General features: G+C 36.7%; 4 protein-coding genes across 9 annotated transcripts; 1 reads left to right on the top strand and 3 right to left on the bottom strand.

Moving 5' to 3' along the window:
• Positions 1-11,233: 11,233 nt before the first annotated feature.
• Positions 11,234-22,411, bottom strand: GREM1 (gremlin 1, DAN family BMP antagonist). The gene is made up of 2 exons (XM_039347321.1): positions 22,279-22,411; positions 11,234-12,456 (listed from the first exon to the last, which is right to left on the bottom strand). The coding sequence occupies exon 2, from the start codon at positions 12,453-12,455 to the stop codon at positions 11,910-11,912; it is 546 nt and encodes a 181-aa protein (XP_039203255.1). The 5' UTR covers position 12,456; positions 22,279-22,411; the 3' UTR covers positions 11,234-11,909.
• An 8,697-nt stretch (positions 22,412-31,108) lies between these two features.
• On the bottom strand, positions 31,109-47,074 carry SCG5 (secretogranin V). The gene is made up of 6 exons (XM_039347341.1): positions 46,911-47,074; positions 45,348-45,587; positions 38,393-38,542; positions 37,427-37,539; positions 32,589-32,642; positions 31,109-31,757 (listed from the first exon to the last, which is right to left on the bottom strand). Exons 2-6 carry the CDS (start codon positions 45,571-45,573, stop codon positions 31,653-31,655), a joined length of 648 nt encoding a protein of 215 aa, XP_039203275.1. The 5' UTR covers positions 45,574-45,587; positions 46,911-47,074; the 3' UTR covers positions 31,109-31,652.
• Positions 47,075-51,819: 4,745 nt separating this feature from the next.
• ARHGAP11A (Rho GTPase activating protein 11A) lies at positions 51,820-65,146 on the bottom strand. Of its 2 annotated transcripts, XM_039347339.1 has the most exons (12): positions 64,892-65,145; positions 62,253-62,320; positions 61,673-61,769; positions 61,211-61,464; positions 60,345-60,505; positions 60,113-60,259; positions 59,895-59,969; positions 58,506-58,673; positions 57,272-57,395; positions 56,363-56,468; positions 55,660-55,786; positions 51,820-54,398 (listed from the first exon to the last, which is right to left on the bottom strand). In XM_039347339.1, exons 1-12 carry the CDS (start codon positions 65,015-65,017, stop codon positions 53,008-53,010), a joined length of 2,844 nt encoding a protein of 947 aa, XP_039203273.1. In that variant the 5' UTR covers positions 65,018-65,145; the 3' UTR covers positions 51,820-53,007. The 2 variants fall into 2 exon arrangements, with proteins under 2 accessions (XP_039203273.1, XP_039203274.1); XM_039347340.1 differs by lacking the exon at positions 59,895-59,969 and having other exon boundaries at positions 64,892-65,146.
• Positions 65,147-81,992: 16,846 nt separating this feature from the next.
• RASGRP1 (RAS guanyl releasing protein 1) lies at positions 81,993-134,949 on the top strand. 5 transcript variants are annotated; one of them, XM_039347334.1, is made up of 17 exons: positions 81,994-82,891; positions 90,003-90,154; positions 106,905-107,010; positions 108,838-108,897; positions 110,136-110,267; positions 111,147-111,300; positions 115,319-115,507; positions 116,182-116,298; positions 117,407-117,682; positions 119,086-119,166; positions 120,530-120,634; positions 122,274-122,383; positions 123,103-123,247; positions 126,907-126,943; positions 127,448-127,594; positions 129,359-129,729; positions 130,990-134,949. In XM_039347334.1, exons 2-17 carry the CDS (start codon positions 90,082-90,084, stop codon positions 131,119-131,121), a joined length of 2,235 nt encoding a protein of 744 aa, XP_039203268.1. In that variant the 5' UTR covers positions 81,994-82,891; positions 90,003-90,081; the 3' UTR covers positions 131,122-134,949. The 5 variants fall into 5 exon arrangements, with proteins under 5 accessions (XP_039203271.1, XP_039203268.1, XP_039203270.1 ...); XM_039347336.1 differs by having other exon boundaries at positions 82,427-82,891; positions 115,334-115,507; XM_039347335.1 differs by lacking the exon at positions 81,994-82,891 and adding an exon at positions 82,946-83,130.
• The last annotated feature ends 1,266 nt before the right edge of the window (positions 134,950-136,215 follow it).

Genomic DNA, 136,215 nt, shown 5'->3' with positions numbered 1-136,215 from the left:
CCCAACGAAGTTCAGCTGGACTTCTCCCAGTAGAAGTGGACGGTGTGGTGCGATAAGAAAGGAGAAAGTCAGCCAACCTGTGATGCCAGTCCCCGTAGGTGAGTCTCTTCAAGGCGTCCTTTGCGATGCGCACCATGCGTTCAGCCATACCGTTGGTGGACGGGTGCAAAGGCGCAGACGTGGCATGACGAATCAGGTTTGCCTGTAAGAAAGCTTGGAATTCGGAGGAGGTGAATTGAGGGCCGTTGTCGGACACAATGACATCTGGCAGCCCGTGTGCAGCAAAAATCCCCCTCAGTTCCTGAATAGTCTTTGCAGTGGTGGTGGATGAGACAGGCACAACCTCAAGCCATTTTGAATGGCTGTCAACAAGGACCAAGAAGAACTGGCCCTGAAAGGGCCCAGCGTAGTCAATGTGCACCCTAGACCATGGGGACTGTGTTTCCTCCCATCTATGCACAGGAGCTTGGGGCATCTCTGGGCGAGATCGTTGGCACAGGTGGCATGCGTGTACCTTAGCTTCAATATCTTTATCTAAACCAGGCCACCACAAGTGGCTTCGTGCAAGAGCCTTCATACGAACAATGCCAGGATGACCCTCGTGGAGGGATTCTAAGACCCTAGTCCTCATCGAGGTGGGAATGACAACTCTGTTTCCCCAAAGCAGACAACCCTGAGAAAGGGACAGTTCGTTTCTTTTGGACCAGAAACTCTGAAACTCAGGACTAGGGCAGTGCTCAGGCCACCCGGACAGGACCCAGGAGCGGACACGTGAAAGTGTGTGATCTGTACCCGTTTCAGCGGTAACATCCCTGGCACTAAGAGGGAGCTCGGGCAAGGCTTGGATTGATAGAATGTTGACAGCTGGCGCGGGGTCAGCTTCTACTACTGGCAGAGGCAACCTACTGAGGCCATCAGCATGGCCCATTTCTTTCCCAGGCTTGTGGAGTAATGAAAAATCATATGCAGACAAGAAAATAGACCACCTAAGCATTCTAGGGGAAATGATGTGGGGAGTCTGCTTACGTGTGGTAAACAGTCCCAGCAGAGGCTTATGGTCAGTGAAGACCGTGAAATGCCTGCCATATAGAAAATCGTGGAATTTTTTAATTCCAGCAACAACAGCCAGAGCCTCCCTGTCTATCTGAGCGTAGTTGCGCTCGGCAGAAGACAGTGTTCTGGAGTAGTATGCAATAGGAACCTGAGTTCCATCAGACCTGAGGTGACTCCGGAAAGCTCCAACCCCGTAGGGGGATGCAATCACAAGCGATGCACACAGGAAGAGACTCGTTGAAATGTGCAAGAACACTGTTAGAAGTGAGCAAGGCCTTGACTTCTTTAAAGCAAGCCTCATGTGCTTGTGACCACAGCCACACAGCTTGTTTGTCTAGTAGCCTGTGAAGAGGCTCAGCTACACTAGCTTTATGTGGAAGAAAAGAATTGTAGAAATTCAGGAGGCCTAGGAAGGCCTGAAGTTCGGCCTTAGACTTTGGCCTGGGTGCTTGTAAAATAGCAGTTAGTTTGGATTCAGCAGGATGAATCCCAGCAGCATCAATTTTGAATCCCAGAAATTCAGTAGAAGGCACCCCGATCTTGCATTTGTCTTTTCTGAGCTTGAGGCCTGATTCCCTGAATCTTAACAGGACAGCCCTAAGTCTTTCAGCTAGAATGTGTGTGGAGTCTCCTGCAATCAAGACATCGTCAAAGTAGGGGCAGACCCCTGGTATACCTCGTAGTGTGTTTTCCATTACGCTTTGGAAAATCCCAGGAGCGACATTTACTCCAAACTGTAGCCTTTTTACTTTAAAGGCTCCCCTGTGGGTCACAATGGTCTGAGCTATGGCAGCATCATCATCAACAGGCAGCTGTTGATATGCTTGAGCTAGGTCAAGCTTTGCAAAAACACGCCCCCCCTTGAGAGAGGCCAGGATGTGACTGACCACAGGAACAGGATAGGCATGTTGCTGCAATGCCTTATTGAGTGTGCATTTGTAATCAGCACAAATGCGAATGTCCCCATTTGCCTTTAGAGGCGTGACAATGGGGGTCTCCCACGGGCTGGAATCAACAGGTTCTAGGATTCCCTGTTGGATTAGTTTGTCTAGTTCAGTGTCAATCTTACTTTTTAAAGCAAAAGGGACCCTTCTTGCTTTAATCCTAATGGGAGTGACAGTGGGGTCTAGCTTTAAGGACACAGGTGGTCCTTTGAATGTGCCCAGCTGGGGGCTGAAAACATCTGCAAATTCTTTGCAGACTTCCTGTAGGTCGAGTGTTTGTACGCTGTTGAGTCCTGTGACGTGTATCCCCAGGGCCTCAAACCAATCGAGTCCTATGAGACTCGTTCGTTCACCCCCTACTACTAATAAGTCTAGTGGACCTTCAAAGCTCTTGTATTGCACGTTAAGGGTGGCCTCCCCCTTAACACACACTCTTGAGTTCTGAAAATCTGTTAATACAATATCAGAAGGCCTTAACTTGGCCTTAGACCCACTACTGGAACAAATCTTCCTAAATGTATGCAATGAAATGATGGACAGGGCAGACCCTGTGTCTAGTTCCATAGATAATGGAACCCCTTGTAGCTTCACGTTGAGTGACAGCTTTTTCTTCATGGGCTTGTGTGTGCCTGTTCTACAGATGCTTCTTCGCGAAGCGCAAAACCCTACCCTATTCTGGCTGGGGAATCTGGTACCTTTCAGGCGTTCTTCTTGGGGTTGTGCCTTTCGTCGGCTCAGACACACAGCTGCAATATGCCCTTGTTTGCCGCATGCCCGGCAGGTAGCGGAGCGGAACTTGCAGTCGGTTCTCCTGTGGCGACCTCCACAGCCGATGCACTTGAGCAGAGCCGAAGAGCTTCCCTTCTGGTTCTCTTCCTTCGCGGGGTGTAGACGGTCGACTTCCTCGTCCGGATCCTCCTCGGAGTTTCGTCGGACGTCTTCCTGGTGCACGGACGCACCCTCTGCACTGTTTCTGATCGGCCGCATGTTTTTGATGGCGCCGCCTGCTGCTTCTTCTGCGGTGACTTCCCTTAAGGCGTCTTGGAAGGATAATTCTTCCTTGGCAAAAAGTCTCTGTTGTAGCTCTCGATGCCTTAGCCCGCACACGAATCGGTCCCTCAGTCGTTCCTCGAGGTCCTTGAACTCGCAGGGCTTGGCGGCCTTCCGTAGCGCGGCGATGTATTCCTTGGCTGTTTCACCGGACCGTTGATCCCTCTGCTCGAAGGTGTGGCGCCATGAGATAACGGACACCTTGGGGTGGAAGTGCTCTTTCAGCAGCTTCTTCAGGTCTGCGTAGCTTACAGACTCTACTGGAACAGGTGCTACAAGATTTTCTGCGATTTCGAAGGCGTCTTGGCCGCAAACGCAAAGCAGGGTGGCGGCCTTCAAGCTATCTTCCCTCACTTGGTTTGCCTTGAAGTAGTTCTCCATTCTGGATACGTAGGACTCCCACCGCTCTGGATGTGAGACGTCGAATTCCGAAAGCCTTCCGATTTTCGCCATCTTCGGATCTTCAGGAGACGGGTCTATCAGCCAGCCTACCCCCGAATGCGCACCGGATTGGCGGGCAGCTGCCGAGTCGACGCCGTTCCTCTTCCGCCGCTCAGGACTCCTTGGGTAAGCTTACACTTTTTCCTTTCCAGGTAGTGCAAGGCATCCCACCTCGTCGCCAGTGTTGCGTCCTTGGCGGGAAAACAGACACGAGAAGCAGCTGGAGTTCTCAGTTTCTTTTATTCAGCGTTCAGCTTACAGGAAGATGGCTTCAGCCTCGCCCAAACGCCTCGCAGCCTCTTATATAGGCAACTCCCGGGTAAATGGGTTACTTTTCCCGCGCCAGCACCCGCGCATGCGCACGGCGCTGGCGACAGCCTGTCTGGTCCCGGGCAGCTTTGCACCTGCCCGGGACTGCCTGCAAACGCCCGAGCCGTTTGCAAAGGCTCGGGACATAACAATAACCATCATCAATAAAAATGTTATTTTTATACAGTATTTCTCATGGTGTGTCTTTTCTAAGCCAGTCTACCTCAAAGGCCTGACAGTGACAAACCTTGTAACTACATTCAGATGATGTTAAATCTGCTTAGTTTTAACCTTATTGCATAAATCCCATTTCATTCATGTCTCACTGTATTATGCAAACTCATAAAACAAAGTTTCCAAATTAAACTTATAATCAACATATAACCAAAAAGAGAAAGTTTCATTAACAATATCAGAAACTGTAGTTGTGCTTTTTAAAAAATAAATAAATAAAACTAGCCAAAATTCTTCCTATTATGTTGCTAATTCCATTTTTTGCCGAATCCTTTGTGATGGGAGTCAGCAATATACTTGTGAATGCTTTTATAAAAATATTTAAAATGACTGAAATCTGAGAGAGCCAAGACTTGTAGTCTTCTTTCTTCTCATATGAGATCTTGGCATTTTTAATTTTTTTAACTTAATAATTTACTTTATTAATTAGTAAATGCATTGGAATCATTTAAATTTTTTCACCTACATGAATAGTTGCTATAGGGTATGCTTATATCTTTGCCTCTAAGAAGGACAGAATTTGTAGTCACATTATGAGTGGTGAAAATAATCAAACTCTTCTAAAAAATTTTACTCATGGATGTACGGCTGTGTTTGCAAAATGCACTGAAATACTAATCTATCACTCTGTAGAGTGGATGCTGAACAACTCCAAAATGGTGGAGGCAACCACGGCAACTGAAGCTTCACCCTTTTGTATGGTGTGATGCAAGCTAAGAAGGGGTGGGGCTTCAACCACAGTAACTTAAACTTCACCCTTTTGTATGGTGTGATGCAAGCTAAGAAGGGGTGGGGCTTCAAGGGAATGGTCATGCTTGCTATTATCATGCTACACAAACTATACAAATATCCAAACTATACATGCTATACAAACATCCCTGATTGAAATACATTGAATTAGCATTTCTATAAGCTGTTTCGCACCATATCAGGCTATTTGTTTATAAAGTAGACCTCTACTATCTAGCCTTGCTAGCCATTGCTTGCCAGGTTTGTTGTTGTCCCCAATTATTACTTAAACCTAATGATTTGTGATCTTAATTGCAGTGCCTGAGATCTGCTTGCAAAATATGCCCTTCACCTTGAGTTGGAACAGTTTCCTCTCTTGAAGACTTCATTGCTTCACCATCCTGTATTTTGAGTGCAATCAAAAACACTCCCTGTATATTAATACAACCATAAAAATAACCAATGTGTGTGAACCATCCTTCATGCCTGACAAGAAGAGGGTTTGGTTATCATTCATGCAATGAAATGAAGGTGATGCAGTTTAGGTAGCACTTGCACCCCATCACACCGCTGCATACTGTGGTCACATCCTTTTACCATTGAAATGTTGCACTGCTGTGTCAAAGATCTCTGGGCAGGTACTTACGCATTATTTATTTAATTAAAGCTGGCCTTTAGCATGTCAGGAGAGAGAGGCAGGGCTCTGAACATGTTGCAGGAGAAAGTATCGGAATCTTCCTTTTGTTTTCATTTTGTATAAGTATCTTCTAATAGAATTGTAGGCAGCATACCTACCAACTGCATCTGTTTGCCATTTTGCTCTTTGGCCCTGCATTGTTAATATTTGACTTATAACTTAAGAAACAAATAAAAGTGTTCTTGTTAGAATCTCCTACACATGTTCTGCTCCATCTGATTCATCCCCAAATGTTGAGACTTACATCTGTATCACACAAAAGATAAAAGAGCCAAACATATTGCCGCTTAGAAATGTTTCTCTTTGACTTAATCAAATCACTCTCTTTTATGTCAATGTATTTGTCTTTCACATCTTCTTGTGATTATGTAAGAAAAGGCATGGTATAAAAAAATTGGTTCTAATATCATGGGAAAAACAACAAAAGCAACATCAAGAAACAGTTGCAACTATACAGGCACCAGCATCAAAATTCAGCTAAGCATTCCACTTAGGCTTATATGAAACCTTATAAAAGTCACTAGATCTTAGTCACCAGATCAAACTAACCAGATTTCAAATGGTATTGGTATGAATGTCCACAGTTGTTGGATTTGGGAACAGATGGGTTGAAGAAAAGTAACTGCTCACCAGAGAGAAAATTAAGATAGTGCCTGTTTGGCTAAGCCAGCTATTTGAGACTATAAAGATGAATAATTATGGGCTCTTATGAGGATGAACAGAGCCTTTAAGGCTTTGATTAGACAGGGTGTACACTTGGGTACCAAATGGATGAAACTAAACTGCAGACAATGTGTCTGAGTACTAGGCCTGCTGGAATAATCATTATCTGTCAAACAGAGGCTACATAAGTATATACTCTGTTGGGATGGACACTTTGACCAACATGCCCATATCCATGGAAAAGTCCTGTGCATATACTGTAAATGTACACGTGTAGCCTCTTTTAAAATGATACTATATGTTTGATCTTTTAAAACTGCGTTGGCTATTTTCATAAACAAGTTGACCTAGATCAGGCCTAACACAAAATTTAGTGTTATTCTTGCTTAGGCTTTTTATAGCTTAGCATATTGGGTTGAACCAACTTGTTTGGTTGTCTTCATATACCATGTAAAGCCAGAAAATAGGCTAATTCAAGAATAAAGTAAATGCAACCAGTCTTCCAAATCTACAAAAGAAGATGCTGATTAAAATATTTTCCACGATAAGCCAAGAGCAGGAAAGATTATATGGGATAAACAGGGTAGCTCTGTGTAAGCTGAACTTTGGCTCACAATCTCAGCGAAAAAGTGATAAAGGGCTGAATCTATGTTCATGCTTGCCATATGAAATCATGTGAGGTTGTTTTAATTTTTAAGATAAGGAGTAGACAACACTCTTTGAGAAATCAAAGATTTACATTTGGTGTTTCTTTTTATAATTCTACAGAAAGAGAATATGCAGAACTAAAGAGTCACAGTTAAGGTTAATTATTTCCTGCAGTATATATTCCTGCATTTCTTCAAAGCAACTAAGGCAGCATTAATGGGTCACTCTTCATTTTTATCCTAACATAATTAGGGTTAAGACAGGGGGCTACAAAATAACGAGAACAAAAGTCACAGAGTGAAATCCATCATCAACTGAAGACATGAACCTGGGGGCCTCTCAGGTCCCAGACTTATACCCTATTTACTAACTGATTGGCTCTTTGGAGTGAATTCTCCCTATCCTCTTCCCACTCCAGATAGTCAGCCACACTTTTCTGTTGAGTAAGAAATTTGATTCTACTTTCAGGAAAAACAGTTCAGGATTTGAAACTTCTGTCTTGGAAATGAAGTTCCAGGCCATCCATATTTAAAGCAAAAGCAAAGTTAGAAGAACTTTGAAGCAATACATAAACCCAGGGGTCCCCAACCTCTGGACCGTGGCCCACTACTTGCATAAGTTGAGCTGCGCATGCATGTATATGCACACCAGCCCACTGCTTGGTGAGTCAAGCTGCGTGCATGCACCAGCCCAGCACCCAATGCCTTGGTTCCCCTCTCCCCCCCCCCCAATCCAGGTCACCAAGCTGCAAAGGTTGGGGACTGCTGCATAAACAAATTATTTGAAATTGGCAACTCCCCCATATAAGGAGAGGCCGGACAGAGATTGACAGAAACATAGAAAACCGACAGCAGAAAAAGACCTAGTGGTCCATAAAGTCTGCCCCTTCAGGTTTTTTTATTTTTATTTTTTTAATGTTTGTTGGATGATGAACATGTGTGTTATCCCAAGCATGTTTAAACTCATTTGCTGAGGATTGACTCACTACCTTTTCTGGAAGTTGGCTCCAAGCTTCCATTACTCTTTTTGTGAACTAATATTTTCTAAAATTATTTTTGAATTTCCCTCTGTCAGTTTGAGGTTATGTCCCCATGTTCTTGATTTTTGCTTAATTTTAATTTTTGATCTATGCATTAAAAAGCAATCCAGTAAACCCACATTTTCCAAAAGTTAAAAATGCAAACCCTGGAGCTCAGAAAAAGAGCAGAGCACATAAAAAGACAGAATTAGTAGGAAACAATAATGTATTTTTGGTGAAGATAAGTTATATTCAGGTGCACATTAGTTTATAACACAGACAGAAGTTTATTTTAAAAACCAACATTTGCACTGTGAAATTCTACAAGGAGGAGTATCAGCTTAAAGTCACATTTAAATATCTAAGGTTGTATTTTAAATTCTATGTACAATTTTTATACAATGGTTTTACTTATGAATAAACATTATTAAAAGTTCTTTACAGAATCTATATTTGTTTGAAAATGTGCTGCTTGTACAGAAAGTCAGGACCTTTATATTAGGATCTCATATTCTTAGCAAATCTTACTTCAAAATAGCCCTATCCAGAATGCTGAATTGCTTTGTGTCCTTTGTGACAAATACTTGAAGAAAAGCAAACATCAGCACAAGTTTCCAACAGTTCAAAAGGGAAAGGGAAGTTGCTCATCTAAAACGTGCTCTGAATTTGGCAACACTCATATCCTACAGACATGGCAATGCCATTAAATATCTTTCTGTCACAATCCACATAGTGGAAAATATCTCTTGTAGCTCAGATATCATATTTTAACAATCACCTACCAAAAAACGAAGCCTGAGGATATGATGCAATGTAATGTACTAATATAAGCTGGCATATTAAACTCATATCTATGAGGTCAGGAAGCATTTAGATGAAAGATTAGATAGAGAAAATGGTGTTTTAGCATCCCAGATACTGTAATGTGGATGCTGTCTAGTTATAGGCCTAGTGGCTGAAGTGTCTAATGCAGAAGTTCTGTACCAGCAGCTGTTCTGTAAATTATTACTGCATTTTCTTTAAAAAAAATCACTTTTTAATTGCTGCGGCTTCTAAAAACAAATCATTTTTATATCTCTGTTTAATGAGGTGGCATTTAGTAGCTTCCTGATGTAGCCTGTGTTTCCAGAATACAGATATATATGTGGTTATGCTGTAACATTATAATAAGTATCATTCGCTGTAATGCTGAGTAGAAGCAAAAAAAAAAAGGAGAGAGAGATTGTAGCATAAAGACCAAATAATGCTTGAAAGATGGCAGGCTATAGATCAATGATTCAACAGTTTAATGAGGCAGAAATGTCACCTGGTGCCTTCTATGCAGTCACACAATTGTCACTATTTTAACGAAACGCAGTTTCTTCCAGTCTTGGAGCATATTCTTGCTTCTCTTTCCCACATTAAAAAATGCAACTAGGAATAAAGAGCAGGTTGAATCTACAGTCCATTTGGTTCCCACATAAATTAACTGGAAGGGCTTTTTTCTGGTTCTCCACTTGTTCATCAACAAATATTTCAGCCCAGAAGACCACATCAGCCCAGAAGACCACATCAGAAGACTACATGTACACATACACACAGTAACACTGCTTAAGTTTGCTACCTTCTTGTCAGTAAGGAAGCAGTAATATTCCACAGAAGCTGGCATCATTAGGTAATCCATCACTTTGCTGTAGCTACTAGACTACTAGTACTATAGTAATTAAAAGATACAGCATTAACATCACTTTAGGAGATCACCAGTCAGCTTTGGAGATACACTCCAGGGAAGAGGCAGAGCAGACTCTCTTCCCTGGTGCAGCTTCCTGGATATTATGATTTCCAGCTGCCAGCTATGTATAGTAAGAAAGCTGGCTACTTGAATGTCACAAAGAGACTCAATGAGACTCATATTCTGTATATATTCAACCACGATTTAAGGGTCTACACCAGCGTTCTTCAAGCTTAGAAACTTTAAGATGTGTGGACTTCAACTCCCAGAATTCCCCAGCCATCATCCTGGCTGGGGGAATTCTGAGAGTTGAAGTTGAATGTTAAGGTTGCTAAGTTTGAAAAATACTGGCCTACCAAACCCTAACCTTCACAACTTTCAGAAAAAGTGCAAAAAAATATAGCTGGTATATTCTGTCATTGCTTCTATCTTAAGTGACTAAGAGCTACGTGTAATGGCAGGAACCGTGTAATGGCAGGAATCTGACTGTCTGAAAATGGATTTCTCTAGTAAGAGAATGCATCTGTCATGATCACAACATGGAAGAAGCATTTCTTTAGCCAGATTCACATTCAAAACTATTCATTATCTTAACTTCTTCCAAATTCAACTCATGATAGGTTGAAGAAAATTGGGAAGCATCAACGAGGTTAGATATTTAGGATCTTCCCTGAAACTGTAAATCTGTGATATTTGGAGTTAAAAATGGTTATTGCAATGCTTTGCTTTCTATATCAGCTGACTATGTGGGATAGTGGGTGGCTATGAAAGGGATGCATATATGCAACATATTAATAGTTGTCAATATATATATATATATATATATATATATATATATATATATATATATATATATATGAGAGTAACTGGGCAATTAAGAATTATATTACCATATATTCACATGGATAAGCTGAAAACTTTAGATGCCAATTCACCCCCAAAATTTGGATTGGTTTATCCATGGATAGACTTACCTACAAATACTAGGATAAGTCTTCCCTCAGAATTTTTAAAGTACCTAGTATATCCCTATATAAGCCTATCTGCAAATAAGCAGACCCTCAAAAATTTAAGCAAAAGTCATAAAAAATGTGCCACTCATGGGTAAACCAACTGTGAAAATTACATCAAAATTTCAAGTGTCAGTTTATCCACGGGTGGGACATTTTTCATGGCATTTTAGTGAATGGCAAGAATATTCCAGGCCCAGCTAGTGCTCCTTCAGCTTGTACAATGGGGTTGTATGATGGCTTTGTCCTCCACACAATCAGATCAATTAAGAAAGCAGGTAGCAAGGAGAAAAAAACTTTGTCCCTCCTCTTTCTATACTTCCCAGTAGAGGAAGCTTACACAACCACAACAATTGTGGTATGCAAGAAGAGACAGCTTCAGTGGGAGATAATAACTTGAAAAATGGGTTGATCTCCAAGCAAAAAATTCAAGATTCAGTTTATCAGCAGATGGGTTTACAGAAGAGTATACACCCAATGCTGGCAAACCTATGGCACGTGTGCCACAGGTGGCACGCAGAGCCCTCTCTGTGGGCACGCGCGCCATCGCCCCAGTCCTAGGCCTTCAGTTGGGTTTATAAAACCTTTTTGCTTTAGGCCTCCGCCGTGTGCAAAAAAAAAAAGGTTCAATCAATCAATCAATTTCAACTTCTCGCGGGGAAAAAAAATCTTGCAAAGTTGGAATTGATTGATTGAACTTTTTAGTCCCACCCAGTCTTCCGTTACCACCGCAGCCACACCCACCCAATGGGCCACACCCACCTGGCACCCGATGATACATAAATGGGTTTTGGGTTGCAGTTTGGGCACTCAGTCTTTAAAAGGTTCGCCATCACTGGTATATACAGTATTGAAAGGTGCTGTTGGCTTGAGAAATGCAATCAGAAATAACATTCAAGGTATTCAGAGGGGTGCTATGTGTACATCACTTTTCTTTGCCTTGTTCATTTTTCTGCCTTCCCTGTTTGTCTTTCCTTCTTAGCTCTAGGAAGTCGCTATTTAATGTCCAAATAAAGGTGATAACATTCAAGCTTTCTTCTCCATCACAATGGCACTCTCTGCAATTAACTTATTCCTTTTCACATTTTCCTCAGAACATAACTAAATGTGAAAAATGCCTCCAAATCTATGATAGATACTGCTACTGATGATCGTGAGAGAGTCAATGGCACAAATTCAAGTGCAGAATCCCAGACGGGAGGAATTAGTGTAGTACTAAGCCTAGGGTACACTCCAAATGACTTATTTTCAAAGCTGAAATTCACACCTACAGATGAGTCACACATACTGTTTGTTGCAATTCTCTTTGATTCATGTCCCATTGGACATACCTAAAGAGGTTTAGATGCCTGGTTTGAAGGAAGAAATGCACTGGTGAGCAGACTATCCTCCATAATCCTTTCTAATCCAAGTCTATGGATATACAGCGGCATTCTTTAACTCGAGTGATCCTCTTTTTCTTGATTGGAGGTTGCATTTCTGGGCAGGACAGTGTAACCACCATGGTGGTGAATTTCTTTGGCTTGCAGAATGAACATGATTGGAAGGAACCTTCTTCTCTATGGATATGCCTTGGGATATAGAATGAATTGCACTGGCCATAACAGAATCTATTAATGATGGTTTGGCTTCTGCAGCCTTCCTCTTGGATTGTTTGCTTAAGCGGATGCGTTTTGCACCAATCCCTTTTCAGATACTTTCGTTCTGTGACATGCAATGCCTCTTGGCTTGATTCCAGCACCTCTTCAGTAGATTTGGCCTTCTCCTTCCCCCGGGGTCTGGAACCGGGCAGTGGTGGCTGCTGGGTCTGTTCGGAGTCATTGGGCTGGGCTTTGTCAGGAGAAGGGATGGTTCCTTGTGATCCGCGGTTCCTCTTGCTGCCCTCTCCCAAGGGCAGCAGAAGACTCAACAAAAGGAAGACACCAACAGCAGAAACTATGCAAGCCATTCTAAGAATACAAAAAGGAATATTATCAGATTGTTTTCTACCAATCAAAAAATATATCCAAAGCTACAAGAAAGATTTTCTGCGCTAGAGAAATTCAGAAACTTGATTGAAACTTAATCTACTTATACTATGCTTACTAACAACAACAATAGCATCAAGTTAATATACTGGATTTTATTATTTGAGTCAAATCGGTGGTGCAAATTCTGAATGCTTATCGCAACTTTTTTTCCATTGTTTTGGCATGACGCATCCGGCCCGCGGGCCGGCAATTTGACACCCCTGAAATAAGACTGTGGCAAATAAATATTACATTAAGTGTTCCAACCAAGGTTATTCTATTCACCCAAGTCCTTTATTTACATAAAAAATGTAAATAAAACTTGGGTAAGACCAAGTAAAGCAAATAGAGAGCAGTTCAAATATTCCATGAAAATATTTTAAATGAAACCTGGTGCTTTCATACTAAGACCTTCGCCCTCCACAAGATTTTAAAATCTCTTTCATTTCTTTAAAGATCTGCAAAGGAAATCTCATTCCCACTTTTTTTAACTACATATTTAGATTCAGACTCCATAAATTGGATTTGCAGTAGCATAATTATCACCAGGGCTTTTTTTCCTCATAGAATGCCCAGAACGGACTTCCGGCACCTTTTTTTGATGGAACCTTGTAGGGTAGGCAAGGCGGGTTGTATGATGTGTGTGAGTTCCGGCACCTTTTTTTTTTTTTTTTTTTTAGAAAAAAAGCACTGATTATCACGCAACACACTTAATTACCAGCCTCAATGACAGGTTCATAATAAGTGATGTGCGGCTGAAAAGAAAGGATTTCCAAAAAACTTAAAAACTCAATTTTCAGAAAAATTAGTTAAAGAAAAACAAAAACAATACTAGCTACCTATTATACAGCAGGGTCCTAGAGAAATTGAGGGCCAAATTGTCTGGACTATTAAGACAACTTCTTTTTCTTTTTCAGTTTGCAGTATGGAGTTGCAGAGAAAAGAAATGGACAAATAAGGTTAGGATGATGGCGTATTTTTGTTCTCACTGCAATAGATTGTGGTTCCTCTATCTACTCATGCTGGCTCTGATTAGGTTTTCAGGAGGAGCAAAATGATTTAACTTTTCCACATATACATTGCTTAGCTCTGTTGGGAATCTGGGAAAGGAAAAAAATATTTAAAACATTACATATTATATTTCGTTTGGATACTCCAATAGGAACCAATGGCCCATGTAGCATTAAATTGCTAATGAAAGAATGCTACTTTATGCCACTATGGTTAATAGATTCCCTTAAATATTGAGACATCTTCCCTAGGGCCTAGGAAAATGCAGAAAGGAAACTTGAAGATGAGTTGCCTGTGAACAAAACTCATTTAGACAAACAAGTTCAGGTCATTAATTTGAGAAAAATATTGCTACAATAAAATAGAGTTTAATTTCATAGTTAAATGCAATATAGTTTCTGAACCCAAAATATTTAAGAATCTAAACCAAAGGGTAAAATTAATGTTTATTCTAGTACTGTCTCATTTTGCATGTCTTGGCCTCCAGTCAGATTAGGCCATAATTTTCCTATTATTTTACATGTTTCTTTTAGGGTGAAATTACTTAATTTTGTTTCAGAATTTTCAAAACTTTTTTTTCTCAGATCAACATGGGCCAACATGGACTACATGTAGGCTTTATATGTAGGCTTTAGCAACTACTCATAAATTATAATTGGCAAGTAATGTTAAATCGTCAACATATGAATCTCATGCTTATGGTGCACTGTAGTAAACTCCCAATTTTTTAAAAAAAGTTCAATTGGTAGCTTTTAACACTCCTGACCTGGTTTATATGACATCAAACCCCAAGTCTGGTGATCTTTCTCTGGTAAAAAAACAGGTTGCATTGATTTATGGCATGATCATGTTAATCAAAGAAACATAAACTTTGACAGATTCCAAAAGAGTAGAGCAAGAAATAACAAGTAACAATAGTGAAATAAACAACAAATAAATACCGTGTTTCCCTGAAAATAAGATTGGGTCTTATATTAATTTTTGCTCCAAAAGACGCATTAGGGCTTATTTTCCAGTTAGGGCTTATATTCGTGGAAATACGGTACTAAATATGTCCATCTGGCTGACTATCTTAACTGGGACTTATTTGGGGAGTGGGGCTTATATTACGAGCATCCTGAAAAATTATGCTAGGGCTTATTATCCAGTTGGGTCTTATTTTCAGGAAATACGGTATTACTGTATAAAGAGATTCTCTGTAGAAAGAGAAAGATCTAGGAAAGAAAATCAAGTACACACATATGATTTAGCAGAAATTGAGATAATCAAGGATTTGATTAAACCCCAGGGTACTTGACAAGCCCCAACATTCCCCAATGGCCTTAATACCATATCCCCAGTTACCCAGAATTTGGCCAGTTCTTAAGATCCAGAATAAGCATTAGAATTCAGATGAAGTAGTCAATGGAATTCCAACTCCATTTAATTAACCCCTCCAGTAAGTTATAAGGGCTTTAGGTACAGCTCAGATTCTATACAGCAATTTAACATCTAACCAAAATAAAACTATTCAAGCTCACCTCTTCTCACTTGCATCCTCCCAAATTGTATAAAACACACAAATGTGCATTTTGATACCAGGTAGATCCCGGGCCCATGTGATTTTTACTAACTCTGAACCTGAACCACTAATATACCTAGCATATTTTGATACACATACCCTCTTTTTAGACACATTTTGTGAAGACCTAGCTCTCTGAAGAAGATTCTAATACTAGGAAAAGTAGTAGGGAAATAGAAGAGGATGACAAGCACCAAGATGGATAGACTGAGTTACAGCAGAGAGAAGTACACTGTTAGTAGATCCAAGAGACTAAATTTGGGACAGATTCTGATGGAGAAAGTCTATTTATGTGATTGCTAGAAGTCAATAACAACTTGATGACATAAGCATCAATCAACATTGATTGCTGAGAGCTAGTTTGGGGTAGTGGTTAAGGTGTTTGATTAATGACCAGGACTCTGAGTTCTAGTCCTGCTTTAGCCCAAAGCCAGCTGGTTGATCTTAGCCTAGTCAGTTCTCTTGGTTTTAATTAGAAGGAACTGGCAAGCTGCTTTGGAAAAATTCTAAGAAAACTGCAGGGATCAAAACTAACCTGAAGACATCATTTTTCCACTTCCAACAGAACTACAGCTGACTGGGCAACAACAACCTGACTCCACACCTGCTGCTAGCCTCATGTCTTCAGCAGCATCCCTACCCTGGGTGCATTGCCTGCACCCAGAGTAGATCACCTCCCTACTCACCCCTGCCTAGATTTAAACCAGTGGTTCTTAACCTTTTTGAACGAATCGCCCCCTTGAGCCAATTAGGAAGTTGTCATCGCCCCCCCCTCCCCCAACATAACCTCTCAATCACAACATAGGAAATAATTCTTCAATTTATGCAAACACTTTTTTTGTTTTCTTTAAAATTGTCATCAGGACATATCAATGCAAATAATTTATTTCCAGTCTTTTTCCCATATCTCCCATATTCTGGCCAATGGCACGCCACTGTATAGGTAAAGGCTGTTGCGCAATGCGCATGAAGATAAGCGATGCCTATTCACATATGTACAGCGTTCTGTACTGAAGATAGCTGGAGGAACATTTGAAAACACAATTCAGTCCACTAATAGCGAGCGATCTGATGTTTTTGTACAATAGATATACAGCGATATCTGTCAAAATCGTATATATACAGATATAGAGCAATATACGTGTCCCCAAAACTTCTCGCTCCATCGCCCCCATATTGCCCCCTTTTCGTTCCTTTGCCCCATGTCACCCTTTTCGTTCCATTGCCCCCCTGAAAAATGAAATCGCCCCCTGGGGGGGCAATATCGTCCAGGTTAAGAACCATTGATTTAAACCAATGTTTTTATCAGTTGTTATTAATTCTCTCTACCTGCATCAGTCCTTAATATGAAACTAACATACACTCAATCTTGCAGACTGTGATAGACTTACACTGAGAATAGGAAACAGAAGATTGTATTTTAGATACAACATACAATGCTTTACTTATTGGACCAGAAAAGGAATTCTTCCAGTTCAGCTTTGCTTCTGTCCTATAGCCAGATGACCTGGATTGTTCCCAGATAGGATACAATTGAGTTAGTTCCATCATTATGTGTTACAAATAGGCCAAGACAAATATGATCTTTTGTTTGTTTTTTGATGTGACATCAAAGTCTGAGGGCACAATATCAATGATGATTTTTTTTTCCTCTCTCTCTCTCTCTCTCTCTCACATATGTGTGTGTGTGTGTGTGTGTGTACGACATTTTAAAGAAAATAAACAGGAAGAACAAAAAGAAAATTCAAAGTAGAATGCAAATGAGAAAACAAGTGTTAGAAACTATGGTTTTAGTCTATTAATTATGAATAACTGAATACTGAAAAGCCTAAAAATAATAAATTCAACACAGCAAAAATTAAACATATGAAACACATCTCTAAAACAATTGATAAACTAGCAACAGACACAAAGCAAATATAATTAACAATGCCCTACCTACTGGCAGTCGCAAGCTATTGGGTTGCAATACAGTACAAACCTTGTAAGCCTGGAAACCCATTCAATCAGTATACTTTTTGAAAACTAATTCATTTATCAAGAAAATTATTTAAATTTCACCCATGAGAGGTTAAGGCAGATGACCTCTCTCCAATTTTCATCCCAGTAGCAATGATATGAGATAGGTTAAGATGAAAGAATAAATAATCTAAAATCACCTGTGAACACTTTGATTAGATAGAAATTTGATTCTGAGTCCCCCCCCCCCCCAAACTAAGTCAAACACTTAAACTGGCTTTAAAAGATGGAAAATGACACAACTGAATGTAAATGATCAAAGATATCTTTGAGAACATCTAATCCCAGTGCAAGAATCCACTATTACAGCATCCCCCAAAGATGGTCATCTAGCTTCTATATGATTATTTCTAGTGAATGAGACTCCATCACTCTCAAACTCTGGTTGTTAAAACAATCTTACTGTCAGATAATTTTTCTGATGTCCAGCTAATCTGTAATTTGAACTCACGGTTTCTTGTCCTGTCGCTTACCTCATCTTCTACAGGACAGTCATAGTTGAAGATACCTATCGTATTTCCCCATAGTTTACCATGCTAAACATATCCAACACCTTCAAACATTCCTCTTTTTTTTCTTTCCGAGCCCTTTATTATCTCAGTTAGTCATCTTTGGACACACCCTGGTTCTCACTGTCTAAACCAGTGGTTCTCAACCTTTTTAATGCCATGACCCCAACCGGTCGTAAGTCGAGGACTACCCAACCGGTCGTAAGTCAAGGACTTTCCCTGCCCGGGGGTGCCGCGCATGCGTGGTGCCGCACCCTGCGCCGGCCGAGGCGTAGCTGCCAAGGGGCAGTGACGGCGCAGGGCGACCACCGGCTGGACCACCAGCTGGCCCAGCCCAAGGGAGGTAAGGCACCCGCCGGGCCCCACCCGCTCCAGCAACCCTCCCTGCACCCGCCAGCCTCCCACCTCCCACCCCTGGCCCTCTTTTACTTACATTTTTAGTAGTTGCTCAGCAGGGAGGGGTGGAAACTTCCAGACAGCTCGCCTTTGCTACAGACAACTTGCAGCACCGTTTGCAGAATGGGACTTTTGGTGGGCTCAGCAGGGCAGAGACAGCCTGGACAATTCCTATTGGCTTTTGAAAGCCAATAGAATTAGACTCTATTCAAGAGAGTCTATTCTATTGGCTTTCAAAAGCCAATAGAATAAAAGGGAGTAGCACAGCTAAGGAAAAGGGGGGGAAAAATGGCGGACTGCTTTGTTTGGCGACCCCTGTGAAATGGTTGTTCGACCCCAAATGGGGTTGCGACCCACAGGTTGAGAACCGCTGGTCTAAACCAATGATTCTTAACCTGGACGATATTGCTCCCCAGGGGGTGATTTCATTTTTCAGGGGGGCAATGGAACGAAAAGGGGCAATGCGGGGGCGAAGGAACGAAAAGGGGGCAATATGGGGGCGATGGAGCGAGAAGTTTTGGGGACACTTTTGAGACTTTTTCATACAGTGAATCGCTGTATATCTGTCGTACAAAAACATCAGATCACTCGCTATTAGTGGATTGAATTGTGTTTCCAAATGTTCCTCCAGCTATCTTCAGTACAGAACGCTGTACATATGTGAATACGCATCGCTTATCTTCATGCGCGTTGCGCAGCAGCCTCTACCCATACAGTAGCGCGCCATTGGCCAGAATATGGGAGATATGGGGAAAAGACTGGAAAGAAATTATTTGCATCGATATGTCCTGATGACAATTTTAAAGAAAACAAAAAAAGTGTTTGCATAAATTGAAGAATTATTTCCTATGTTGTGATTGAGAGGTTATGTTGGGGGAGGGGGCGATGACAACTTCCTCATTGGCTCAAGGGGGCGATTCGTTCAAAAAGGTTAAGAACCACTGGTCTAAGCCATACATGTCAAACTCATGACATTATGTGATGTCACACGGCATATTGGAGCTTTTTCTCCATTGCTGGCAATGGGGTGAGCATGGTTTGCTGGTGATGTGTCCAGCCCGCGGGCTAGCAGTTTGACACCCCTGGTCTAAATTGCAGTGATCAGAAGTAGATGCAATATTCTAGGAGCAGTCTACCAGTGAAAAATAAGGAATAACAATGACTTCTCTTGATCTAAACTACAGTAACTGTAGGATTGCATTTCTTTTTTCATTCAACTGCATCATGCTATTAATTCATATTTAGCTTGCGATCCACCAAGACATTCAGCTCCTTTTTGTCTATACCAGTACTGTTGCTTAATAAGGTTCCTCCTCCATATTAAATTCTTCCCAGGCAAAAGCACTTCACATTTGTCTCTGCTGAAATTCGTCTTGCTTGGTTTGATTCAATGTTCTAATGCATTAATATCCTCTTGAATCTTGATTTTGAACTAAATTGAAAGTATTTTCCAGAGAAGCCTTGGATCTAAACCTGGGTATAGGAAAATGTTTCCATAAAGAAGGCTGTTGGTACTTCTATTCTAACTTCTGACTAAAAGATGTTACACATCTATGTGGGATTCTATATTGGAATGGATAAGGCAACATACAATCTTTCCACAGTATAGTACTGTATCTAGCAACCCTTGTTAGACTGATTTTTAAAAAGGTGCTGACATAATGGGTTATCTAGGGTTAGCCAATATTTGGAGGGGGGGTGCAGAAAGCCAGAAGATCAGATGATAGCAGCATGGACTTAATTTTTCTTTTGCTTCTCTTTGTTTAGCAAGTTTGGTAAGATGAAGAGAGTAAAATGAAACAAGGCCTGCATCAAGAAAGGAAGTGGGGAGAAGAGATGGGCTAAAATGTTATTTGGGGTGGTTCTCTTTGGCCTTGTTGACAGCTGGACTGGGAAAATGTTGGGTATTGGATTTGCTTACAGTTAACAAGATATTTAACCTTTCTCCCTGCAATTACTTTATGTATCCTAAACTGATAAAGTGGCTTTGTATCTAACTGTCCTTCCTCTTAAAGTAAGAGGTTTTCGAGAGCTTGTTCTCTTTAACACAAAAACTGTCCCTCTTCATAATGTTAAGTTTTAGTCTTTTATTCATACTAGTATACTGGGACCACACTATGCCTTCCAAATGTGGTTTTGCTAATAGAAAGCTGAGATATGGAATGGCAAATTTTATATTTGTTAAATAAAGTTATTATGTTAGGACTCGGTATGGACTTTTTGCAGACACCCACATGGGAGAAGATGTTACTCTACTTACTGGATTTGCCTATTGCTAAGAGACACATTACAGGATGAAGAGTTTTATTATGTGTTAATTATGAGGTGGTGAAAAGATAGTAAAATTGCTTATACTTGTGTTGAGGGTAGGAATCCCCTTTCCTGGAATAGAGGTTCTGTTTATTTTTTATTTTTGGGGGTTTTTTTGCAAAAAGTTATTGTTCTTTCTTTCCTTTTCTGTTTTGTATTATCGGTCACTGCTTTAATTAAAACTTTTAGAGTTTTTTTTAAAGAGATAACTGAATGTGGGAGGGAGGCCATTGCTTTCTTTTAACCCATTTGCATTGTCTTGCCCAAGGACCTGCCTATAAAGCAGTGGTTCTCAACCTGTGGGTCGGAACCCCATTTGGGGTCGAATGACCATTTCACGGGGGTCGCCAAACAACGCAGTCTGCCATTTCCCCCCCTTTTCCTTAGCTGTGCTACTCCCTTTTATTCTATTGGCTTTTGAAAGCCAATAGAATAGATTCTCTTGAATAGAGTCTAATTCTATTGGCTTTCAAAAGCAAATAGGAATTGTCCAGGCTGTCTCTGCCCTGCTGAGCCCGCCAAAAGTCCCATTCTGCAAACGGTGCTGCACCAGTTGAGTAGTCCTCGACTTACGACCGGTTGGGGGTTGCAGCATTAAAAAGATTGAGAACCACTGCTATAAAGTCAGAGGCCAGCCTGCAGGAATAATAGCTACTCCTACGTGTCCGCAAAAGCGACAGTTCCTGCCTGAATGTTCCTCCTTCTGACCTTCCTATGGAAGCGGTATTGCATTAGGCAACTGAAATCTGTCAAATTCCCACCAAATCTGCATAAACGACAGCTTATCGATGTCAAAAGCAGATGCTTCTCCCTCTCCGTGGCGTCGTGGGAACTTTACCTAGCGAAGTTGGGGTTGCCACAGCTGCAGAAGACCCGTGACAGGAAAGTTTTACGCAATCATCCACGACGGCTACTCCCTGAGCGTTATGATTGGAAATCAAGCTTTTACCTTGCAAGAACGCCGCAAGGGGCCCATTTCGAGATATTTTACTCAAATCTCCCACTTCTGCTACACTAAGCCACCCGCCGCCGCCGCCGCCGCCTTCCAGACAACTTAACTCCCCTCATCGCCATCGCGACTCGGCCGCAATTGCTCCTCGAGTGTAAACAATGTTAAGCAATTTACATAATTAAGGTGCTGGTTTATTAATTCAATTGCCAGCGCGCAGACTGAACCTCCTTGGAGACGCGGAAGACGCCACGTTTAAAACAACTCGCAGGATTTACTCGGGGCAGCATTTCCCGGGCGTTGCGTCGTCCTCGTAACCCGGCAGGCAGAAGGGCGAGACGCGCGCGGGCTCGGAAACCAAGCGGGGGGGGGGGAGAAGAGAAGAGAGATGCGGGCTGCTGTCTCTGCCCCTGAGCGAAGGATCCAAGCTTAGGAGATCAAGGCGACCATCCCCACGTTACACAGCGCGGGAATGGTCTCTGCCAGAGCCTGAGGAGAATGCCTGCAACGCACTTATTGCTTCGCTTGAATAGCTCGAGTCAACCACAGAGGTGCCTTGTTCAGTAACCCCGGTGGCTCCACCCTGGGCTAAAACCCGCAAGGTTTTTTTCTCCCGTGTAGTTCACGTTTGAAAGCTTCCAACTAGCACTCCAGAAAACTTCCTCTTTTACCCTCGGATAAAGCCCGATTCCCCAATAGAGTCGGGCTTTTCCCGCGCCAGCAATAAGCTAAAGTCCTACCGCGCCCTCTGAAAATAACTCTGGGTCTTAACACGGAGGTTCGTACTGCCGAGACCGCGTCCCGATTCTCTCCGAGTTGTCACCCCCCCCCCCAAAAAAAGCCTTCCGAAAACAACGCTGGGAACCACGTCTCGAGTAGCGCCACTGAGGTCGGCTGCCCTCCTCTCGAAACCAGCATTTCGCCCTTATCTTTCCTACTCTGCCATGCGGAGCGTTGCCCCTTCCCCTTGCGAAGACCAAGCCGGGACCCTGCCCGCCATCCCTCACCTGCGACGGCGACCGAAGTTTCACCGCTGCTCTTCCCGCGTTGAGGCGCTCGGCTCCTGCCTCTGACTTGGGAACGCAGCGTGCTAGCTGCCATTTAAATGCCTGCCAGCTGAGAGCGGCCCTCCGTGTCATTGGCTGAGGCCTCCCAATCCACCCCCAGCCGCCGCCGCCGCCGCCGCCAGGATTCGCGCTCCCCCCCCCCCCAAAAAACCAGCAACTTCACGCCTACCAATTCCCTATTATTCACACGCTGTGTGTGCAAGGCAAGAACTGGTGGAGTAAGAGCTTTTTCCCCGCATACAGAGGCAACACGTGCAGTGGAATATGGGATGGAAGAGGAACGCACAGGAAAACCCCATTTCTCTTTCATCCTAGCCCTGGATTTTGTGTAGGATTGTGAGGATTGCTCATTAATGGCTTTGTAGTTTTAAGTTCGAGCCTCTTGCAAAACAGTTGATGGACATGTGGCTAGGGACAGTTCGCTTTTTGTTTTGTTTTTTAATACCGCTGCAGCCTTGTTCTCAGAGCTTAATTATTGTTGTGTAATAATGTGGAAAGAATTTATCCACATCTTCATGACAAGGAGCACTATAAGAGGGCATAGTGAGTTACCAAAAGCAAGAGTTCTAACCTCAGATTTCTAGCTGTGAACTGTTATCTTGGAATAATGGTCAAAACATGATCTTTGCCAGCATCCCATCCTGACCCAGAAGCCTTGGTGGGTTTTTGAAGTTCCTAGTGGGACTTTTTTTTTCTAAAGGGCCAGTGAGTCTATGTGATTTACTGGACAGGTCCCTGCAGTTTTCTTGGCAAAAATTAAGAAGTAATTTGCCAGTGCCTCCTTCCTGGGGCTGAGAGTGAGTGACTGGCCCAAGGTCACCCAGCTGGGTTTGGGCCTAAAGTGGCACAAAAACCTAGAGTCTCCTGGCTTCTAGATTGATGCCTTAATCACTAACTAAAGCGGGCTGTCATGGAACAAATCTATTTAGAAATTAATCCATAGTTCTGGATGCCCCATCAGCCATTACAAGTGTGAATCAATTTATAGATCATAACCTAATCTGAATACATTTTTTTTAAAAAGGAAACCAGAATCCCAAATAAAATTGGGTTGCAAGCAGGACTCTTACTTAGCATTTCTCTCCCTTTATAATGGTGACAAATGTCACCCTGCAGATTCTTCCATGCTTCCTAGGGACAGTGGGGCTTTATTGTTTCAGTCCTGCACTAAATCAGAAAGGACTTTAGAGTTAAGCATTGTACCGCTGGCTGCATCATGATGTGGTTTTGATAAGTCCCTGGCATGGTACTGCTATGATCAGCTCTTTAGTGCAGCAGTATCCAGTTGGCAGATAATGCTAAACAAAGTCTGGATGAGTATGAAATGGTAAATTAGTGCTGCTCTGATCTCATTAGCTACTGGTTATCTGACCTTACCTCCAATGTAATGGGTAGTTTTTACATTCTTGTAGGATGCTACCAGCTTAAGATGAAAGCTCCTTTAACAACAATGCCAGTAAGGATAATTTGTCTTCCTCAGTCATGGCTCAGGAATGAGATGAAGGTGGTCTCTTAAGGACACAGCAAAAGAAAGAAGTGACGAGGCTAGTTTGTGCTTAGGGCCATGGAAGTCCACAAGGTGTAGTCAAAAAAGTAGTAAAAATGTGTGGTCAATTTGAACAATAAAATCAAGTTCTGCCTGTTCTGCATGATGCACATCAGAAATAGGCAGAGATTTATTTATTTATTTGTTTGTTTACCTATCTATTTATGTTAATTTATTTGATTTGTATAGCTGCCCATCTCAGCAAATGACTCTGGGTGCTCACAATTCAAAAACATATACTACAATTAAAATCCTAAAAACATTTTAAAATAATAAGAACAGTAAAAACCATTAAAACACTAAAAACATTAGAATGTCGGATTCTAGTACAGCGGTCCCCAACCCCCGGTCCATGGGCCGCAGCATGCCAGCAACTGGTCCGCACAAACAAAACTGCATTCACAGGATGCAGGCAGCACACAAAACCACACCCCCTCCATTCTGCGGGAAAAATCTTTCTCCACCTAACTGGTCCCTGGTGCCCAAAAGCTTGGGGACCTCTGTTTTGATAAATGCAAAGCAACACATCTGGCCTGTTAACAATATAGCCAGGAGGTGGGACTCTTGGCGTGTGTAGCACCCAATGATTGTACCATTGAAACCAGCATCTTGACTTGTTTGACCACATCTTCAAAAGTGGGGAAAGATCCTTAGACAATTCTTGAAGTTTAAGGTTATGTCTGTGACAACAATCAGAAAAATTAAAGTAGTAATAATATTAAATTGTCGAAGCTAGCATCTGAGAAAAGGTTTATGGAAGACTGCACATTTTGAAATGTAGATTGAAGGATGGTTTCAATCTAAGAATATCAGGAACTGCAAGAAGAAGCCACCAATTATTCATGGACAAATTAAAGACAGTTTTCTCCTGTAAGGCAATGATCAAAAAGCAGAAACTTCCTAGGAGTGTGATGTGAATTGATGATGGGCAAGAACAAATATGCTTGTTAAGGTGAAGGAAAATAAAAGAATGGAAAGACAATAGAAAAGATATGAATTCATACCAGTGAAATCAATATAGAATCTTGGAAGATTGGCAGATTATTATGAGAACAGTAGAGATGGCAGACACAAAAACATATATACAAGTGGTTCTCGACTTACAACAGTTCATTTAATGACAGTTCAAAGTTACAAAAATAGTAGGAAAAAAGGAACTTATGACCATTTTTCACACTTATGACTTTTGCAGCATCCCCATGGTCATGTAATCAAACTTGAGGTGCTTGGCAATTGACTCATATTTATGATGGTTGCAGTGCCTGGGGTCATGTGATTACCTTTTGTGATCTGACCAGCAAAGTCAAGGGGGAAGCCAGATTCACTTAACAACTATGTTACTTACTTAACAACTGCAGTTAACAACTGTGGCAAGAAAGTGGGAATTTTCTATTTCTCTGGAGAGTCGGGCATCAACAATGCAAATAATAATAATTATTATTTTTTGTTACTAAAATATTAGCTATAATCAGGGTTGTCCAAGCAATCCCAAAGCCTAATACAACATTGCATATTTTTTTTAGTTCCAGCTGGTCTTTCTCAAAGTAGTCCTACTCACTGTCAGACATTGTCACACATTCTGTATAGTAACCAAGGCAATACATTGCTGATGCTAAATAACTATGGTAGCAATCAAATGGCTAATGTGACATTATACATTGTGGTATTAGATTAATTTTGAAGAGTAGCAAAATTGGCATGCATTGAAAATATTCACTGACTCCAACCCATCTGGAAAGCAGAGGGTTGGCGCAGACTGTTCTATAGTTTTTTTCTACCTAATTATGTATACCTGCAATGATTCTTCTGTTTAGCCTAGCTACATCTTTCCCTTTCTTTGTAATCTCTTCTGTCTCTGTTATTAAACTGATCTAAATACTAAAACTTTTCATTGGTTACAAAGCCTAACAAACATAGTTTTCACTAAACCATCATGAACTAAGGATATAACAATTTGATTTGTAGAGGCTGAGTTGTAAACTTTTATTGGATCTCCTCTTTACAGGTTGGATAAAGAAAGGGAATTCTTTTTAAATCTGCAGATGACAAAAGATTGGGTAGTGTAGTTAGACTAAAATTAAGTTCAAAATTGTTGAAAATGAGAAAATAAAGATTTTTCTTGCTCACTACACCATAGAGTAGAAGGACCCACCCACCCCAATTGTCAATATGCTTGGAGTAGTGCCTGTCCCGTCCATGAGTAACACATTAAACTAATATTATTGTACACCAAACTACTAAATGACTTCTGTCAGTGGCTTCATATAGATGTTAAAAAGCATGGTGAAGGCACTGGCTCTCGTGGAACCCCCAAAAGCAGCGACCTGAGATCACATGTCCTTTTCCATTGCCCTAATTGAGTCCACAAACTGAGAAAGGAGCAGAAATACCTCCATTCCCAACCCCCAACTCATTTTCAAAAGTTACTGATAACTAAGAGAACCAGGAGAAGGCTTCCTTTTGATGGCTATCTTGGTGAAGAAACTGAATAGACATCTATTGGACATGACTTACTTCAGATTTCTGGACTGAAGAAATGGTTCCAGGATTTAGATTTGGCATCAGCTTAGTTCAGATCTTCTTCCCAAATCACATTTCATGAAGAAGAAATTCTATAATGGACATTGAATTAAATCATTATGTGTAATAATAGCACAGAAATTAGAACAGCAGGGTAGCCATGGGTGGCTTGTAGAAAATCTTAGTGTTAATTCAAGGTGGTTTTAAAATGTGTAAACCAGTTTTTAATACATGGAACTCTTTAATGTGGCTGAATGACAAGAAAGCAAGACCAGTTTATTCACTGGCTTTGGTACTGCTGAAAAAATGTAATTAGATACAATGAATAATATTCTAAAGCACTGGTGTACAATTTCACAGTTTTATAAAAATCATATATACTGTAATTGTCATTTGCTACTCTGGACTGGATGAATCAATATTCTTCATTACTTCCTGCTCTGGTACTCAGACTTTGAGAAATTTTGAGAGTTATGGCAATACTCAATAAATTAATTTTAACACATTACAAAGAACAAAATTCTGATCTTGCCTGATTCAAATGCAGCCTAACTTCAAAAGTGTGCTGATAAATCATCTATAATAAGAATTTGATCTGTAAGTGCTTATAAAGTTAGTACGGTAGAAATAATATCTTTCAGTTGTTTCCATTACAAAATATCCCCTTGTCTTTAAGAAACTGCCAAGAATATTCATCTTTCTGGGAAGTTTTATCACAAATTCACAGCCAGTTTTGTTTCTTTTCATGTTTTTTCTGTTTAAAAAAAATCTGTCATGTTCTGCTTCACTTTAGCTGAAGGCAATTGTAAGATATTTTTATTCTATGTCCCTGCTATAATATTTTAAAATTTAATGTTTGTATCTTCTCCTCAATCACATCCACATCAAGAATGAATCCTCCCCTTTTTGCAAGATTGACCTGCTTAAAGCCAAGATTTAAAAAAAAAAATTCTTCACAAGCAACTGAACTGTTGGTTAACTTAATTTTTTTTTCAACAAGTTGATATAATTACAACATCAATAGGATAATGTGATCATTTTACTTACTTGGCTTCAGTTGACTTTTTTTAAAAAATAGAGTATTCTGCTATAAATAAGTACAATTTTATTTTAAAAGCTGTTCAAAATCTACTTTTGTTTTTTTTAAAAAAACTGTATATTTTATAAATAGGTTGGAGATCTCTTTGTGTAATAATACTCTTTGTTTCTCTCTCTCTGTCTGTATGTATATATGTATGTATGTATGAGTTTCTTTTTATAGAATCATAAAGTTGGAAGGAACCTTGGAGATCTTCCAGTTCAGGGGTTCCCAACCTTGGCAATTTTAAGACCTGTGGACTTCAACTCCCAGAATTCCCCAGCCAGCCATAGCTGGCTGGGGAATTCTGGGAGTTGAAGTCCACAGGTCTTAAAGTTGCCAAAGTTGGGGACCCCTGTTCTAGTTCAACTTCTGTCCAAGGCAGGAATTCTCAGACCATCCCAGAGAAATCTTTGAAAGTCTCCAGTGATAGAATCCCCATTACTCCAGGGAACATGCTGTTCCATTGCTTAATTGCTTTCACAGTCAGGACATTCTTCCTTATTTCAGGTTTAAATCGCTCTCTAAAGCTTCTACCCATTGCTTTTTGTCTTACTTTTGAGCACCATGAAGAATAAATCCCTACTCTTTTCCTTGTGACAACCCTTTAAATATTTAAAGATAGCTATCGTGTTTTTCCTTAGACTTCTCTTCGTTAGAATAAACATGCCTAGTTCTTTTAACCATTTTTTCCACAGGACTTGCAGTAATAATTTCTTGCCTGATGAAGAGGACTAAGGATCTTGAAAGCTTGCACATTTTTGTGAACTCTGAGTTAGCTTATTAGGCTAATGTGTATTTTGAATGTTGTCTTCTGACTGGAATAGCCAGTTTGGTGACGTGGTTAAGGTGCTGGCCTAGGAACCAGGACACTGTGAATTCTAGTCCTGCCCTAGGCATGAAAGCTGGCTGGGTGACTTTGGGCCTGTCATTCTTTCTCAGCTCAATCCATCCCACAGAATTGTTGGGAAAATAGGAGGAGAAAGAAGTATTATGTATGTTTGAGCCTTGAATTAGTTATAAAGTAATAAAGGTGGGATAACATTCTAATAAATATTGTCTGGGAATTCAGACAAAGTAAACAAACATTTATAAACAATTTAGAAATCTCTGCAGTGATGTTAAATATGCTTCTGCTCTTTTTCATCTTCTCCAACACCAAAATTCAAAAGTGATTTGGGGATAAAAAAAAAAAAAGATGAAGAATTAAACATGTTACAACAAAGCTTCTCATTTTTAGACACTACCCTACACTTGTCATATATTCCCATGCCTGTCCTGTCACTGCCATTCAATACTATCTGTCTCAGATAATCAGGCTATGGAGCTGTTTCCCATAATGTTGACAAAATAGAGGGATAGCCATGAAGTCAAAATTCTTTACAGTGACCTAAAGCAAACTGAGCTTCTTATGAAGCACTGACACAATTTTGGAAAAACATAGTGGTTCTTTGGTTGAACAATTAAGAAGTCAAAGCTTCCAAAAGGAAATTGCTTCAAAACAGAAAATTCTAACCATCAAGGCTCTCCCATTTACTTCTACTAATTTTGGAGGGGGGGAATACTAAACTGAATAGAATATGATCTAGTGTTTTTACTATGTTCTACGACATCAGAGATGGCAAGAGTACTCATAGCTTCCAGGCATGGCTTGTGGTATAGACTGCCTGGGCATTTTTAGTACCACCAATCCCTTAACCAGGAGTTCTATTAAGCATCACTACTTGAGAGTCGTCATCTTCATTTGTTTCATACAGTATTTATTTCTTTATTTGTAAATTTGGTATGCTGCTGTTATTTATAGCATTGTTGAAGTGGTCTTTCAGGTCCCGTCTGATTTACTGTTCTCATGCCAATTTTGTCTCATTTCAGACCATGGTTTACTAAAAAGAATGTAACACTGTTGTTTTTGATACCAAAAGCATTGGCCAGTCACAAAATCAGTCAACATGGAGAGAATCGGGATAATGCATCATTATGTCAGACACTCTGTTGTAACCCAAAGTGCTATTCGCTCCTGTGGAAAGGATGTTTCTATAGCTTTTCTCTGCCAATTAAAGTTGTACCTGTTTAGTATCTATGAAGTCTTACCATAGCAGATGCCTTTTCTCCCAGAACTTAAAGCCCAGTAATGAATTGATCTTTTTCATTTGAAAAAGAGAATAAAAGAATTGGCTCTCTCTGTCTGAGAGGAAATAGGGGAATGGTGTGTCCTGAGTATCAGTGATTCAGGAGCTACTTTGTGGAAACCAGGAATATTACAGTATTATGGGGTGGATATTTTTCTGGCTTTAAATACTTAATAATGGTAATATATGTACTTTATGAAGGAAGCTGAATACCAAATAAGCAAACCTGGCGACCATTTTCTTTTAATCTAGAGATTAATGGTATTTTTTTCAATACCCACGATAGCTGTATCCTTTAACTGGACATTTGTGTATGCACATATTAAGTAGGGATTTACAATGGAGAGAAATATATACAATTGCAGACATGATCTTCCTGAAAAGACATAATAATGATCAGGATATCTCTCTATTTCTCTGAAACAAGAGAAATGCTTCATGGATCTAAAATGTGTCCTGCATAATTTTGAGAAAGAAAAAAATCCATAAAAATCAGGAACAAAATCATGTATACTATAACCAGATCATGTACAGGCTATCCTCAATTTACGACCACAGTTGAGCCCAAGGTTTCTGTTGCTAAGTGTGATATTTGTTAAGTGAGTTTTGCCCCATTTTCTTGCCATAGTTGTTAAGTAAATCACTGTAGTGGTTAAGTTAATAACATGTTTGTTAAGTGAATTTGGCTTCCCCATTGACTTTGCTTGTCAGAAGGTCGCAAAAGGTGATCACATGACTCCGGGACACTGTAGCCGTCATAAATATGAGCCAGTTGTCAAGCATCTGAAATTTGATCACATGACCCTGGGACACTGTAGCCGTCACAAATATGAGCCATTTGCACAGGATCTGAATTTTGATCACGTGACCATGGGGATGTTGAAATGGTCATAAGTGTGAAAAATGGTCATAACTCACTTTTTACAGTCACATTGTAACTTTGAATGGTCTCTAAACATCTGTTGTAAGTCAAGGACTACCTATATATCATTCTGACTACCTAGATTTCCTTAAATCTGTCTTATGACAAAGGTGTTCCTTCTCTTTGTAGAACAGAAAGATTCTGTTTGAATAGGGTAGAAATGAAATATTAAAATAATGTCTTATTTTATACCAGTTTGCCTGATTAGGTCTGCCATATTTGAACTTCAGAAATCCAGACAAGCAATAAGTGGCAGCAGTTAGTTAGTGTTTTCTGTATTACTTTATACACATCTAGTGGTAATCCAGACTTTTTCAGTCTAGATATGGGAAGCACATATAATTCATCATTCAAAAACAGATATTTAATGGGATAATGAATGCATAATTAGCTAGTTCTGTATACTTAGGTGAGACAGCATTTCCTTGTAGGTGAGTGTGTAACTATTTTGCCTTCTGAATAAAAGCACATGCATTTTTTTACAAATAACATATATAATTTGCCTATAATTGGATCAAACAATTTGATTGATAATTGTCTGAAATATGGAATTTAATGAAAACAGAGAATGTTGGTTTTCAATAACAGCAAGTACCTTAGATATTTATTGTGCATTATGGTATTATTTACAAACAGAAAGAGGTGAAATGATTGTTCCCAAACAGCAATCTTTTATATCATATGAAAGTATTCAAGAACTGGAAAATCTTTAAATGTTACCAACTCTTTAGAGACTTGTTTCTTAACACCAATTTAAGTCACAATAATTAAAATTTATTAATGCTTAAAGTCAGATTCAAAGCAAGACATGATTGTATAGATGATTATGTTGTATAACTTAACAAGAAGCAGAATCGAGTAGTTGTACACCTGGGACAGCCACCCAAATCTAAAGGCAGATATATTAGATTATAACTCCCATTGGCATCTCAATAATTCTGGGAATCATTGCCCAATACATCTGAAAGAAGCCAGCTTGGTTTAGAAGCAGAAGAAGAAATATAAATACTATAAATCCAGCTGCTTTCCAGAAACATTTATATAGCTAATAAACATGCAGCTACTATGAATATTTGAATCACTTTTTATATAATTAGTACTCAAGCCATCCATGAATCTTCATTCAGCTTCTGCTCTGTCTTTTTCTTCATCTGAAAAATGTGGAACAGATTTCTTTGCCACAACGTTGTCCAATCTTTGTCCTTGTAGATATGGATTTACATTCTGAAAGATGAAATATTTTAAAACGCTTAGGAATGGGAAATAATCCAGATAAACAACCTAGAGCCTTCCACAGTATATGGGAAGGATGGGTGTTTACTCTTAAATACTCTTGTATTTAAAATTGTAGCTTAATGTTTTCTTCTTCAAAACTTCCTAAATGGAGCATGACTTCTATTTAATCAATGGACCAGATCTTATTTACTGAAGCAAAAGTGAGAGAAGAAAGTGGAAATATGAATTATAAAATTGAATGGTTTTACTGTTCTACACTCTAAGACAATGTTCATATGATAAGCTAAACTGTATGAACAGCTGTATGTTTACATTTATAATTAGGAAGGGGTATATTTTATTTATCAACCAGAACAAAGACAATCTTCATTCAGCATTTTGTTTCTCACAGGGCCAACCAGATGTGTTAAGGGTGCTACAAAAAAAAGATGGCACAATTTTAACCCAGAGTTAATACTGTGTCCTCAACAGCAACAGACTTTTATAGAACTGTCTTCCATGAGTTTACCTATTTTAAAGCTATCCAAATAAGTAGCAAGTTAAATTCTACGTATATAGTCTAGAGATAAGCCTGGGAAAATAGAAGGGTTGCACTTAATTTTCATTTAAAAAAATACATTGGCTTGGCTACGAGTATACCAAGAAATGCTACTTTAGCATGAAGAACTGTCTCACTTATCATAGATGTTTTCTGGAAGTAAGGACTAAGTCCAGCTTTTATATGCTATTCGTAACTATCTCAACAATCTGATTTTATTTGCAGTCTTGCCTGCTTCTACACTGGTAGTAAATGAAAACAATTTGTGTTCGAAAAATTACCCTTTTCTTTCTTTTCGGTTCACCCTTCATCTTCTCAAAGAGTAAATTCTTATTCTGTAAAACAAAAACAAAAAAGAATACAAAGTGTGGATCAGATTTGTAACTTCTTTTCAAGCAAGACTTTGTGCCATCTAAATATTATCATATGGATATTTTGGAAAGCATTTTTGTAGAGAATGCCATGTTGTTGAAAAGATAAACCACAAGAAAACAGTTGGATTACTACAGCTATTAATAAAATATTTGCTATTCTTTGGGGATCCTCAGTGTCATCAGCTATTACAAGAATAAGAATATATGGTGATTCTAAGTTACATGATGGTTTTAATTTTAGCTGTCTCAGTGAGGTAGGAGTAAGAATGGAAAAATATCAAGCATAGCAGGACAGAGGCTTTGTCTGAATGAGATCCTTTTCATTAAAAGGGAATCTGAGATATAGATCCACCCACATATTTACTGCCAGAGACAAGTGCAAGATGGGGACTTGCACTGATGGGAAGTCTGCCATAGATCCAAAGCCTTGGAAATCATTTATCAGTCAGACAAAGCAACAGTGTATTGGATAGACTATTAATATTGATTTAGTATATGGATGCCATTAAAATGGCAAGAACGGACTTGCCAGACTCTGAGACATAACTGCCTATTTTATGAAGTCTACATTTGGATTGTATCTAACTGTGTCTGTCCATAAGCAGAAAGATTATCACAGCTGGAACAGATTCTCCCTTTTCATGCTGCCCTGTGGACTACTTGGAAGGGGAGAAAGGAAAGAAAAGAAAAGTTCTATTGTAGGCATATGGATGTTCCCCTTAAGTTGTGATTTAAATATGTTTCTTATTACTATTTTAATTGCTTCCCTTGCCACTTTCTATTTTTAATTAATGTTACTGTTATAAATACTTTCTTCGTTTTAAAAAAGACCCTGATCTTCCTTTTCAGAAATAAACTGATCTAAAATTCTTTTAATATAATGAAGCCAAATTTGATTTGGGAAAAAGAAGAGTTTCACAATAATGGGAGAAGATGGCTATGACTTTCAGCTCCAACCTTTATAACTAATCCCACACATTGCTGTATTTCATAAATGTTGCAAGCTCAAGTACAGGCTGGAATGTCAGACACATGTGCCACAGATTTGATTTCCATTGGAATTAAAATGTGGACCCCAAAAAGGAAACGTTAAAGCAAAAAAGATTAGGAGGAACAATTCTGTTTTTAAAAAGCATAATGCTACATAGTGAACTATAATAAGGAGAGTTAACAAAATAATAATTCCTGAATGAAGTAAGGATTTCTGAGAAACAAATACTTTAACATGCTAAAGTGACTTCTGCCTAACTTAATCTGCTGGTGCTTCTCATATTAATTTAAGTCCAAGTTCACAAGACATAGCTTTTGTTTGACCTCAACTATTTCATCTCTGCTGTGCCAAAGAGACAAGGAAATGGGAATGAAGCTGGCCAAAGAGACATTCTTGGCTGCAATAATTTGTGCAAACTCACTTGGGGGAAAATCAATTTAACATGCAAAACACAACAGGAGACAAGTACTTTATTTCCTCTTAGAAGCGGTGTTTTATTTATAATTTCCCTTAACATACTGTTTCACCTAAATCTCCTTTACAAAAATAAGTTTTTTGACATTTTTAAAGATACACTGCAATTAATTTAAAAGCAGACTAAGAGCTAAAAAACCGCCTACTTTGCTCAATTGTTTTGGTTAAAGAAATATTTGATTTTGTTTGATTTTGTTTGGGTATATGTTAAGACCGTAACTAATGCAAATATACTGTAAGAGCAGGTAGCAGCAGAGTTCAGATAAGGTAATGTAACTGAAATAAAATCTCACTGCTGCAGTAAAGGTAAATCTGAAAATATAGCATGTCCTAGAAGTTCTGCAAAGAAAGCATTCTGACTTCTGGGTGAAATGTCTACCATCTTTTGATCCCATCTCTACCAAAGAGGAACTAATAGCATTAACGTTGTCCATGGGGTCGCGATGGGTTGGACACGACTTCGCAATTAACAACATCATCACAGGACTTGGTTTTAGAAAGAGCCAAGCGCATCACAACTTCAACCCTAAAATGTACACAAAATGAGGTTTGCAAAGAATGAACAGATGTCACAGGGTGACTTCAAATGTATATATTCAACACTCACAGATTTTGAACTACTTCTTACTGCATGCACATTAGCGTTATTACATCCACTTTGGACATCAAATAGTATCATCAAAGAATATCAACAAAACTAATATTGAAACACTAAGACCATTTCTGTTTTGTACATTTAATTTATATTCAGACATACTTTTAGACTGTAATTTAGATCTGTGAAGTATAATAAAAGGCATAAAGGAAAACAATACCATCTGAATTCAAGCTGCTTTCAAAGTAAGTTGGTAATTTGTTTGATGATGACTGCTAAAAAGTTAGTATAACAAATGAAAATTATTTGAAATAAATATAAATTATTATATTCTGAAAGTGTGGAATAAAATATATTGTAAAGTTGTCAGCTAATTTAAAGAAATAATTCCAATGTCAAATTTCTCTAAAATCTCACACATTTAAATGTATCATTTACAATGATAAATTATTTGTACAAATAACACTGTTAAATACATCCCATGAATCAGCATGTTTTTATGTTAAAAATAGAGTCACTGCTCCAAAATAACTTTTTGTGTTAGACAGAATATATATTCTGTAACTATAACTATATTAACTCTGTAATTAATATTCTGGAACTGGACCCTTACACATGATATTTAAACAACCTTAATTTTTGTTTGAAAAACAAAATGCTATACTTTCAAAAGGACTTGGGTAATCCTATTTAGAATTAACATGCTTTGTAAGATCTGGTCTGTCTATATCTGATGGAAAATCAGTTTGGATGCAGTAACAAAATAAGAATGTACAAAGGAGTATTTGTCCATGTAAAATACAGATAAGTCTGGTAGTTTATAAATGGATTCTACCTATTCCACTACCAGAAGGCCAAGTTGCAGGAATTTATTCATCCACTATTGTTATTAGAGTTTAAATGATTTCAATGCCTTAAAATACCTTGTATTAACTTTGGCTGGTATGTTACCTTTGAACTTACCTGTGCTAGACTTCACTGAGATTATTGCAATATGGTTGTTTCTTTCTTTTGTTCAGATTATTCTAAACATGGCAGCAACATTATGAACTGAGATAGGACAGTCAAACACCTCATTAACTGCATTTAAATTGAATTGCTGTTTCTATTTTTAAAGTTGTCTATAGTTTAAAAGACTCACACATAATACATACAAACTCCTTCAAAGTTTAAAATCTTCTTCCAAGTCTCTTTTTCAATTGCTCCCACTAAATGGGATCCTTCGAAAGAGTACAATTTCTATATTAGTCACTGTATTCTGAAAAGGGTTTGCCTGTTGCTGTACTTGAAATATTTTCAATACCATGTAAAGCAGTGGTTCTCAACCTTTCTAATGCCGCGACCCCATAATACAGTTCCCCATGTTGTGGTGACTCCCAACCACTTATACATCACCGGGTGCCAGGGGCGTGGCCAAAGAAAAGGGGGAAAAAATGGCGGACAGCCTTGTTTGGCGACCCCCGTGAAATGGTCATTTGACCCCAAATGGGGTCCCGACCCACAGGTTGAGAACCACTGATGTAAAGAGTTTTCATTTATAAAACTAATTTTAACAGCACATGTAAGGTATGGAAATCCTCAGACTAAATGCCCTTCAATTCTGAGATTACTCTGAGTTTCATTTTATTACTATGTTTATGCTGCTCTGTTGTACCAATTTTATGCTTATTATCTTATATCTTATAGCCGTGTGACGCAGTGGTTAGAATGCAGTATTGCAGACTACTTCTGCTGATTGCCAACAGTTCAGCAGTTCGATTCTCACTGGCTCAAGATTGATTCAGCCTTCCATCCTTCCGAGGTCCATAAAATGGGGACCCAATTGTTGGGGGTAATATGCTGACTCTGTAAACCACTTAGAGATGGCTGAAAAGCACTGTGAAGCGGTATATAAGTCTAAGTGCTATTGCTATTTTGTTTTTTAAATTATTTTTACATTTCTTTATTACACATTGCCTAAGTTCTTTAGATTACTGGATAGTATATAAATGCCATAGGTAATGAGCAATAAAATCTTCCAATCAAGATTAAGGAAGTTCAGTCCACTAATTTCAGTGATAAAATTTAGTATATGTCTAGTAATTACAGCATCCAAGTGAATTTCAAGGGACTCTGGTGGGAAATACTTTAAATCACAGCAATGTATTTGTGGTCACAAGCAAGTGCTTTATAGTTCTCAAAGCAGTAGTACAAGAACAAATTATCTGAGTTGGCATAAATGAATCATTTGAGTTAAACATCTGGTACATTTACCAAAGATTGCAACATTAATCAAGCCCGTACAAAAAAAGGGAGAATTTTTGTTGACTGCCTAAAATCGCTAAGAATCATGTAAGAATTGGCAATGTAAACATAAAGTGGAATCAGCTGTATTTGTTGCATCATTATCTTGGACTTTAAGTAGAAGAAATATTCCCAACCACTGCATTTGACCATAGCAGAGATAGATAATCCTTGCAATGCTACTTCTTTATTTTCTGTAACATTGTTGTTTACACGCACACACATCCTTATAATGTATGTAAATTAAAGTATAGGGTATTTTTTTCATAAATAAGGTCTTTCAGACAACATTTATTAAAATACACGGACACAGAAATATTTTATTAATAGTTAAATAACAGAACATTTAACTGATTGAGCACTTATTTATAGGCTTATAAAAAATAAACACGATTTACATACCCATTTACTAATGCTTGGGTAGTCATGTTCTGGATCAAAAAGATGCTGATGAAGTTGATAGTCTTTGCTGAACTCTGCTGTGTCTGGTGTGTTTTCAAGACATCCATCATCAACTACAAAACATTTTGGAGAACCTGAGCAGTTTCTCATGTTTAAAATTTATTTTTTAAAAAATATATACCAGAAACATATGCAATTAATTTTACTTAAAAAGTATGGGAGATGAAAAAAAAATACACTTTTCTTCAAAACAGGACTCTTGGAGTAGTTAAATAATTTCCACAGTTCTTTGGAGCAGATACAAAGTAAAACTAATTTCTCCTAGGATCATAGGAGGGTTAAAAACTACAATAAACAGATGCTTGGATATTAATCCAGCAATGTATATTTATATTTGTACTTACAGACATTTCTATGCTACACAAATCTTTAATATTTTGTTGTATGGTTGATTGTAGCCCAAACTGAGAATTTATAGAGATTCCCGACCACTACCCAGAATATTTATGTGCATATTGGGTATAACTGTCGTAATCATATGAGATAATGCAGTTATTTAAATCTTAAGGTGATTGACTTCTTTAGTTCAGAAAATGAGAACTTGTCCATTAGGTAAAAGATAGGTGGTCAAGACTGAAAGGTAATTCATTGTGATCTTATTACCATACCTCATCAGCCTGGTTAAGTAGACCAGACTAGGAAAACTAGAACTAGATAGACTTGATTTAATACTTAAATATAATAATTATATAAATACATTCTGTATGTATCATTTCTTAGCCTTTGATTCTTTCCTATAAAAAAACTAGTATCTTAGAAGTAGAATATTATTTTGGATTCTTTAATCTGTATAATTGTGCATGTAATTTTCTGATGAAAAAATCTGAATTATTTAACAGTATAACTTAGATCTAGTTCCTCAGTATAAAGCTATATCAAATCCTGTAGTGAGTTCATACAACTTACCTGTTTTTCCAATTGGGCAAGGATTTGGAGGATCTGGATATCCCTGATCTTCACTAAAATCCTTTGGTATGTTATCACCTGTCAACTCAGCTACAATGTTTGGAATATTCCCATAAGGACCCAAATGCTGCAAACCTTCATGGGCACCACCTGATAAACACAAATTGCACACAAATTACAATGAGTTTGAAAAAAATTACCATTCTTTTCATGAGTTTGATTAAACATAAAATCAAATCTTATGTTCATCTCCTAACTTCAGTGGACATCACTTAAGCAGGGCACAAAACCCACTATCTGCTTCTTCTTAACATCATTCCATATTCATTTCTCTTAAGACAATGTATTATGTCTAGTTAGTTGCTACACTTACACTAGGCATTTGAAATTAAAATTAAACCATGGTCAGCAATGGCAGAAAGCCACAACATAATTGTTAAAATGGGAGACTCTATAATAGTCTAAAGAACAAAGGCATGATATAAAGTGGTCTATGAATGTGATGAAAACAGAGATAGTTTACCAGGATAGATTCGAAAAAATGAATGGTCTCAGTGTAAAATAGCTATGGTTTCCTCAGCTCCTACTTTTACTATTATATATTCTTTTTTTTGCACTCTGCATAAAATTGCTTATCCTAGGAAGAAATAGTGGGATGATTGTGTGTGTGTGTGTCTAAAATTGTCACCATTATTTTAAAAAAATTCCCAGATACTGAATTAGTCAGTCGTCTGGATTAGTTAGGCTACATTTTTCTATCTATTTTAAGAATTCAACTTATGATTAACCAATGAAAGTCACAACCAATAGCCAGCATGGATTTGTTAAAAACAGGTCATGCCAAACCAATCTTATTTCATTCTTTGATAAAGTGACTAAACTAGTAGACCAGCAAAATGCTGTTGATGTAGTACACTTAGATTTCAGTAAGGCATTTGATAAAGTAGACCACAACCTACTCCTTGGTAAGCTAGAAAAAGATGGAATAGACAGCATCACCACCAGATGGATCTGTAGCTGGCTGTCAAACCATACTCAACAAGTAGTCCTCAATGGCACTACATCCACATGGAGAGAGGTAAGCAGTGGGGTACCACAAGGTTCTGTCTTAGGCCCAATACTCTTCAATATCTTCCTAAATGACTTAGATGAGGGAATTGAAGGGAAACTCATCAAATTTGCAGATGACACCAAATTGACAGGAGTAGCCAACAAACCAGAAGACAAACTCAGGATCCAAAAAGATCTAGACAAACTTGAACAATGGGCCCTATCCAACAAAATGAGTTTTAATGTGGAAAAAAGTGAAGTTTTACATTTAGGAAGGAAAAATCAAAGGTAAAAGTACAGTTTGGGCGAGACCTGGCTTAAAAACAGTAACTGTGAGAGGGACATTGGAGTCCTAGTGGACAATCACTTGACTATGAGCCAGCAGTGTGCAGCAGCAACCAAAAAAGCTAATACAATTCTGGGTTGTATAAACAGAGGCATAGAATCAAAATACTAGTACTTTGTACTAGTACTAGCGAAGTATTCGTACCACTAGTACTAGCGAAGTATTCGTACTTTACAAAGCCCTAGTAAGACCACACCTGGAATATTGCAACCAATTTTGGTCTCCATATCACAAAAAAGATTTTGAGAGTTTGGAAAAAATTCAGAGAAGAGCAACTAAGGTGATCAAATCCTAGAGACTAAAACGTATAAAGAACGGCTGCGGGACTTGGGTTTGGCTAGTCTAAAGAAAAGAAGAAATTGGGAAGACATGATAGCAGTGTTCCAGTATCTGAGGGGCTGCCACAAGGAAGATGGGAATCACATTGTTCACCAGAGCACCAGAGGGCAGGATGAGAAACAATGGTTGGAAACTGATCAAAGAGAGAAGCAACCTGGAATTAAGGAGAAACTTTCTGACAGTGAGGACAATCAATCAGTAGAACAGTTTGCCTTCAGAAATCATGGGCGCTCCATCACTGGAGATTTTTAAGAAGAGGCTAGACAATCACCTGTCTGAGATGGTATAAGTTTTCGTGCTTGAGCAGGGGGCTGGACTAGAAGACCTCCTCCAATGTCCCTTCCAGCTCTATTCCATCCCATTCTATTCTATTCTATTCTATTCTATTCTATTCTATTCTATTCTATTCTATTCTATTCTATTCTATTCTATGAACAGGTACTTATAGACAGGCTTTATTGAGTCATTAAAAATCTACCTTTCTTGTGTACCAATTTTGGTGCAGAGACCCAGTTTGGTGTTGTGATTAAGCATCAGGCTATTAACTGGAAGTCTGTGAGTTTTAGTTCCACTTTAAGTACAAAGCCTGTTGGATGTCATGCTTTGCCAGGAAACATTGCAGGGACTAATCCAAGCAGTTGCCAGGAATCAACATTGATTTGAAGGCATAAAATAAAATAAATAAAATACAAATGCCAAGAAAATGCCCACATATGTCAATCCTCTGATATATCTAGTAGAGTTGACAATGTTACAATATTCTACCATATAAAGAGAAGGGCAGGATAGAAACATTTTTTTCCATGCAATTTTAAAAGTGTACAATAGCCACTATAAAACAGCCAGGTATACAGTGAACCCAGATACACAAGTGTATGTTAAAAATTAAGACTTGTATAGCAGAGCAAATTTGTTTTCACCTCCTATTTTGAAAATCATTTGCACTCCATTACATCTACATGTAACTACAAGTCTAAGGCTTTTAATGTCTTGGCAGCAATAACTGTTCACTTTATTCATTAGCCATGACTGCTACCTGCTCATTGAGCAGGAGTCATAAATCTAGCAGGACCCTCAGACTAGGCACCGGATCAGTGTGTGACAATGTAGTATTGTTGAATATCAGTATTGTTGAAATGAAGATCAAACATCTCCACACTTAAAATATGTTGAAAAAACATAGAAAACTGATGGCAGAAAAAGACCTAGTGGTCCATAGAGTCTGTACTTTAAGTTTTTATTTCTTTTTGTTTACTTCTTAATTTTATTTATTTAATTTATTATTATCATCATCATCACCATCATCTTGTTGTCGAGGTTCCAACTGACAAACCCAACCAAGCAAACACTTTTGAGACGTTTGAATCTCTTAATGTAAAACTTTATTGAGTACATCATTTTGGCACTAATGAAAACAAATCCAGCTCTGGCAAGACTCCTTCCAAACCCATATAGTAAAAGCATTAAATTCTCCTTCCTCTGTGGGGTCACATTGCCCAATCAAGTGGGAAAATATTGTTATGAGAAAGCATCTCTAGGTCTGGCCAGACACCTGGTGTAATGTCCTTGAGTCTCACGGTCTGCCTTCTTAATCTTTGAAGTCTGCATTCCAAACCTCTCTCTTCCTCCCAAGTTCATTGGCAAGCTGAGAAGCAATATTTCTTGCACCAGCAAAACCATGCTTCAAAACTTGACACTTGTTTTATTTTTTCTTCATGTTTTTAATTTTTTTGTTGGATGATAGACATATATTTATCCCAAGCATTTTAAACTCAGTTGTTGATGATTGACCTCCTTGGTTCCAAGCTTCCACTACTCTTTCTGGGAAAAAATACTTTTAACATTACTTTTGAACTTCCTTTATTTAAAGTTTTAAATGTTTGCCAACATTTCCCTGACTAATACACAAAGTCATTTTTTTCTACCCATATATATTTTAGCTTCTTTCAGTTCAAGATCCCACAAGTCATCACCTCAGTGTCTCTCTTTTTCCCAGAAGACAGTAAAAAAACCCACCTCTGATGTTAACATCTTCTTTCTGCACTCTTAAATACCTCCATAGATTGTGCAAATCATTTTCTTCATGAAACATCATGAACTGTTTATCTTGTGAGGGAGAAGAATGGCAGAAGCAAGCTCTGATTGCTTTCTTACAGACAGTAATTCAAATACCCCATTCCTTCTTGCATTGCATTTTTGACGTTAGGCTTACTGGAAACTCGCAAATCCAGAATCAAAATAATGCAGGATGGAATGTGACACTTGCTATCACAACATGTGAACAATTGCCCACTTGATAAATCAGGAAATAGTAGCTGGGAAAGAATAGACATGGGGAGTAACAATCTAATGCACCAAAAGCCGATTCTGCAAAGAATCTTCATTTCAGCCTTAGTCACCTACAGATTCTCTAGTCTGCCAAACTGTATACAGCATCAATTGCTAAAACTTGCTGGAAATTAGTTTCAAAGTTGTCAGAATATCTCTCTTACACCCCACTTTGCCCCTGCCATCTATGTCAACTTGGTAACTGGAATCACCATGCACTTCATCTCTTTTCCTGTCTCAGTCCTGGAAGATTTATTTTCCTCAAAGTTTCTCTAAAATATATACAACTGATGGAAATGATTCTCCAAAGATGTGTGAAGCTAATGATGCATTGATATGCATGACAGTCTGCTACTCTGTTATACATTTTAAGGATTCAGAAAATGTGGGCTATGACCACCAGGATTGCCAATTTTTTAGGCTCAGGGCTATGCAAGACAAAACAGAAATCAAAGCCAGAGGCAAGTTGCTTCTAAAACTTGCTTCCTTTTGCCTGGACAAGCCCACCTGGGACAGCTTTGGTATCCCAATGTTTGAAAATGTCTGTGATGCAGAGATTAAACTTGAATTATTAAAAAATAAACAGTATATTTCATCCTTGCTTAACTATAAACATGACGAAGTTCTATAATTGCTTGTAATCATAGAGTGATGGAATTGCAGGATTGCAGAGGCTGAGAAGCCTGCCTTATGTGATAGAAGGAATTCAGTGGCTTTGTATCAAATATCTGTTCTTATTTCATAAGCAATTTGTTTTAAAGGTTTTGCTTTTTCTAGCAAGCTTTTCAGACTGGCAAGCTCTATAAATGATGTAAATGGTGGACGGTTATAGAATAAAAAAAACAGGAGAAAAGGCAATGAAAAATAAATCCCTGTTGCTGGTGCGGGAAATTACAATATGTTTTTGATATTCTCACTTTAAATTTTAACAGCGTTCAGATAAAATGTATCAGATCTGATTATTTAATATTCATTTAAAGGCTTGATCAGCAATACCCAACTGTAAGTTCTCTGTAACAATGTATCTGAATATTCAATTTTTATTTTAAATGCATCAGGTATGGGATGAGCTGCTGAAATTTTCTCTGTATTTTTTTGTACTCCTGAAGTAGAAAATTCCCTTCATGAATATTTGAGAATAGCATATTTTCCAAGTGCTCTTCTGAAATGCTGAAATAATACAAAATAAAATAGAAATAATATTGACACAAAGAATCGACGAATCTGATTGGTTTCCTTCCCAGGAGAGGTTGTAGAACTATCAGCTAATCATCATCAAACCAAAATATTATCAGAATTATAATACTGTATGACTTTACAATATTGTATCTTTACAATACTCTGCCCTTAAAACATAAGTTTTCTCTGAATATTCTGGCTCTGAAGATACTGCTTCCATATACAGAACAAAATATAGGATCAGGCACGGGTTTTCCATTAGTATGCAATCAACATAAATAAGAATTTTGTAGGAAACATGCTTGATGGTGATTTTATCTCCATCGTCTTGTATGCAACACATTTTTATTAAATGTCTATGGAGACATTTTCAGTCATCCAGGTCATGGTTGTCCCAAAGGTTTTTTTTCAAAATGCAACTGGACTTTATGTTTCCTTGAAGACATGAAAAACAAAGTCCAATTGCCTTTGAAAAAGCACCATTGGGACATTCTTATTAAATATTACAATCTAATTCAGCCTTATACAAAGCAAATCTTACTGAGGATTATTATAAGTTATTTCTAGATAGGCTTGCCTAGGAATTCATTGCAACATTTACTCTTAATTTTGACAATCCCCCAGTTTCAATTTATACCAATAGTTACGTATCTCTAAATGACCTTGAATGATTGTACACAGCAGTTTAAATATGAAGTAGGGTCACTGACATCTCTAATATGCTTATTTTTTTCTTGTAAAGGAATGAAAGAAAATCTTCCCAAAAAAGTGTGTTAGTAGCAGATAAATTGCTGTTAACAGAGAATGATTTGTATTGCAAACAACTTAGATGTTATTCCATTACATCCTTATAAAACCATTTGGCTTCCACTCAATTCTTGAGAGGCAGTGCGCCATCTGCTGATTAAAATGTACAAAATACAGTTTTTAACAGAAGTCTAGTTTGTACATCCAGTACTCAACAGCCACCTAATGTTGAAACAAAGAACAACACAGCATTGATCCGGAAAGCGTGTTGGAAAATATATATATATACATATACATACATACATATGTATATGTAGGCTTTAGCTTCGTGCTTCGAGGAGCACGAAGCTGAAAACACCAACCTGAAGATGACGAATGGGACAAATGGGACTTCGTCAAAACGTCGCCAAGACACTTACAATTTTACGCAGGAGAAAACCCGAATAACCAAAGACCTACATACATACATACATACATACATACATACATACATATATATATATATATATACACACACACACACACACACACACATACATACATACATGTCCCAAATCAACCAGTCTAAATAAACAAAGTTATTTAAAATGCCTAGGCAATCTAACAGATTTTGATTAGTCAAAATGTAATGTAATACAAGGTTAGTCCTGTAGATATTGCAGTGTTGTTTTATATTTTATAATTCCCAGCCATCAGGTTTGTTGGCTTTGCTTTCTTGGAATAATGAACACTTTTGTCCAATGATGAATCTGGAAATCACCAGATCAAGGAAAGGGTTTTATGTAATTCCCTAATATATAAAATAGGGGATACTATAAAAGCTATAAAAATGTTCCCATGTTGGCTGAGAATCCTGGAAACAGTAGTCCAACAAATCTGGGGGTAATACATTTGGGGAACATCAGGATAGAATGTCAATTATTAAAATAATAATTTCATTAATAATTCAGAGAGATAAATGTTTACCTTCAATATTTTGTGGGCCTATGAGATTCATTGCTTGATGGGCTGGATATTCCACTCTGGGTCTTGCAATGCCCAACTGTTCCATCACGCCATGCAGAAGTCTTTGGATGTCAGCTTCAGAAACTCTGTCTGAGCTCCTAGCACTGTGACTGAAAGTTAAAGCCAGCCTGCAGGCCAGCAGAAGTAACAGGTTGCAGAGCAAGGTTGAAGTCATGGCGATACCCATCTATATTTTGTCACCTATGCAAAGACAACAAGGAACTCGGTGAATGATGAAATGAAATGCCATGTTCCTTCTTTTCCCCAACACCTGAATTATGTTCTGGAGTGGGCATTTGGGGAAGGCTGCTATAGAAGGGATCTTTAATACAAACATTACAACAAATATCAAATATCAAAAGTCAAATTCATTATTATCTATTTCCACATGAACCAAAAGGTAAGTGATGATGGCCTGGTAAAATCAATTTGAAAACTGATATTCAGTTTCTCAGAGGCTTTATGAGGAAGCCTGCAATCTATTCATTGAATTCTATCCAGTTTTTTCTTTATTTAGTTATCAACTTCACGGTTCTGAGAGGCTGTAGCAAATGCAAAGAAGAGGCTGGGACCTCAGACTTTGGGCTGCTCACTTCCAAATTAGCAGGATTTCAAAATTTGGTCCTAGTCTGTTTCTAAGCACCAATCACTTTCCAATGAAATATTATGGTGCCCTTTCTCTCTTCCAAGCTGTGCTGTGCATTTAATATGGGAAAGGCTAGGAAACAGCTTCTCAAATACGTCAAAAGGCTGGCAGCCTATCACATTCACTACATCAATTAAATATTATCGTCTCTTTGGCTTTCTGCCCCCATTTGGCTTTGCTTCCTGGAGACCGAAGACTCCATTTAGTAGTTCCCTCAAACGGGATTCCTTCAAATGGCAGCAGCGATTAATCAGAGAAAATCTAACAAACGAAGCTGCTGTCAATCTTGTGTTCCTAAACATTTGCAATCAAACCTTCAATTCGGCTTCTTCACAATGCATGCTGGGAAAAGTCATGTCCTATTTCTGCACCATTATTATTATAAAAGAAAGGGGAGGAAGGACAGAAAGAGAGCGCACATGGGGAAATATTCACTAATACTCGTTTTAGCCTGATGCAGACAGGATTTGTGGTCATTTTACTGTTTCCAATTTAACTGGTTCCTAGGTGCATTTCTCCCCTTCTGTATTTCCCCCAAAGATACAGATAATTTCACCAGATAGGAATCGGCTAAGAATAAAGGTCGGTGTGACCCCTCCCCTTGCCTTTCTATTTAACTCCTCCGAGAACTGTATTGTTTCTCTTGCACTGGAAATTTTTAAAAAGACCACCTTGCCATAAAATCGAGAACGATGCTAACAGTAAATAGGAGTAAAGAATAGCCAGCCCATGGCAATTTCTTTCCGTCGCAGATGCCGCACAATATAAAAACCGTAGCCCGCCACTTCTCTCCCCCCCCCCACCCACCTGCCCTTCCCTCTCTCTGAGCCGCCCGGGCATCCCTGAAGCTGCCAAGAACCGTCGGGCGTTGCACTCACCGCTTCGATCCGTTGAGCGAGGGTGGCTGCGTTCTTCTGGCCCGAGTGCGGCTCGCTTGCCCAGGCGCGACGCCGGAGGAGAAGCAACGCCTGAACACGTGCGCTGGGGGAGCTCCGTGGTCACAGCTTTTCCTCTGCCATCCTCCTACCTCCACCACCACCACCCCCCCGCCCGTCCGCTCTTGCTGTCTTTTTCTTCCGCCCGTGGCGTGTGCGTGAATGGTTGCCAGGATTCCCGGAGGTAGATCGCAACCCGACAGCTGGGCTTTTCGCACCCCATTGCATAGACGGCGGGGAAGGGCCTCCAAGCAAGGATGCCCAAGCCGGCTTTGTCTGCCTTTTTTTTGTTGTTGTTGTTGCTAATGTCTCTGGAGTTGATCCTTTCAGATAGAGGGATGAATATATATGGATTTATTTATAGAAATGAAATTCAAGTAAGTCAGCATTAGTCAGCCAACGTCAACCTTCTCCTGCTGCTAGTATAAATGTGTTGGACTAGAATTGCCATCATAAATTGAGGACAGTTGAGCAAATATCATTTATTTTCCGGTCTCACATACTTTACAATTAGTTTGCCAGACAAATTTTATTGCATTCTTTGACCAAGTGACAAAATTAGTGGACCAGAGGAAGGCTGTGGATATAATTTACTTAGACTTCAGTAAGGCATTTGACAAAGTAGACCACAACCTACTACTTGATAAGATAGAAAAATGCGGGTTAGACAGCATCACCACCAGATGGATCCGCAGCTGGCTGACTGGCCATACTCAGCGAGTGGTCCTCAATGGAACTGCATCTATATGGAGGGAAGTGTGTAGTGGGGTGCCCCAGGGATCTGTTCTGGGCCCAGTGCTCTTCAACATCTTCATCAACGATTTGGACAAGGGGATAGATGGGGAACTCATCAAATTTGCAGATAACACCAAGCTGGCAGGAATAGCCAACACTCCAGAAGACAGGCTTAGGATACAAGAGGATCTGGACAGACTTGAATACTGGGCACTATCTAACAAAATGAAATTCAATGGTGAAAAAAGTAAGGTTCTACATTTAGGCAAGAAAAACCAAATGCACAGGTATAGTATAGGGGACACCTTGCTCAATAGTAGTAACTGTGAGAGGGATCTCGGAGTCCTAGTGGACAATCATTTAAATATGAGCCAGCAGTGTGCTGCAGCTGCCAAAAAAGCCAACACAGTGCTAGGCTGCATTAACAGAGAGATAGAATCAAGATCACGTGAAGTATTAATACCACTTTACAATGCCTTGGTAAGGCCACACTTGGAATACTGCATCCAGTTTTGGTCACCACGATGTAAAAAAGATGTTGAGACTCTAGAAAGAGTACAGAGAAGAGCAACAAAGATGATTAGGGGACTGGAGGCTAAAACACATAAGGAAAGGCTGCTGGAATTGGGTATGTATAGTTTAACAAAGCGAAGGACGAGGGGGACATGATAGCAGTGTCCCAATATCTCAGGGGCTGCCACAAAGAAGAGGGAGTTAAGCTATTTTCCAAGGCGCCTGAAGGCAGGACAAGAAGCAATGGATGGAAACTAATCAAGGAGAGAAGCAACCTAGAACTAAGGAGAAACTTCCTGACAGTTAGAACAATTAACCAGTGGAACAACCTGCCTCCAGATGCGGTAAATGCTCCAACACTGGAAGTTTTTAAGAAGAAACTGGACAGCCATTTGTCCAAAATGGTATAGGGTTTCCTGCCTGAGCAGGGGGTTGGACTAGATGACCTCCAAGGTCCTTTCCAACTTTATCATTATTATTATTATATTATATAGTTTGACTATTCTTCTTTAAGGAACTCTTCTCCCCCCCCCCCGTCCTTTTCTCATGAGGCTAGGATGTTAGACTGAAATACGATTTGTTGAGGATCAAAAAATTAACCCAATGAGATGTGAACATGGATCCCTTCGATCCCACTCACATTGTTTATTGTAGCTGCATTCTACAATCTTGGTGCTGCCTTTCAGAAGTGTGGCCTTTAGTTTCCAGAATGTTCAGTGTTAGCCATAGTGGCTGGCCACATAGGACTCAAAAGTATGTGTTTAAAAGATGTGAGCTCTTTGACGCTATTAAGGTTAGACTCCTACTTATCAAACTACATGCTGGATTTAAAATGTCATTCTCGCTAGAATGCTGTAGGGTAAAATAATGTAGATGGATTTTCAGATAAGAAAAAAAGCATTATTTGCATCCACTTTCAGATATGAAGAAAAAAAGCATTATTTGCATTAAGTATCTGACTCGGTATCAATATAATGTATTTCAGTATAAAATAAAGGATTTCATACCTTCCAGCCAGTGTTTGTTCCATATAATTAATGTGTTTGCCAAAGTTAAGCACAGAGCTTTAAGAGAGTCAAATGTATTTCCTGAATAGGGTTAAAGCTTTTAAATCCCTACCACATGATTTGTTCATCAACTAAGGCAAGCGTGACTTGCTTTTGGCTTAGTATGTTGCATGAATTCAGTAATTTGCAGTTTATTCAACAATGCATGGGATAAAGAAAGTGTGGATTAGAATGGTGCATGAAACTTAACTATTGTTTTGTTAATAATCGCTTTATCTGTGATAAATCATAATTATGTTGCTGTTGAAAACAATGTGAAAATAATAGATCTTATTGCACTGGTGGGAAAACCTATGACTTTTTTTTTAAGACGTTCAGAATAGGTGCCAAGTACTTGTTACATCCTACCAACATGTCATCCACACTTAATTTTCCAGATTTGAAAACAAGAGGAAAATTTTTCTATAGCAGCATAAATTTAAACCAGCAAGAAACATCTTCCATGAATACTTCTGTCTACATTTCTTGAATAAAATATCTTCCTCCTTAATACTATCTCATACTTAGAACATTTTATTTTGATACCTCATATGTATTTTACTAATTTTTAACATAGGGTTATTTTTGAAATGTTTGTTACAATTTATGTATTATTATATTTTCAGAGACTTGGTGGCTTGCAATATTAATTTCAGAAAATAAACAAAAAGCAGTTAATACAACCAAGCAATCAAATGTATTACCACTTGTGCTAGCATGATTACTTTTTATCTGAGAGAGATCCCTGCATTTTTCTTGGCAACATGTTCAGAAAGGTTTGCCATTGCTTGCTTTCTAGGCCCAAGAGGAAATGACTGGCCAAAAGTCAATTTCATGCCTAAGTTTCTCAACTGGGATCTTAAACCACTACAGCAAACTGCCGTCAACATGATTTTATTCATCTCTAATACTAACCGAAGAGGCATGTTTTAATGTCTCTGTGGAAATGTAGTAAGTTGGGGTGGGGGGGGAGGCTCCAGATATCTAGTTGTAAGGACTGGGACCATCATTGAGAAGGCTGAAACAATACTTCCTGAAGATGGATGGTGGGATCCTAGTTGGTGGGGTCTGGATAACAATATATTGGCTTGCTTTAAGAATTTTCTTTGGAAGTCTCAACTACACTTCTTTAGAAGTCTTAACTTACATAAAATAAATGTCTATGGATGTTCTTAGTCATCTAAGTCATGGTTGTCCCAAAAATGCTTTTCAAAAGGCAACTGGACTTTGTTTTTCCTTGAAGTCATTTTGTTTCATTCAAGAAGCTTCTTCTTCCACCTTCTTGGACGAGAAGTTCAATGTCTTCAAGGAAAAGCAAAGTCCAGTTGCTTTTTGAAAAAGCACCTTTAGAACTTACCTAGAATACTATGGGCAAATGTGGGGTTTTCTTGTGCTTTTGGTATATTGGTCAAAATGTATCCAAAATGACCACTATTTTTTACTACTGTGGCTATGATAAAGCTTCTTAACATAAGTTAGTGAAGGAATAGAGTACATTATGTTCATATGATTGTAATCAATATCCTATGGCAGGGTGTCAAACTCAATTTCATTGAGGGCCGCATCAGCATTGCGGTTGTCCTCGGGGGGGGGGGTAGGTGTGGCCAGGGTGGGCATGGCCTACTGGGTGGGTGTGGCCAGCTCTACATCATTTGCATCAAGGGTGCCTTTGGGGGCCTGGACAGGAGTGGGACAGATCTGAGGGTCTCTGGCAGAAGGGGGTGGGACCAGGGCAAGTGCCAAGGCATAGTCCACTGGAAGAGCCTGCTGAAACCCCTCCCCCGGAGCCCATCAAGCCAGATATGTGAAGTAGGCGAGGGCCATTTGCTGGCCACTTCCAGGCGATGGTGCATTTCTTCATTCCTCACAAAGGGTGACACCTCCCCAGCATGCACCCAGGGGGCAGGGCCGACGCGGCAGGGGCTGGTTCCTCGCTGTTTCCAGACAGCCTTGAGAAGTTAAGACTGAATTATTTCAGCATAGATGGCCAGCACAAAATTGTACACTGGCTCCCTGCTGGCCTGGGCCAGGGCCAAGGCAGCAGGGCTGTTCCCTCACTGTTTCCAGGATGGCTTCGCAGGCCACATGAAACCACGTCATGGGCCGCATCTGGCCCCCGGGCCTTGTGTTTGACATGTCTGTCTTATGGTAATAAAAATGCTGAACCTTATTTCATGAAAATGTATACTATGCCTCTTAGCAGAAAGTTTCACTTTATAAAAGCTGGCTGCATCCTTTGTCGTTATCAAGTTGAACAATAGTTATCTTAGAATTTCACTTTATCAGGAAAGGGCCAATGTAAAACAAAACTGATTCATTCTTTGCTCCATAATATACCTAGTTGGTTGAAGTTTTGGGTAAATGGCTTTTTGAATACTAGTATCCTATTTTCTAAGCATGTTGATTTAGTATCTTGAAGGAAACAGTTATTTTAAAAATGCATCAATATAATTATTAAAGCAGTTTTGCAGACTTTTTCAACATTAACTGGATGTAAACAGCTTTTCATAAGGCAGCATGTACATAGATGTGTAAAAAAAAATTCTAAATGCGGCATATACAATATAAAAAAATTAAGCTTTTTTATTTCAGAGGTAAGAGTTTTTAGCATTCTCCGCAAACTATTCTAAAACACTAAAACGTAATTTCAAATTTAAATAATTTATATATAGTAAACAATTACAATTCATTTCAATAGAGCAAGTTGATCAAAATGCTGTGCATCTAAACAGTATGGCTTTATACAATGTATCTCAATCACATAACACTTTTTATGAATTATACAGTACATCCTATATTATAGTACAGTTATATAAAAAAAGAACTAGCAAGTTCTTTCACTATCTTCTAGTCACCCTCTCCCAATATAGAACATAGACAGTAACATCCATTCAGCAGCTCTGGAACATTCTTCCATTTGCTACGCTAGAATTCTCAATATATCTCCACTCCAATAGTAGAACATTTGATGATTTGATACATGTATCTAACATTTTACTGAGTCACTATTTATTTGAGTCCACAAAAAAGTGCAGCTGTCCGAAGTATGGACATAGTACATTTGTTGTTGCAATAGAGGACCTAAATTACCACTCCCAGAAATAAATTTTTACAAATGCAAGCCTTCTAGATAACTGATTACAAAAAAGCATGGCACATTGCAAAATTTAAACCCATAAATTAAATATTTCGTAAATGTAGTATTAAGCTTTTTTGTTTTCTAGAAACCGATCCTTTGTTTATCTCTTAAATAACAGTCAGCAGCCCTTCCAGGTTCTCATCCATAAAATTTGGTAAAACATAAAAACAAGTACCAAAATTAGGGCTCCCAAAATAAATGCTACTCAGTAAAAGCTTCATTCGCTCAACAGAACTTCAAGTTTCAGTCCCAAAAAAAATTAAGAAAGAGACATACTTAAGACAATTTAAAGAAAGATAAATGTTGGACTGAGCTTTTCTGCCAGCAGGAATATTGTCTGAATGAAATTCCACTCAGAATGTTATTTTCCCTCTGCACAACACAGCAGCATTTGCTTTATTGTTCTGGAGAATTCCTCAGTCCTGTGCAGATTTGGGGAAGCATAAGTGATTTCAGGGGGAGGGAAAATGATACCAACAGCTTCCACCAGTGGGACCTCTCTGTGAATAAGGTCCTCCATGGAGAATGGATTTTGGATTCAACACTTTCAGTTCTACATTTACAGGCTTAGATATAAGAGCACAGAAACATGGCTGGGATCAAACCATTATAAGTCAAGAGGCTTGACAGTTGGGAATAGTTTTGCTGTGGGGATTGGGTTTTTTGGCGATCCTTTATACCGAGACTTTGTTCCTGCCATTTTCCTGAGAACATATTTATCAGGTGTACCCACTGAAGCATTTAACCTTGTGCTCATTTTGACAACAGTTTTTGGTGCTTCGTGGTTAGTTAAGTCCTCAAGGACAGATTTGGAATTATTATTAAACGTTTCTTTGATGGTTTGTTCTGATGAATATATCAACTGAGGATAAGATTTGGGAAATAGAGCCAACTGATCATGCTTTTCTTTGCACGTCAGTTTAGAAGGCAGTGAATTTGTCAATGAATTGTCTGTAGTTACTGTACAGGAAGACAATGCAGTTTCGTAGCTCACGGATTTAGCAAGAGAAGTGCAGCCATCACCAGCTTTTTGACAAGTAACTGACCGTTTATGAGTTTCCAAGAGGGAATTTATTCTCCTTACAGATTGACGGACTGGGGTACGTTGAAACTTGAGCTCTGGCTTAGTTCTGGTTGCAGAATATGGTTCCTTTAATGAAAGTCTGTTGAACCAATGTATATGATCAGCCACTTTTCCTGAAGGGGAAGATTTAGATTTCTCACAGGATTTCGTTTGAAGAAATAGTTGGTCATTTTTATCTCCACTTTCTGAGAAAAAGGTCTCTTTCTTTGAATTACAGTATTTAGATTCCTTTTTTTCAGACACAAATTGCTTATTTGATTCCACTCTCTCCTTCTGCACATTATTTATGTTGTTTAATTGAATAACAGGAGAGGTAATCAGCTGGTCTTCTTGTTCTAATCCATCACTTTGGTTTAAAATATGGATTGGATGATCACTCTTATTATTTTGCAAGAGGAGTTCATTAATAGCATCCACCTGATCAATGGTATTTGATTTAGTGACCGATTTGGCAAACTGAGGCTCCTGCTTAACATCTATTTTCTGATCTGTTGTTTTAAAGAGATCTTTCTTCAATTTTAGTTCTGGGTTCTTGAATTTTAGTAAATTTGATGCTGAAGACTCTGTTTCATATAAATCATGAAGGTTGCTTCCAGATTCAGAAAATGCTTTCTTAATTCTCAGCAGCATGTGTTCAGTTAAATTATTTTCATCTTCACAAAAAGATGTTTTTTGTTTACTGCTATCACATTCACTATTTGCAAACATGGGCTCAGCAGGAATAACTAATGGTTTTCTATTGGCAGGAGCAGTTTCAGAAGAAGAGATTTCTGTTTCAGGACATCCCATTAATGAAACTCTGGTCTCCTGAGAGTCTGTGGTTGCAGGACCAATCCAAGACATTCGATAGTTTGCTGCAGTATGACGGCTTGGAATTTGTAAGTTTTCTTCAGACTTGCTGACGTTTTTCAAACCTTAAAAAATAGATACTTTAAAAAAAATCAGCAAAATCAAAATTGTATACATTAAATGAACATTAATACTATAATTCCAGATAACATATATCAGAACTCTTCTTTTCTACCACAGTACTATATAACACCATTGTTATAACATAACTGGCCTGGTAAGGGTTACTAAGAATAAAAAGAGCCATTAGTGGACTAGCGTTAAAAGAACATATAAACGTAGTCACAACATTCTAGTCTCTTCTTTCTAACTTGGGGACACATTGAACTTCTCCCGTGTTAAGTCTAGTGCCACATATGGATTATGCAGGAAGGAACAGAAATCTTGATGTTTGGAAAATGAAGCAATCTCCACAGAATCATTCTATACATTTAGAATGTGTATTTAAAACTGAAATGTCAAATAGTCACATACTAGGAAAATCATTTGTCATTACTTTATATCTCAGTACATGATCAGAAGTAATCACTTGTGTTTTGAAGTGCAAATCTCTACATAATGTCTGTGGACTGATCCTCCCCAATTATAAATGCATTAGTCTCATTTGGAAAAGGACAGTACACTAACAACATGCTATTGCTGCCTGTATGAAAACACAGTAAGACTATATGAGTACAGGCTTTTGAGAAAATAGATGCATCTGGACTGAGATTGACTCAACCCATCTTAGCCTAATGGATAAACTACTGAGAAAGACTTCAGTTCTAATAGTGACTGCCTTTCTTAAATTCAAGGAGTCTACAAGATAGCTAAATACTGCACGATCTTTTATTATATGGATTTTTTGAGCCCATTCTTCAACCAAGTAGAGTTTATAAAACAATACAATTTAGATCAAGAAGTACTGTACTTTCCGGCGTATAAGACGCCTTTTGCAAGCGTTAAAATCAGCGCTGAAGTCGGGGGTTGTCTTTTACGCCAAGTAGTCTTATACGCCGGAAATAATGGTAGTTCCCGGCGTATAAGATGACTTTCTAGGGATGCAACTCGGTGCCAAAGTCGGGGGTCGTCTTATATGCCGGGTCACCTTATAAGCCGGAATATACGGTAACAGTATAATGAAATTCCCTTCCTCAGTTATATTCCAAGAATCTAGAAAGTACTTGGTTGCAATAGAATTAGAATGTAAAACGCAATAAACATTTAAATTTCATATTTTACCCTAAACTCTGTCTGTAATGTAGTGCAACATAATACTATTGCTACTGGAAAAGGTTTGCTATATCAAGGATTCATTGTATTTACTTTTTTAAATTATAGACTTACCAACACATGGGCTTAACAATGCTGTAGTCTTCATAGTTCTCACTTCATTTTCTTTATCTTGATAACCAGCTAGTCGGTGACCAATGTTTTCAGCTCTGTTGTTATCTTCATGCTCCACTGCAGTATTCTTAAAATTAAAAAAGTTTGATACAATTTTATTCAGATGTTTCTTCTACATTCTCACAGATATAGACAGCACCTGGGATTTCTAACAAGAAGCTATATCATAAGAGAGAATGGACTAGCAGACAGTGGCCATTAAGAAGAGGATGACACAGGAAGAAGAATGAAAACAAGACTGAAGTACAGTAATTTGGTAAATGGTAATTAAAAACAGGTAAGTTTAAATCAAAAACATAGCAAACATCTTCACGGAGACAATATTAGTAAGCAACTCTTCAGATTTTTAGACTATTTACCACACATCCTCTATCATTTAATAGATTGAATTACCCTTTAGTCTTTATTACAAATAATAAACCAACAATGTTCTGCAAAAGACTGTTACTAGCCTAAAATTATGAAAGTGGGCTTCTAGGAGACAGTCAGATCAAACTGCTCTATTTTCTTCTTCATCATCCAATCATAACCAGCTGTAATGAATTTTTTTTATATGTGTATCTGTGTATGTGAGTTTTGGTTGCATGGATTTTATAGAAGCTACTATTTCTATTAAGGAGTGAAACATGGTTATATATAATACCTGTCTGTTGCTTCTTCCAAGAATAAACTTTAATCGTAATGACCTGCGTACTACTTCTTTCCGGCTGATTTTAGGTGAAAAACAACCTGTTTTTCCAGATTCAACTCTGAAAGGAAAGAGAGATAAGTTGGCTGAATACTGTTCTAAACTACTGATATCGTGGTTAAAGTGCTGGCCTAGAAACAAGGAGATTGTGAGTTCTAATCCCACTTTAAGCAAGAAAGATGGCTAGATAACTTTGCACTAGTCACCTTTTCTCTCTCTGCTCAATGCACTTCATAGGATTGTTGTGGTGGGAATATTGTGTACGTGTTTGCTACCTAAAGGTAGGATAAAAATAAATAAAACTGATATTCTAAAATCAGTTAATTTACAAGGAAAGTAACAATTTAAAAATAAGCTGGTTATAAAATAAAAAATTGCAACAAAAGTGGGAATCATAACATCTACTGAAAATAGGTTGTGGGAGCTCCATTCCTGAGTAGATAATAGATTAGTGTCAACTGCGGAACGGATATTGCTATTTTTTATATGATAAACAGTGAATTTTCAATGAATTCCTGGATATTTCATATAACTTTCCATTCATGAAACAAATACTAAAACTAAGGAGAGCGCTAAATGTTTCTAAATATATTTATCATGGATCTTACATTTATTATTCATAAATATAAGAAAGGATAAAGAACCTGTGTATACGTAGGGAAAATAAATAGATGAGGTACTACAGTAAAATAATATGGGAACCAAGAGATCAACTAGCTTTCAAAAAAACTAAAGGCCATAAGATTTGACTTAATCATTGTATTTAATACTGTTCAGAATATAAAATATATTAACACCTTTAATTATAACAAAAATATATTATTACTCCTTCTATGCCAGAAGTGCCTATTTTGACAAACAAACCTTTGCACTTTTTTATTGGCAATCCTTTTGCTCCTTCGACTTCTTCCATTAGAGAGAGATTTCTCACAAGTGGCTGAAGTAGACAATGAAGTCTGAGATGTATCCAGAGACACAGAAGGGCTATCTACAAATGGAGGTGTAGGATTTACAAAAGTAGCAGCTTATTTTAAAATTATTCTACTTAAGAATACAATTTTTATCCATAAAAATGTTATTGGTCCCCACTTCTTGGTAACAAGTTATAGAAATAGCTGTTTTTTTAAAATAGCTATTTTTAAAATCAAAATGTATACTTTCATATGCCTATATCTATTTCCCTTTTCACAAGAACATAAAGGAAATTTTTCTTAGTCAAACCAAAAATTTATCTGGCCCAAAAATATATCATTATACAATACTTTAAAGATAACCATCCCAGAATTTATTAAAACTATTAATAGCAGTTTTCATTTTATTTCTAACTCATCCAAATGTAAGAATGTCTACTTCCATCAGGAGAATAAACCCTTGAAAAACACAGAACTGGACCAAATATGGTATTGGAGGAAAAGTTGACAAAAGAAAGATCATGTTAAAAAAAAAAAAAGGACTGGATCTGGCTGGGGATTACAGAGAAAAAAAAATCCTGAAAAATATTTGCAATAGATTCCTGTGGCAAAGAAAGTTGGGCAGTCGTTCAGAATGCTTGAAGCTATTCTGTTTAAGTCCCCTTCTCTTTGTACCACTAACGTAGTATTACATCTGTTTATTTACACCATGCCAACACAATCCCGAAATGTTGTAGTATATAATGTCATCTATGATTATCCTCATGGTTAGTTCAATTATTGATGACTTCTTCAAATACATTTAGGAGTTTGTGCCAGAAAGAATAACATGTCAAGAATTCAAATTAATCTTCAAAGATTCAAGACTTTCAAAATTACTTCAAAATTTTTGTTCTTTTCTAACAATGAAATCTTTTTCCAGAGCCTTTAGATGTAGATAGTTCAGTAAAATGTCTACTCAATGATACTACATCAAACTGTAATTTATTTGTAAATTATTCTAAGCATGCAAAATGCTTCAAACGCTATATAAATGCTATTAAGCAATGCAAGAAATTTAACAAATGTCATACTGTAGTAGTGTTTTTTGTACAGAGTATTTCTGCATTGCTGTCTGTAATAAAAGAAGTGTGCAGAGATAGGAATTTGAACATCCCAAGAACATTGCTGAATATTTTTCACTCTACCTGATCCAGGTGTTAAGCTAATGTTAAAAAGGCTGTTTGGCAGCCTTTCAGGACCCATGTTATGCCCAACAGATCGTCTTTTCTTGCTGGATATGCGTTGACAGGAATCAGCAGGATATTTACGCTTAAAATTTGGAGTAACCATTACTGGAGTCATTGATGAAAACACTAAAGAATATACATATATATATATATGCAGTCAAATATTTAATATGGGAAAAAATACAAAGTATAGATTATTAATAGTAAGCATATGTAGAACAATTGTGCATAATAATTATTTGCTTTATCCTGTAATTAGCAATGTGAAGAGCAATGAAAAGGATAAACTGAAAAATTGGAGTAGGAGGAGAAAACCTAACTCTTTGCCCTAAAAAAAAGGACCTTGTGGAAAACTGGAACAGTCTACAACATCTATTCTTTCACATTAAATATTTTTAAATTGACAACAGTATTCCTTCAAGTATGAACTAAAATTAGAGCTGCAAATAATTATACTTTTTAAGTTTAATTCTGTCCTGTTAAACAGACGAATAAAATGGCTTCCATTCGCTGGATGCGTACAAGCCAAGTCTATATAGCCATTTGTTTTGGATGTTTTCATTTGGATTCCTATGCTAAGCAAAGGGTTAGATTTAGTGGTTTAAAGGGCTCCTTGCAGTTCAAAATTCCCTCATCGGTGCATATTGTTTACCATATTGTTTTGTAATGCTTAATTACACAGTTATATTCTTCCTTTCTTCCAAGAGCTCAAGTTGGTCTACATGAGCATTTCCATTTATTTGCACAACAGCAACCCTGTGAGATATGTTGGGCTGAGAGAGACTGACTGAGTCGCATCAGTTTCCATGGCTAAAGGTGGACTTGAACCTGAATCTCCCTAGTCCTAGTCCAACACATTAACCACATTACATATATAAAATTAAGCACTGCATGGTAAGATAAAAATATTTCTATTTTCTGTTTCTTTTCAGAACTGTTTGCCATTATTTTTTTTTAAAATGCAACAATTACCATGTTTTGTTTTACAGATATTAGAACAAAGCCATGCAATGTAACAGAAAAGAAGGATTTCTCATTAGCAATATAATAAGTAAAATGCGTTTGGAGCATGTATGCAAACTGAAATAACAGCTGAAATATCCTTTTAGATGTTATAGTGGCAAAGGACAAAATGTCACTCAAGCTTTAATATGCAGCAAAATAAGCAGGTCATGTCTTAAGTGTAAAACTCAGCTCAATGGAATAGTACATGTAAGGGTAAAACAAGAATTACTGACTTGTTTACATTGTAATCTACCATATACTATTCCTGTACTGTAATATTTATTGTTAACCTGTTCAAGCCTTGCTGACATGAAGTGCTTCATGCAAATGCACTATACCTACCACATTGGTCTCTCTGAGGTGTAGTGGAGGGTGTTCTGTTAGATTTAAGTTTATTCAGAGCCCCACTAACAATATCTGAAATTGAAGATACATCAAGCAATCAACATTTTAATGTTTAGTCTCTCTTTTTTTATTTAGCTCTTGATAAACATTTGCATTTTTTTAAAACTTGAGGGTCTTTTTTTAAAAAAAAAATGCAGAAGTAATTTATTTATTACCTCCTATGCTCTGCTGTCTCCTTCTCAAGTGTTCAGAGGGAGTTTCAATTTCGCTTTCTTGATCATCATGGAATGCAGGTGTAGAGAGAGAATCATCAATGCCAAACATGGATGGTATTTTTTCCAGGATAAACTTTGGTATTTGTCCTGAAAAAGGTATAATTATGTTCCTCACAAAAAATAATGACAAAACAATATTCTAAAGTCGTAATACTGATCATCATCACCTTACCTATGTCTTCTGCATGATCAATCAATGTCTGCAGAACTCCAGCCTGCAAGCGGAGTTTCTTCTCTGTGTGCACAGACATTTTTTCAATTTCACTGGATTGCAAGAGATTTGGAGCAAAAATTACTGCTAGATTACAACTATCCATCTTGTTCTCAGCAGATCTAGGCAATGAAAAAAAATAGAATAGCATTAGATTTAATATTTGGTTAAATATAACTAATACTATTTAATATATTCATTTTTCAAAATGCTAAATCAGCACTGTTACCGAAGAGCTAATTACAAATTAGTTACTGCAACTTTGGTTCCAGTATGTCTATTATAAACTTGATACAAGAAAGCTTTCCCAAGCTTGCTTCTATCTTACGCAGATATGCCCCCTCACAAAAAAGCAAAACAAAACAAAACATGAAAGTCTATCAAAGGCCTAAATAGGGTTTGCAATTCTTGTGGGAGCTACGTACATCCTTGGTGCAAATCTCAAAGTTTAAATTTCAGAGAGAAATCTTAGAATGAAATATTATAATCATAGGTATGATTTAGTCAGTTATGCTTTTCTTCTAACTACATGCTTCAAAAGAAAAAGGAATATTCTTCCTAATGATTCATTTTTTAAATTGCCTAGAAATAGTTAAACTGTGATATCGTAACAATATGATGTATTTTGAAAAAAAATTGCTTACTAAAAATAAATATCAAAATACATATATACGTAATACAACTCTGATTAGGTGAGGGCATCAAAAATATTCCAATTCAAAAGCAGAAAATACTCTAAATCACATTGTTATAACTGCTATAGTTCCACTGCAGGCATATAACAGAGGGCAAACCAAAGCCAAATCTTCATGAAATCTGCAACTTACTTTAAAGACACCTTTTTGAGAAACTGGAAGAAATATCTTAGCGTTTCAATTATTCCCTCATTAACAAGGCAGGAGATGAGCAGTGTAGCAGAATTCCGCTCCTCGCTGTCTAACTTCTGGGCCTTCAGAAGAGCTTCTTGCAGGTTATATGGAAGGATTGGCTCAGGTAATTCTCTGAAGAACTGCTTCAAAAGTCCTGCAACATCACATGGTAGTGCACTGGATAGACAATTTTCACCTTTATCCAATTTATTCTAGGAATGGTAAGAAAATAAATATTGTCAATGGAGAAAACAATATACTTTTGAGAAATGGCGATGGAGATCTGGAAATAAGCCACTCATAGACAACATATTTTGGTTTTGGTATAAATTTGTGAAAAGCGCACGCAGCAACATTAAGCACTTCGGTGTCAACACATCAAAGTTGTTAAAAATAAAGCAGAATGGGGAAGTGCTGTACCTTTAAAGTTTTTAAACGAACAACTGATCCAGATTTTCTGAAGAGTCCCTCTGTTTGAATATGCTCTTCCAAGTACTGACAAGCCTCAACTAAAAAGCTGGAGAGAGAGGGGGAGGTACATTTGAATTTAGTTTTTGCAATCCTGGTCTTAATTTTCTTATTATCAGATTGGTAAATATTACAGTTAATAGGATGAGATATATAAAATATTCACTGTTTAATTATGGACAAAGTGCAGCTTCCTTTATTCTGTCACTAGCAGCTTTGCAAAAATAAAAATATATAGTTACTTTTACCCTGAATATCGATTGTTCTTTCTTATCCTCTCCATTATTGCATAGTAATGCTAGAAAGAAACAAATTGTCAATCTATTATGACAAGAAGTCATTATGTCTCCTGCTTAGACCAGAAACCAATGTTGCAATTTCCTTTTCCTTAAATAAGTCTCTTTTCCCAAGCATAGCATGCTTATTTATAAGAACTGACTGTTGTATTTTTGCCAAAATTTAATTTAAATATTATCTAACTTACATGTGTCATATTTGTGAAGACTCTTGTTATAGTCAGATTGTAACTTACCAAGGTATATTTCCATATTCACATACAACTTGAGATAATTCATGAAGAGGTATTCCAAATACTTTTCCCTGAAAAACCAAACATAACATTTAATAATGTAGAAAAATATGTTTCACCAACAAAATAAGGAACTAAAATCTAAAAAGAGGTTTCTAGTATAAATCCATTTGCCTCTTTTTAAATGTAGATATATTAGCAAACAAGAAAAAAATAACTTGTAGTTTGCAAGTCACTTATTCTAGATTAGACAATCATTCTAAAGTTAATAATTTAATGACTATTTCCATTTCAAACAGACATGTCAAACTCGCGACGTCACATAACGTATTGGGACAGTTTTGCCATTGCCTGCAATGGGTGGGTGCGGCTTCCGGATGATGCATTCGGCAGTTTGACACCCCTGCTCTAACTCATCTTTTTTTGACAGAACAATTAATCAGTGGAACAATCTGCCTCCAGAAGCTGTGAATGTTCTAATACTGGAAGTTTTTAAGAAGAGAATGGAAAGCCATTTGTCTGAAATGGTATAGGGTTTCCTGTCTGAGCAGGGGGTTGGACTAGATGACCTCCAAGGTCCCTTCCAACATTATTATTGCTGTTGTTGTTGTTATCTTAATATATACAAAATGCCTAAAACTGAAAAAAGACAACCTTCCAAAAACTTCTTCTGAAAGTCTTTTTATAATTTGTATTATAGCAGTACCTTCTTGAATACTATCTTATGTGATACAGCTTACTTCATCAGTTATGGGATAACAGCTTACTTCATCAGTTGAAGATTCCCAATAGTACATTGACAGAACAATAAACTATAGATAGCATTTATCTAATCACATTGTGCTCTTTTTAAGCATAGGTATACTTGCATACTCATATAAGAATAAGTAACCCCATGCTTGCTTGCTTTGCCTTATAGTTCTAAGATACAAGTTATCTTTATCACAAGGATATGTGACAATGAACTTCTTTCTCTACTACTAAAATCTCATCAATGTATCTAATATATCTTTTAATGTATCTTTTAAATTTTCCCTATTTTAAGAGCCTATCAAAAAGATATATTTGTTATCTAGAATTTAAAACATAGTTACAGAGCAGAGAAGGGAGGGGATTGATTCTATTATGCTTGTTTGGACGGGGGGGGGGGAATCTAGCAAAGTACACCTCTAATTAAATCAAGATGTTTTCTTTTGAGCCATTAACATATAGATAACCATTTTAGCAAGAATATTTTTATCCTTTTAGAAATATTTATCTTTTATGGTTGTAATGCTTTTAATGATGCAAGCTGCCCAGAGTAAGTTTGAAATGAGAAAGGTGGCAAATAAATCAAATAAGTAATAAAGTCATTACTTGTTTTTTATGCATGTTAAATCCTAAATCATTGCAACCTACAAGCTCACACTTCACGGGTAGTCTTAATAAATTTATTTCATAGAATCAAGTAGTGTGTTAGGGGAAAATATTCCTCAAGCAAGGAAAACTGCAAGAAGTTTTACTCCCCACATCTTAAGTGTTCTAAATAGATCAAATAGTTTCAGGGGCTAAAAATCAATATCAGACCCAACCTCTGAAGGTAACTGCTCTTAATTACACGGGAGAATTTTCCATATTTCCATTTTCAAAATCAAAGTTGCATTTATTAATCAAGTTATTTTATAGAACACAGAATAGGTTAGAAGGCACCTTGAAGGTCTTCTAGAATCTAGTCCAACCCTCTGTTCAAGGAGGAGACTTTATTCCACTCTGGACAAATAGCTGTCCAGTCACTTCTTGAAAACCTCCATTGATACGGAGCACTCACAACTTCCATAAGTAAGCCGTCTTACTGATTAATGTTCTGTCAAGAAATTTCTCCTCAGTTCTAGAATCTCTCTTTAATAATCTTCCACCAGTTACTTCAGGTCCTGCCCTTAGGCTTCCCTCACTGCAACAGCACGCCTTGTTTGCTAATGCAGATACACGAGAGCAAAATACAGGTAATCCTCAACTTATAACCACAACTGAGGCCAAAATTTCTCTTTTTAAGTGAAACATTTGTTGAGTTTTGCCCCATTTTACGACCTTTCTTGCCACAGTTGTTAAGCACTGCAGATGATAAGTTAAATAACAGTGTTATTAAGTGAATCTGGCTGCCCCATTGATTTTGCTTGTCAGGTCACAAAACATGATCACATGACCTTGGGGCACAGCAAGGGCCATAAATGTGAACCAATTGCCAAGCATCTGAATTTTCATCACATAATCATGGGGAAGCTGCAAAGGTTGTAACTGTGAAAAATGGTAATAAGTCACTTTTGTCAGTGCCCTTGCTCTTTGAACAGTTACTAAAGGAACTGTTGTAAATCGAGGACTACCTGTGACTATTGCTTGCGGGTAGCCACTGTATTCCCACCCAAAGTCGTATTACACAATCCGTCTTCTCCATGCCGCCCTTTTGTCTGGGTTCTCGGGAACAACTCAGGGCACCTTCGAGCCAAAGGGAAGCCCCCAAACCGGTTGCAAGAAGGCAACTGTTCGCTTCCAGCAGAGGCGGATCGCCTCCAGCCACCGCAACCTCCACTGCTTCGCCCGAGCCTTCAAGAGTCAGCAAGGACGCCCGATGGCGGAGCAGCCCCCCTCAGTGCCTTCCAACTCACCCCTCCCGCGGCAATCGGCCTGGACGTCTTCCTCTTCACGGTGCGATTCTTCAGCTTGATTCCGTAGGCGGCTCGGAGCTGCTGCTGCACGGCCAACCGGGCCAGCCTTTTTCCGGGACCGTCCATAGCCACCCTTCCGAACCGCCGCTGCCCTCCTCACCGCTCGACCGTCATCTGCCCAAGCCGCCTGTCCTCTGGCGCAGGCCGTCAATTAGCCACTCAAACAGAGCGCCAGCCCAGCCCTGCTATCTGATTGGACCGCTCCTGTCTTCGAACTCTCAGGACCCCTTGGCGCCTTCAACGGCCACCGTGGTTAAAAAAAAAAAAAAGCAAGTCGCGTCGAAAGCCTGCCATCCCGGGAAAAAGATAGGGAAGGTGGTGGTAACGATATATTTTAGATGCGGAGCCTTTGCGTTTCTTTCCGAGTCGTGTGTAATTAGTCGATTTTGGAATCGTATAAGAGAAATAATAAATAAGCCAAACATTCAGGCGATAGCTGTAAGTACCTAAAGGTCCTCGCATTTAAAAATGAAACATAGACATAATAAATTGTAGATTGACTATTCATATTTTTGAACAGGTTTGACTTCTGATTCGAGTCTTTCTGATAGTTCTATGGACAGATGTATGTTATCATGAATTCCTTTAATGGTAAAAAAAAAGTTTTAATAGCATGTTTAAGCTAGTTTCGCTTTGTCCGAGGTACAGTACTTGTGGTTCATATATGAGGCGGAGTAAAAATAGCCATCTGAAAAGGTATTCGGTGTTTGTCTATAAAATTCGACGACTGAGTTCTTTCCAACTCCATACCGAGTGCCTGAGTTTTATGAGCAACATAACAAAAACTTGAAGATCTGTGTCAATTCATCCAATGAAACTGAACGAGAGACCATGGTTTGATAGCTAAGCTACGATTGGCTAGGGTCACTCAATGCAGCAAACCTAAAAGCTTGGTGTACAGATTGGGGAGGCTGAGTATGTGTAACATGCTAAGCTGATCATAGATTAACTTTTGAGGGATAAGATTTAGGACTGTTACTAGAAAAAAACAAATGACTTCTTTAGTCTTGGTCATAAGGAACAAGGTAATTCAAGAAGTATTTTTTGCCTTGCAAAGCAAAATGTTGATTATCTTGCTAGTCGTTTTGTGGCTAGCAACATAATTAGATCATTTCTGTTTACAGTATTGTAAAATGAGATATATACAGAAGGGGGAGCCCTTGTCTGGGAAACTGAAAGTTCCTTCTGTCATCAACAATACAGACTACACAATATTGGTTGTTATTATTTTACATCATATTTCACAATATAAATTGTATTTTATTTTTATATATCTTTATATGTGTAGATTGTTACAGGTAGTCCTAGACTTATAACCACAACTGACCCCAAAATTTCTATTGCTAAGCAAGTCAGTTGCTACATTTTACAAAATTTTTTGGTTACAGTTCTTAAGTGAATCATTGCGGTTGTTAAATGAATTGTGTGACCATTAAGCAAATCTGGCTTCCCCCTTTTTCTTTCCTTGCCAGAAACTCCAGGCAAGGTTACAAATGGTGATCACATGACCCAAGATAGTGCAACTGTCATAAATACATGCCAGTTGCCAAGTGCAGAATTTTGATCTTGTGACCATGGGAATGTTGTAATGGTCATAAATGTGAAAACCAGTCATAATTCATTTTTTTCAGTGCTATTGTAACTTCAAATGGTCATTAAATAAATGATTGTAAGTCAAGCACTACCTGTACTTGGAAGTTTCTTAGAAAAATATGTTTTATTTCTACAAAACTATAGATGTTGAACTAATCAGATAATTGGTAGAGATTCTCTGTCTTCTTTTAATTTAATTCAGTTATTGTGGTCAGTTCTGAATTAAGTTCTCTGTTGGTGATCTCAACCTATTCTGAAATCTCTATTCAAAGTGATTTTAATTTAAATCCCTCTTCATCAAGAAGCCAAGAAGTTTGAATTCTTTCAGCTGATGTGGAAAGATGAGTGAGCTGTTTATTATGATAAGTACAAAGGAATGCTCATATGGAGATTGGTTGACTATCCATTGTCAATTATTTAATTTGAATCCCATTCCTAAATTGAATAGAGATTTATTCTCAGTAGCCTCTCTGACTCTATTATTCTAAGACTAATGTCATGGTTCCAACAGATGAAACTCTTCAAAAGAACTTTGAGGCATTGTTTACCTTAAAGAATCTTTTATTTGAGAAACAAAGTATCGGCACTACATAGTTGAAGCCAAAAACTGAATTCCCCTCCCCTGGGCACAAAATAGCAAAGCACAATTCCCTCCTCCAATTAACAGTCATAAATCACATTCCCCAATTAGCTTGAAGCAGGGGCTTTCTCCCCAGCTCTCCAGCCCAAATATTTATCAACTCTGCCTGCAATAACCTTGGATTCCCATGGCTGAGTTATTATTGTTATGACTAGCTCGACTCTCATCCACATCCCCCCTCCCAGCATCAACTAACTCTAGAAGCAGAGAAAAGATGGCTATCTTTCCATCTGTTGTCAAAGCAAGAACATTTGATGTTAGCAGTGTTGACACTATGATTTCAAAGAATTACTGGTAGATGTATGGTACTATCATGGACCCACTCATAATAGAGCAAATATTTTTGTTATATCTCTACACTAGAGCTAACTGAACTAATTACTCTCAAAATATGTCATTCGCTTTGTCTGTTCCCCTCAGCTCTCATTAAAGTAAAATTTAGAACATGCAATTCATATATTAGCCTCTAAGAGTTATTAAGTTTCAGAATAAACTTTTTTATTGTAGAAAGCAAGCATTTAGCGCATATGAATTTGTAAAATGTACAGCATAATCCTGCATATCATTTTTCAGAAATGTCCCTCTGTACTGAACAGGACTTCAGGATCTGATCTCCAAACTTCACAAGATTTTCTATAGTTGCATATGCATGCATGTAATTTTTCACATTAATCCTTCTGATTGTGACATTTATCAAGAATCTCACAATCAGTCACTGAGCTATTATGAAAATCCCAAAGTCTTCAGTTTGATTACAGGTCCTTAAAACATCCAGTGCAGACACACTCCTAACCTCTTTGCCAATCATAATTTTAACTAAACTACTACTCTGTTTTGTTTTGCTTTAATTTTTTTTCTCTTTCAGTTGTGTTTTTTTGCAAGAGCTCAGCTAAACAAGGCTTTGAAGATGCACAAAGCACCAAGTGATGGTTGCAGTTGCATGTCCTCTTCAAGGATAGTGGTTTTGCTGCTACTTGACATAGTGAAAGCAGGTCTCTGTATTAGTACGGCAAGCTGAAGAAACCACCACAACTAAAATTTGCTTCCTGTTCAGAAACCATGAACTCCTGAAAGGCAAATGCTACGGGTCTTTAAAATAGGCTCTGTTGATGCAAGAGCTGTGATCCCAACACATTTCAAGTAGACTGGGCAAGATTCAGGCTTTCTAGTTGGGGACAATACTGCCCGCTCTTAGGGGTTTCTTATTTTTGATCATAGAACAGCAGATTCCAAAGAAAAAGTAATATTTCTGTCAATTATGTCAAAAAGGATATCTGTAGATTCAATCTCATTTTTTAAAATTAAAAAGAAAAGTGCATTTTTTGTTTTAGAATGAGAACTGAAGCTTATGGCATGTCAGAAGCTTGTAAACCTAAACTAATACCCAGCACCTACAACAAACATACATCTAACAAACTGAAAAGATACAGAATCGGAAAAGAAAAACTTCATTTGAAAATTGGAGGATATGGAAATAAAAGTGGTCCAAGACATGTAATAAATTAGTGAACTGAATTCCGACTACCTTCACACAGGATTTTCTCTGAGTCACTTGTTTTTTGCACAATGTTATAATAAACCTGAAACTGTAGTCATCAACTCCCTCACACATTGAGCAATTAAACATTAATATAGCTAATTGGCATGAGAATGGAATAACTGTGCTTAATTAAAGTTATCTTCTCTTTAACGATGGAAGTGATGTCTACTTTTATGTTATTGTGGCATTACTCTTATCCAGATTGGATAACCATAACTTCATAACCATTCAGGCATAATACTATAAGAGAAATTAGGTACTGCTCTGAAGAATACAATTATAGTATCACTTATCAGAAAGCCCATCTGAAAATACACCTGTATTCAACCTGAACATACATTGTATGTCTTTATAATTTATATTTGCAGCCTTAACGATTTTTTTGTCATATTTTAAAAATATTTCAGAAAGTCAGCTTTCCTTGTTTAAATGAGTGTCCCACAAATAGTGTAGGCATGTATCTGTACTACATATTTGATCACATACTTTTCAGTTTCTGTTTAAGATAGCTTTTGAAAGCTTTATTATTCATTTGAACTTACAACTTACAGTATGTCGGAGGATATGTAACAATAACAATTTGCTTGATATCCATGCTGAGATTTGTAGCTTGGATTGAAACCTGACTCCTGTGGGTAAAATCATCTCCTGAGCTTCAGTTAAATATTACTTGGATGGTCTTCTGAATGACAGAAAATAGAAGGCTGTTTCTTGTTAGTTTTTTTTCTTCCTGCAGACCCTTCTATATTAATAAGCTTCTTTGGAACAATAAGAAGTCCTCAAGAAAAGTCAGATAAAAGGAGATTCATAAGAAGAGACCTATCCATTGATATTGGCATCCCATAGCTAGGTCAAAAAATTGTATGGATAAGATTTTTTTCATCTTGAACCTGGATTCCTTCATTCAGCTGACGGTTGGCCGGATGTCTAAATTACTCCTTCTACCTCCATGATTTAGTGTGAAAGGTCTGTCCAACTGCACGTCTTCATGAGAAATAAATCCTATTTGATTTAGTGGTGCTTACTGCTGAAGAAACCTACACAGGGATATGCTGGTCTTTCTATAGCAAGCAGACCAAAGTGCACTGTCAGACGATACTGTAACATTTGTCATACAATCCAAGTATCTAGCATCCGGAAGTCAGAGTTTCCTTCTATTTTTTTTTTTTTTATATACATCTGCTCTTACTCCCTTGTTTTCCAGCTGGTGATGTTTTTTGCAATAAGGGTACACATTAAACACATGAAATTTGTAGCTGGTGTAGTTTGTACCACCTTGACTAACATATATTATTAACCCAGTCCAAAGGAATGAAAGAATTCCATCCATAAATGGAATGCAAATGAAAACTTAATGCTGGGGCAAGGTCTTTCCTTCCTCGTGCAATACTCCACACTGCCTGCTTCAAGAAAAAACAGAGAACAGTAGGGAGAAAGATGAATCCTCAAACATGCCCTCCTCCTGCCTTCCTCCGGTGGGAAACATTCTGTTCTGCTCATAATAACTCAGGATGCAGCATTTCATTCAGTCTCATTGTAAGAGAACTGCTGAGCAGACTGGACAACAATACAGGGTGAATTCAGTACATCTATCTCTCTGGGTAAGGATATGAAATTCATCCTATATTAACGGCACTATGCTATCAGAGGAAACTCACCTCTGAATGCCAATTGGACGGGGGGGGGGGACAATGGAAGATGGTCTTGCTGTGAGCTTTTCATTGCCATCAGATTTGCCACTGAAGGTAAGAAGATACTAGTTCGAACCTGGTCTGATCCAGCACAGCTGTTTCCAGCATACCTCTTAATGTATCACATCAGTCTCAGAGTACATAAATGTATAATATTGTAACTATTTATTACTGTATGTTTATTTATAAGGAATTCCATTCAATTCAGTGTAGCTTACTCCCAGATAACTATCTTTATCCTGAATGTGTATCAAAATAATTGTATGGAAAGGAAGAAATATTTAGCTCAAATTCAGAAGTAAATCCAAATCACATCTATTTAAAGCAGGGGTTCTCAACCTTGGCAACTTTAAGACTTGTGGACTTCAACTCCCAGAATTCCTCAGCCAGCAAGCTGGCTGAGGAATTCTGGGAGTTGAAGTCCACAAGTCTTAAAGTTGCCAAGGTTGAGAACCCCTGAATTTCTAAAGTTTACTTTTTTTCCCTGCTGAGTTAAATTTTATGTCTATGTAATATAACTGTCCCCAGAAAAACGTTTGCACATAATTGCTTGTTTCCAAAACAAATTTATCCAAGTTTACTAAAAATAACATTCTCTGCTATGACTCATTATAGTTAATTGAACAATATTTTGCTTCCAGTGTGAATTCATTATTTTCTGTTGGCTAAAAGAGTCTCAGATTAACAGACTTGAAAGATCTAGCACTGATGCATATCCTTTATCTGCCCAGAACAAGCTGACATTGGTTGTATGTTCTTTGCATGGATGGTTAGTTTTTAACTGCAATTAATTTTTAACCTTTTTTAAACTTGCTGGTTTATACAAAATATATTTAGTAACATTGTACTATAAGAGGATTACAGTATCAGTATCAATGGTAATCATATTATAAGCACTTAAGAGAAAGAAGTTATTTAAAAATTTAATAAGCCTACTATTTAATCAATTAATTAAATAACATTTGCTTGTTTAACCTTGCATCTGATAGATTCTTATAAATTCGTCTTATGGAAGACTAACAAAATCATGGAACTGGTGAATATGGAGACTAGTTAGTCAATCCCTATTGGATATTGCAACTACAGTATCCCTGATAGAAATGGTTCTTTTTAAATATTGACGGTAATGAACTCTTTATCAGAAGTGCTATAATGAATTGTTAATACATATTTATTAGCTATAAACCATGGCTTATAAAATAGTGGCTTGATTCAGACATTTTTAAAACTGAAACAGCAAACTATATTGTGTTTAGCAAAATGGGTGAACCCACCAGCCTATTTTGCTGTCAATGGCAGATTTCTGTTTTCATGTGAATTCTATGGGGTTTTTTTCTAGTCCCATCATCTAAAAGAGAAGGGAAAAGAAGAGGAAGAAAGATGCTGAGTCCATCTCTGGTAATCAGGCAGATAACTGAAACCCTCTACTATATTTCTCCTAATCTTGTCTTTTCTAAGTTACCAGATGTAGCTTTAAAAGCAACCTATCTTCACTTACCTGAGAAATTCCTGAGTATTTCTTCAATACTCCATCCATGACAATGACTGTAAATACCATCTAAACTCAAGCACAATCTGCCCCTGCTCTGTTTATTCTTACCTAATAAAGAGTCCATGGGAATTGAAAGATTGCAGTTGGTTTGTGAACTTTATGTGTAGGCCTAATATTATGTCAGTATGATTTTTTTTATTTTTTCCCCTCACATTTAAGGTGGTTGTTTGTAAGTCCATAAGCTCTTCAAAACAAGACAAATTTATACATTAGTAAATCTCATTAAAGAGCAGTGCACATGTTTCTAGGTAAGGCATCCAGAAACCATGGGTATTAATACAGCATGAAGGCTTTTGTCTGTACGCTCGTTAGTCCATTGCCTGATGGTGGTAGAATATAGAGAATAAATTGTGAGAACTGGAAGGTAGAAAATTACTCTGCCAATATGAAAATCCTAACTCTTAGCTTTTTTAACATTACAATTTACATACTGGATTCAGTTTACCAAGCCTGTATGAGGCCAAATATACCTGTTTAATTCTCTCTTATAGAAAATTGCTTAATTTAGGGCTTCTCTCAAACATCTATTAAGGTAGCCACATTTTGAAAGCAAGAAATAGTTTTATGCCATATAATGAAATTAAAATTTACCCCCCCACACACCTCAAGTTTAGGAAAACCAGGAAAAAAAATTCCATATCACACATGAGAATGGTGGAGGATCATTGTCAAAAATAGAAAGTCTATATAAGTTATCAGATGGAGTTTGTACTATCAAAAGACTGATTTTTCTTGAAGATTTTTTAAATGTCAAGCTATTTTGCATAATTAAACACTAAGAGAAGGTATTTATGAAGGTAATAAATGTGAAGCTTTGTTCCTTTTATTTGAAAACCTAAAATTCTTTTTAACAGGAACTTTACATGTCACCCTGATTATATGTACCCTAGCAACCAGAAAATTGTTAAAACATTAAGTGCATGAGTCACTGCAGAAGAAAAATGGTGAGATGTGAATTTTAATGTGTGTGGTACATTATTCTTACAAGAATTTCTCTTGTAGAAAATGAACCCCCAACCCCTTTGTGCTTTCATAAATATTCTTTTAGTCAGATGGTTGTTTAGAAATTTAAAAAAAACTATATATGAAGAACAATTACGTTGCACACATACATATGTTCTGTCATCATTCTAAGGGTCCAAGAAAATAGATACATACATACATACACTTTTTTTCTATTTCATCTTCACCCGCCATGTACATGTGATTAGTTCATGCACAGAGCAAAGGTTTTTCCATTTCTTTAGTCAAAGAAATTTTAAGGTATATAATTTCTTTTATACCTTTCATCTTGACACAATGACTTTCAAAGTTCTTTTTTAAATATGATGAACTGCTTTTGAGGAAATTTGGTGAAATCTTCTTAACAAACAAACAAACCCCAGCAAATATTCTACCTAGTTATCTCCAGTCCCTAAAATGCCTTTAGACTGTATCTTGAAGAATCCTTTCAGATCTTTTCATTGTTATTAACCAAACTTTTACTACAAATGTTTTACTTACAAATGTTGTCTTTATGTTCATTTTTTAAAACCTTCAAAAATCTATAGTCCTACTCTGTCAGAAATTTAGAAGTTGTCAGGAGCTCTGCTGAATTAGGAAATATGACGTACAAAGTGAGTCAAACTTATCCTAATGAACTGTGTGTTTTCAGCTGAAATAAAATTAAATATACACATACAGGATTACATAGTTAACCTCAAACATGTTCTGATTATACTTACTCAAGAAAAGATATAATTCAGAACTATTCAGCTGTGTTTACTAAGTGGATGATGACTATAGCAAAGAGGAAGACTCAGTTAGAATTAGTATAATAATAATAATAATAATAATAATAATAATAATAATAATAATAATAGTAAAGTTGGAAGGGACCTTGGAGGTCATCTAGTCCAACCCCCTGCTCGGGCAGGAAACCCTACACCATTTCGGACAAATGGCTGTCCAGTCTCTTCTTAAAAACTTCCAGTGTTGGAGCATTTACTGCTTCTGGAGGCAAGCTGTTCCACTGATTAATTGTTCTGACTGTCAGGAAGTTTCTCCTTAGTTCTAGGTTGCTTCTCTTGGGACTTTTGTGGACTTCTTGGGAGAAAGTCCATACATATCTATCATCTTATTGAAATATCTCATATTTATAAACTTGGAAATTTAAATCTCAAATAAATGTGTAGCGAACCTAACAGCATCTAGTACTGGCTAATTATGTATAGGCATTGACATCACTGCTTTCAGGTTAATCTCAGAGAGTAGTAGGGATAATTTGGTGGGAAAGTGAGAGCAGGTATTTCCATCAATATCATGACAGTCAAGAAGCTAAGAGCAGGCCACTGAGGGTATGGTAATGGAGACTTGTACCTCAAGCCCTCATTATTCACCCTAAGGTTGAGAATTCTTGATGGCCATAAGCTACACTTGCTATTATTGAGTCTTAGATTGTTATGCAATAAAGTCTGCCCTCATCCATGATTTGATTGTTGAGTGTATTTAAGACATGGGTGGTACCAGAGGGGAGAGTTTCCCTCGTGGACTTACTTCCCACTGTATATCAAGTTAGCACCAGCTATGAGCTCAAGCACTGAAGTGTGTCGTCCATGAAATCATAAGAGAACCTTTGTTCCACAAATATGAGATTCTCTAGTTCAGACATGTCAAACCCGCGACATTGTGTGATGTTGCGCAACGTATCGGGACGGTTTTGCCATTGCCAGCAATGGGGTGGGCATGGCTTCCGGGTGACACGTCTGGTCCACAGGCTGGCAGTTTGACACCCCTGCGAAGTCTAGTTGAACTTGGTTTCTAGAGACCAACTGGGTTTGATGCTGTTGTACTAGCTTCCCTGCTGCACAGCAAAATACCTCCCTGAGCTGCTAGATTTCGTTGATTGATTGGCAGTGGAATCTCCAACTTGTAGTTTCTAGGGATTTCAACTAGCCCCAGACCACAAGGACAGCCCAGGAATTCATGGCAACCATGAACCTTATTCAAATCATTGAGAACCTGACACATAATAGTTGTCAAATACCAGTCCTTTTTTTTTTTTTCCTCCCTTCGAGACAGTTCCAACATGATCTAGGAAGGAAAGTATTACTATCAGTCCTTTGCTGTGACAGATATTGTCTGATAACTTTTTGGCTCACCATTGTTTCCCCTTAGAATGTTGGACTTATTAGACTGCTTTGCCACAGAAGACTAATAAACATAATAGGGTTATAGAGGGAGCTTGTATTGTTCCCTCCTGAGAATATAATAAGATAAAACTTAAATCTTAGATTCACATGGAATTAGCCTCTAATTGGACAAGTTTTGTTAAGGAGGCAGAAGTATTTTGTGCTTACTTAGAGTGAATTTGAATCTGTAACTCCTAAGGAAATAGATAAGATTAATTTATTCCCCTATGTACTAGATCTATGCTTCTCCTGGTCAACCCAGGGAGTTCATTAGTTGGGTCCATATGATAGCATGTGCTTCATTGAGAGAGGAAGCAGATACTATCTTTCAAGGAGGCAGCCATATATTTCTTCTTCCAAAAGTCTTACAGTCCTGGACAACTGTAATCAGTTTCAAACTTTCAGAGGGTATGGTGGATACATTGAAATGATTGAAATGTATAGATAGATTAGCCCTTCTAACCTGGTTGCTTAGATATGTTGGACTTCGAAGTCTAACTTACCATATTACAATGGAAGTTGATATAGAATGTTATAGCAAAAATAATTATACTACTAAAGTCAGGTAAAATTATTTTATAAGCTAAAGTAAGGCTAATGGGAAATAGTAGTCAATCCTTCTCCAGCAATAGCTGATTCCAATTTCCTCCTGAAAAAAAAATGAATTGATTACAAGTAGTTGTTGGCTTACAACAGTTCATTTAGTGACCATTTAAAGTTACAAAGGCACTGAAAAAAGTGACACAACCATTTTTCACACTTACAACTGTCGCAGTATCCCACATGATCAAAATTCAGATGCTTGGCAATTGATTCACGTAGATAATTGTTCACAGATTCACACACGAACAAAGTGGCCAATACTTGATTGTTTGTGACCATTGATACTATTGGGTTCTTAATTTAAAATATGTTCTTAATATTTTTTTTAAGAAGGAGGATGATATCCATAGTTGTCTACATCTGTGAAACAAAAATCAAGGTGCCTCTAAGACTCTCTTCAAAATATACTAACCCCCTTATTCATTGAGTTTTACAGGTCCAAGTGATCTTGCATTTTATTTGTAATTATTTTTTACATTGTTTTCCCATTATTTTACTTTTCCACAGATATATATACTCCAATTATGGAAGAAAAGATGGAATTGCTACACAATCAGAATGATTGGAAAGACACATAAAAGCTTCCATGTTGTGGGGTGCATTTCTAGCAGAGTTTAGTAGCTATTAGCTAGCCCCAACTTCCCCAGTGTGGGCATGCAAATATCCAAGGAGACTTCCCTCTATGCCTGTCAGACTCCCTGACCCTTCTGAGTTTAAAACCTTTAAACCTTGTTTTAGAAGAAACAGCCATGATTTAAGGAAAAGTGCCAGTCTCCAGTGTCATCAAAAGAATGCCTCTGGATCCACAAATATCTAGGTAAAATAAAATAAAATAAAAATAAAAGGGAACTGTAATCCATCCTTTTCCAGCTGGAAGTTGCTCAGCTGCTTGGAAAAAGACAAATGTAAGCACTGATTGTAAGGATGGTTGTGATCAATGGTCACATAACAAATGTAAAACAGTATTTCGGTTACATGGCAATGTGGTAATCTTTTGTATAGCAGGTTTTGTGTTGTGTGGTAGAGGTAGAGGGTGACACCATGATATTTTTCCTTCTTACTGGGTATAAATAAACTCACCTTCCATTAATAACTAACATGTATGTATCATCTGTATTATGCTATTTTACATATATTGTACAGGTAGTCCTTGACTTAGAACCATTTGTTTAGTGACCGTTCAAAGTTACAATAGCACTGAAAAAAGTGGCTTATGTCCAGTTTTCACACTTACAACCATTGCAACAACCTCATGGTCAGTGATTAAAATTTGGTTGCTTGGCAACTGAAATGTATTTACGACAGGTGCACTGTCCTGGGGTCATGGGATGACCATCTGTAACTTTCACAGTCAGTTTCCAACAAGCAAAGTTAATGAGGAAAGCTAGATTCTCTTCACAACCATATGATTCACTTAACTGCAGTGATTCGCTTAACAACTTTGGCAAAAAAAGGTTGAAAAATGAGGCATCTAACTTAATAACTGCCTTATTTAGCAACAGAAATTTTGGACTCAAATGTGGTGGTAAGGCAAGGGCTACTTATGTTAAGGTATGTATGTGTGCGGATTTGGGAATCTAAGATATGGCTGTGAAAGGGAAATTGAATGTAAATTCTGGTGGTATAAACTTTAAATCTGAAATCACTCTAAACAGAATCTCACTGAAAACTTATAAATATAAAAGAACTGATCGTGTTTCAGTTATCACAAGGTAAATAAATAATTTCCTTATTAGAAGACATTAACTAAACCACTTCTGTATGGTTGCAGAAAAATTACTTAGGCAAATCCTATATAGACACTGATAAGTTTTTTTTAAAAAACTAAAAGTATTTCTGGATGATGATGATAATAATAATAATAATAAAGTTGGAAGGGACCTTGGAGGTCATATAATAATAATAATAGTAATAATAATAGTAAAGTTGGAAGGGACCTTGGAGGTCATCTAGTCCAACCCCCTGCTCAGGCAAGAAACCCTACACCATTTTGGACAAATGGCTGTCCAGTCTCTTCTTAAAAACTTCCAGTGTTGGAGCATTTACTGCTTCTGGAGGCAAGCTGTTCCACTGATTAATTGTTCTGACTGTCAGGAAGTTTCTCCTTAGTTCTAGGTTGCTTCTCTCCTTGATTAGTTTCCACCCGTTGCTTCTTGTCCTGCCTTCAGGTGCTTTGGAAAATAGCTTGATTCCCTCTTCTTTATGGCAGCCCCTGAGATATTGGAATACTGCTATCATGTCCCCCCCTTGTCCTTCTCTTCATTAAACTAGACATACCCAATTCCAGCAACCGTTCCTTATATGTTTTAGCCTCCAGTCCCCTAATCATCTTTGTTGCTCTTCTCTGTACTCTTTCTAGAGTCTCAACATCTTTTTTACATCGTGGTGACCAAAACTGGATGCAGTATTCCAAGTGTGGCCTTACCAAGGCATTGTAAAGTGGTATTAATACTTCACGTGATCTTGATTCTATCTCTCTGTTAATGCAGCCTAGCACTGTGTTGGCCTTTTTGGCAGCTGCAGCACACTGCTGGCTCATATTTAGGTGATTGTCTACTAGGACTCCAAGGTCCCTCTCACAGTTACTACTATTGAGCATGGTGCCACCTATGCTGTACTTGTGCATTTGGTTTTTCTTGCCTAAATGTAGAACCTTACTTTTTTCACCACTGAATTTCATTTTGTTAGTTAGTGCCCAGTGTTCAAGTCTGTCCAGATTCTTCTGTATCTTAAGCCTGTCTTCTGGCTATTCCTGCCAGCTTGGTGTTGTCTGCAAATATGATGAGTTCCCCATCTATCCCTTCGTCCAAATTGTTGATAAAGATGTTGAAGAGCACTGGGCCCAGAACAGAGCCCTGGGGCACCCCACTACACACTACACACATCTAGTTCAACCCCCTGCTCAGGCAGGAAACCCTACACCATTTGGCTGTCCAGTCTCTTCTTAAAAACTTCTAGTGTTGGAGCATTCACCGCTTCTGGAAGCAGGTTGTTCCACTGGTTAATTGTTCTAACTGTCAGGAAGTTTCTCCTAGATGTTGAGCTTTGTATGTAAAAAGGAAGCAAGAGTGCAAAGAGTTCAGTACTAGTAGAAAGTTCCAAATGCTGTCTTAAACTCATAAAAAATTACCAGTCTTGAAAGACTGGGTAAAACAAAATTTAGTCTATTTATTAAAAAATTGTTAAGGTCTTGTCTTTTATTAAACTATTATCTCATAGACTTCCTAACCAGGATCTCAAGAGCAGCAGGCTTTGAAAGCATCCCCCCAAAGATATAACAGCATATTGTTTCTTGTTCCCATGAATTGTGTCAAAAGATATTTAAGTGCTGTAGTTAGTAAAAGTAGTCTTTTGAACCAATACATTAGTTAGAAATAGTTATAGTGATCTCTGCATTCAAACTCATCTGTAATTTTTGTTAGTGCAAATTATATTTTAAAGTTTTTAAAAAAATTAATATAATGAGATTAGCAACAAAAGAATCCTTCTGCAACTAATTAATAAAATGACACACAATTCTGCTAATATAATTTTGGATATTGTCACCTGATAATGTTGCATTACTGTATTTCTAGACTTCTTCATGTTTTAAAATTAGAAAAAAATATTCACAAATGTGCATTCTACATTTTTATTTCTAATTCTCATATAGCTTGCTTTATACGTATTATATAAGTATGAGAGATCAGATATAATTGAAAAAGTAGTTTATACTTTTACATTTAAGTTACTGTAAATTGTAAATTCAGGGTTCGTAGTTTTACTATTTTATAACTGTAAATACTTATATAAGTATAAGTATATATAATTATATAATAAATAAATAAATGTTAATGAAAAACAAGTTATATATCTTAGCTGCAAAAAGCTATCATATGGCAACAGAGTTAGGTAAACAGCAAATATCAATAAGCATCAGTTTAAATATCAGTTTAAATATTTCAAGGAATAATGTATTAATGTTTAACATTGGAAAAGTGAAGTAACTTAAAACACCTGATGAATTTTTTCATTATGAGTCAAGATAGGAACTTTTAGTATAGATGCTGAGTTAGACGGAGAGTGGAGAAGTTTAATTTGATAGGACTAAATATATCTCTTGTGGTTTTAAAATGCTGGCTGACAAACTAGTTTTGCAGTTTCATTACACCATCTTATTTTTTCTTAGTAACAATAGATGTTACTGGTCCAAAACCTTATAAGATTACTGGAAGTTCCACTAAATGAAGTGCAACTTGACCTGGTCTGATATGTAGGAAATACTTTTGCTGTAATAAAAAAGGAACAACTGGAGAAGATACATGAAACAATAATATATTCAAAGTAATAAAAAATCACAAGGGAAGAAGAAAACAACAAGGTACTACCCTTCCTGTATATCCTCATCAACAGAGGAGCTGATGGCAAATTAGAAACACAGGTCTATCAAAACAACAAGAATAGATACTAAGTTCTCTATTACCAAAGTAACAACCCAACCTTGCACAAGACCTTTGTAACAACATTATTCAGACAAGTGTAAATGTACAACAGCAACCTAAAACACCATAAAAAATGAAACAGACCATATAAACAACCTCTTCCAACAAAATGGATACCTGCACAACTTTATTAAACTGTTTATTCTTCAGAATAATAACAGAATAACAGAGTTGGAAGGGACCTTGGAGGTCTTCTAGTCCAACCCCTTGCTCAAACAGGAAATCTATACCATTTTAGATAAATTGTTGTCCAATCTCTTCTTAAAATCTCCAGTACTGGAGCATCCACAACTTCTGGAGGCAAGTCATTCCACTGGTTAATTGTTCTAATTGTCAGGAAATTTCTCCTTAATTCTAGGTTAGTTCTCTCCTTGATTAGTTTCCATCCATTGCTTCTTGTCCTGCCTTCAGATGCTTTGGAGAATAAGTTGACCCCTTCTTCTTTGTGGCAGACCCTTAGATATTAGAATACTATCATGTTATCCCTAATCCTTCTTTTCATTAAATTAGACATATCCAATTCCTGTAACTATTCATATGTTTTAGCTTCCAGTTCCCTAATCATCTTTGTTGCTCTTCTTTGCACCCTTTTTAGAGTCTCAACATCTTTTTTATATCATGACGACCATGATATATTATTCACCTCATGAAAGATCTTGAACTGAAATCATTTATCTGAATTCTGGCATTTAAATTCCTGCCAATTATTGCTGATTGCTGCAGGGCCCCAAATGCACCTTTTCAGGAGGCAACTGGACTTTGTTTTTCTTTGACATAGAGATTAGGTGAGCATCCGGTCATAGGAGATATCTGTGTTGTGAAAAAGTTGTTCCAGGGAAGTTATAATTACTGTCCTAGAATTCCAGCATCCAATATGAAGGCTGTTCAAATAGATACAGAGAGCAATTTGTTGTGTCTAAACTGAACAATATGCAGGGAATTGCTTCTTTAATATCTAAAAGTGGGTTTAGTACAGACCTGGGCACTTTATGGCCCACAAGCCATATCCGGTCCTTGGGGAGCAGCAGTGGACAGGGGCAGCAGGGGGGTAGGGCAGCAGTGGGGCAGCAGCTCTCCACAACATCTCCAGGTTCTCATGTGACCCTTTGGGAAAATTGCCCACCTCTGGTTTAGTATGTATGAAGCCCCACTCTTTGCCTTGTCAAGGAGTAAGACTTTATTAATACAGTCTTTTGACTGTTCTGCAGTTTTGTCAGTTTTATTTTAACAACTTGTCCTTTATCAGAGAACATGTCAGAAATATGTGGCTTAACCTGGGCTTCTGCATAGTCTTAATGTGGGTGGTAGGTCCAGCATCATGCTTTTTTTAACAAGAGCATCAAAGTCTTTTTTTCAGGAATTCCAGACCATATTTTATAGCTGACAAATAATGAGATAACAACACCTTGCTTTGCCCTAAATTCCACTGAATTTTCTGGTGGGAGTCTCTCTGTATTCTGCTTTTGCATCTTATTTTTAAACTTATTTTTTAATGTCCCTTGAGGTTGGCAGGTGAATTAGCAACTTATACACAGAGCGAGAAATGGGGAGAGAATCCAGATTCTAATTTAGCTCTTCCCCGCCAGATAGTGAAAAATCTAGCAGCTGTTTTTTTTTTTTTTTTCAGTTCTGTTTGAAGGGAGCATTCAAGTGATCCAAGGGCTTCAAACTTGTTAAAGGTGAGAGGAAAAAATTGTTTTACTTACAGATTCTTTTTGTAAAACATATTCTTCTGCCTTTGACTATTTAGCAGATTTGATTAAAAAAAAAAGGGGGGGGGGAATCCCAGAATGACGCCACAGTCATTTCTTTTTCCCATGTTGTTCAAATTCATTCAGAATGTTTGCCTGCACCGTTTTATCTTACTTTAACGTTACGACTATATTTAAAAAAATAGCTAATGAGCCTAATAAAAATCAAATACAGTTATTGAAACCTAGCATACTTACCATAACTAAGAATGAGCTAAAAAGAAACAAAAGTAGCTAAAATATGCTGTAAAATATAAAGCAACCTGAAATTGAAAGGGCAGGCCTTGGTTTTTCCAAGATTACATTACACGCGCTTTTTTTCGGATATTTAAGAACGGCAACACGATTTGGGACTGCTTTTGTTTTAGAGTAGAGAAGGCGTGACGTGGAGAACCGGTATGCCAACATCGGTATCACCCCAAGCACTGCTTTTTCCCACCTCTTAACAGTGGCTCTGGAAAAAAAAAAAACCACCAGTCGGCAGGCAGAAACTCCGGCGTTGAAGCCGCGCCGCTTGGCGGGCAAAGCGCCCTTCTTTTTCCGGGCCGAGCGCGAGCGCCTTTAGGCTGGAGGGGCACCTGGCGACGCTCAAGAAAGCCAGGCGGCCGAGACACGTGGTGGGCGCTTCCGCCTCGAGCGGTTCGGAGAGTCGCGCGCACGAGGAAAATCTGAGACGTCGGGCCGGGGTCGAACCGCTCAGCTACTTCCTCGTGCTTGCAAAGTTGTCGTCGGTTCCGCCCCCTCGGCGGTCTGCCTGACCTAGCTCGGCTCTCCGCGCTCCAGCGGTGGCTCGAGCGGTTCTGACGGCGAGAGGCAGGAATGCACCGGCAGGTCCATCCTGGCTTCGGACGTGCTGTGCTGGGCGTGGTTCTTCGGCCGATCCAACGAGGCTGAAGCGAAAAAACACGAGTCGGAGCCGGTAAGTTTGTTTGTCTTAATTGCCCCCCCCCCCGCTCCCTCCGCGTCGTTTCGGTAGTAGTTCCTTCATTTCTTCATTGGTCAGCGCGGCTCTTCCCACTTGGCGTCCCGTGTTGATTTTGGGAATGGGCGTCTTTTATACAACCAGATGGGAGTTTAGCTGCCGATGGGAAGTCTGATCCGGGAGCAAGCAGTCATCAGACAAGATCCACCTTTCTCTGTTCACACTATTTTTGAACGGTTGGTATTGAGTGTGCTCTATATGGTAGAATTTTTAATAATTGTAATTTTCAAAAACCAAATAGGAAGAATGCCTAATTTCTGCTAGGCTGTCCCATTACATCTTCTTTAAGGAGGCTTTCTGATTCTAGGACCGCAAGAATCTAACTAGCTGGTATGGCCGTATTGACAGGAAGCAATAATACCGGTAGCTGTTGTTCAACACATCTGGGAAAATAAAAAAAAACCTCTGAAAAAGTTTGCACTGCTGTGCTAACTTGTCATGGGGATACACCTGTAATAAAGTTCTGTATTCATTACTCTAAAACAGGTTTAAAGGTTTTGAATATTATTTGGGAGCTAGATGTAAAAGACTCCTCAATACTTAATGGAAAAATACTTCCTTTTAATGTCATTTTTTTGTATTTTTATCAGTGCTAAAATGTAGATGCTCTTTATGAAATCTAGAAACAATTGTTGCTATATATCACTTTTTAAAACATTTCAATAAGGAATGTTGATTTTCTGGAAGAGGCTATGTCAGTAACTGAGTTCACACAGCATAACTAGCCATGGTTAACTTGATCATGGCTTACTCAATTGACCAATTATCCAAGTTTTCATAAGCTACCTGTGCTGGGTTCCCACAATGTGCTTGTCTCCAGTTGTTTAGTTTGCTCAAATGTTAATTCTCATGGGAATGATTGCGGCAAGGATAGCTTTTAGCACAGTGGTTCTCAACCTTTTTAATGCCGCGACCCCCAACCGGTCATAAGTTGAGGACTACTCAACCGGTCGTAAGTCGAGGACTACTCAACTGGTGCAGCACCGTTTGCAGAATGGGACTTTTGGTGGGCTCAGCAGGGCAGAGACAGCCTAGACAATTCCTATTGGCTTTTGAAAGCAATAGAATTAGTATTCTATTCAAGAGAGTCTATTCTATTGACTTTCAAAAGCCAATAGAATAAAAGGGAGTAGCATAGCTAAGGAAAAGGGGAAAAAATGGCGGACTACGTTGTTTGGCGACCCCCGTGAAATGGTCGTTCGACCCCAAATGGGGTCCCGACCCACAGGTTGAGAACCACTGTTTTAGCAGGTAAATATGTTGAGCTCATAAAGATTCAGAAGATGGAAAACAATGGGCAGATGTGCCAAGAAAGGGTAAGTTTAAGGGTTGCTAAGGGCTTGTTAATGAGCTGAATGATATGCTATGATAATCTTTTTGAAAAGAGTAAAAGAGGGTAGTAGAGGAGATAGGGGACAAATAAGCCATAATCTTGAAGAAAGGAGTGCAATGACAAGACAAGTTAGTCCTGAGGGGGAAAGGACTAAAGCATGCTGACTAGGAAATTCTGGAAACTGAAGTCCACACATTTTAAAATTGCTAGGGTTGAGAAACACTGCTCTGGTGTGTCCTATGGAATGTATCCTTCACTGTGTGGGTTTACATTTAAACAGATATTGGGATGAAACACATTTGGCTTGTAAGGAGGGACTTAAAAAGGTATAGCAAGTGGAAGACAAAATGTGATATCTATTTTTTTCTAACTTGGCAGTCTCTGCAGTCTATCGGGCAATAATGTAACTAACAAAATAAACATGCGAACATGAACGTGAGCTTTTGAGTTCCTCTGAAGACATCCCTGAGCAGTTGTTTGCCAATGTGTTCTTCAGTTCCCCCCCCCTCCCCAATAGGAGCTTAAGATAGGAAATGGAGGAAATAAATACTTTCCTTAATAGACACATCAGAGATAGCTAAAACTCCTACACAAGTTTTAGGAGAAACTTGTTTGATCCTTACAAAATATGGGGAGGACATGCTACTAAATTTACCCTTTGTGAACACACATGGATACACATACACCAAGCTCAGTTCCCAGCATTTTAGAACAGAGGGTAATGTGTATTATCACGGGTGTTTTTGCCCTCTCTCTTATAACTAGCCATGCAAAACCTTCTAGAATTTCTAAGCATGTCGCTAAAAATTTGGTTGTTCTTTGTGTGCAAATTTTCCACTCAGAAGGACACATTAACATAAACATTGACTTGGCTCCCACCAAAAACACTGTAATAAATAATTCTGTAGAGTTTATGAGCTCCTCTCCTCTGCATTCAGTATCCCAGCTCTTTCTGTAACTGATGCCTGATTCAAAACGTGTATACATATTTGGTATTAGTGTAATTACTATAGTATACCAAATGTTGGAATTGCACTCCTATGGCAATTCTTATGAAAATGAGTTATCTGTCAGTGCCTGGTGATTTGATCAATTATTAATTAATTAATTTTTGAAAACTAATAATGGCCTTCTAGATGATGGCCCTATGTTAAAATAGAATAATGTATCTAAAATATAATAGAATGAAGTTACTAAAACTACAATATGTAGTAAATTGCATAAACAATAAACCATCAGCATTTAAAAAGACAGTAAGAACTGCAGTATAATAATAGTCCTTGTAAAACACAGATAAGTACTCACTAAAATGAGCATTCCTCAAATTATTGTGCTACAAACTAGAAAGAATGTTTAGAATCTTGTGAAATACTCTTTCTTTTAAAGATTTCCCAATAGAAGATGGCCTAGCTGACTTTTGCTGATCTCTGAAGCTAAACACGGTCAACCCTGGAATAGTTGGATGACTGATTGGTATAGGTTATTGTGGGAAGTTACATAAACAGCCTTGAAGAAGACAATAGCAAACAAAAAAAAAAATCCAAGTCTGTGATATTGCCAAAAAAATTGTATGGATGTCACTAAGAGTTGAATGCGAATTGCGGATGTCTTACCAACATTTCTGGATGGGGGTTCTTTATCCTTTCACCAAAATATTCTCCCTTCAGCTCAGTTTATAAGGAAGATTATTTGAATTTTTCTGCCAATAACTAAGAAATACGGAATTGAATAAATCTTGTGCCAGACCTGAAATACGTGGGTAACTGTGCAGCCATATGTCTTGCATATAGGGAAGTAATCAGTTGCTTATTACCTGTTTTAATAAGCGAGGTTTCAACATACTGTGAGAGTTCATGGCATAAAGAGATCATAAAGAACATAAAGAGAAGAAATGGGGGAGATATGATAGCAGTATTCCAGTATTTGAGGGGCTGCCATCAAGAAGAGGGGGTCATGTTATTCATCAAAGCACCAGAGAGAAGGACAATAAATAATGGCTGGAAACTGATCAAAGAGAGAAGCAACCTGGAATTAAGGAGAAACTTCCTGATAGTGAGGACAATTAACCAGTGGAACAGCTTGCCTCCAGAAATCGTGGGCGCTCCATCACTGGAGATTTTTAAAAGGCTAGACCAGTGATGGCGAACCTTTTAGAGACCGAGTACCCAAACTGCAACCCAAAACCCACTTATGTATCATCGGATGCTCATTGGGTGGGTGTGGCCCATTGGGTGGGTGTGGCTGCGGTGGTAACGGCAGACTGGGTGGGACTAAAAAGTTCAATTCTAACTTTGCGAGATCTTTTTTTTTTTTCGCAAGAAGTTGAAATTGATTGATCGAACTTTTTTTTTTTTGCACACAGCGACGGAGGCCTAAAGTGAAAAGATTTTATAAAACCCAGGTGAAGGCCTAGGTCTGGGGCGATGGCGCACGTGCCCACAGAGAGGGCTCTGCATGCCACCTGTGGCACGCATGCCATAGGTTCGCCACCACGGGGCTACATAGTCACTTATCTGAGATGGTATAGGTCCTCTTGTTTGAGCAGGAGGCTGGACTAGAAGACTTCCAAGGTCCCTCCAGCTCTATTCTCTTCTGTCATCTGGATTTTATTCACTATTTGTGAAACAAGTCAGGCTTGTTTGCCTGTTCATTTTCCCCATTAAGGACAATGTCTATAGATATTCTCAATCATGTCTGTCCCAAAGGTGCTTTTTCCAAAAGGCAACTAGACATTTTTGTTTTTTTTCTTTCAAAATGTTTCATTTGTCATCCAAGAAGCTTCTTCAGAAGTGAAATGTTTTGAAAGAAAAAAACCCAAGAAAGTTTAGTTGCCTTTTGGACAAAACATCTTTTGAGAGAGACATCAAGGATAGTTTCCCATCTCTGTGACTCTGAATCTTGTCAACATAGCTGAGTTTCATCTGAGCTTCCTGCTCATAGATACATTTGACTTAACTGTATTTTTGTGGTTACTAGACATAAGTAAATAAATATAAGTAAATGTCCTCATAATTTATGTCTGTTTTATCCTATATAGGTAGTCCTCGACTTACAACAGTTCATTCAAAGTTATAATGGCACTCAAAATAGTGATTTATGACCATTTTTTTCCACTTATGACAATTGCAGCATCCCCAAGTCAGGTGATTTACAGTTGGATGCTTGACAACTGACTCATATTTATGACAGTTGCAGTGTCTCGGTGTCATGGGATCCCCTTTTGCGACCTTATGACAAACAAAGTCAATGGGGAAACCAAATTCACTAATTAATAACAGTGTTACTAATTTAAGAACTGCAGTGATTCACTTAAATGTAGCGAGAAAAGTTGTAAAATGGGGCAAAACTCATTTAATAAATTTCTCGCTTAGCAACATACATTTTGGGCTCCATTGTGGTCGTAAGTTGAAGACCACCCATTATTGGTTATTTTGCTTGTATATTATTATTCTGTAGGAATATTAAGAAGATTACAACATTAGGAAAGATTCAGACCACACAGTCCAACCCATATCTTAATTTATTTAGAGAAATTGGATCTTTTCGTTTAATGTGAACCATGAGATCTGAACCAACAGGATCAGATGTTAAAAGAGGGGGAGTGTTGGTAGTATAGTACAGTTTATTCAAAAGCAGACAGAGATGGATTTTTCATTACTGGAGGCTTTTAAGTACAATGTTGAGTGCCTTTCAAGGATTCTATAGCAATGGTTTCCTTTAAAGGCAAGAAGTTGAACTACAGTACAGGTAATCTTCAACTTATGACTGATCAGATAGTGACCATTCAAAGTTACAATGGATTTTGAATTTGACTTCCCATTTCCACTTGGTAACCAGCCCACATTCATGGCCTTTTGTAGCATTTACAGTCAATTTATGATGTTTTTCCAGAAAACTGTGTTTACTTCCGGTTTCTGGCAAAAAATGTCCCATAGCGAGCATTGGGTTCGGTTAATGATGAACGTGTTTGATTTACAACCACTATGTTTGCTTAATGACTGCTGTAAAAAAGGTCATAAAATTGGGTGTGATCATGTGATGACCCCATTACAACTTATGACCAAAATTGCAGGCTCCATTACAGTCATAAGTCGAGGGCTACTTGGAAATGAAATTGCTCCAGTTCTATGGTTCTGTATTAGTTCATACCATATGTTAAATCATAATGTGCTTGATTTAGTTTTAACAACAACAACAACAATAATAATAATGATAATAATAGAGTTGGAAAGGACCTTCAAGGTCTTCTAGTCCAACCCCCTGCTCAGGCAGGTAACCCTATACCATTTCAGACAAATGGTTGTCCAGTCTCTTCTTAAAAACTTCCAGTGTTGGAGCATTCATAACATTCTAGGGGCAGGTTGTTCCAGTGATTAATTGTTCTAACTGTCAGAAAAATTTCCCCTTAGTTCTAGGTTGCTTCTTTCTTTGGTTAGTTTCCATCCGTTGCTTCTTGTCCTGCCTTCCAGTGCTTTGGAGAATAGCTTAACTCCCTCTTCTTTGTGGCAACCCCTGAGATATTGGAACACTGCTATCATGTCCCTCCTCATCCTTCTCTTCATTAAACTAGACATACCCAATTCCAGCAACTGTTCTTTACATGTTTTAGCCTCCAGTCCTGCAATCATCTTTGTTGCTCTTCTCTGTACTCCTTCTAGAGCAGGGGTAGGCAACCTTGGCTCTTTTATGACTCGTGGACTTCAACTCCCAGAATTCCTGAGCCAGTATGGCTGGCTCAGGAATTCTGGGAGTTGATGTCCACGAGTCATAAAAGAGCCAAGGTTGCCTGCCTCTGTTCTAGAGTCACAACATCTTTTTTATATCGTGGTGACCAAAGCTGGATGCAGTATTGCAAGTGTGCCCTTACCAAAGCATTATAAAGTGGTATTAACACTTCACATGATCTTGATTCTATCCCTCTGTTAATGCAGCTTAGCACTGTGTTGGTTTTTTTTTTTTTTTTGTGGCAGCTGCAGCACACTGTTGGTTCATAATTAAGTGATTGTCCATTAGGATTTCAAGATCCCTCTCACAGTTACTACCATTAAGCAAGGTACCTCCTATACTGTACCTGTGCATTTGGGTTTTTTGCCCAAAGGTAGAACCTTACTTTTTTCACCATTGAATTTCATTTTGTTAGATAGTACCCAATGTTCAAGTCCGTCCAGATCCTCCTGTATCCTAAGCCTGTCTTCTCGAGTGTTGGCTATTCCTGCCAGCTTGGTGTCATCTGCAAATTTGTATGAAGTTAGTTATTATGATATTTTATGCTTTAGTATATTATCTAAAGAAATAAAAATGTGATTTCTTATTTGTTCATAGGTCAAGGGACTATGACTTAGTGCAATGTATGCATTCTAATATATGCAAGCTATGATTTTAGTTACTCATTGCTTCTTCATTTTCTTACGGTTTCTTGTGTATGCTTAAAGACTTAAAGAAAATGGATAAAGATTACTGATGGTTGTATAATAATAGAGAGCTTTGTATGCCATAAGAACCACATGTGGCTCTTTAGAAAACATGGACTAATGATATATTTATGGAAGGAAATATCTTCCATGGAACCTTTGATGCATTAAGTGGGAAGGGACTGTTTCAATAACCCAGTTCCTGTGATCCTGGCAACTGTTGTATTTTATAACCTGCTGCAGAGGCTTTTGTGAAATGTTATTCTATCATGTGACTGGTGTTCTCTCCCTGTTCTTTCTTTAGGAACGCTTCAAAGATGCAGCATTGATCCAAAGGTAGCTACTGATCTTCAGATCTTGCTGAAACTACTCAATTCTGCATAATGATGTCGTTGGGACACTTAAGCAAGGGAGTCAGCCTAGATGAACTTATTGATACATGTATTGATTCTTTTGGTGAGTTGATTGTATTTTAACCATTTTCACAATTTTTGAATAGTGTTTTTAGCTTTTGAGTAATTTACTTTGTAGTGTTTGATATATAATTATGTGTGACGTGACGTTTAATATTATTCTTACCAGGTATAAACCATTACATGTTTTTTAGCTCTGTTGATGATGCAAGTGCTGCCTTTGCAAAAATTAACCAGTCCACCAGAAATATCACGGGTGCTATTCCATACAATCTGTCTCTGCCCAGCTCTGAATAACAGGCATATGAATAAGTAAAAAAAAGTAGATGGTATTTTGCAGAACTGAACTAAGTATCAGTTAAGGATATTTTTTTTTATTTTGCACTTTTAAAACGTAGCTCACAACTAAATTGATAGCTAATTTGAAGGAAAGTACTTGTTCTCTCATAAAAACAATATTTCAGCCTTGTAAAAAAGAACATGATTTATAAAACTGAGTTGTTAAGCTTTTAGTTGTCATATGCATGATTCATGCTTTTCAATACTTTGTTGACAGAATAACTTTAAATAGAGATAATATTGTACAGCCAATCCAATGCATGCTTTGGAATATGTCCCTGGGGGTTGAATGGGGTTTAGTCCCTGGTAAGTTATATTCAGTTGGATTTGTAAATGTTTAAAATCTTTTTACTCTGTTTATCAGTTTCCTTTAGTTCATAAATTGCTATTTTGTTCATAAAATGCACATAAATGCAATAAAATTATTAAGTGAGAAATGCTGGAATTTTGATTTTTGTGACTTTATATTTTAAAGTATTGTCTACGTTGATTCTTACATTTTCATTTGCTATGCCTTTTAGGTTGTATTTGTGATCAATATATAACTGTAGGTATATTATTGTAGTAGCAGGTGAATAAGCTGCTTTTTGTCCTTGTTTATTCCTCCTACTTATATACAAAGCACGACAAGTACAGATAGCTAATCCATTTGAATTATAGTTCATTCATGTGCATGTAAAATAATACACTTTGATAGCTTTTTTTTCCTTGTGAACAATTTAGAGCAGTGAATAGACTTAGCAGTTTAACACCAAACCTTCCTGACAAATTCCACCATTACATTCAGAGGAAAGCATGCACATTATTTATTTATAAGAAAGCATTTATATAAAAAAAATTTGAATAGTGGAATTTCCAACAATATTTTTGTTTTCTATTGTTTGTTTCCATAGCATATCTAATTCATGTAATGGTTATGCTTTATTCGCAGTGCGATAAAGAAGTGAAATGTATACTTACCCAATTATCAAAGTAATACATATTATTCCAATTTCTGCTTTAACAAATTAAGTGAACTAAAGAACATAGCACCCCTTTTGCTGATGTGTTAAATAATTGAACTGAAGGGAAATTTTCTATGTATACTATTTACTTATTTAATTTTTTTAAAATCCCATCTTTTATTATTTTATAAGTAACTCAAGGCAATGGACATACATAATAATCCTTTTTCCTACTATTTTCCCCACAACAACAATCCTCAGAAGTGGATTGGGTAAGAGAGAGTGACTGGCCCAATGTCACCCAGCCTTGTTTCATGCTTAAGGCAGGATTAGAACCCACAGTCTCCTGGCATCTAGTCCAGTGCCTTAATTTCTAGATCAAACTGGCTCTCATCTTTCATTTAATGTTAGTTTTTTAGTAACTAATTAGCTTTTTTCCAAATATGATAAAGATTGCATTGCTCTCCGGGCTTGCTTGTTTTCTTGCAGATGTTTCATTACCCTAACCAGGTAACATCATTAGTGCTAACCCATTTCAGCCCTGAGCTACAAATATTCTCCTTCAAACATTGCATCATGAGACTAATACTGGGCAAACTGACGTGGGGGGAAATGCTACTGGAAACTTAAAAGATTTGCAGATTTGTTTGAGCTTCAGGGTTGATTTATCTATTATGTTCCTGTAAATTAGTTGTGAAAAAGAACAATTAACTGTGGATTAAATCACTTTATATAGTACAGTATGTTCAAAAACTGTGTTTCAGCTTTCATTGTTTCTGAAGTGTTCCTGTGCTGTTTGTTTTACAAAGCTCAAGAATGTCTTGCATTGGAAATTAAAAAAGTGGGTTTTGAAATGAAGCACCTATAATTTCATTGATATACTTGAGTGAAATTGGTTTGGAGAATGTGCATTGTGTTGAATATGCTGAGCGTTTCCAATAGTTCTATACAATGAAGAACTGAGTACAATAAACCAGAGAAGTTTTAAAGAAGTTTCTCAATTACTTTTGGAAACTATAAGTAATACATTGTTGGCTGCTCTGCTACAATATTTCAAATGCAAAACACTAGTGTTCAATTAATTATAGCAATAGTCATATAGTTGATACATTGGAATTGCTATCAACGCAATTTTTGCAGTTCAAAAAGTACACAGTTTAAATTCAGTATTATGCAAAAGCATTTTGTTTCACTAAGTTTAAATTATTTAAACTATGGCACGAAGGATAAATCCTTTTGATTTTGAGCTCAGATAATACCATTTAGGTCAAAAATGTGACCACAAATTGTTGATTATGTAAGATAAATTACTTTTGGAAGAGGTGGTTCATAAATTTTTCACTTGGAATTAAAATGAGTTTTAAGTTCAATATGCATGCATTTATATTTCTGAATGGATTTATAGATATGTATCTGGCTGGGTTTTTTTAAATGAGTTTTAAGTTCAATATGCATGCATTTATACTTCTGAATGGATTTATAGATATGTATCTGGCTGGGTTTTTTTAGAGGGGATCTGAACATAGTTCAGAAATATATGTCAGGAATGGACAATATGCAACTTCTTCAGATGTTAAGGAATAATGGGAAATACAGTCCAACATTGTATGGAAGAGCATACTGTGTGTGTTGACTATGTAGAAATTTCGCTTCCATTAAATCATAATTACTAAATTAGACTTGTACTTGACTCTGCTATTAGGCAATACTTTAGTTGTATAAATTCCTATTGTGTTCTTTATAAAACTATAGATCTTACTGCTCCTTTCCATTAATAACATTTCTGATGTCTTCTCAGCTAACTACCATTCATTTAATGACTGGTTGAACTTCTGCGGACCTATGTGAGGAGTATTTATAACTCAGATACTACTACTACTAATAGTAATAGTAATAATATTAATAGTAGTGGGATGAGGTGAGGCAATTCAGAAAGCAAACAGTTGGGAGTTGGGGCAGAGGTAATTGCCATCCATATACAGGTAGTCCTTGACTTAAGACCACAATTAAGCCCAAAATTTCTGTTGCTAAGCAAAATATTTGTTAAGTGAATCATTTCCCCTATTTTATGACCAGTTGTTAAGTGAATCATTGCAGTTGTAATGATGATGATGATGATGATGATGATGATTGTGTGGAAGGGACTTTGGAGGTCATCTAGTTCAACCTCCTGCTCAGGCAGGAAACCCTATACCATTTCAGACAAATGGCTGTCCAGTCTCTTCTTAAAAACTTCCAGTGTTGGAGCATTCACAACTTCAGGTTGTTCCACTGATTAATTGTTCTGCCAGGAAATTTCTCCTTAGTTCTAGGTTGCTTCTAGATTCAAAGTTCTGATGGTTGCCTCATCTGTGGTCACATGACTATACTTCAGGTGTTTGGCAACAGGGCTGCATTTACAGGTGTTTACAGTGTCCCATGGTCATGAGGCTATGGTTACAACAGTTTTGTTAAAAACCTGCATTTACTTCTGGTTTTTAGCAAAACTGTGCCCATAGTGAACCATTGGTTTGCTTGACATTTGTGGATTCTATTAATGGCTGCAGTGATTCACTTAACTGCCACAAAAAAGTTGAAAATTGAGTCTGTCACAAGACCAACCTATTTTAGAACTGTCAGGAATTACAGCTGTGATGGACAAGCTCCATTACAGTCATAATTTGAGGGTTACCTATACACAAATCTGTTAAGGGATGAAAAATGAGCTGCAAAATGTCTTTTGTTCCTACTACTAATAAGTATGAGTTCAATTTTCATGGAAGAAAATGTCTAATTCTCTTAAAAGAACACTTTTAAAAAAATATACACTATTTAAATTTGAAAAGTTACATTATTTAAATGGCTCAATCATGATATGCTTTAATAAGATATTCAGATGTCCATGGTGAATGAAAGCTTATGTAGCATTACTACTCTAGAGCTTTTTTTAGCAAATGAAAAATTATATGACAACTTTGTAACTGGGGAAAGAGTAAGAATTTGGCAGAAGGTAAATCAATCAATTCTTAATTTCAATAAGAATTGGCGCTTCCCAAGGTAACTGGCATTTCAGGATTAGGTAGAGGAAAAGCTCCATATATGTACAGTATCTGCATTAGAGTTTTAGCTTAAACACTTAATAGTCAGAATCTACTTGTTTTATCCTAGCATGTATTGAATAGGTCTTCTGGTATCATAGGAGACAATGGGTTTCATGAATAAGTGTGAATGGCCTACTGGAAGAAAGACAATCCAATTTTTTCCTCCAGCATGAAGGGAGAAATGCTTGGTTTTCATGCTGACTGAAGAGTCATATTTGTCTTTATACGTAAAGAGTCCTAATATTCTTCTAAATATCGATTTTGAAAACAGAAGAAAAAGCCTCCCCTGGTTCTCAGGTAGCATGAAAACACAACCTATTAACAAGTTAATGAGAAGATTTGTGGCCTAGCAGCTTTTTTGAAGATGTAAAACCACATTGTGTAGAACTTCATTGCAAAAAAGCATTATGAATTATTTATATGTGAATTTTTATAGAAATAGAAACTGCATGAAGCCAAGGAAGACTGAGTCCGTATACTGTTTAGCCAAAAGAAAAACAGCCCTGAGTTTTAGATCTTCCTTCCCTCCAATAAAAAAAGCTTATATTCCACTGTAATTAATAGTTTGTGAATTTAAGATGACTTTCCCATTTTAAAATTAGACATTTTGAAGAAATATGTATTTCGTATAAATACAGAAGTTGGTTCCTGTGATGTTTTCGAAGAAGTGGAACAAGGAAGAAGAGTCCATCAGAATTCTTCCTTCTAGAAAAAAATTACTGTATGTTTGGTATTTCAAGAACAGATAAGGTCATAACATCTTTTTAAATAGCTCATGCTGTACTTACCTATTTATATAACAAATTATTAAGCATGAATATTCAGAAATGAAATTAACCGAGGCTTCTCACCTGCCTTTTGTCAACTTCATTGAACTCCATCATATATCTGTGTAATATATAGTCAGATTCCAAAGTATTTGCAAGTGTGAAAGTCAGTCAGTTTCACTCAGTATACAGTATGTTACTGAAATTTAATTTGGTTCATAGAAATTCTGGTAAATTGTAAGTGTAAGTGTAAGTGACACTTGATATATTTTATGTTGTCTCTATATGCTTTAAATACTGAAACAAATTTGTTTTTGTTTATTTTAGTCTTTTTAAATGTTAATATATGTATTAAAATATTGGTCCCTGAACTGTAGTTTCCAGCAAACTTCCCAGTTCTAAGATTTATTACTATATTTAAATGAGATTAATCTTGTGCTTTTAGCTCATTGTACTGTAATTTTGTTAAAAATGGCATAAAAGCCTTAATGTTGCTTGGCAACTGAAATGAAGTTAATGGGAAACTAATCATATTATGGGAATACAGAACTTGTTTAGAACTCTTAGAATGCTAATTTAGTTAACAAGAGATGATTGTGTTTAATTACCATAAAGCAGCTATCAATAAATTAACATTTACCATAGAAACAATTAAATGAAAATTCAGTCTCAATTATTTTTTTAAAAAATTCAAAATTAGAGACAGATTCACTGACTGTTAATGAGCTACAAGAGCATTTATTTAAATGTATTTAATATCATATAACTTGATGAAACCTGTTGAGATTAAAATTGTTATTCTAATGTTTGGAAATCTATAACTGAAATCCTATTTTATATATTAAAAGGTTGTTAATGTTATTTAGGTTCCTTTTCTACAGAAATATTCTTAATCTTTTTTCCCCAAGGACTTCATTAATAGTGAGGCAAGAAAACAAAGAATATTGCCAAATTCTAAAAAGATTCAGGCATACATGAATTACATAAATTTGTTTTCTAATAGGAAAAATGGCTAGATGAGCCCAACTTTCAGTGAAAAATAAACTTGTGTTGCATGTACATTGGGATAATAGTTATATACTGTGCAGTTTGTTTTTATATCTATTTATATGTTTATTATTTTTATTTATACATTGCTTGGTATATTTTTCCCAACTTAAAGGTGTTCTGGATGGCACTGAGTAATCCAAAATACTGACAGAAGTAGACTAATTCCATGTTACCAATGCAATATTATAAAATGTAATAATTTATAGCATATCTTGTTAATTTTTACATGAAGTTGACCCTCATATTTGAACAAATTCAATGCATCTCTCGTGCGGCAAGGCTCCTGATTAATAATAATAAATCATTCCATGTTTGTTAAATTAAAACTAGTTTCTTTCCTAGGTGAGTGAAACCCTTAATGTTGTCCTAGTAAATAGTTTTTTTTTCAAACGAATGATAGTGTAGCTTTGTTAATTAGCAGCCTTAATATTGCATCCTCTGCATATCTTTATATGGATGGATCTTTTATGACTTCACAAAGTACTTCAAGGAAGTTGCCATTCTGGCTTGTGTTTGTGTGTGTGAATATACACACACATAGGCATGGACACACATAGGCATGAATGGACACACACATATTCTGTCTATGTATACGTGATAAAAGAAGAGAAGTTATATCCTGTGACATCTTTAATATGAAATATTCTTTATTATCTACATGAAGTTGCCAGGAGTAGATGTTGGAATGGATGTTGAGAATATTCTTAATGGATTTATGATCCTCCAATCTAGTTTTGTTTCTGTCACCTGATACTGGGGATGCACTGGAAAGGTCAACCTGTTAAGTGGAGGAATTTTGGGATGAATCGGCTAAAATCAGTGTTTCTCTCAGGACTGCTCTCCCACTTTTAAAAAGGAGCTTTTATTTATAGGGTTTTACATACATACATACATACATACATACATACATACATACATATTTGTTTTCTGAGGTTTTCGCGGGTGTTTGTATGTAGGTCTTTGGTTATTCGGGTTTTCTCCCACGTAAAATTGGAAGTGTCTTGGTGATGTTTTGACGAAGTCCCATTCGTCATCTTCAGGCTGGTGCTTTCAGCTTCTTGCTTCTAGGAGCAATGTGTGGTCGTAGCTGTTTCTTCGTTTTAACTGCCAGTGGGAGTATGAACTGATTGGATGGGAGCTTAGCTGTGTTCTGATTGGGTGGAGGTGTGCTCTGATTGGCTAGGGGCTTGGCTGTGCTCTGATTGGCTGGGGGGTTGGCTGTGCTCTGATTGGAAGGGGGAGTGTTCTGTTTGGGTGGGGGCTTTGTTGTGCTCGGGTTAGTCTTTAGATGCAGGGGGATTAGAGATGGTGAACTGCATTGCTGTTGTTTGGCTTCACGTTTGTGGTCGTGCCTCATCTTCATGGTGGGTGTCAGTTTGTTTCATGTTTGGATTGGAGGGGTTTAAAGTGGCTAATAATGCAGCTGTGGTCTGGCTTCTGGTTTGTGGTTGTGCCTCATCATTGGTGTGGCTTTGGGTTTGCTTTTTGCGTGGATGTGTGGTGGTGACATCCTGTGTGGTTTTCGTGAGTGTGGGTCTGGTGTCATTCTTTGTGTTAGGGACTCGTTTGTCAATGAGGGCAAGTTTCCAAATGGCTGGTAGGTGGGAGATATGATCTCGTTTATTCATGCTGTGTGGGCGTTTTTCTATCTCGATGGCTTCTCTAATTATTCTGTTATTAAAGTGTTCAGTTTTGGCGATAGTTCTGGTCTTTTTAAAGTCAATTTCATGTCCTGTGACTTTAAGGTGTTGGACCAGGGAAGAAGTTGGTTCCTCTTTTTTGACTGAGTTCTTATGTTCTTCAATGCGTGCATTTATTCTTCTGTTGAGTTAGAAAATCAAGGAGTATATGAAATCCCATGCACCGCTTGTCCCACCACATACATTGGACAAACCAACAGAAGAATAAGTGCACGCATTGAAGAACATAAGAACTCAGTCAAAAAAGAGGAACCAACTTCTTCCCTGGTCCAACACCTTAAAGTCACAGGACATGAAATTGACTTTAAAAAAACCAGAACTATCGCCAAAACTGAACACTTTAATAACAGAATAATTAGAGAATCCATCGAGATAGAAAAACGCCCACACAGCATGAATTAAACAAGATGATACCTCCCGCCTACCAGCCATTTGGAAACCCGCCCTCATTGACAAATGAGTCCCTAACACAAAGAATGACACCAGGCCCACACTCACGAAAACCACACAGGAGTCACCACCACACATCCACGCAAAAAATAAACCCAAAGCCACACCGATGACGAAACACGACCACAAACCAGAAGCCAGACCACAGCTGCATCATTAGCCAATTTAAACCCCTCCAATCCATACATGAAGCAAACTGACACCCACCATGAAGATGAGGCACGACCAGGAACGCGAAGCCAAACAACAGCAATGCAGTTCACAATCTCTAATCCCCCTGCAACTAAGACTAATCTGAGAACAACAAAGCCCCCACCCAAATAAAACACTCCCCCATCCAATCAGAGCACAGCCAACCCCCCAGCCAATCAGAGCACAGCCAAGCTCCTAGCCAATCAGAGCACACCTCCACCTAATTAGAACACAGCCAAGCTCCCATCCAATCAGTTCATACCCCCACTGGCAGTTAAAGGGAAGAAACAGATACGACCACACATTGCTCCTAGAAGCAAGAAGCTGAAAGCACCAGCCTGAAGATGACGAATGGGACTTTGTCGAAATGTCACCAAGACACTTCCAATTTTATGTGGGAGAAAACCCGAATAACCAAACATATATATATATATATTTGCCATATTCAAAGTTAAAAATTACACGTTTGTGAGACATTTATTGAATATGTAAAAATAACAGTATTAACATTGATAAAATGTTTCATGAAAAAAGTCTACATTTTAAAAAAAAAACTGATAATGAGAACAGTGACATCATTTGGACATATCTTCAATATAATTTTTATTTTTTAGACCCCGGAGAGGAACTTCGGGACCACCACAGGTCTTTGTACCAGTATTATTCACTACAAACATTATGACAGGTAGTGGCATGGCACAGATAATAGGCTTTATCTGTGTATTGGAATATTTTGTAATCTACATTTTAATTCCTTCCTTAAGTAAGTGCCATATAAAAACACAGAATTTTCCAGAAAATAACCTTGAAGGTACAAAGTGCTGTTCACTATTTAAGCTAAATAGGTATGGGCCTAATTACTAGCTGAATGAGAAACATCATGAGAGTTTTTCTTTATATCTATCTAGAAGTCTAATAAATATCATTTAAAATATATAACTAGAGAATTTCAAGTGTTGGGAGTATTGAGCTAAATAGTTGAGGATCCTCTAGTGTAAGAGCCTACACATCTTGCCACCAAAAACTATATTTCCAAGGAAAGAAATTAGCTGTAAAGTATTATTTGGAAACTTATTTCACCAGCTTGTAATGTTTATATTATTTTATTTTGTATCCATAAAGTACTGTGTTAAAATTGGGTATCAAGTATGATTTCTACATTTGCAGAGCTTATACATCTCCTTCACCAGAGATTGTATTCTGTTGAAATCAAATAGTCTTCATCTTTTAGAAGAAAGGAGAGCTCTTCAAGTGCCAATGCCTCATTTCTTTTAGTAATAAGTTTAAATAATAAGAATAATAATAAGTAATAAGTATTTAGTAATAGGTAATAAGAATAAAAATTAAAAATAGATTATTGTTTTGAAGTATAAGGATATACTAAACCAGGGGTCTTCAAACTTGGCCCTTTTATGATTTGTGGACTTCAACTCCCAGAATTCCTCAGCCAGGCACTGGCTGAGGAATTCTGGGAGTTGAAGTCCACAAGTCATAAAAGGGCCAAGTTTGAAGACCCATGTACTAAACCAACATAGCTAGTACAAAGTATTGATTGCAGAGTGATTCAGCAGTCAAACTAAAGATGAAGGAGGACTTCTAAAGTGCAGTCTGCCAAACATTTTATAAACTGGTCTGACATGCATATCTATTTAGTAATTTTAAACTCTACCTAGAATTTAAGGACAGCGTATGAGTAATTATCTCATTGTAACTACAAGCATAAAGCAGATCAACTCCACTAATTAGTATCACATTGATTTAATACAAAAATCAGTAAATAATTTCTCAAACCCAGACTCTTCCATAATTTATCTAGAGCTACATATATCAACTGCACAAACCAGATCATTATTAGAGAGCTGCCTAGAGAGAAAAACTCACTGCTGTCAGTGGTTAATAAATTGCCCAGTCAATCAATACATTTTAGGAAAATTAGGTGGATGTATCCCAAGAGTAGAGAGCCAGTTTGGCATAGTGGTTAAGACAGCAGGCTAGATATGCATGAGTTCTAGTCCCATTTTTTTGGCATAAAGCTAGTTGGGTGGCTTGGGCCAGTCATTCTCACTCAACCTTAAGAAGGTGGCAGTGGCAAACCACTTCCAAAAATCTTGCCTAGAAAACTGAAGGATTTGCAAGGATACTGACTTGAATGTACAAAAAACAAACCAAAAATAGCCCCGAATATGTTTCACTCATACTTCAAAATTACTTTCTTGAACTCCAATCCCCAAATCTCTTGGGCTGCTTATTGTCTGCTTATTTACTGATAGTAGTTGGAGTGAAAACCACTGTTGCTAAGCAAAATCATGTGACCATGCTGACTTGTTCTGACAGTTGCTGCTGTTAGGCAAATCCCATTCGGTTGGAGTATCTCAGTCACACAATTACCATTTGTGACCTCCTACCAGCTTCCGCATTGTCTTGTTTTTTTTGATAGCCGGCACTGAAGGTTTCAAAAGTTGATCATGTGATCGCAGGATGTTGCATTGTCATAATTGCGAGCAGATTGCTGAACTCCGAAATTGTGATCAATGACCAGAAGCATGCTGCAATGGCTGCAGCTACAAGTACCGGTCATAAGTGCTGAATGAGGGGATGTTAAATGAGGACTATCTGTAATCTAAATGATCACTATGTTGCAGTTAAGAGAGAAATATTTTTTGCCTGATACAGTATCTAATAGTCATTAGGTTAATACTCCTTAAAAATAGAAAAAACTGATTGGATAGAACCTGCATATATTCCGTGGTGATGTGGGGAAAAATTGTACACATAGTATGTGTGAAATGTGTGTAAATACAGCACATGTTGAACAGCAGCCACTTCGTATATGCTTTATGCTTTAATGGCATACTGTGAAGGTAGGGTGATTTAAACCACATTTTTTTCTTCACATGTCTGAGAAAAGAAGAAAGCATGGCAAAGCAGCTGTAAAGAAGAGCCCTGGGAAATCATGTTTATATATGTTAATATATATGTTAATATAAACAGAAAAGCACTATTTTTAATAAAACTTAATTTTTTTTATAATGCACTGTTTATTTCTAAAATATTTTAACTGCTCCACATTTTAAAGCATGTCCTTAATGCAAAGTACAATATTTCTTGAATATTACTTATTTTAACATTCCCTCAGTGGGGATCTCACTCAGTGGGATATATAGTGGTACTGACTTTGCTTGCTAAGACTGAGTTCAGTTCAAATGAATTTTGAAACAAATTACCGTGAAATACTTTTAATAATGAAAAAATAAAATAAAATGTTCATAGTATTTTTCTAATGTTACCGTGGATACAGTACATAACTTCTGCATGAAAATTTATGGGTAAAACTGGATTCTGTAATTGGAAATAATTCAAGCTTTGACTATAGTTGGTGATATAATAAAAGATTTATAAATAGTTACCAGTGGTGGGATTCAAATATGTGAACAACCGGTTCTCTGTGTGGATGCCGCTTCCGGAAGTCCATTCTGGGCCTGGACAACAAAAAATTAGCTACCAGTTCTGCCATACTGGTACGAACAAGCTGAATCCCACCACTGATAGTTACCCATTACGTAGTCTTGGATGCTACATATATTTCAGTGGTTTTTTTTTTTAAATTCTCCGTCTCTTTCTAGTTTTCAAATAATTTTGTCCCAGTTGCTTTGCAAATACATTGATGAAGACTTAGGTGAAACCCTTATAATCTACTTTCCCCAAATGTCCTCTGTTGCTGAATAATATCAATAGAAGCTAGGAATCTCAGTAGTTCTTATTTATTACTGTATTTACCCAAATGAAGATGAACTTAAGTCAAGGACATTCCCTCAGACTTTTCAATGTCTGTTTGCCCTTATTTTTCCTTTCAGTATTGTTTGTTTTTTATATTCCTCTGGCCTTCATTTACATCCTTGCTAAATGTTGCTATCTCCAGGCCTTTAGGGAATAAATCCTACAGTTCTAAAACCAGGTTCCTGGTTTATTTCCTTGTAAATGTGATAGCTTTTAAAGAAACTTAAGCATAGTTTTAATTGCTCTGTGAGTTAGTGCATGGTCTGGTTGTTTCCTTATTTAGTCGTTCGTTCAAATAATTATCTATTTACCCCATTCCCTACACAGACATTTTTATCTCAGAGCATTGTTTGAAATGTATTGTTGTTGTATTGGTTGTTTTGGTTATATTGCTTTAATATATTACACTGATTGTTTGGATGGTATTATTTGTTTGTGGGTTCTGAGCTAATTTTATTGAATTGATTTTGTGTTGTGTTTTCATAAAGATGCATAATATATATTAAGAGTGAGCTGATTAGTTTTGATCAGAACCTTCTGGCATCTTTCCCCTTGCCCAATTTTTCCTTTTTCTGGAATTAATTCATAGACCATTTGTATCTAGCAGGTAATTCTCAGTATAGTTTTTTTAGCTATCTTGATATTTTTTTTCCATTCAAAGGGAGCTCACTTTATCCTTGCAGCTTGCAAGGTCTTCATAGTCAAAGTAATTTCCCAGCTTCTCCATGGTATCAAAATCTGAATTTTTAGAAAGTTTGATATCCTTTAAATTGTCTACTCTACGTTTATTAAAGTTATCATTGAAGTTGCAAGATACAAGTGAAGTTGTCGTCATTCAACAATTGCCTTATTTAACGACCATTCATAATTACAGCAATGATTAAAAAGTAACTTTACAACCAATTCGTGCATTTATAACTTTTGCAAGTCTGTAAAGCAAGGAAAAGCTGAAGTAAGATCATAAAAGCAGTTGTAGTTTTTTCACTTAGTGACTACTTCTTTAACAACTGAATTGCTGGTTCTAATTATAGTTGCTGAATTAGGAGTACCTGTAGAAGGTACATTAAGAAGGCTGCTTTATATTTAGAGATGGGCTTGATCCCCGTGAATGCTACATAGAAGATATTCAATTATTTATTTATTTATTTTTTAACTAAAGTTAACTTTCTTCCAAATGAATATAGCTCTACTGGTTCTTAGAGATCATTTTAAGTCAACCTGACTAAAAAGTGTTACTGACAAACTTTCTTTCTGTAGAACTCTTGTTGGAGAACCCATGCCCATTATACTAGAAGTAGTTTTAAATAATTAATCTAGGACACATATCTTCAAATCAGTCTAACTCTTATAGCTCATGGAATATGATTTTAATCACTTTTTTTCATTTTTCCTATATGATTATGTATATATCTCCCTACTACACTCTACACAGAATAAAGTAGCAAGACGTTAATTGCTATGAATTGCTTATATATAAAGTTCAAAGTTGAAAGCAACTTTGGTTGACATTCTTGTAATCTTATAATCTTTTCTGAAAAGCTCCAAGAGACTTGGTCTTTGTTTTTGTTTTCCCAATCCTGATTGTTGCTAGAGAAATCTGGCAGATGCATCCAAAACTGTATAATAATACCTCTTATCTAGTATTCTAGCCAAATGCCTTAAAAATTATCACTGGTCTGAAATATTTGCTGAACAAAGACTGCATAGCTATTTTGCTTATCAGTTTTGCTTATAATATAACAGAATAACAGAGTTGAAAGAATAGAATAGAGCTGGAAGGGACCTTGGAGGTCTTCTAGTCCAGCCCTCTGCTCAAGCAGGAGAATCTATACTATCTGAGATAGGTGAATGTCTAGTCTCTTCTTAAAAATCTCCAGTGATGGAGTGCCCATGATTTCTGAGGGTAAGCTGTTCCACACTGGTTGATTGTCCCCACTGTCAGGAGGTTTCTCCTTAATTCCAGGTTGCTTCTCTCTTTGATCAGTTTCCAACCATTGTTTCTCATCCTTCTCTCTGGTGCTATGGTGAACAACCTGCCCCCCTCTGCTTTGTGGCAGCCCCTCAGATACTGGAACACGGCTATCATGTCTCCCCTATTTCTTCTAGCCAAACCCAAGTCCTGTAGCTGTTCTTCGTATGTTTTAGTCTCCAGGCCTTTGATCATCTTAGTTGTTCTTCTCTGAACTTTTTCCAAATCCTCAACATCTTTTTAATAATAATAATAATAATAAAATTGGAAGGGACCTTGGAGGTCATCTGGTCCAACCCCCTGCTCAGGCACGGAAACCCTATACCATTTCAGACAAATGACTGTCCAGTCTCTTCTTAAAAACCTCTAGTGTTGGAGCATTCACCACTTCTGGAGGCAGGTTGTTCCACTGGTTAATTGTTCTAACTGTCAGGAAGTTTCTCCTTAGTTCTAGATTGCTTCTCTCCTTGATTAGTTCCTTCTTGTCCTGCCTTCAGGCACCTTAGAAAATAGCTTCACTCCCTCTTCTTTGTGGCAGCCCCTGAGATACTGGAATACTGCTATCATGTCCCCCGTCATCCTTCTCTTCATTAAACTAGACATACCCAATTCCAGCAGCCATTCCTTATATGCTTTAGCCTCCATATTTTTGTGATATGGTGACCAAAATTGGCTGCAATATTCCAGGTGAGGTTTTACTAGAAATTTACTAGAACTTACTAGAAACCTTGGAGGTCTTCTACTCCAATCCCTTGATCAAGCAGAAAGGCCTATAACATTTCAGACAAATAGCTGTCCAAACTCTTCTTAAAAACCTCCCGTGTTGAAGCACCCACAACATCTGAAGGCGAAACATTCCAGTGATTAAGTGTTCTAACTCTCAGGAAATTTCTCCTTGGTTCTATTTTGGTTTTCTTCTTGATTGGTTTCTCAGGATATTTCAGAATGGCTTTTGTTAATTATACAATTTTCTTTGGGGTTTTATTTATACCTTTTCCAAGCTACTGAGTAAGATGTAATTGTGTTGTTTTATTTTTATGAATTAGATTAAGCTAAGAGATGCATAGTAGTCCAATATAACCAGTGACTGATTGGCTATAGAAAGCAAGCCTAAGTTCAACACTCTTCATTCAAAGTACCAAAATATGTTAGACTCCCATGATTTATTTAGCATATAATTGAGTTTCTCCACACAGAGGCTATATTTCATGATATTATTTGATATTAATATCTGTTGTTACTGGCGGAATATCATTTAGTGGTCACATTTATTATATTTTATCCAGTTTTATTGATGTTTCTATCAAAGAAACTTCCAATTTTACTCCAAACTAACAATCTATCTTAGGCACTGTATGAGTTGCACTCTTTATCTGCAAACCAGAGTTGTAAGTGGCCATTAATACTTAAATATAAGTCTTGCTTTTAGTGGTAATACTAAAAAAAAATATTCATGTTGATGCATCTTGTAAAGAAATGTGTGTCTTTTTTTTAGTACTTAGGTGTTTTGTGGGAAAGGAGGTGTTATGCCTTTTTTCAAATAATTTTAGAAACTAGCTAAATTTTCTTGAAGAGTTTGTTCAGTTGAGTGAATAATAACTATGACAACAAATGCCCTCTTCTAAAAATCATTGCTGTTACAACACATTTATTTGATTAGCATATGAATGGAAACTCTTGAAAGTAAATGATTAAGATGAGTATAAAAAAGTCAAGGACTAGTTTCTCTGCCTTGTGACTGCCCACAGTTGAATTTTGAAAGAGAGTTGTTGTACTAGAAGTTAATATATATATAACTCAGGGTTGAATTGGTTGAATTCTTGGTGCTTTCTGAGCTTGGTTGTTTGTTTACAGATGTTTCATTATCCAACCAGGTAACATCAGTGCCTTCATCAGAGAGTTGTTGATTATTCTTTACTTCTTAACTAATTATGTTCATTACATGGATTTCAAAGTAGGGCAAAAGTATAGTTCTATATTGTCATACAAGTTAGATTTTATGAAACCGTTTCCAATAAATACCTTTTTAAAAAAATCACACAATATAATTAGTTTATCTCTAATTATCAGGATCCCTGGGGTCCCTGTATTCTTTCAATTTCTTTTCCGCAATATATTCTTGCTACGCTATTATGTGTATTCTTGCAGATCTACCTTAGCCAAGAAAAGAAATTGCATGCACACAAACACACAAAACAAGCAAAACAAGTTAGAAGAGGGGATAAGTCAGCGGTGCCTTAGTAGGAAGCAACATTCTGCCGATATGGGCTAATTTCTGAAGCTAAGCAGAATCAGAATTGGTTGGTATTTGGATCAGAAATTTACTGGAGATTTTATGGCTTTTGGTTAGATTGAGAAGCAAAAAAAAAATCTCACAAAACAGTAGAGGAAATCCATTTTTATAACATTTCTTAGGGGGGGTTATGCATGTATCAGAAAATATACTTGATTCCATTTTTATTTTGGCTCCATTTTATGTTAAAGCTCAATATTCTAACTAACACCGAGCTGCTTAATATTTTCAGATGCAGATGGAAACTTGTGTAAAAATTACCAGCTCCTGTCAGTAATTTTAACCATGCATCGACTTATCATCTCTTCCTCTGAAATACTGCGAAAACTAATTGATCTATATCCTTTTATATTTTTTTCAATTAATACCTTAATTGGTGATATAAAGCTGTGACAACACAATGATTTGAAAATAATATTCCAACAAAATATTTTTCTTTAGATTAGAAATAGTACGTGTGTAAAAATCTCTATATTATTTTTATATATTTAATTAACTAAATCAGATCTCTTAAATATTCTTGATCTTATTTCAATCTATTATTTTGAAAAATCTGAGCTTCAGTTAGTAATAACAGTAATGGCTGTATAGACTAAATTTTGATACTATTAAAATGTTTTGGCTGTTGTATGTCTGTGTTTCTATTTCTCTCCTCTCCCCGACCTTGTATTACTTGGAAATGTATTCTTAAAGTCTTCTCTGAGCAGGTTTTGTCTGTCTCAAAATGAAAAGTTACTATTCCTCTTACATTTGCCAAACTATTTTGCACTGTTTTCAGTTTCTGCTTATATTAATTTGCCCCACAGAATTTGTTGTGAATTTTATTCACAACCTCTGTTTAATTTCAATTTTCTTATATTTGATTGGCTTATTCCCTCTTGTAGAGTTTTAATATATCAAGCAGCTAGTCCTTTGTAATATTTTTGAAATTAAACTACAGGTTAAATACAAACTATTTTTCCAATCAAAATAAAAACATATTTAGTTACAAAAAATGAATGTTGGGTTAGGTAGGAACACATAACAAGGGATCTCTATTTATGAAAATACATAAGAAAAAAACTGACCTTCACAGCTGATTAGAAATAGAGAACTGATTATTCTGGTTTTTTTTTCCCTAGCAGGTATATTGAGAACCCTTGGTGCAAGCTAACATTACATGTACCTGATAAGATTCAGTCTGTATAGCTGTAGAAACACTGACACTGTTTTCTAAAACTGTAATTAGGTACTTTTTATTTCTGGACTTTAATCACCTGGTGTAGGGCTCTTGTAAGCTTTTCCATTTTTCCTATATGATTCTGTATGTGGATCTTATTGTTTTTCAATTATAAAGAGAATTAGTCCTGCAAAAAAATAAGTATATAGTTGGAAAAAACCTTACTTATCTGGAGGGGCATCCCCACTTCAAATAAACATGCAAAAGTTATCTAAGTTAGAGGAATAGTCGTGTTTATCTAACCAGAAATTGGCACTTGGAGTTCATGTGATCATCAGAACCATTTTGTAGCCTTCCCTGATTGTATCATTTAATTTGGTGGCAGAATTGCCGAATTTTAGCAAATTTGAGGCCTTTTTCAGATTTTCAGTTAGGTTTGAAAATGGAAGTTTACCTGTGGGTATTCTTCCTCTCTCATCTAACCTTTTCAAGCTAATACCCCTGGCCAGAAAAAAGAATGAAAATGTTTCTTTTGGTGATGTCTCAGCATAATAAGAAAACGTCTTATAGCTCTTCAGACACTTAGAAGGCCGAGTTGCTGTCCCAGTGGCATATATACGTATGGTTATTCCCCCCCACCCAAATATCTGATTTTTAATTGGTTTTTCTTTTCTGTTTAATAGTCCAAATTGCTTTGTATAATTTTCTTCTAGATCTCAGGAATAGGCATACAAGGGACTAAAGTTCTGAAAGAATGTACTTAATTTTTGTAATAATATCTTGGTGGGAATGATGCAACATGCATAGCTTGCATAATGATATAATGATGCAAATGATATAAATCTCTGCAAATTATATACTTCCACATTTGACAGATATTTGTGAATAACCCCCTAACATAAAACATTTTCTGTTCTAATTAAAATTGTATATTTTCATTATTAATATGGCATTTAATTTCTTATTTTTCTTGTGTTTTAACATATTTTCCTTAGCATATACCTACATATATGGGTGCCTTGGAAAATAATTCTTTGCTCTGCTGTAAGATATGTTATCTTGTGAGGTGAGAACACATTTTTTATAAGTTTATTGGATCTCAGTGCAATAGCTTTTGCATGTAATGGACTAGATTTCTGTGGCGATTCATATAATTTGCATACTACAGTCATTTTGCAAATCATCAATCAAGTAATTTATATCATTTTATTTGAGCTTGCAAGTTTGTGTATTGACATTTTTGTGCAAATGAGCAAAACTGCGACAATGACATACTTACATATTTAACTGACATATAATTTTGCTATTGTGAATTCTTTTTGTGAATATCCCAGGGCCATCTTTCTTTTGTTTGTTTGTTTATTTCTGCACATATAGCTAGATATGCTCATAGTCTTGGCATATTATGCTTTAGATTGTCACAAATATAATTTTAAGCATACGTAACTGGTACTGGGAATGAGCCCCACTAAAATTGGTAGAGACAAATTTTGAGAAAACCTCCATAAGATAATACTGTAAGAAATGGAGAGTGGTCATGTTGTAACCTTAACCTAATATCTAACCATATTTTAGGTGCATGATTTGAGTTGTTAATTCTTTTGAAATGCTGATCACAATATTTTTAATTAAATATATGTACAAAGAGAAAATTGCTCAGGAAGTGCAATTCAGTCATATATTTAACTTCAAAAGGGAATATTTCCCAGAAGTAGATGTAGAACTCAAAAGTCTGAAGCAACCACAAATTAAGAAGGAATTTGAGGAAACACTGCTAAAACTGAAAATGCCAGATATTACATTGTGACTAACAAATAAATGATAATATATGCAAGGAAAAGTGAACAGAAACTTAAGATGCAGTTTTCTTTAGTCATAAGTAGAAATCAAATCTATTTATTTTTTGCCCAGGTATCTTCAGGGAGAGGCCAGAGTAACATTTTATATCTACATGACAAAGAGCCTCTATCCCTTGTGAAGATGTGGATTCCAAGGAGGTCTTCAAACTTGGCCCTTTTATGACTGATGGACTGGCTGAGGAATTCTGGGAGTTGAAGTCCATGAGTCATAAAAGGGCCGAGTTTGAAGACCCCTGGCATAGGGTGATGTTTAGTGGGAATGTTTGAGATCTGTCAGTTGACTATAAAACTGCATTCATGAGTGTATTACCTATTTTGCTATTTGGAAGAAATGACATCAAGGTTCTGAAGAAAATCTGGAATACATATACATAAAGAGCTGCAATTTGCAATTATATATAGTATATAATTGCAAGTACCAAGTTTCTTTCTTTTTTGTACACAGGTATTGGATAAGAGAATTCTGGGTCATGTTTAAAACAGATACTAGTCTTACAAATACTATGGAAGAATTTCAGGAATTGGTGAAAACTAATGGTGAGGAGTTACACTGCCGCCTAATTGACACATCTCAAATGTGAGTGTCAATGCCTTAGTATAGAATTCCCAATAAATAATTTATATGGCCATTGGTGTGTGTGTGTGTGTGAGAGAGAGAGAGGGGGGGGGGTTGTATGAAATGACTTCTTCATGTGATTAAATGGCAGTGGTTAAAAACCATACTCTTTTTTTTAAGTTTGTATATCTGTGATAATTGTAGGTAGTCCTTGACTTATAACCATTCCTTTAGTGACTGAAGTTACAACAGCACTGAAAAAAGTGACTTATGACCATTTTTCACACTTATGATTGTTGCAGCATCCCCATGATCATGTAATCAAAACATTGTAGGATGTTTTCAGTATAACTAGGGATACTTTTTATTATTAAAATATGTAGTATATTTTTACACATGTTGTAGGCCATCCAGAGTTGCTTGGATAGTAAGATGGGAAGCGTATCAATTTAATGGATAAATATTAATCCACACTGACAAATATTTTTCAGTATGTTGAAAATACAAACAAAGCAACCTCTATATGGATAAAATCAGAAAACTCCACAAGAGTTACATATTGTATGATTTTAACTTGATTTTAGCTAATTGCAGAAACTCGTGCTATGAACTGAAATCTATTTTCTAGCAGTTAAATAACATTCATCTGCTAATTCAGATGATGATACCTTTTAGATAAAACGATACAATTTCTAAGCTTCTTAACTTTCAAGTACACATATGTTTGCCATTTTAGATTCATCTACTATAAGGATATAAGATAGACCTGCTAGAAGTTGTTCAATATTACAGTAGCACTTCTTTTCATTGCTGCTATTTGCATGATTTCGAGATGAAGGAATATACTAGTAAATATTCTTGCAGGTAAAATTTGATTTTCCTTTTTCCTTCTTTCTAAAGAAATGCTCGAGATTGGTCCAGAAAGATAACCCAGAGAATAAAATCTAACAGCAGTAAGAAACGAAAAGTTTCACTGCTCTTTGATCATCTGGAACCAGAGGAATTGTCAGATCACCTCACTTACCTTGAATTCAAGTCCTTCCGAAGAGTATCAGTGAGTCAATGACTTTTTATAAGTTAATTGCAATTATAATTTATAAATAACTTATAAATTATGCAGTTTCTTTGAATAATGCATGTAGTGAGGTAAGTTCGGTGTGGAAAGATAAAAGTAATGAAGTGATGCTGACGCGGAATACATTTTCCACCTACATTTACATTTCTGAGAGCAAGGAAAGAGGTTGTGTTGAGTGTAAATGGTGCATGCTTAATAATATCCATTGGCCTGTTGTACAACTGACACATTTCCAATAGAATGCAAATAATTCAAATTCAAATGAGCTCAAAGTTTTATTATGCAAGTATGGAAATTATAAGAAAAGTCTTTCTTATAATGAGCACACTTCTTAAACATTTTGTTTAGAATATAGAAGCAGAGTCCATTTGTTAGTCAAAACTTTGAAGGAGTTGGAAGTATCTCCTTCCCATTCCATCTTGAATTAAAATTGGTCCAATAAATGCAGTCATATTGGGAACAATAGGCAGTGGCATGAGCAAAATTAGTAAGTGTACCTTTCAACTGTAGTGCATATTGTTTGTGCACCTTGAAATTTAGTTGGTTGAAATTTGACTGGCCCTCTCCCTAATTATTTTTCAAAATGTTGGAAATAGATCTTTCTTAGGACAAATGACACTGTTGATGTGTCTATGCGCTTAAGTACAATTAACTGAAATTATTGTTTGGCATGACTGGCCTTCTTCCACTTCTAAATAAAAATTTCTAATGATTTAATATATATATAAATATTACACACACACACACACACACACACTGTGCACAATTATTAGGCAAGTGATTATATTGACCATATCCTCATTTTCATGCATATTTCCCATCTCCAAGCTGTATAAACTTGAATGCTTAGTGGATATAAGCATATCAGGTGATGTGTATTTATGTAATGAGGGAGGGTGTGGCCTAAGAAGATCAGCACCCTATATCAAGGTGTGCATAATTATTAGGCAGCTTCTTTTCCTCAGGCAAAATGGGTCAAAAAAGATTTAACTGACACTGAAAAATAAAAAAAAAGTCTTTCAGAGGGATGCAGCACTCTTGAAATTGCTAAGATATTGGAGTGTGATCACAGAACCATCAAATGTTTTGTTGCAAATAGTCAACAGGGTTGCAAGAAGCGTGTTGAGAAAAAAAGATGCCATTAACTGCCAAAGATTTGAGAAGAATCCAATGTTAAGCTCCCAGGAACCCATCATCCTCCAGTGCTGTCATATTCCAGAACTGCAACCTACCTGGAGTGCCCAGAAGTTCAAGGTATTCAGTGCTCAGAGACATGGTCAAGGTAAAGAAGGCTGAAACCCGATCACCACTGAACAAGACACCTAAGTTGAAATGGCAAGACTGGGCCAAGAAATATCTGAAGACAGATTTTTTCAAAGGTTTTATGAATGAGAGTGACTTTTGATGAACCAGTTGGATGGGCCTGTGGCTGAATCAGTAATGGGTACAGAGTTCCACTTCAACTCAGACGCCGGCAAGGTGGAGGATACTGGTATGGACTGATATTATTAAAGATGAACTAGTTGGCTCTTTTAGGGTAGAAGATGGACTCAAAATGTTTGATGGTTCTGTGATCACACCCCAATATCTTAGCAATTTCAAGAGTGCTGCATCCCTCTGAAAGACTTTTTACATTTTTTTTATTTTTCAGAGTCAGTTAAATCTTTTTTGACCCATTTTGCCTGAGGCAAAGAAGCTGCCTAATAGTTACGCACACCTTGATATAGGGTGCTGATCTTCTTAGGCCACACCCTCCTTCATTAGACAAATACATATCACCTGATATGCTTATATCCAGGGCTTTTTTTGTCATAGAACGCCCAGAACAGAGTTCCGGCACCTTTTTTGGATGGAACCTTGTAGGGTAGGCAAGGCGGGTTGTATGACATGTGTGAGTTCTGGCACCTTTTTTTTTTTTTACAAAAAAAACACTGCTTATGTCCACTAAACATTCAAGTTTATACAGCTTGGAGATGGAAAATATGCATGAAAATGATGATATGGTCAATATACTCACTTGCCTAATAATTGTGCACACAGTATGTATATATGTGTGTGTGTGTGTGTGTGTGTATGTATGTATGTATGTATGTGAGTGATTGGATAAATGAAATAGATGGTTAGTAAATAAGGAAGGAAGGAAATATACAGTATTTGTAAACAAATACATCTAATAGTCAGTTCTTACAAAACATGCTTAATCTTTTTCTGTGGTCCATATTTCATATAGAAGGACAGTATCTCTGGAAGGGGATGATTGGACTAAGTAAGAGTGGTTAGCAAAAATTATATGTCTTATTTTGCATAAGTTGAAGGGCTTTCCTGTAGCAATGAAGCCTTGCCTTCTCATCCTACCAGTTGCAGTGCCTATGCTTGTGGAAGAACTATTCCATTGAGTTTAAAGCTTAAGAACATAAAATCAGGTGAGCCAGGAAGCCTGGTAGGCTCAAAACAAATGCAACTGGCCACATTGAGCCCATGGGGACCAACATATTAGTTTATAGTGGTATGTGAGCAAAACTAGCATTCATCAGGAAGGCAAAAATGGAGTAGGATTAGTTTCTAAGCAAAGACAGATAATTTATGAATATTGGTTCTTTATCTCCTTTTGCTTGAAAATGTATAGCTAAATTGCTTCAAAGCTTTGGAATGAGTCCCTGATCAAAGAATCAATGTATACTTGTCTTCACATATGTAAGTTTAACAATTCAGAAAACAAACCGTAATGATTCTCACTTAGTCACGCGTCAGTACTTTTTATTTTGAACTCTTGTTTTAGGACTTTTCTCATGTGCTTAGTTAAAATATAATGGTCATGGAAACTGGCCATATCTCCATCCAGTAAACAGCAATCCATTTATACAAAATTGATATTTAAGCTTGTATATAGCCTATTTTTTTGATTTAGGTTAATGGCTGTTGACTAAGAACAACAATGCCTTATCTTTTTTTAAAAATCAATCTTGATTGCATTAAACAGGCCATTTGGTTACATAACAGAGTTGATCATAAATGAATACTAAGATAATTTTGTTTATGTACAAATGAAAGAACTATTTTATACACTGATGTTAAAATAAATAAGCAGTTGTTTTTAAAAGAGCATATTTCATAGCAGTGTCCATGTTCTGTTGCTTTATTTTTGTTCAGGACCTCATTCCCATAATAACTATGTCAAATGTTATAAATGCAAGGGGAAAATATTTTAAATGAGTCAAAATACTTTACCGTGGATCTTGCATGTAAAAACAGAGGGCAAGTATTTGTCTATATAGAAATTGATAACTAAAGCAGGAAACTGATTTTAGTAGATGATTTTTTAAAGCAAGTTTCAGCATGGAGGTTCTTAAAATAATATAGACATTTTCATGTGAAAATGATGTGTTCTACTGGAACTATTTTATGTCCACCATAAAGGGTTTATAGCATTTGACATAACAATAAGAGATTTTTCTAATCAGTTTTCTAGACAATTGTTGTTTAAAGCTAGCTAACGAGCTTCAAATTATATTTTAATAATCCTATTTAGATTTCCATAAACTTAAGTACAGATAGTTCTCCACTTATAACCACAATGGAGCCCAAAATGTCTGTTGCTAAGCGAGACATTTGTTTAATGAATTTTGCCTCATTTTACAATCTTTCTTGCCACATTTGTTAAGGGAATCGCTGTAGTTATTAAGTTAGTAACATGGTTGTTAAGTGAATCTGACTTGTCTATTGACTTTGTTCGTCGGAAGATCAGAAAAGGTGATCACATGACCCCAGGACACTGCAACCGTTATAAATATGAGACAGTTGCCAAGCATCTGAATTTTGATCATGTGACCAAGGGGTTGTTGCAATGATCACAAGCATGATTATAAGTCACTTTTTTCAATGCTGTTATAACCTCAAACAATCACTAAATGAACTGTTGTAAGTCGAGCACTATCTGTAGAGGTTACATAAAATAATTTAATGGAAAACTATATTTGTTTAACCTGTCAATTAATAGTTACTCTACCTGAAGTTTCCAGATTATCAAAACTACATCATAAATGGATGTGTGAAGGACAATCCGACAATGGAACGCTCAATCACACTTTGTAATGGTATTTCACAGTGGGTGCAACTAATGGTATTAAATAGACCAACACCACAGCTTCGAGCTGAAGTATTCATCAAGTTCATTCATGTGGCCCAGGTCAGCTCAGTTATGAATTACTTTCAGTTTGTTTTACTCTTTATTTGTTCATTTAATAATTGTTACATTCAATTCATCATCACCGTCATACCTCTCAAGAGGTTATCAGCGCCTGCTGCTAAATGGGGTCTTTAGAAATGCTGCAGTGATCAGTCATTTCCCTTTTTGAACGGGCTTAGCTGACATTGCCAGCATTATTAGGATGGGGGCTGAATGGATTGATACCGAGTATTGCATTGTGAGAAATGTACAAAAGCTGCCAAGACCATTGGTACCACTGTCCATTGAAATATAGGAAAAGGAAATGGGCAAGATAAACATATGCCTTGGGGGGCGGGAATCTCTTGGAGCATGTGGCTTGGTATCCATCTGTTTATATTAGATACCAATGCTAGGTCTGGTTCTTTTATCTAATCAGATCACATTTCCTGTGGGGAAAAAGTCAACATTAAAAGTCTGTAAACTAAAAAAAAGCATTTATCTAACTCAAAGTAAGTAGGTTAGATAACTACAGAACAAAATTTTGTGAATAACACTGAATAAAATACGGTATATTTAAAGCTGTATTGGGAAAATGTTCCTTTAAATATTATTGAGATAATACCCAGTTCAATTATATTAATCAAAAATATATTTTTCATCAAACAATTGTACTGGTTTTTTTTTAAATACAGAAACTTCATCAGTTGCAAAATTTCAACACATTAATGGCTGTGATAGGAGGTCTTTGCCACAGTTCCATCTCTAGACTTAAAGAAACAAGTTCTCATGTTCCTCATGACATCCATAAGGTTAGCTGTGCTTTTTCCTGGTTTTTGTTCATTCCCCAATATCCGTATTAAATCTATACAAGCAGTTTAGAAAGATACTAGGCAAAGTGAGCTCTTAATTTTCTGAACATGCTGTTCCAAACGTTTGGGCACTGTTTCCTCTTGCCAAGTTATTTTATTTTGGTGGTAATTCCACTGGAAGCATCTATATTATATACGCATACATGCTGAGATGGTATCTTGTCCTTTCATACCTTAAGCCACAGGTTGGACAACATCTCTGCCATTTTGTTATGCATTCCTGTGAATGATTTGCAGAGTTTTAATTAATACCCCATCTTTCAGCTATAAGACCATTTAAGATCATTCACCTATATGGTGTCAAAGATTAATACATGATAAAGATGATGAACTTCATAAATATTTAAAAATTATTATTCTATTGAGCAATTTGGAAATAGTGATTAAGTTGTTGTGGTCAAAATTTGCCACCGAAACTGTATTTTCAAAAAGAGATTGTTATATAGGATTCTGGTGTATGATTGCAAAATGGTCTTATATGTCTCAAATGGCTATAACACTAAGCAATAACTCAATAATATCAGAACATGTCATAATGTCTTTCTGGGAAGAAGAACTGCACATTTTAGATTAACTGCATGGGAATCTGAGTAAGTGAGTTTAATCTTAAATATGATGACTGAAATTCTAATTTGTGAGGCTGACTTTCAATGGACTATAGCAGTGGTTAATTTAAATTGGAAGCAGAGACTTTTAACTTCCTTGCAGTTATGTCCAAGGAGGGAAGTTCATGAATTTATTCTTATTATTCTTAATTATGACTTGGCATTATATCAAAACATAAATGTTATAGTGTTTTATTGCAAACTTGCTACGGTGATTTATTTATTATATTATACCAATGTTTCTCAGCCTTGGCAGCTTTCTGATGTGTGGACTTCAGCTCCCAGAGTTCTTGAGCCAACATCACTGGCTAGGGAATTCTGGGAGTTGAAGTCCATACATCTGAAAGCTGCCAAGGTTGAGAAACACTATATTATACTAAAAATATATTATACTAAATTACGAACAAAGCTGACTGAATTTGCTTTTGTTGATTTGCCTTTAGATATTCAATGAAATGACTGAATTGCTGTCATCCGGTAGGAACTATGATAATTACAGACGTGCTTATAATGAGTGCAGTAACTTTAAAATTCCTATTCTTGGAGTACATCTGAAAGATTTAATTTCCCTTTATGAAGCTATGCCAGATTACTTGGAAGATAAAAGAGTTAATATGCACAAATTGTATTCTTTGTACAATCATGTCAATGAATTGATTCAGCTGCAGGAGATAGGTCCTCCTCTGGAAGCTAACAAAGATCTTGTCCATCTCCTTACAGTAAGTGTTGATATTTATAGATTGTATTTTATGTAATCTGCTTTCACTTTTTTTAAAGTTAAACCAGCCTGAGCTATTTTAAATAGATAGAATGTTACACATTGAAAGTCTCTGTTCAACTCTATACAGTACAAATCTTTAACTGATAGGAAAGCAATCCCTTTCATTTCTGAAAAAAACAATGTTAATTTGTTTTCTACATACTCTTTGGTTCCACTGCTTTGTGAGCCAGTTCCTACTGTATGTTGCTTGGTACTGCGAGACATGTGTCTATAGAATACTTTAGTCAGGGCCAGAAATGGGTTTCATTTATTAAAGATTTCTGAAGATTTAGAATTATAGAATTGCCACCCTAAACTACATTGCTTAACATCCATGTCAGTGGTCCCTCACTGTGAATATTGAATGGATAGTAGCTGTGTGATAAATATGTAGCTGATCAGTATAAGAAGCTGGTTCCACATTAGTACAATTGCTTTGTACTTTGAACCTTTGAAAACAGATTTTGACAGCATAACACTGTGGTACTAAGACCCTAATCTTAAAAACATTTTTCTAATTATATTTCAGCAAAATGATACCTGCTCAGAATTAATAGATTGTAATCTTCCACAGAGCTAATGTAAAGCTAAGTGAGAGTATAAATACAAATGATTTCTTGTGAAAAACGAAATAGGATTTTAATTACTAATAATGCTCCTCTAAAAATACTGTCAATATTATTTAACTAGTTGAAATCCTCCCTCCCCCCTCACACACACAGATACATACAGAGTTACCTCTCTTTGGATCAGCTTGAACAGTCAAAGGGAAAGATTGTAGGAACAATGAAAATTATATATTAATTTGCCCATGATCTTCTCCTGCTTCATTGTGATAGTTTCTAGAAAACATTGGAACCAGGGACAAAAGAGAAGACTATATAGTTGTCTTTCCTGATACCACAACTAGTAAATGTGAGCAGATGTCACAGAATAAGGCCTGACAGGAGGTTGTTTGACTAAATTGGAAAGTTTATATCCCATGAACCTGAAATCCTCATATAATCTATTAAGATTTGAAAGTGGGTAACTTTCCTTCAAAGCAGATCTGAATTGTCACTGCTTGCATTTCCAGTATTTTTTGTTTCCAGAAAAATATATTTAAAATGAGAGTAGATTTTGAATAAATTGCTTTGGGGGTAAGGTCAATTGCTGATATAAGAAGCATTCATATTTGCTCTGCTCTGACCTACAGCACTACAATATATATGGATAAATGTGTTCATTTTTGATTGTGATGTTTAGACTTATGATATCTAGATGTTTGTGCTATATTAGAGACCTCAGATTCAGAAAAACACAACATTTTTGGAGAACACCAACGCATTTTGAAAGTAAAACTGTTCTTGTATTTATTTTCAGTTGTCACTTGACCTTTACTATACAGAAGATGAAATTTATGAACTTTCATATGCACGAGAGCCAAGAAGTCACCGGGCTGCAGTAAGATATTTTATTCCAAAACAGGATGTAAAATAATTTAATTATATCAGAACAACAATTATAATAATTTAATATAACCTACAATAATAATTATTAAATAAGTGCAATACAAATGCACTTATATATTGCAAACATACATTTACATGTTGCAGTAGCAGTATTAGCTACTAAGACATGTACTGTTTAGGGCAAAATTTAATAGGCAGTCAAAAGCAATTCAGTATCCAAGTATAATAGTAACAACAACAACAACAACAACACCTTTCCTTAGCAAGTCAGTGTGTTAGAATAGGGAACCTTCCATTGACCAAAGACCTCACTTAACTTTTTGAGGGGAAAAGGAATGTGAAAATAGAGTTTCAAACCATTTTTTAAAATTATGATTTATTTATTAAGTATAACAATCAGAAGATATACTACATACAAGCCAAAAAAATTTGCCCTGCTAGTAAAATATTTTAGTACTTACACAATAATCTTTAACTGTGCCATCATTTTCAATAGTCTTGACCAGAAGTGTCTGTGAGGGCTGTAAAAAGAGAACTAGAGCTGCTAGTGCAAATGGAATCATAAATACGAAATACCCCAAAATCACAAAATATTTAAGTTTAGAAACTGCTGACCCACAGTCTCTTTTTCACAAACTCAACAGTATCATGGAAAGGCCAGTCCAACCTTCACACCATCATCAATAATGATAGGGGATGATAGCTACAAATACATTCTTAAGAGACCTTCTAAACCTGAGGGTCTTAAATAATAAATAATAATAAAGCCGACTGTCTTCTCTGTATTACAGGATTGGGCAACTCCCAATTTGCTTTTGTGACTTTCGGAGTGTCCTTTCCCCAGTAATGCCTCCATTTCTGGTGACATTAGTTCTATGCCCCCTCAGAAACAATACTTTAAAAAAATGAAGAGCAATCTCCTAGAGATCAGGGGATGAAGTGGATGAAAAAAGGGGATAGATTATGATCCACTAATTCACAATGCCCCTTTTGCCTTTTTCAAAGACAGTCTGCCTCACAAGAGGTACTTTGCTCTATGGTAAGTGGCTAATGATGTTATTCAATGTTGTTTCGGACTGAGATTTCCAGACACAAGAGTATTAGTAAAAGTGTAGTTTTGATAATTTGGGAAATTAATTAATTAAATGTATGTAGCACTCAACTCTCAGCAACATCGTATACAATATATAAAAATATTACATAAAGTTGAGTTACCCAAACTATCTGGCAGCTTCACTTTATTAATGCTTACTAGTACCATACTAAATATTGAAATATTCTAAACATATAACTGCTTTTAAACATTTAGGAATGCTTTTCCTCAATAAATATCCAAATACATTTTACTTTTTTAGCCGCTGACACCTTGTAAACCACCAGTTGTAGCAGATTGGGCATCTGGAATTGCCCCCAAACCTGATCCAAAGATAATTAGTAAGCATGTCCAGAGAATGGTAGATGTAAGTATGCTGTTTTATTTATTATAAAATTTTTATGTAGTCTTTTGAGTCCTGATTCATGCTATATTGGTTGCGGCAGTTCATTGCAGAATTCCCATGTGCATTAGTATATTACTAGAAAATATGTTTATACTACTGCTGTGCTTCTAGATCTTAATAACTTATTTTTCATTTACTTTACCAGTCCTTTGCTTGGAAACCCCCACAAAAGCACCTTTTCAAATAAAGTGGCTGGGAAGAAATATATGGCTACCCCCTATCCATATACTACCATACCTATGTGTATTAGACCATTATGTACTTATAATAAATAAAATCTAGGGCTTCATGGGCTCCATGATAAGATGGAATGGAATGGAATAGAATAGAATAGAATAGAATAGAATAGAATAGAATAGAATAGAATAGAATAGAATAGAATAGAATAATGGAATGGAATGGAATGGAATGGAATAGAATAGAATAGAATAGAATAGAATAGAATAGAATAGAATAGAATAGAACAGAACAGAATAGAATAGAATAGAATAGAATAAAATAGAATAGAATAGAATAATGGAATGGAATGGAATGGAATAGAATAGAATAGAATAGAATAATGGAATGGAATGGAATAGAATAGAATAGAATAGAATAGAATAGAATAGAATAGAATCTAGAAGGGCCTTGGAGGTCTTCTAGTCCAGCCCCCTGCTCGAGCAGGAGAACCTATGCTATTTCAGACAAGTGACTGTCTAGTTTAACCCCTTTGTCTCAATTCATGATGTGAAGGAACATTTCTGCTAGCAGTTTCCCATGATATAAATCCAGAAAAATGAATTTCAGAGTAACCTAAATTAACACTCTTCATGATTGCAAATCTGAGACCTGGCTACAAAACTTTGAAAAAATGTAGCTTGAAAATCATGGAGCTAAACTCTGAGAGTCAATGGTGAAGTATCAGACTAGAAAGCAGGAGACTGTGAGTTTTATATTTATTTATATTTCATGTTTCCCGCCTTAGCCATAAAAGCAACTGGGTATCTTTGGGCCAGTTACTCTCTCTCAGCCTAACCCACCTCACAGGGTTGTTGTTGTGAGGAAAGGTTTGTTGGATATGTTCACTCGTGTGAGTTGTTTGTAAAAATAATAAAGGTGGGATACAAATAAATAAAGTAAGAATTGAAGGGAAAGAAGAAATGGCACTCCAAAAAAGGGCATTTGTATCATTTGATGTTAGAACTAAATTATTCGAAATTTCTATAAAATTTTTAAATAAGTACTTGACTAAGTTGCATGCTGTGTATTATATATTATGTAGAGGACTAAGTGGAGACCCGGTATTTTAGTAGAGCGTGCAGAAGCTAAATACTGTATATAAATGAAACACTTTTAAATGCCAGATAATTTTTAATGATTTTACAGAAAAGGAGAAATTGATAGTTTTCCTTATATACCTTTTAAAAAAGTACTTTAAAATTAAACTATGTAAAACACCCCAAATCTCTATTTTGCTATTTGTATATTGAATGCTATGTCATAGAATTGGAAGGAACAATATAAGCAATAGAATCCAAATGCCTAGTTAATTGAGGAACTTCAAGTGGTATTTGATTTATTTCAACTACAGATTTTCTTACTTTCTTATTACTTCATGCAGTCTGTTTTTAAAAATTATGACCATGATCAGGATGGATATATTTCTCAAGAAGAATTTGAGAAGATTGCTGCGAGCTTTCCTTTCTCCTTTTGCATAATGGATAAGGACAGGTATTTACTAATAATGTTTTCTGCTTATCTTTTTATGGGTATCATTATTCAAAGAAAGTATTGGACTTGTGTGATATAGAATTGTACATACTTATATTGTCTCCTTGTTCTTACCATCTTTGAAACCTTAAGTTTGGTTCTCACTGAGGATGGGATCGTTCCTTGAGCTTTTGACCAGTTAACAAGCCTTGTCTATTACTCTCTTTGGTGATTGTTGGATGACGTTAGTGAAAAGCTTGCTTATCATGCTTGGTTTCAAATAATTGACCTTAGAGCAAGAGGTTATAAATGCTTTTATATTTAAAGGATGCCTAGTGTGCATTTTTCCTCCTCCTTTAAGCTTGTTCATTCTCTTAAACAGACTTAGAATTCATAAAGTGCAATTTGAAGGTACAGTGGAGGTAATTATTCCCTGGCCTGCTTCTTTGTTTTGATAATTGTACAGCTTGCTCAGGATTATTTGTGAAGGCTGCTTCTCAAGCTGGTTTTGAAGAACTTTGAAGGAGCCCTTGTGATCTCCTTGGCAGGATCATGTAGGGTGTGTGCTTGTGTGTTTCACGTACTTCTAAATATTCTTTGCTGTGAAAATGAATTAGTGCTTTTATATTAATGAGCTGATAGATGTGTGGCTGAATTGAAGGACGGAGACCCTGTTAATTCCTTCTGCTTTAGATGCATTAAGCCTCAATTGTCCTTTTTGTTTGTTTGTTTGTTTGCAGGGAAGGTCTGATTAGCAGGGATGAAATTACAGCCTATTTCATGAGGGCCAGTTCAATCTATTCAAAATTAGGCCTTGGCTTTGCCCACAATTTCCAGGAGACCACTTACCTAAAGCCGACATTCTGTGACAACTGTGCTGGATTTGTAAGCTTGGGGATAGGGGATATTTGAAAAGTAAAATTATATCTCACAGTGTGTATAACAAATTGTTATCAGGTAATGTTTGGTTGCAATAGTAACTCCAGCTTTTTGTTACTATGGAATTTGTTTCATTTCATTTCATTTTTGTGCCCTTAATACTTTATTTACTGTTAACCCGTAAATTCCCTCATTATGAGGTGCATGCATTGCATAATTAAGGTTTTAGGTCAAATTTCGGAGATTTTCAGTTTTAGTTCTAGAACTCTGAGTCCTCTGAGTATATGTAAATCCTGAAAAGTTGCTGCTGCAACATCAGATTAACCAATGATCTGATTCAATGGAGGCATCGTTCCATCATGGAATTCAATAGAACTGAATGTAAATAGTAAATGTCAACCATTAGATGTCCTTTGAAGGCAACAACTAGGCCTTCTCACCTTCTATAAAACGGCTGCATCATGTGGCCTTAAGCTTTGAAAATATATTCGGTTATTGAAACATCTGTATTCTTGCCAAAGGAAGTTTTACTATGATGATATCTCAGAGCTCTTACTAATCTTTAGACATTTATTTCATAGCCTTCACTTATAATTTATGGCAGAAGTTCCTGGTGTCTTCATGGGGAGAAGATTTAACTTTCCCTGACTATAGTATTTGATAGGAACCATTTAAGCCATCTGCTCTAATTTTTGCTATGTATAGGAATCTAAATTAAAACAACCAGTTTCTACCTAACCTCCTTTTCAACACATTAACAAAACCACCATTGCTTTGGTTGTTCTATAACTGTGGAACCACTATTACTGTTAAAGGATTATGTTTCACAGTCAATACTTTGCCTTCCTTTAACTTAAATATTTTATTGCGTGTCCTGCACTTTGGAATGAGATAGGAAAAATGTGACTTTCTTTGATGTGATACCCTTTCAAGTATTTGAAGAGTGCTTTCATATCCACATCCCACAAAATAATGTTTACTCAAAGCTAAACATACCCACCTCCTTTGATCTCTCTTTTTAGTTTTAGTTTCCAGTTTCTGCTTATCTTTATGCACTTCTCTAAATCTGTTTCTGTTTGTCTGAATCCTTGTTAAAGTGTGGTACCCAGAATTGGATACAGTAGTTGGAGTAGGAGTCTAACCAAAACAGAATAAAATGGAATTATTACTGCTTGTGATTTGGAAATCATGCTTTTTTTGAGGCAGCCTAAAATGTAATTTGCCTTCATTATAGTCAAATCATTTGCTTTCTTTGCAACTATATCATTCACTTTTCAATCAACTGCTACTTTAATACCTCTTTTGAAAGTAATTTTGCTAAATCAGGTATTCTGTCTCCCTTATTATAACATTTGATTTTGGTTTTCTGAATGAAAAAAATTGTGATTATATTTGTTAAATTTCATTCTGTTGCTTACAGTACATTTCTCAAATCTCAAATAATTGATTATTATTTTTCATTTCATTTCTATCTGGTGGTATATTACCTCTCCCCAAATTATTATTATTCTGCAAATTTGATAAGCATTTCCTCCATTTCACTTCGTCATTCAAAACAATAGTAGAGTAGAATTCCAGGATTGATACTTGTGGCACCCACTTAATATTTCTTTTCAATTTGATGATGAACCATTGCTAAGTGAGTGTGGTTTACAAACTGTTTAATTTGTCATGCCATCCATTTCACATTTAATTAATCAGCATATTATAGGTTCTTCGACAAATTCTTTGCTGAGTCAAAATATATTATGCCTATAGTATTCCCACAATTTATAAAGGAAGTTATTTAATCAAAAAACAGATGGGGTCTGGACTAGATAATCTAGTCTGGATAGATTAACAAATCCATGATGACTTCTGATAATTATTGCATTTTGTAATTTTTGCAATGTTTTGTAGACTAAACCTTTAGTATTTTTAAAATCTTCCCAAATATTGATGCAGATATTCCTCTGTAGTCTCCTGATTCTTTTTCTCCCTTGCTCCCCTTTTTATAGATAAGATCAGATTTTTACTCTTTCAGTTCTCTAGTCCTTCATTGCTCTTTGAAAGTATATCAAAGGTAATGCATAAATATTACCTCAGTATCTTAGCAAGTGATTCATTTTGTCCTAGAGATTTAAACTCATTCAAAATAAAACAATATTCATAACCTTGTTTCTACCAGCCTCAAAGTTTAGTCCTTCATTTTCTGCTTCACTATTTCTTAGTAGAATACATATTTTGTTTAGAATACTGAACCAAACAGGAGTTTGATAGTTCTGTTTGCTTTGTTTTCTGCTACACTTTTGTGTTCTTTACAAAGCAATTGATCTTTTGTTTTTCATTGTACATATCTGAATTTTTTGCAGTTGTGCTTTTGAGATCTCTTATTTTAGAAATTTGCACCCATCTTGAGTTTTTTTCTTTTAGCTTCACCTACTGTGGGATCCTATTATCATTGCTTTAAGTTTATTAACATTTGTTTTTGAAGTCCAAAATGAATATTTGACAATGTTCAGTTTTAATTTGTCTTAATAGTAAGGACTTCAGAATTACATGATTTCCACCTGCTCCTTCTACTTTCTTTTCTAAGCCTCCCTAAAGATTAGTGTGAAGTCAAGAATCCCCTTGTGCTTTTCCCAACTTTATGTAGGAGAAAATAGTCATAAAGACAAGTCTAGAATTTCCTCCCAATTGACGTCATTGCAACTTCACTTTCAAAGATGTAGTATTTGCTTCTGGACAGCTTTGTCCTTTTTGTTTGGGTCAATACATTCCAATAGTTGTGTTGCTTTTATTTTCTCTTTGACTAATTTAAAATCCAGATGGTTTTTACAGCATTGCCAAAATCATTCATTTAGACTTCTAAACAAGAATGCCTACATGTAACTTTAATACATGTGACCTATGTATGTATTAGAATTACAGAACTTTCTTTCTGTTGCTTCAGTTCTTTGGAACAAAGTATATCCTTCAATTGCTATATTCCAATCCTGACAGTCTCTTCAGATGAATCATTATAGCTGTTATATTTTCTTCTGTACTACAAACTCAAACTCTTTTTGGTTATTTACCATATTTTGAGTATGAATATGAAGGCATGGAATGCTACCCATTTCTAATACTTTTAATCTCGGGTATTATTTAATAGTATTATTCTAATACTATTGAAACCTCTCAGTAAAAACAGCTTTTGGAATTCCTTGCACTGAAAGTTGCTTTAATGTGAGTCAAGAAAAAAGATCAGTATTTAAATTTTGATAATAATCCACAGAGCTAACTATTCTTAAACTTGTATAAATTAAGTTGAAACTCTTGCATCTTCTCTTGATCATTTTAAATGCAGTTTGCAAATGAAAATAAAGATGGAATTGTTTTAAAATACTCTAGATGTTCTGAAAATTGTAGACAATGATTATTAATTAACTAAATACAGAACCAGAATATTTTATGTTGTGTCCATTAGCTATATTGTACTGTTTTGGGAAGATTTTTATTTTTATTTAGGGGTAAAAGAGGCCTTCTTCTTTCATTAGTTTGCTGAATGGCATTTTTGCCTGCTTATATAGTCATATGTGTTACATTTTTGATGATTTCACGAAACTAAAATTTGAAAAAGAGCAGTTTAAATTTATGGTGTAACTTGAATACAATATTGTAATGTGTTTTTCTTATCTTTTTAGCTTTGGGGTGTTATTAAACAAGGATATAGGTGCAAAGGTAATTAACTTTGAGTTAAATCATCTTTAATGGCAAATTGGCCATTGTGATACCTTTTTTTCTCTTTAATAACAGATTTAACATTATTTTAGAGATAGGATTTTTAGCATAAACAACCTAGAACCTAAAAAAATCCCTATCTATATCTATATCCCTCTATTGCTATGTTCGTTTCCTGGGTAACTGCAAAATCTTGGAAGAAACAATCAAGAAAATATACAGAGATCATTACATCAGTTCATGTTCATCTTAGGTTATTAACTGGCAGGTGATTTTATTAAAATGAATAATTTGACTTTTAGTTAAGTAGCAATGCCATATAATACTGTTCTACATTTTTAATACATACATACATACATACACACACTTTAGATATATACAGCATAACAAGGGAAAGTCGATGACATTGCTGTCCTGAGATAGAAGAGGAATTAGTATGTGGAATTAGTATTTTACTTTTTGCCACTAAGCCAATGAGCTGACTTTGTTTTTATTTGTTTGAAGACTGTGGAATGAACTGTCATAAGCAATGCAAGGATCTAGTTGTATTTGAATGCAAGAGAAGACCCAAAATGACCGCTGTGGATAATAGTCCAACAACAGCTCTTGCATCTAGCCTCTGTCCCATGGGACTTAAAGAGCACATGCATGGTAAGTTCAGTTTAATGAAACTGTAACTATGTTACTCAATAGTTTGTCTATTTTTTTTAAGAATAATAATAGTTAAGTTTAATAGGTAGGAATGATTTTCAAAATGGCCTTCCACTGTTAATACATCAGCAAATTCCATCTACTCTGCAAAAATTCATCAGGGCTTCAGAAAATATATATACTTAGGGAACAAATGTTGTGTTTAACCTTGGACAGTGGAGGATCTCCTTTTTTATGCAATATCTTTGTTTCTGAAGCCAACACAATTAATTGTCAGTACTAAACCAAGTAAGCAATAAGTAGAACTGTATTACAGGGCAGGGAGATGCTTCTTTCAATATTTCAACATAAAGACAATGTTACTAATTAAAATATATTTAATATATTTATATTTGTAATTAACATCTAAATTCTAGCTAGAATTCATACAGATTTACAAAGATATGTATCATTGTGAAGGTTTTTTTACACCATGTGTAATAGGTAAACCTTCAGGTTTCTGGGTTCTATAATCTCCCAGGACTTGAAATGGACACCTAACATTAAAACAATCATTAAAAAGGCACAATAAAGAATGTGTTCTTTCTGTATCAACCTAGAAAGCTCAGACTGCCCAAGGAGCTGCTGATACAGTTCTACAGAGGAATTATTGAATCTATCATCTGTAATTCTATAACTGTTTAGTTTGGTACACCAACCAAACAGGACAGATACAGACTTCAACAGATAGTTAGGACTGCAGAAAAACCATTGCAACCAGCCTGCCTTCCATTGAGGACCTATATACTGCGTAATCCAGAAAAAGTGCTGAGAAAATATCTACAGTTCCCTCACATCCTGAACATAAACTGTTTCAATTCTACTTCTTAGGATGCTGCTATAGGCATTGCATGCCAAAATAACTAGATACAAAGACAGTTTTTCCTCCCTTGTGCCATCACTCTACTTAATTCCCACAGTCTTATTACTGATGTAGTAGGGTTATATTACTATTATCCTTCTCGTCTTTTCTTTTACCTTCTACTATTGATATCTTATGATTATATTACTTTGTTGTTTGTATGTACACTGAGAGCTTATGCAGCGGAGACAAATTCCTTGTGTGTCCAGTCACACTTGGCCAATAAAGATTCTATTCTGTTCTGTTCTATTCTAAATTTCAGAAACTGAGTATGATTTTTAGCATGTGTATATATGAACCTAAGACGTAAACCATAGATAATATAAGATGTATGATCTAACCACAGTTGTTCATTAAGAAATTGTGGTTAAAACAAGCCATAGCTTAATGTCATGTGTGATCTTATTTAGAAGTGATCATTACGAGCATGTTATTATATTCTGTTATTTTTTTTCTGTTTTAAAATCTTCCTACTCTTAAATAATCAGTAGTAGGATATAAATGTTTCTCGCCAAAAAGCACTGACTTATAGGGCCAGTATTGTTAATATAATGGACAAATTACATGATGAAATGTATAGTAATGCTAGGAATAAAATTAAGGAAATACAATAAATAGTGGTCTTTAGATATTATTTTCACTAAGCATTCCAGAATATTGTGTAGTTCAGTGTTTCCCAAACTTGACAATTTTAAGGCATGTGGACTTCAACTCCCAGAATTCCACAGCCAGCGTTGCTGGCTGTAGAATTCTGGGAGTTGAAGTCCTCATGCCTTAAAATTGTCAAGTTTGGGAAACACTGGTGTAGTTCATTAAGATCCCCAGTGCTCATTGCTTGTGTTTTATGTTTTTCCCCACCTTAGGGCTGGAGGAAGGAGGATTTCCATTTCCTAATGGTGAGATGGTTGAACATAATGAAGGCAGCAAAGATAGAACTATTATGCTTATGGGAGCCTCAACCCAGAAGATCTCAGTAAGGCTAAAGCCATCTGTGGTACACAGGAGTACACAAACTGATATAATGATGATGCACGGTAATGATGTGTCTAATTTACAAAGAGAGTCTGGAACATTACCTGAAAGTAGTTTTCTACAGCCATCTCCTGTGTTTCCATGTCCAAGTCCAATTCTTGGCCGTAAAAAGGCGTATGTGAAATGGGAAAATAAGGATTGCAGTCAAAAAGTGAAGGAAGATCCACAAACACTAAAACCCACATATCAAGAACTAGAAAAGGTATGAAACAGCTTTGAAAACTGCACAGAATAACTAACACTATGTTGATATGAGTTTGAAGTATACAAATGAGTATTTTTAAAAACAGAAAGAAATTTTCAGGCACACCGTCCCTTTATGACAGTAACAATAAGTGAAATAAGTGCAAAAATCCTGAGGCTAGATTCCTTGAATTTTAAATGGCCGTTTGAATTAAAAAGGATAATATTTGCAAAAATAATACAGGTAATTCTCAAGCTACATCAGGGCATTTAACAAACATTTGAAGTTACCAAAGACCTCCCCCCTTCCAAAGCTACATATGACCCCATTTCAAAGTTATAACAGATGCAGTGGCCCAGTGGTCATTTGCTTTTATGACCACCACAAAGTTGCTGCACCATCCCTCCACTTCTCTTCCCACATCCCACTCCACCAGAATCTAGCAGCTCTTAGGCCCCCACATGCTCATCTCACACCACACCTTTTGAAGCTCTCCATACCTCATATTGTGGAAGGAGGGCAGACCGTGCGTCCCTGGGATATGTGGCAATGATCCAAATGTGGCTACCATTTTGTCTTTTGTGCTTGTGGGCAGGGACAAAACGACGACTGCCAGACAAACTGCTTCATTTTGCTTCCTTAGGTCTGCACTGTGCTTCAGAAGTTCTGGCCATCACTTGTGGCAGCAACCTGATCATGGCTGCCATTTTTTCTCCCAACCTCAAATACTAGACAAATTGTTTTGTCTGTGTAGGGTGGGGGGGTGGGTCCAGTGTGGCAGGAAAGCAGGTCCAAGGCCCAAGGGGTGGGAAGTGGAGTAGTGGGTGCTTCAGGAGCTAGAGGAGGCCTGGGGCAGGCTACATGTGAGCTGGGGAAATAGGCCTGCTCCAGGTCACCAAGGCTTTCCCCACTTCTGAGGCACCCTATGCTCCGTTTAATAACCCATGCATCTTTGGAGAGCCATTAACAATCATTCCTTCTTTCCTGCAGAATGGAAAACTCAGGGGTAGGCAGAAGATCCATCAGTTAAAATAAGGATGTTTTCTTCCAGTTAGAAGATGCTGTTTGCAAATGAAAGCGTGTGTTTACCAAGCTCTCTTTTCTCAGAGTCAATTGTGGTAATTGCTCTCCTCTTGGGCAAACAACTGCATATCTTTCATTTCATTTACTGCTCAAGTCACATAGTTCTTAAACTAACATGCCATTCAGGCAAGTGTTCCTGCTAACAAAACTAAACATTCAGAAACTATTTGGTTCTGATGGTATATTTTTGTTTAGGAAAGAAATGTTCTGACTGCAGAGAATGAAGCTCTCATGCTGCGCCTCAAACAAGCTCATAAGAAGATTGAATTCCTCAGCATTCAACGAAATCACATACTGGACACTAGGGAACATGGAGATTGCTTGTAGCTTAAAAGAAAGACATAGTGAGGAAAAGGATAAAGCCAGTGGGTTTTTTTTTAATGTATTTAAGTGTATGTAATTAAATGTGTGCAGCATGGCAGGAATTTAAAGTAAGATCGTCTTATTTTCATTGCTATTAGTACTTTTGGATGTATATATTTTGTGCTATCGATTTAACCACTTTGCCTTCTGTTTAGCTGAAACTACATCATTTGGAGTGCCTGTTATTTTTAGAGCAAGGAACACACCTGTTGCCAAAGTAACCAAACTGCATTATCAGATAGGAATGTGTATCTTGGGCTAATTTTTGCTAATTTTGGCAATGCAAACTTGAAAACGGGCATGATTTTTTCATTTGAAACTTCACAAATGTTGCTGCTTTAATGGGCATATGAGTCAAACAGCCATTTCCATATTCTTTTCAAATTGGTTGGTTTCTTTTTCCAAGGATACTCATTTCAGATAGGCAGTTCCAAAAGCTTCCTCTTTGCAGAGGTGTGCAGAAATGGGCAAAAATATAAAGATGCCAGCCACAAAAGTACAATCAAAACTCCATCTGTTATTTTGTGTACATCACATACACACACACCCAACCAGTGGCATGGTGGTTCAATGACTTAAAAATGCTGGAGGAGGTTTGTATTCCAGCAGTTCAAGTCTTACCACTGTGTGACAGAGTATGCTCCTCACTTGCCTCAGCTCCTATCATCCTAGCAGTTCAAAACCATGTAAATACAAGTAGATAAATAAGTACCACTTCATGGGAAAGTAACAATGTTCCGTATTTTATCATACGTTTTGCACTGCAGTGTGATGACTGGCCATATGACTGCAGAAATGTCTTTTGACAGTGCTGCCTCAATGGCTTAAAGAAAGAGATGAGCAACACACCCTAAAGGTGGCTGCAAGTAGCAGAGTAAAACCCACAGGGACTTTTCTTTACACACACACACACACACACACACATACACACACACACACACACAAACCAGACGCTCTTGGCACCACACCCTGCAGTTATCCCTATGCGAAAAGATTTTCAACCTGGACTTTGGCACTGACGCTCTAAAACAAAGTCAAAATGAGGGAATTCACTGACTGTGGATTTGCATGATCCAGCTTTAAATTTTTTTTAAAAAAAATATTCCCAGAAAAAGGCTCCTGTTACTAATGGTTTTGATTTGGTTTCTATTGTAGTCAATAGGCAAGATCTTTAATTTGCTTGTAAATCTTTAATCAGTTCAGGCTTTCATAGAATATAGAGAAGGAATAATCCAGATTAGCAGTTATTAATTATAACTGTGCCACATGGACCATTTCCTGCTGATAGTAAAGTCAGTGCTGGTCAATTTTAGTCTAATAATATTTTGCCACAAGCACAACAAAGCTACAATAGTATTGCTTTTGTTCCACTAGCTGGAAGGTACAGGTAGTTCTTGACTGTTCAAAGATACAATGCATCTCTGCCAGAAATACTCAGTTCCAAAATTCTGATGACTACCCCTCCCTAGGAATTTACAGAAGTTTGCAGCATCCTGCGATCACCTGACCATGTTTTAGAATGGTTTTGCTGAAAACTGGTGTTTCATGTTTTCAGCAAAAAAAGTCCATAGCAAATCACTGCCTGTGCTTAAAAGCCTCAGCATTTGCTTAGTGACCATGATGGTTACTTTATCATTATAGTAGTTGCTAAACAGCTGCCACAAAAAAGCTCATAAAATTAGGTCAGTCATGTGGGTGACCCGTTTTATGACCATCATTAGTTATGGCCATGATGGGCAGGCTCCATTACAATCATAAGTCAAGGAGTAACCATACATTGCATTGTATTGATACAGTTATGATGCAAAATGAGAAGAAACAATGTGTGAATTCAGTGTGTACCAATGTGATAGAAATAAGATGGTTTTCAAGAACAGAATAGAATGGAGAGTTATAGCAAATCATGGCTGTGCAAACTAGATTCAACTGGATTTCTTTTCTCTTTTTGCTCACACTTTTAACTCATTTTCTGTGCTTTGCATAACATTTAGTTTGCCTTGAAAAGAAATAGCAAAATGAAATAGTATGTTGGGTATGTATGTATTTGTGCTTATACATATAATATTCATCACATTCTCTCATAGTGAAAGGTGTTATACTTCTTTTTAGACTATTGTGAAAGAAAATATTCTGTCACTTGCCAAATCCATGTGCAGGATTCCCCAGCCCTTCTGCACTTTTGCCAACCCAACCACTTACAAACATCTGTGTACCTTCCCCGATCTGCGCAGCACCGTTTGTGTATATCTCTATGACCGAAAGTCAAGAACTACTTGATAAGCACAAGAGATGCTAAAAGCCACTTTTATGTTTCATGTCTAAATCTCTTTTTTTAATAGTAATTTTATTCAAAATTGCAATTACAGTTGCAACAATAAAAAGTAGTTATTAAGGAAAGAAGAAAAAAAGAAAAAAATAATAAAAAAGAAACTATATAAAGATATGAGTCCCCACTTCACCACAAGTATAAATCTTGATCCCATATCCTATTATCTAGAAACAAATAAATAAAACTGCATCATTTCAGTCCAGTGTTAGCAAAAGTCCATTAAGGATTACCAGAGATAACGTATCTATTTTAACCTTGATCAAATAAACCAACTTTATATTCCTTCATTTTACTTCTAATGTTGATCTTTAGTCCCTTCAAATAATGTCCTAGAACAGGGTTGTCAAACTGCCAGCCCGTGGGACGGTTTTATCATACTGAAGCTACGCCCACCCCATTGCCGGCAATGCAAGAGTCATGATACGTCACGACACGTCACATGACATGGTGAGTTTGACACCCATGTCCTAGAGCTTGCTTTCTTTTCACTTTTTGTCTCCTCTCACAAAATTCTTCAAAGCTTTAACAAGCTACTTTTGTAAATTCAAAATGGGAAAATTATCCAGCTCATTCTTGATTTGTTATTTGTATATCCCTTTTAATTGTTAACAAATTAGCTGGGGTTTTTTGTATGTTCAACATAATGTCATTTTTCATGTCATTCTTTACAATTTTTGAAGGCGATTACAAAAGGAAGTATGCAAATCCAGTGTCCCTTTAAAAGCACTGACTACGATTTGAGCAAGGTGGCTATTACCTCATCTGTCAGAGCTCTAAAGCCACTGGTGACTGCTGTCTTGTAGTCTCCCCCCCCCAAAAAAAAGCAAATGTCTGGAATACTTGTGGGTGATCTCAAGCGTTCTCCTTGTCTGAAGAGGAATTACAAAGAGCTTGTTTAAATTGCTGGCTTTTTTCTACTACGGTCATTGGCTCTGCTTTTCACGGAACTGTCTTCAGTTCTTGATTTCTTCCCTGGAAATGTCTAAATTCGCATTCCATGATTCTAGAACTGACAAATTAATAGTACACTATAAAATATTGTGCAACACACTGTTGATTTTCATGTAGCTTTTGTTATATTTATTTACAACCTTATTTTAAGGCTCTGATCCCAAATGTAATTTATTTTTTATAACGATGTATTTCCCTAGCTATAATGATATTTGTACTTTTGTGCGTAATATATACTCTTTTTTTGAATAATGTCATGGTACTAATATTTGTACATTTCCTTGTAAGGCTCAGCTTAATATGTTAGATTCTTTAAATAAGCAGCTTTTGTAATACACAGTATTTTTCAGAAAATGTCTCCAGTTGATGTTAGGTTTAAGTCTGATTATTTAATGTAAATTATTGTATAATATCAAAAATGATCAATGCATGTTTTTTTTAAAAGGTTGAATTGAAAACTAGAAGTTATACACTAAATGTGAACTGAAAAAATGAAAATTCACTTGGTTGCACTGGATAGTTGTCTGTATTCTTTTCCAATATTTACTTACCTTTAGCAGTCATGTATAAGCCAGCACAGGAAACCTCTTTAAGGGGATGTTGACAGGTGTGACGTGTCAACATCTGTTCACACTGAATCACCTTTTCCTCCTCCCAGCCTATGTGTCTGCATGCATGTGCGCACATGCACATATATATTATGTTTCATACAGATAGTCCTCAACTTATGAACATAATTTTGATCATAAATTATTATGGTTGTAAGTCATGGCATCCTGATTTTTTTTTTACCATTTTTATGTTGGTCTTTCAGTAAATCTCATGTTCGTTAAGTGAATCCATTCTCAAGTGAATGGGCAATTTTTGCCGGAAACCAGGAAAAAGCATTGATCAGTTATGTGACTATGGGACACTATAACTGATCATAAATGCAAGCCAATTGCCAAGCACCCAGAATGTGTGACCATGGGGCAACACATTTTACAATGGTTGAAAGTGCTTAACAGGCTGTAAAACACCCTTTCTAAGGCTGTTATAATTTCAAATGGTTGTTAAATGACTGGTCAAAAGTCAAGGACTATCTGTAGACAAGGCTTGCTGTGATTCTGTTATGTGCTGAGAAAGGAGTATAGTTTTATTTGTATCCTGCAAGGAAAATAGAAAGATGGACTGATAAGATTTATGTACTTTTATATTTCCCAGAATGAGTCTGCATTGCATCTGAATATGATAAAAGTATAATTTCCCATTATATTAAAATTATGATGGGTGTGAGATTATCTATGGTTGTATTGGTTAAAGAAATCCTGTTAAGTGATGGCTTGTAGAACTATATCTGGCCACTTTAGTTTGGACATATTGTATCAAGATTTTCCTACCTCAACAGAGCATGTTGTTTAAAGGAGGTGCCCCCATGTGGTGATAGCTAGTATTTGTATCAACCAGTTAAAGAAAATTAAGCATCAGAAAGGTCTACTGACTACTAGCTATAAACACGCAAACACATTCAGAATTAAAACTGGAAATCTGGTGAATTCCAGCAGAAAGTTAGCTTATCCAGTGCAATGGCTGTCATGTCTCTCCTCCATGTCAAACATTATACAATTGCTAATATGAAGATATATCTGCCCTTTGTAAAACCTCTACTAGATTGCTATGGATATTTTTCTTTTCTCTGTAGCCAATAGCTAACAAAATAAATGATTACTTCTACAAATTTTGCTCAATCAGTCAAAGAATAACAATGATCTGTTGATTTTCAATGACAGCCAAAGGTA

This window comes from Crotalus tigris, unplaced genomic scaffold (genome assembly GCF_016545835.1).
Source record: "Crotalus tigris isolate CLP2741 ecotype Arizona unplaced genomic scaffold, ASM1654583v1 scf7180000018064.1731613, whole genome shotgun sequence".
NCBI classification, from domain to species: domain Eukaryota; kingdom Metazoa; phylum Chordata; class Lepidosauria; order Squamata; family Viperidae; genus Crotalus; species Crotalus tigris.
Note: the sequence above shows the minus strand (reverse complement) of the source record. Positions and strands in the feature narration are given on the sequence as shown.

What these genes read in the sequence shown, in the direction of transcription:
- GREM1 (XM_039347321.1), bottom strand. Translation starts at nt 12,455, where the DNA reads ATGGCTTGCATAGTTTCTGCTGTTGGTGTCTTCCTTTTGTTGAGTCTT.
- SCG5 (XM_039347341.1), bottom strand. Translation starts at nt 45,573, where the DNA reads ATGGGTATCGCCATGACTTCAACCTTGCTCTGCAACCTGTTACTTCTG. An exon ending in AGGCCCACAAAATATTGAAG is followed by an intron (nt 38,543 to 45,347) that starts GTAAACATTTAT and finishes TGTGTTTATCAG; the next exon opens with GTGGTGCCCATGAAGGTTTG. An exon ending in AACCGAAAAGAAAGAAAAGG is followed by an intron (nt 31,758 to 32,588) that starts GTAATTTTTCGA and finishes TTCATCTTTCAG; the next exon opens with AATGTAAATCCATATCTACA.
- ARHGAP11A (XM_039347339.1), bottom strand. Translation starts at nt 65,017, where the DNA reads ATGGACGGTCCCGGAAAAAGGCTGGCCCGGTTGGCCGTGCAGCAGCAG. An exon ending in GAATATGGAAATATACCTTG is followed by an intron (nt 61,770 to 62,252) that starts GTAAGTTACAAT and finishes CTCTCTCTCCAG; the next exon opens with CTTTTTAGTTGAGGCTTGTC. An exon ending in TTCGTTTAAAAACTTTAAAG is followed by an intron (nt 61,465 to 61,672) that starts GTACAGCACTTC and finishes TACCATTCCTAG; the next exon opens with AATAAATTGGATAAAGGTGA.
- RASGRP1 (XM_039347334.1), top strand. Translation starts at nt 90,082, where the DNA reads ATGATGTCGTTGGGACACTTAAGCAAGGGAGTCAGCCTAGATGAACTT. An exon ending in CTGCGAAAACTAATTGATCT is followed by an intron (nt 107,011 to 108,837) that starts ATATCCTTTTAT and finishes GCATATACCTAC; the next exon opens with ATATATGGGTGCCTTGGAAA. An exon ending in ATCTTGTCCATCTCCTTACA is followed by an intron (nt 117,683 to 119,085) that starts GTAAGTGTTGAT and finishes ATTTATTTTCAG; the next exon opens with TTGTCACTTGACCTTTACTA.